The sequence below is a fragment of the Pygocentrus nattereri genome, chromosome 28, assembly GCF_015220715.1.
Source record: "Pygocentrus nattereri isolate fPygNat1 chromosome 28, fPygNat1.pri, whole genome shotgun sequence".
NCBI lineage: Eukaryota > Metazoa > Chordata > Actinopteri > Characiformes > Serrasalmidae > Pygocentrus > Pygocentrus nattereri.
Genome location: NC_051238.1, coordinates 20,479,283 through 20,593,061, shown reverse-complemented (window position 1 = coordinate 20,593,061; position 113,779 = coordinate 20,479,283). Strand labels below are relative to the sequence as shown.

Genomic DNA, 113,779 nt, shown 5'->3' with positions numbered 1-113,779 from the left:
CTACAGGAAATCTGGGCTTTAAACTAATAATAATATGTATGCAATATGCATGTTCTCATATATTTGTGTCTGCATTTTCTAAATCTAGGTCATATTGGAATAACAACATATTTTAAACGTACTCTCATTGAGCTTCTAAATCTTTTTGCAGCTGAACCTTTCAGTCAAGGGCTGCTCAAAGTTGGCCTGTTAAGATGTTTGATTTGGCCTACCTGAAAGTTAACTTAACCCCACTGCCTCACTCAGTGAGACAACACATTTTTATTGAATAAGTAACTAATCAATTTTGTATTTTCTTTGAAATTTTCATTTTTGAAGCATATCAGTAAAAATGTGTATTGTTCTAAGATAAAAATAATTTCAAAATGATTTAAAAGGAAGACACTTTCTTCACTAGTGTATCATTTTGGTTTGGTCCTCAGCCCACCAACCCCCGCTCCACCTGCCTCCATGCCCTTTTACCTACTTTTTTGTCCTTGTTATACAAGGCCCTTGTTATACCTTAGGACCCAAACTTGACCAACAGTAGCCTCTGATACATCTATTCATCTATATATATATATATATGTGTGTGTGTGTGTGTGTGTGTGTGTGTGTGTATATGTATATATATATATATATATATATATATATATATATAAAATGTATATTTATTTATATTTACATTATTTGTAATTATATATATATATATATATATATATATATATTATTTATACATGCTCACGTGTTTTTTTCTTTCAAGATCACACATTTAGGCACATTTTAAGTTTGCTGAATTTAGCTTACATGGAGAAAAATAAGACATTAAATGTCCTGTGCAAAAGTTACTTTTTACTTTTTAACGCGGCTGTGTTTGATGGACGCAGTCCTGGTTATAAAACCCGCCTGTCGGTCTGCGCGTCGGGCGGTAGTCGGCAGTCTGACGGTCGCTTATGGCGCGCGAGCATTCAGACTGCACCCGAAGAAAAGGGATCGTAACACGTCACGACTATATATACCCCGAATGCCCGGATGTCGGTCTTTTTTTCTAGCTGAAGGTAAGCGCGTCTTCCATGTTGATGCTCCCCAAATGTAATCCGGTGTCATCCGTATAAACGAGACACTGTGTAAAGCCCAGGGTTGGCGTGGCTGTGTTGTGGGACTGTTAGCGCTGTTGTCTGTGACCATTTTGCTTGTGGAGTGTTTTTGTTGTCGTTATTCTGCCTGCTGACGCCGGGCCTGAGGCCCGAGGCCCGTGCTAGCCGCCGTGCGGCTTCCTTCACGTTAAAGCCTCGGGCTTCGTGTCTGCTCGCTGTTGCTTGAGCGACCGTAAAGTCCGTGTTATAGTGTTCGACTGCTCTGCGTTATTACGCGTTACGGTGGTGCAGTAGGGTGTAATAAGCGCCGGGACTGGTGGTCTTGGCAAGCTGGCTCTGCTGAAGTAAACCACGCTTGTCGGCTGGGGAGCTAAAGCTGCGCACGTTTGATTGTACGCGCGTCTAATTTCACCTCATAGACAGGACCGCCTCTGAATTTGCCTGCTTGTTGTTTATTTCGGTCCTTGTTCGTGTCCTCTTAAACGTGGGTTGGCGTTTTAGCTCACTGACGTGGTATTTGCTGTTTTTGTCTCACACGACGTGGGTCAGGGACCCGGTTCTGAGCTGGTTGGTGCTCTGTGATGTTATTTGGCTCATGTAGGTCAGCTAGTGTTTCAGTTTAAGTTGAAAGTGTTGTCTTTTGACATGTAGGTTAGTGGTCATCCCCACAAAAGCAAGACTAAGTTGCTGAATATTCCTGTTTTTCTTGGTGACCTATAGGCTTACCTGGCTGTATTGGATGATTGACAAGCTGCCTAGCTGCCCACCCTACACTGCTGTTTTCATGGACTCCTAGCTATTACTGCTATAAATATTAGTAGTATAATAACTCTGTAGGTAGTTTGACCAGAGGAGGACAGGTCCCCCTTGGTGAGCCTTGGTTCCTCCCAAGGTTTCTTCTTCAGTTCTGAGGGAGGTTCTCCTTGCCACTGTCACCCCTGGCTTGCTCACCTGGGGGATTTACATTCATGTTAAAATTTTACTGGAATTCTGTGAAGTTTCTTTGTGGCGTCAGTTGTAAAAAAGCTCTACAAATAAATTTGATTTGATTTGCCCTGAAAATGATTGATCTGTGATCTTGCATTTCAGATGGCTGAAGGGGATAAAAAGAAGGTTTCCCGCAAGCGGCACTGCAGCCGCAACCCTGTCTTGGCCAGGGGTATCGGCCGCTTCTCCCGATCTGCTATGTTTGGCCGGCGGGCCATGTATAAGAGGAATACCAAGGCAACTGAAACTACGGTGAGTGTATTTCATCAGAGCTTGCGCAGACTGGATGCTGCGCCTATTATTTATGCACTCTAATAAAGATTAGATTGGTTAGGTTTAATGTATGTCGAAATGATCTGCTTTTTAGGTTGAGAAGAAGCAAAAGGTGAAGACCCCTACCACAGTTGTCAAGACTGTCGGCGGAGACAAGAATGGAGGCACTCGTGTCGTCAAACTGCGCAGAACGGTAAGATTTTGGTATTGAACTTCTGCGCTATGTTTGTCTTTACTGAGTGATGCTCTGTGTTACCCCTCAAATTGCATTCCTCTTTCATGTGGAATGCTGTAATGCATTGTCTTCTCTTTTACCTTATCTTGATCCCTTTGGTCCTGTTTTTCCCAGCCCCGTTACTACCCCACTGAGGATGTTGCTCGCAAGTTGCGGAGTCATGGGATCAAGCCCTTCAGCCAGCACAGGAGGAAGCTGCGCTCCTCCATCACCCCTGGAACTGTGCTCATCATGCTCACTGGGCGACACCGTGGCAAGGTACACGATTAGTGTTCCTCTGAGTGCACTCTGTTCACTTACCTTTCTGTTTATGTAGCTTGTGAATAAATATGAATAATCATACTGTGCAGGTTGTGTAATGTGCCAAATTTCTACTTACATTTATATTTATAAGCAGTGTACTGAAATACCCTCTGAAATGGCAAAAACAACTGAAGTCTGTCCCTTGAATGTAGGCATCTGAATGAATGACCTTTTTTAGAAATGACTCGAGTCAGCTTGCATAAGGTTGTTTGGTTTTTTTTAGTTCACTGAAGAGAAAGGATGCCCCTTATTGCAAGGACATATACTTAGAAGTATAGCACATTAATTCCCCTAGACCTTTTAGTAGATTGGTTGTTTAGTGTAATAATCCTACACTTAAAAACACTTGTACACTCGACCCCCTTCACTTCTTATCCTCTGTAAAAAGGTTTGCCTTTGTCCTGAAATGCAGATGAAGAGGTTTCAAATATAAAGCTGTAGGATTAGCCCGTCTGTCGCACAGTAAGCAGGTGTGCTGTTGTCTAATAAGACCCAACTAAAGCTTTTTCTCTTATTACAGCGGGTGGTCTTCCTCAAGCAGCTGGCCAGTGGTCTCCTCCTCGTCACCGGTATGTTTTATGCTTGGATTGATAGGTGGTGTTTTAATCTAACTTTCAGGGGCAGATGAAACAGAACTTTTGAGATGCTTGACAGTGTGTGTGGGTATACAGGACTTGGTGTTTTTAGATTTGGGGTTTAAACACTGAATGCATACACACACACACACTCTCACCTGCCTCTTTATTAGGTACACCTTGCTAGTAAAGAACTGTCTTAATTCTTCGTGGCAAACTTTCAACAAGGTGTTGGAAATGTTCCTCAGATTTTGGTTGGTTATTTGAGTTCCTGTTGCCTTTCTATCATCTGGAACCATTCTCCTCTGACCTCTCACATCAACAAGGCATTTTCGTCCACACAACTGACCGCTCACTGGATATTTCCACTTTTTCGGACCGTTCTCTGTAAACCCTAGAGATGGTTGTGTGTGAAAATCCCAGTAGATCAGCAGTTTCTGAAATACTCAGACCAGCCCGTCTGGCACCAACAACCACGCCACGTTCAAAGCCCCTTAAATCCCCATTCTGATGCTCGGTCTGCACTTCAGCAAGTTGTCTTGACCACCTCTACATGCAGCCATGTGATTGGCTGATTAGCTGTCTGTTAACAAGCAATGAACAGTGTACCTAATAAAGTGTGATGTATGTGTGTATAACACACACACACAGGTGGAATTTATTTCACTTCCTGCCTTTTCTGTAGGTCCCCTGGCAGTCAACAGAGTTCCCCTGCGCAGAGCTCATCAGAAGTTCTGCATCGCCACATCCACCAAGGTGGACATTTCCAGTGTCAAGATCCCCAAGACCCTGACCGATGCTTATTTCAAGAAGAAGAAGCTCAGGAAGCCCAAACACCAGGAGGGAGAGATCTTTGACACAGAGAAAGAGGTAACCACTTTGTTTTCATGAGCATTCTGCTTATGATGGTGAACGTGTGGCTGTGGATAAGATGTCCTACTATTGGAGCGCGATTGATTGGCATTTCAAGGCCGTTTCAAACTCTTACATTTAACCCATCCATGAAGTGAAACAACCACATGCACACTAGGGGGCAGTGAGCACACTTGCGCAGAGCAGTGGGCAGCCCTATCTATGGCACCTGGGGAGCAATTGGGGGTTAGGTGTCTTGCTCAAGGGCACTTCAGTCTTGGACTGTCAGTGCTGGGGATCGAACCGGCAAACTTCCAGTTACAGGGCCAGTTCCCTAACCTCCAGCGCACGACGGCCCCATATTCAAAGTTTCAGGGAGTTATGAGTATGTGAATTCTCAAACTGGAACATGTATGATTATGAATTGTCCTCTGTTGATGTGCCTATCGCCCGTCCAGTTGCTAAAGTGCTAGTTTCAATTTCCCACATTTTCTGAAATTTCACTGTTTTGTCTTTTTGCATCTTCATTGTAGAAGTACCAGCTGACAGAGCAGCGTAAGGAAGACCAGAAAGCAGTGGATTTACAGCTGTTGCCCCTCATTAAGAAGGTTCCTCAGCTGAAGGGATACCTGCGCTCCCAGTTCTTCTTGTCCAATGGAGTGTACCCTCACAAACTGGTTTTCTAAAGAAATATTAATAAACAGTGGTTCCAACCCGTTAACCCAAGCTGTGTTGTGCCAAGGCTTATTGTTTGTTAAAATAAAATGTAGTTGTTGACGTGATAACCTGTTGGCATAATTCATGAGTAGAATAATTTGGAATAATCGTGCTTTTAGAGATTAGGGGAGTTTTGTTGTAACCATGACCTGATATCCAAGAACTGTTTAAGTGCAGGGAGGTAGCTCTTAATGTAAACCCTGTAATGCAGGCAAGAGAACTAAAGGAGGATTACGTCGTGGGGAAAATCCGTTTTAAACTAGAGCTGCATGGTCTTGGATTCGTAGTGGTACTGATGGACACATGCTTCAAATGGTCTACGTTGGACAGATTTGACAGGCGTTTAATTCTGAAATTAGGTGTATTGTAGTTTAGAAAAGAATGTCATTGCTGTTGGAACAAAACCTCGTATCTCCAGAATAATGACTTCACAGTGTAAGTGAGTGTAAGTCAATGGAGCCAGATGTTTTTCCCCCAAGTTAATTTTGGCCATTTGTTTGTCAGTTTATGAAATTTATATGCAGTGTAAAGGGCGACAAGCATTTTCAGACCATGTCAAAAACTGAAACAACAAAAACGGAGATGCAAGGTTTTGTTACGGCAGCAGCGATATGTTGACCTCGGGAGTTCCCTGCAGCTTCCACGCTATTGGTCTGGATTCAGACATTAAGAAGCATCCAGTGGTTTAATGTGCACTTCTTTATTGTAGAGACGTTTAGCAACTCGTTTGTGATCCAAAATGACCAGTGATGTTTTTATATGATTATAATAGTAAGTAGTAAAGTTGGAAAACGTTCCCTACGTGTACCTCTCCTAACGATCATTTAAATAATGTTTTGGCCATCAGGCGACCATACCACTTCATGCGGTAGCTTTCTGTGAGGCAGCTTTTAAAAGCATATAATGCCTCTGATGTCTGGTTCCTGTCACCACTGCTGTGAACAGTCCTGGTTTGGGAAGTTTCTGAACAGAACATGTTAAGATGAAATCACAGTTTACATCATAATGTCTGAATTGTGAAGATTTGTGCAAATTTGGTGGCTGCCAAATGTAGTCTCCTAAGATCTGTTATCCTGCGTTCGGATCCTACACACCTTACACTAATTTATAGACATCCCTGAAGGTCTTTGTTACCTGAATCGGGTGTGCTGGAGCAAAGTTGTGCAGTCTGGTAGGTTGCCAGGACTAGGCACCCCTGCGCTTAGTTTCAGACCATATTTACTAACCTCCCTCCTCGATTTGTGAAGAAGCACAGAAGTCAGTCTTAACATTTTGCCCCATTACCGAGCTTTGTGCAAGTATAACGATGGTCATAAAGACAATACACATTACTGACAAAGCACCGCATATGACTTGAACCAAATGAAACAACAGCAAATGGTGAAGCCACATCAATGTTTATTTAAGAGACACACTAGAGGTCTATGTAGAACAGTAAGGCCAACATACTAATACCAACAGTAATATAATCAACCCTGAGTGTGTGTCTCTATTGAAGCCTTCCAACTTCCAATCATTTACCAATTCATCTTGAATTTCTCAAGATCTTGGGTTTACAGGTAGCATTTTCAGGCTTAAAGCACTCCCTCTTAGTGTCCAAACAAATCCTTGCATCCACCCACAGAGCAAAACCAATTGGCTTTAATTTAAAAAAAAGTGACATAAAATGTTCAACCTGTGTTTATAGAAAACAAAAATAAATACACGTTTTTTTTTTACTCGTCTTTTTCCCCCTTACACAACCATTTTCTTGAAACAATAGGAGAAGCAGCCAAGAGAAGGCTAGTCCCAGAACAGGAGTGATCAGCCTCTCTGTACAGTCAGTATTTAAAGGCGAGCTGGCGGTGAGGCTCAGCCAGACTTGAAGAGCAGAATCGCCACCTGGCCCAGGTAGAAGTAGATGAAGTGCTTGGTCTCGTGGGTTACGTAGCTGCCGAAGTTCCTGCCCACGATGCAGTGCCAGGTGGGGTTGTACTTTTTGTCAAACTCCTTGAGGGAGAGAGAAAGAGAACAGAGTTTAACAAGTGGTTGGATAGTGTAGTGGTTAATACCTCTGCCTTCTACACTGTAGACTTGGGTTCAATCCCCACCTAGGCAAACACCTTACACTATACCAATAAGAGTCCTTGGGCAAGACTCCTAACACTGCCTTGGCCTACCAATGTAAAATGATCAAATTGTAAGTCACTCTGGATAAGAGCATCAGCCAAATGCCAGAAATGTAAATGTAAGCAGCCTGCCTCAGCCTCAGTAGAGCTTCCAAGTCTTTTAAAGCATTTTGGATAATACAACTTCAAGTCTATTTTCCACCGCCATTCAAGCGCACAGATGGTTGCCTTCCAAGGTCTTCTACCTGGATGTCAGGCAACCTCAGGCTTACCTTTTTGATGTAGGCAGCAATATCCTTCTCGATGTTGTACTTCTCCAGAGCCTGGGTGGCACATTCAACAGCGTCCTGCTGCATCTCCTCGGACATGTCCGCATTTTTGATCACTGCCTTCCTGTCAGACATGGTTGCTCTGCAACAATATAAATAAATATATTTTAGATCTACAAGGTATTTTCTGCTAGAGCAGGGTACCTCAGGATACCCCCCCCTCTCCTCCATCTTTTGGCTCATGGGACATGGAGAACACACTTTCACACAGAGAATGCGATTACTGGAGCATCTTCTGTCGCCAGAAGCGGCTGAGAGAGCCGAGGCCGGTCTAGTGCAGCCAAACAGCCCAGATTTCCACACCTAACCCATCACACTAATGCGAAAAGCAACGTCTGTACTAAACGCACCCCCTCCCAGTCCAATTTAACGCTGAACGAGGCTTTTGCAGAGCACATCCCAGCCTCGCTCGCCCGAGGAGGTTACATAATGTCAGCACATGGGTTGCTGGAGAGCCTTTTCTTCCATCGTTATTGCATAACAACCTCATCAGCACCAAGTCCACGCTATTCGCGCTGTCGTTGCTATGGCCACCTTGTCGAGATTCTGCTGCTGACCTACTCCCTCGTGTATCAGACAGACCCAGCATTACCTCGGATGCTGATAAACTGGTTATTAGTGCCGCTACAAAAAAAAATGGGCAGTCTCTCCATCTTATGAATATGCAAAAAAATAATAAACGAATGTAGTTAGATTATTACTGTTTATCATATTTACATTATAGACATTAGGTAACTTAGTCGACATTATAACTGACTGTATGTGTTACACAGTGATAGTTACCATGCAGTATTATTTCGTTGTTTTTTTTTAAATAAACCATTATTGTGTTGTTTTCGAAAGACCACGACAAGACTATCCCTATCTGACTGAACAATGACTGAACCCCGAGCTAACGCACTTCACTCGCGCGTTAAAATAGGCGAAAAACCTTTGAATAACCTTGACAAGTGGCTCTGAATTAAAGCAGAACACTCCGAGCCTTCACGACAACAAAACACAGACGGCCCTGCCGATGCAAAGCACTGATTTACCTGATATTTACGAGTCCGTGCAACGACAAGAGTAATGAGCCGCTTCCACCGCCTCTGCTGAACTCCCGCTAAGTGGTTGACTGAAAGTGGTGTGGGTGTGTTACCGACTACTCGTTGTGCTCGGTCTTGCGCCTCATTGGCTGGCGCTCACGGCTGCTGTCCTGCCATTGGTCGGATTCTCAGCGTTCTCCCCACATTTTACTCCTGCATTTTATTTCAAACCGTCATGCTTTGAGGCTTAGACGCTTTACTCGTATCCATAGCAACGAACGCCCTGTTTAGAATCGTCAGTATTCCTAAAGCCAGATCAGAATCACTCAGCAGCACACAGACCCAAAGGGTTCTGTCTTTGACGAAGGGTTAATGGTTTCGTTTTAGCCGCTTTCCAAGCGCGGTTTATACGCTCACCGGCCACTTTATTAGATACCACCTGTTCAATTGCTTGTTAACACAAATAGCTAATCAGCCAATCACATGGCCGCAACTCAATGCATTTAGGCTTGTAGAGGTGATAGAAAAGCAACAGGAGCTCAAATAACCAACCAAAATATCTGAGGAATGTTTGAAAGTCTGCCACGTAGAATTAAGACAGTTCTGAAGGCAAAAGGGGTCCAGCCTTTTACTAGTACCTAATAAAGTGGCCGGTGAGTGTAAATGTCATCATTGTCCTTTGCATTAGCCCACAAGACTAAACAGCAGACACAAGTCAGCTGAACAGGGCTTATAACTGCAATTATACAGCAGGTACTTTTTTCCGAGTATACGTCCGCCCACCTGCCCGGCCGGGCCATGAAGGACGACTGACTGTCAAGCCCTCCTGCTACCTGCTTCAGACCAGCTGCCCACGCCCCAGCTACCGCCACCTGCCTTGGACTATCTGCCCACCCTACATTGAAGTTTTTATGGAATCCTAGCTATTACTACTACTAATACAACTGCTATTAATATTAGTAGTATAATAACTCTGTAGGTAGTATGACCAGAGGAGGACAGGTCCCCCCTGCTGAACCTTTGTTCCTCCCAAGGTTTCTTTCTCAGCTCTGAGGGAGGTTCTCCTTGCCATTGTTGCCTCTGGCTTGCTCACCTGGGGGTTTTACATTCATGTTAAAACTGTGTCTTTGCTGGAATTCTGTGAAGCTGCTTAGTGACGACATCAGTTGTGAAAAGCTCTACAAATAAATTTGGTTTGATTTGGTTTAGTTCGGGCCACACAAGCTGGTTGAGAAGTGTTCTAACCATTTTTTTTACAAAGCACCATATCACTCCGCTGAGACGCCGTTGCTAAGCAACGACTTTGACAGCTGTAGGACATGCTCAAGCCGTTTGACGTTTTTATTTCTCAGTCTGCCACAAACAGAAAACAGACATTGTTAAGATCACATCTGACCACCAGCCGATTTGGTCCGACTCTGAAGATGAGACGACACTAAATTCCCAAACTGGCATCACCACTGAGCAGCTTTGCAGTCGGCAGCTGTGACAGAAGAACAGCTGAACAACCTGGAATCACCCAGAAATGAACCCAACACTATTCGCCAAACATGTAAGTTAGTCTCATATTCAGAGTCTGACCAAATCGTACAGAGCCATAAAACTGCCGCCATAAGAAACAAACAAGAAAATGCTCATTGGTTAGGACAGTTTCGCGATTTAGTGGAAGGAACTGGAGAACAAACTGCTGGCTGTGCACTCGACTTCGGCTCGTGCCTGGCGACCAAATCACAGCTGTGATGTTATTTCACGATAACACACTCCCTCTCAAGTTCTATTGCTTAATGATGTTAGTGTCTATATTCACAAACCACCTCAGGAGTATGAGTGCTGATCTGGAATCAGTTTTTGTGACACAAATATAGAAATTCACAACTGCTTTGTGAAGCCAAGGGCTGGGTGGAGGTTTTTTATTGTGTTTTTGCTGATAATTCAGCCTTACTTCACATATTCATCCTGATATAGTTTTATATTACTACTTACCTTCTGAAAAGGTGAATTAGGCTGTCAGGATAACCTATGGCTTTAATCCTGATGGGTCCCCCATGAGCCCATGACAATAGAAGTAAGATATGCTGTATGTGTTGATAAGTAATATATTCCAAAACATATATACATTTGAAACATCTATGTTATTATGTTATTTTTCAATTGCTACGATTATTTTCAGTTATATCAATGCAACCCCACCTCAGTGTAGTTATACAATGACAAAACTGCATAAAGACATGCTGTTATGAAAAAGTAATAATCTACATTATGGAGAGGAGCTTCTTCATGACTGGTTTCACAGGTGGCGTCTGATCACGGTACCACGCTGGAATTCACTGAGCTCCTGCGTGTGACCCATTCTTTCACTAATGTCTATAGAAGAGTCTGCAGGCCTAGGGGCTTGGGTTTATACACCTGTGGCCATGGAAGTGACTGGAATACCTGAGTTCAATGATTTGATTGGGTGACTGAATACATTTGGAAATATAGTGTAGTTCACTTTACCTTCAGAAAAAAAAAGTGTTTTAAGAAAAGTCACGCCTAAGCAGAAAAGCTTTCAATGTAAATGAAAAAGAACATCAGTAAATCTTGAGCGCAGAAAAAAATTCACTTAGTCTCACTATGTTACATTTTAGGATCTTTGCTTTTCACTTTGTACTTATTACATCTGGGTAATGTCATCAAGAAATCTGATATTAATTTTCATAGCTATGCTGAGGACATGACATTATACATCAAAGAAATGATAACTTTTCTGCATTAGGCTCATTTTGGGTCAAATAATTTTAGTCACTGCATAAAAAAAGCCATTCCTGAATAACAAAATTACACCTGTCAATTGAAACAGCACTGTATAAATTTCAAATTAAGAGTCTAAAATAAATACTGATGTTGATCAGTCATTAATGTAATTCTCTAAATATGCCTGTCCCACATTTATATGTCCTTACCACAACACTATCCAAATGATCTAAAATACATACACACACACACCTTTTAGGCTGCTTCTACTGCTGGGTCGCAGGGGGTGCCGGAGCCCATCCCAGCCGTCACCGGGTGAAGGGTAGGACTGATCTAAAATATACACTGCTCAAAAAAATAAAGGGAACACTCAAATAACACATCCTAGATCTGAATGAATGAAATATTCTCAATGAATACTTTGTTCTGTACAAAGTTGAATGTGCTGACAACAAAATCACACAAAAATCATCAATGGAAATCAAATTTATTAACCAATGGAGGCCTGGATTTGGAGTCACATACAAAATTAAAGTGGAAAAACACACGACAGGCTGATCCAACTTTGATGTAATGTCCTTAACACAAGTCAAAATGAGTCTCAGTATTGTGTGTGGCCTTCACGTGCCTGTATGACCAGTGGCGAATTTGCCAATCCTGGTGTTCTCTGGCAAATGCCAAGCGTCCTGCACGGTGTTGGGCTGTGAGAACAACCCTCATCTGTGGACGTCGGGCCCTCATACCATCCTCATGGGGTTGGTTTCTAACCGTTTGTGCAGACACATGCATATTTGTGGCCTGCTGGAGGTCATTTTGCAGGGCTCTGGCAGTGCTCCTCCTGTTCCTCCTTGTACGAAGACGGAGGTAGCGGTCCTGCTGCTGAGTTGTTGCCCTCCTACAGCCTCCTGCACGTCTTCTGGTAGTGCCTCCAGCCTCTGGACACTACGCTGATAGACACAGCAAACCTTCTTGCCACAGCTCACATTGATGTGCCATCCTGGATGAGCTGCACTACCTGAGCCACTTGTGTGGGTTGTAGAGTCCGTCTCCTGCTACCACGAGTGTGAAAGCACCACCAACATTCAAAAGTGACCAAAACATCAGCCAGAAAGCAGAAAGGTACTGAGAAGTGGTCTGTGGTCCCCACCTGCAGAACCACTCCTTTATTGAGTGTGTCTTGCTAATCGCCAATAATTTCCACCTGTTGTCTGTTCCATTTGCACAACAGCTGTGAAATTGATTGTCAATCAGTGTTGCTTCCTAAGTGGACAGTTTGATTTCACAGAAGTTTGATTTACTTGGAGTTATATTGTGTTGTTTAAGTGTTCCCTTTATTTTTTTGAGCAGTGTATATTTTTTTCGGAAGCCAAACATTCCTACTTTTGAGGGAAACAAAAAATTCCTAAAGTACATACAAAAAATGTGCAAAACCTAATCTAAGTGTCTGGATTTACAGAAACACAGGACATTCTGTTTATCAGTTGTACTCAGTAAAAGTGTCTTTACCAGGACATCCTTACCACAACACTCTGTTATGGTACAGACACATTGTGGAAACATTTTCACTCTCTTTCTAGTAATTTGTGAAGCCAAAACTGCCCACAATTGCAGAAACACTCATATATTGTTGTCTTGTTTTCCTGTCTAGTCAGTGTCGTGTATTTGTTGGATATTCTGCATTCATTTCACTGTTGTCCATCTGCTCTTTATGTAGTCCTATGTAATGTGCAGCTGTCGCATGTTGCCCCACGGGGTCTGAACAACATTTTGTTGTATGGTGTGGCTTGTTTTCATTCATTCATTCAAAAAGCACGATGTAAAAAGACAGACTCAATCAGCTGTTTGCAGACTGAGAGCAAAACAAATAGGACTACAACCTGTAATTGCTGAACCATACAGTGAGTGGATGTGATGAAAATGAACTGTAAATGTAGACTGTATGTGTTCCTAATAAAGTGGCCAGTGAGCACATAACATCCTGTTTACAGCAGCGCGAAACTTTCTGATCATCTACTTCAATCTGCAGTTACATTTTACTGTGTTCGTATCTGACAATAATGTTAAAATAACCGAAAATATTTTCCCAAGGAAAGACACCGTGATACATTACGGTTGTGTTTAATCATTTTTCATCACCGCAAATCCAAACCCTTCTCACAACCCATCCTCATGAATAACAAATATTAGCTCATCTAAACCCAAAGACAGTAAAATGACTCCTACAGTACTTCAGATCTGCATGTGAACACAAAACGGAGTGTTTCGCTTCCATTTGTCACAGTTTGGTGGGCGACTTTGCCACACGAAAAAGCACCTTAATAAAAATGACCAACTTTTTAAATAACATAATATTACCTCCACATGAAATATATCCAGAAAGGGTCATGTACACAAAATACTGAGTACATAAAAAAAATAAAAGCATTTATTACAGAAACATGGAAATGAGACCAGCTTATTGCCAGCACTGTCTGGTTCTTTCATTCAGTCTGACACTCACTATCCACATGATATTATGCATTATATATATATATATATATATATATATATATATATATATATATATATATATATACACACACACACACTGTATTACTCAAAACCCATATCACCCTACTCTACATCCTATATGGCATCTCTTGTTATTAAAAAAAAAAACAATAAATCTTTGACCCATCACTGAGCTACCCACTCACACACACATGCAAACACAGTCTGAGGAGGTATGCTCTTAGATTTTGTCTCTGATGATGAAAAGACTGAGCACCTGCAAGTTCAGTCTTTATTGAAGTCTCTCTGGCTCAGTTTTTTCACTCGCTGCGATCCTTTGGCTCTTTGTATTTCATATGGATGTAGTCAAATATGTCCTTCTCACTGTCCACCAGCAACGGCTCTCCAGGTACACCTAACACAGAGAAAAGGGCTACTGTTTTCCACCTGCAACGCCAGATATTTTTCCAACTGTACTCTTTGAAAAAATAAGTAGGAACCTTCAGAAAAAAGGCTTGGCCCCATCAGAACTATCCAAACAAAGCTCACGAGAACACGCATGCCACAATTACACTCACCAGCTACTTTATTAGGTGCACCTGTTCAGTTGCTTGTTAACACAAATAGCTAATCACCCAATCACATGGCCGCAACTCACTGCATTTAGGCATGTAGAGGTGGTCAAGACAACTTGCTGAAGTGCAGACCGAGCATCAGAATGGGGAAGAAAGGGGATTTAAGTGACTTTGAACGTGGCGTGGTTGTTGGTGCCAGACGGGCTGGTCTGAGTATTTCAGAAACTGCTGATCTGCTGGGATTTTCACGCACAACCATCTCTAGGGTTTACAGAGAACGGTCCAAAAAAGAGGAAATATCCAGTGAGCGGTCAGTTGTGTGGATGAAAATGCCTTGTTGACGTGAGAGGTCAGAGGAGAATAGGCAGACTGGTTCCAGATGATAGAAAGGCAACAGGAACTCAAATAACCAACCAAAATCTCTGAGGAACGTTTCCAACACCTTGTTGAAAGTGTGCCATTAAGAATTAAGGCAGTTCTGAAGGCAAAAGGGGGTCCAACCTTTTACTAGCAAGGTGTACCTCATAAAGTGGCCGGTGAGTGTATAGTTTCCATTTTTTACACTTTTTTCTAAGTAATACATTTTATAAAATATTAAGCACTAAAAAAGATGTTAACAGATTTCAGACTTTTTTTTACCACTCCATCAAGAAAAAAAATTAAATACTGCTCCTTGGCACTAAAATTCAGAGAACTCTGCTTTGTGTGAAACTAGGTTCTCTCATGTAATATACCAAAATGTAAAGTATGGAACTTGGTTGTAATCATATGTTTTAATGTTAAAATATATAATTGCTGTGAGCAGAACAAAGACCGACTATACAACTAATATGGAAAACGTCAACATTAGAGGATTACACATTAGCAGCATTAGATTAGCTTTATGGCACAGGGACAAATAGGGACATATTTTCGGACATATGTCCATTTCAAATGATGCATCTTAACATATACCTAAATCTATCCTTCTTACCAGTTACCCCTAGTGGACGGATAGTGTACTCATTCAGGGTAAAGCCTTTCTCCAGGGCGAGAGTCCTCATATTCTTATTGAATATGTCACTTCCAGTGAAGTACAGCACACCACAGTAATACTGATCTTTAGGAATGAGCCTGAAGAGACAAAGACAGTGGTTAGAGCATAAATGAGCATAAATGGATTTATCAAAGCAGTAGTTCCGGTTCAATAGCTCACCAATGTGATCATGTATAAAACTACTTGTGTTTTACAGATGAAGGGCGTGAGCAATAGCTGGATGAGATTAAAGAGTCTGTGATTAATGTGCACCTGATATCAATACGCCGGTGATCATAATCATCATCATCCTCATCCTCCCTCTGCAGCTGACATACGCCCTGAAAAAAGAGAAGTGAAATCGTAACACGAGAGACAGCAAAATGGAGCAAGAAAAAGAAAGAGGATTGAAACAACTCTCACCATAAACTTAGTGTCTCCTTTGGAGAGGGTATCAGTAACAAAGCCAGTAGACTCCAGGTGCTCCACCACTGCATGAAGCAGTCTGGGCTGGAAGAGAACAGAATAAGGAAAAGGTGAAAACAGAAAACAAACCAAAATTTGCACCGACCCGTGTTCTTGGATCTGTGAGAAGACGGGAAATATCTGAGCAATACATTTGCCCTTTCAAGGCATTACATGGGCAAGCGTAATGCCTAGGCAAAAAAAGCAGATTTACCTTTTAATCTGCTCTTTTAATACCACGATTTCTCAATGCTGTTGTTGCATTTATTAGGATACGTGAAGAACATGATCCAACAGAGAGCTAACTGAAAGGAGAACTCCACCAATTATTTAGTCATTAAGATTGAAACAAAGTCATTTAGAGTTGTTTGTAGGAAACTCCAATTTTTTATAGTGGTGATGAGTGTTATAATAATACTTATTATTATATTACTATGTAATTACAAAATACTTGTAAATCTGGTGTGTGTGTGTGTGTGTATATATATATATATATATATATATATATATATATATATATATATATATAAAATTATCTTAAAAGTTTCTCTCTCAACTATCGGCAACACGTAAATTTTTTTTTTACATTTTTCTGTGAGATTGACTTTTGATGCATTAAACGCTTCAGACACCTGGTCCCTTTCACAACCATTACGAACAATTCTGATCTGTTAAGTTTCTTTAGAACTAATTGTTTCATGTCAAACCACTCTGAACGACTTCATTTACGTGTTAAGGACTTAATCATATAAAAACTTTGAAAAACTGGTGAACTTTTCCTTTAAATGGCCACCAAACAGACATTAGGTAACGACCATGCCACATTCAAAGCTACTTAAATCCCCTTTCTTCCCCATTCTGATGCTCGGTCTGCACTTCAGCAAGTTGTCTTGACCACCTCTACATGCCTAAATGCATAGAGTTGTGGCCATGTGATTGGCTGATTAGCTATTTGCGTTAACAAGCAACCGAACAGGTGGTACCTAATAAAGTGGCTGGTGAGTGTAGTCTAAATAATATGATTATTGTATTAAGTGCTTACTTGTTTCTCAGACTGGGAAGTGAAGTCTGGGTGGGTTAGCAGGATATCAATATCACCACTCGACTCCGCGCCTGAATGTTAGATAAAGATTCAGTGCATTATATATGCGTAATATCACATTCTTTCTGGTGAGATATTGTTCTTTATACTGTTGTCCAGCTAATAGCCAGCAATGGTGGACCATATTAATGATTTGTAAATCATTTATAACTACATTGTTACTACACAAACCTCGTCTGTAGCTGCCACAAATAGTGCCAATGTACTCCGGGTCCAACTTCTCTAGCTCTTCTAAGATCAGAGCCTGAAAACAGAATGTAAATACATTACTACAGTCATCCTGTCAGGTTATGTAATGCAACTGACAATAGTAGAGAGGAAAAATCTCCCACCTCCATTTTCCGCATCTCCGAACGGGGAATTCTCTTCTCAAATTCTTCAAAGTATCTTTAGGAAAAGTGAGACAAATGGCATACAAAGTCTAAACCATTTACACAGATATTACAAGTATTACACTGACACTAGTTTCAGACTTCTAACATTTAACCATTATATCCCAATAATATAAATAAAAGCAATTTTGTGTGTGATTAAACATTGTATTCCATTCACATCAAAACTACTCATGTTCACTTTGAACATGCGATATCACTATCTGTTACGTTTTATCATGGGACGATGGAAAACAAATATACAGATTATCAATTAAATGAAATGCCAATCTTATGTTTTAACAGTAGTGTAAAATAACATGAATTTACTTGTATTTATGAGAAATTTCTACTCTAGTTTTTCTACTTCTAGGATGTGACTAAAAAGTCAGAAGTCAGCTTTTCATGCAGTCAAGTGAAATCAGAACATTGATCCAAATCATCAAAAACTCATGTTGATGCAAAATCTACGCAACACAATTATCAGCACACAACCGATTTTCCATTCATTAACCCTTATGGATACTTAAAATAATACTCGAACAAAAATAATGTTGTTTTTTTTTTTATGTGTTTTTTTAACACATTATAAAAAATATTATTCATCACAGCTACCAAAACTCTCCCTTCCTGGATCGGGGCCTTGTCGTGGCAGAAGGGCTTGTGTGGTCTAGGGATTTTCAGAGCCAAGTCGTCGGGAGCAATATGCTCCTGGTAGGGTCTCTCCCAGGGTGAACAGGTCTGGAGCGAAGACCCAGACTAACACGACCCAAAAACCCACCATGAAAACCGGGGACAGAACACCGTGTACCCTGCCCGTGATAGGGTCACCAGGTAGTGTCCCCTGGCGAGCGCCTGGTGGCTGGGCAGCCCATGTAACCCTGCCAGGCTCAGCCCGAAGAGGCAACGTGGGGGGGGCCATGTGGGCCCACCACCCGCAAGGTCCTGCATGGGGGGGCGGTGCAGTACTGCACAGGCAGTGGGAGATTGCAGGGGGGCCCTTGGCAGCAGAAATCAAAACACTTGTGACGCAAATAAAACGTCTTCTATAAAGACATATAAATATATGCACACTTACTTTAGGCCAATCTGCTGATGGTGGTTCAGCTTGTGCTCAATCTTCTTCAGATCTGAAGAAGAAATCAATGAAAAAGGTTGAAGGCTGAAGGCTGAAGGCTGACTTGAACAAACACAACGGAAAAGGGTGTAGAGAAGCAGAGAACAGGGAGGGGAACGAACCTTCCAAGGTCTTGACTCCTTCATCATAAAACTTCCTCGCAGCGGCCGGGCTAATAAGAAAGAAGCAGCAAGAGATAAATACAACTGCAAGATAGTACACAGTGATAATGTGAAGCCAAATGATTCCTACCCAATTCCAGTCACTCTAGTTAAAAAGTTGATAGAGGAACTGGTGTCATCACTGCGAATCTGCAGAGGATAAACATGAGGTCACTATAAATTGGGTATTTAGAGTGTACATTGCTCTTTTCCATTCTACTTGTGTAACAGCCACTAAGATGAATGTTTGTATGACAACAGCCTCTTCTTAAATTCTTGTCCTCTCCCATACAATCTACACCAATATTTCTGCAGACTCAGTTACCTTTTCCAGTTTACGAAGTTTCCCTGTAGTTAAAAACTCATCTATTTTCTCAGCAATCTTGGCACCAACTCCGTCCTGAAGAAAGAGTGAGAGGATAAATTAATGTTTGTCATTTTTCAAATACAAGATGTGTGTAATATATATATATAAACACCAATATGCCATTTTACGAATGGACGGAAATACTGTTTATTTACCAGCTTCTTTGCTTCAGTGCCACTTTTGATTTTGTTTGGGTATTTAGCAATCACAGATGCAGCTTTCCTAAAAAGAAGGCATTAAAATGTGGATCACAAACACAAAGCTACACCACTACTGCACCAAGTGGATTGTAGGTAAAATACTCTCACCAGTTTACCTGTAAGCGTTGTATTTATGGATGGCCCTGTTGACATTTCTTTCATAATTGGCCAATTCTAAAAAAAGAAAAGAAAAAAAGATGATAAAGTGGTAGGTTCTCTGTTCTTCAATGGAAGACTGATTCAGAATCTAAACCCCAGCTCTGTTATGTTTTTTTTCCCCTTTCTTCCTTATTCTATTTATTTACACTCACCGGCCACTTTATTAGGTACTGTTCAGTTGCTGGTTAACACAAATAGCTAATCAGCCAATCACATGACCACAACTCAGAGCATTTAGGCACGTAGGTGGTCAAGACACCTTGCTGAAGTGCAGACCGATCATCAGAATGGGGAAGAAAGGGGATTTAAGTGACTTTGAACGTGGCGTGGTTGTTGGTGCCAGACGGGCTGGTCTGAATATTTCAGAAACTGCCGATCTACTGGGATTTTCACACAAACCATCTCTAGGGTTTACAGAGAATGGTCAGAAAAAGAGGAAATATCCAGTGAGCGGTCAGTTGTGTGGACGAAAATGCCTTGTTGATGTGAGAGGTCAGAGGAGAATGGGCAGACTGGTTCCAGATGATAGAAAGGCAACAGGAACTCAAATAACCAACCAAAATCTCTGAGGAACGTTTCCAACACCTTGTTGAAAGTGAGGCACGAAGAATTAAGGCAGTTCTGAAGGCAAAAGGGGGTCCAACCTTTTACTAGCAAGGTGTACCTAATAAAGTGGCCGGTGAGTGTAAGTCTACTTGAAGTTGTGAACATCAGACATTCTCTAGACATTCTCTTCTAGACATTCTCCTAATCAGGGCATTTTTCTGCACATTTTAGAGCGCAATTTCCATTTATTTGTTTTTGTAATGTTATGTGGCCTCCTGGTCAAAACCCTCAGTAGGTTACAATATATAGAGAATGTCACTGCTATGTGTTTTCTTTGTACACTAAAGTTTAAGAAAAACGGTGAGTTAGAAAAGCAGATCTGGCAAACGTGGAATAAAATTAAAGAAAAGAACTTAATAAAAAGAGAAATCAAAATTATGTCGAATCTGCTGAACAGGGCTAAATGGAAGGGGGTTTAACTTAAACGTACTCAAGAATTGATTGATTTAACTGATCTTTTTAGAAATGCTTTCCAGAAAAGCATACTGCTCATGTAACCTTAAGTCTGTTTTGAACGTTCTGTGAACATTTAGTAAACATTTCTACATTTAATGACGAATGTTGGCTAACCTAACTAGCGTTAGCTGCGTCAGGCTGGCTAATGTTTACATTAACTCAGTCCAGCTGCTGCCCAGCACAAAGCACGCAGGGTGACTGTCCAGCAGCGGTTTAACGATATGTTTAATATATGAACTGTGCAGGTCAGCGGTGAGAAGGACACACAGCCAGGCGAATTATGTAAGATAACAGACATCTCGCTAACATTCGGGCTAGCCAGGCTAACGCTACCTAGCGCGCTATCAGGGCAACGCAGCTTACCGATGAGAAAATCCGTGATCCCTTCGTTTAAAGTCTCTTGTGGCGCTTTCCGTTTACTCATCGTTATCTCGGATTAATGTCTGACTAACAGGTATAACCGGTGTGGCTTTATATTCACTTAATTTCTGTATAAATCAGTCTGTTGGTGCTGAAAGACTACAGACAAAGCACCGGCCAGACGGAGAGCTCGTCACTGCTGCGTCACTGCTGTCGTGGACATGATGGACAAAGACAAAAGGAAAGGACACTAAAACAAATACGCTCACACAAATACACACACAAATACAACCAGACAAATACACTCACACAAATACACACACAAATACAATCAGAAAAATACACTTACACAAATACAATCAGACAAATACACTCACACAAATACAATCAGACAAATACACTCACACAAATACACTCACAAATACAATCAGACAAATACACTCACAAATACAATCAGACAAATACACTCACACAAATACACTCACAAATACAATCAGACAAATACACTCACAAATACAATCAGACAAATACACTCACACAAATACACACACAAATACAATCAGACAAATACACTCACACAAATACAATCAGACAAATACACTCACACAAATACACTCACAAATACAATCAGACAAATACACTCACACAAATACACACACAAATACAATCAGAAAAATACACTCACACAAATACAACCAGACAAATACACTCACACAAATACAATCAGACAAATACACTCACACAAATACACACATAAATACAATCAGACAAATACACTCACACAAATACAATCAGACAATACACTCACACAAATACACTCACAAATACAATCAGAAAAATACACTCACACAAATACACACACAAATACAACCAGACAAATACACTCACACAAATACACACACAAATACAATCAGACAAATACACTCACACAAATACAATCAGAAAAATACACTCACACAAATACACTCACACAAATACACTCACAAATACAATTAGACAAATACACTCACACAAATACACACACAAATACAATCAGAAAAATACACTTACACAAATACAATCAGACAAATACAATCAGACAAATACACTCACACAAATACAATCAGACAAATACACTCACAAATACAATCAGACAAATACACTCACACAAATACACACACAAATACAATCAGACAAATGTACTCACACAAATACACTCACAAATACAATCAGACAAATATACTCACACAAATACAATCAGACAAATACACTCACACAAATACACTCACAAATACACTCACACAAATACAATCAGACAATACACTCACACAAATACACTCACAAATACAATTAGACAAATACACTCACACAAATACACTCACAAATACAATCAAATACACACACACACATACAATCAGACAATACACCCACACAAATACACTCACAAATACAATCAGACAAATACACTCACACAAATACAATCAGACAATACACTCACACAAATACAATCAGACAAATACACTCACACAAATACAATCAGACAAATACACTCACACAAATACACTCACAAATACAATCAGACAAATACACTCACACAAATACACTCACACAAATACAATCAGACAATACACTCACACTAATACACTCACAAATACAATCAGACAAATACACTCACACAAATACAATCAGACAATACACTCACACAAATACACTCACACAAATACAATCAGACAATACACTCACACAAATACACTCACAAATACAATCAGACAAATACACTCACACAAATACACTCACAAATACAATTAGACAAATACACTCACACAAATACACTCACAAATACAATCAAATACACACACACAAATACAATCAGACAATACACTCACACAAATACACTCACAAATACAATCAGACAATACACTCACACAAATACAATCAGACAATACACTCACACAAATACACTCACAAATACAATCAGACAAATACACTCACACAAATACAATCAGACAAATACACTCACACAAATACACTCACAAACACACTCACTGGTTCCAGATGATAGAAAGACAACAGGAACTCAAATAACCAACCAACATCTCTGAGGAACGTTTCCACCACCTTGTTGAAAGTCTGCCACGAAGAATTAAGGCAGTTCTGAAGGCAAAAGGGGGTCCAACCTTTTACTAGTACCTAATAAAGTGGCCGGTGAGTATAATAATAATAATAATAATAATTAATCAAACAAATTAAAAAAGCAATGCTCTTGTACACTGTACTGCTTCTAAGCTGGTGTAACACACCTTTTATATCTTTTAAGTTCAATAAAGCATCTTTATTCACTTAATTAATCTGAGATATTTATTTACCAACTCTGACAGATCACATTAATTCCAAGGCAGTAATTGTGTACTGTGATACCAACAGAAATGAATGTGCATCATCACAGACAATAATACTGATAATAATCATCAACAACATCATCATCATTATCAGCAGTAGCAGCAGCAGTTATTATTACCAGTGCAGTTTTATTCACAACTCAACACATCCACATCACTTTGTCATATCAAAATCAGTGCAATACAGGATGGACAGTTTTAAGGTTTCTGTTTCACCATTACAGCTGCGTTTAAACAACGAATCTTGACTTCCTCTAGAATAACGAGGCACAGTAGGAATGAAATATTGTTTAAAAAACGCCCCTCTCACCGGTGCTAAAAGGCACAGTGATTCTGGACAAAGGCAGAGCCTCGTTAAATTGAACCACCTGTGATAAATGTTGAAGGCTTAGATACGGCACATTGCCAACACTTAAGAAAATAAACATGCATACTGTAAAATGACTTTTTTTTGAATAATGATATGTACCGAAGATCATGAAGAAGACTTCATCATAAAGATCTCCCACAATTAATTTAACACACTATATCACAAAATGCAAAATAGGGTGTTTACTAACTAACAATTTGACTTGTGCTGCGATTACGATTTTCATGGTGTTCACACAGGGATATGTTGCATATTTAAATAAAACTTAAGTGCTAAAACTTCAACCTAGGATATAAAACACAATCTACAATTAAGCTGTAAAAAATTCTAAGACTAAGACCACAGAACAACAATCAGTGTTTTACATTCTGTTTACTTATTATTTGAAATTCAATGAAATCAAAAGGCAATCCGGTTACTAACTTTTTAAGTATAAAACACTGAATCTTTTTTACTTTTGAATCGTTTGAATCTTTCCTCTGAAGAGATTTTATGAAGCTTACATTAGGTAAAAATCATGTAAGTTGTTTTATGCAAGTGACTGCTGATCTTAAGTGTTTGTAGTAAGTATTTGTGATGGATCCAGAACTGTGAACCCAAACATGCAGCCTGCTTGAGGGACATGATGGGTGAGCAAACACTGAATGTGCTGTTTAGATTGATGATGGTTCATGAGTCATTTTTCACATAGACTTTATCACGGGAGAATATCTTGATGCCCTCCTCAACTTCAGAGAGCCGTCGGTCAAGGTCCGTGCGGCGGGAACGCATGCTGACTGTGTCAGCTCTGACTGGGAGGGAGAGCAGTTCACTCACCAGAGACCTGTGTGCTAGAGAGAGAGAGAGAGAGAGAGAGACAGAGAGAGAGGGAGAGAGAGGGACAGAGACAGGAAGAGAGAGAGGAAGAGAGAAACAGAGAGACAGAGAGAGAGAGAGATAGAGAGAGACAGAGAGACAGAGAGAGAGGGAGAGAGAGACAGAGAGAGAGAGGGAGAGAGAGAGAGAGACAGAGAGAGGGAGAGACAGGAAGAGAGAGAGAGAGAGAGAGAGGGAGAGAGAGATACAGAGAGAGAGCGAGAGGGAGAGAGAGAGCGAGACAGAGAGAGATGGCGAGAGAGAGAGACAGAGATAGAGAGAGAGAGGGAGAGATAGAGAGAGAGAGACAGAGACGGAGAGACAGAGAGAGAGAGAGAGACAGAGAGAGAGAGACAGAGATAGAGAGAGACAGAGAGAGAGAGAGAGAGAGAGAGAGATACAGAGAGAGAGGGAGAGAGAGAGACAGAGAGAGAGAGGGAGAGAGAGAGATACAGATACAGAGAGAGAGAGAAATACAGAGAGAAAGAGGGTGAGAGAGGGAGAGAGAGATACAGAGAGAGAGAGGGCGAGAGAGAGGGAGAGAGATACAGAGAGAGGGAGAGAGAGATACAGAGAGAGAGAGGGTGAGAGAGGGAGAGAGAGAGGGTGAGAGAGAGGGTGAGAGAGAGGGTGAGGGCGAGAGAGAGTGAGAGAGAGACTTTTGTCAATATTCAAGTGTCTGTTATGTGCAAAACGATGCACTGTACATAGAGCAGTAACTATTGATTATACTAGTATTCCTGTAATCTATAGATTATATTCATGATAAAATGAGTAGTAAGACTTTGTAAAGAGGCAAGCAACATGCAGAAGAACATTTTGTAATGTTGGATGTGCTTCAGACGCCTTCACTGCACAGATGAATCTGATGTTTGTGAGCACGATGAAAGATTATTGAAAGAGAACACGCATTGTTGAATAATACGTCTTCAAACGATGTAAGTGAATTATTGTCATCATATCTTCATTGCGAAAATGTTGATGTTGCATTAGAGACCTATTTGTGATGTTTATACATAAAGATGAAGATGCAAAATCTGCCCCGACACCTCTTACTTTTAAATAATTGTTTCAAACTTTTCAGGGTGACTCGCAGCACACATAAACACACACCCACACACACACACACACACACACACACACACACACACACACACACACACACACACACACACACATTTTATTGTGTTTTTCTCAACTCAATAAAGCTACTTCTTTCAACTTTAACAAAACAATTACATAATGAAGCTTTAATCAAGTAATTATGACAGCCTAAATATTACTTGCCAAAAACAGACTTCAAAAGAGGAATAACTGAAGACATACTGTCTTTGAGCGACTTCAGAGTTTCCTGCCTCTCTCTATCTGACATCTGAGTGTGCCCAGCAGGTACAGAAGGGTCAGGAGTGTTCCTCTTCCTCTCCTCCTCTTCTTTTCGCCATTGCACCTTTCTGTCCTCCAGACTTCGACGTGGGAAGAGAGAGGTGGAAATGAAACTCATACACTGACCAGTTACTGGCACTAATACAGGCAGAATTTGGTGAAGTAATACCATAAACTGCAGATGCAGAAACTTGATTCTAAAAATTCCGACATACATTTCTCTAATGATCATTTTTCTGTTAAAGGTTTATATAGTCACTCACTACTGTGGCACACGACCCTTCACTGCGCTTGGAGGCTGTTTGTTTTGCAGGTTCTGTAGGGACTGAGAGCGTCTCAGAGTCGTCTTTGCTGCTGCACGTGCATTATGCCTCACAAAGTCCACATAGTGTCCTCTCACCTGGATCTACAAACAATCCCACAATATTTTGATGGCAATATCACAATCAGAAATAACATGACACACTGCATAAAAAGACCACTATTATGTTCAAATCTGATCATAAAATGACCGTACACAATTTTCATAGTTACTCAAAACATATTTGTCATGAAAGTGAGATGAAAGTCGTGTTTTTGGAGTGTCTCAATGAGAGCACAATATTTCATCAAAAATCAGAAAAATGCTTAATTTGAATTTAAATCATCCAAATCATCACAATATGAGTGAAAGCAATTCAGCTTTATTACTGTCAATTATGAATTGAAATTTGCAGACTTGAATCTTTATTAGATCATTAGATCCTTAATGCAATTGCAGAAAAACAATTGAGGATCAGGCACACAATCAGATTTAACAAAGTATTTTGTGTCTAGGCCAGTTTTATCACAGAGGACAAACAATGAATTGATAGAAAGGCAACAGGAACTCAAATAACCAACCAGAATCTCTGAGGAACGTTTCCAACACCTTGTTGAAAGTCTGCCACGAAGAATTAAGGCAGTTCTGAAGGCAAAAGGGGGTCCAACCTTTTACTAGCAAGGTGTACCTAATAAAGTAGCCAATGAGTGTATATCAATACATGTATATGATGGCAAATTGGGGTATGTGATTTACAAACGATATGTAAACCCCCACCCCCACCCCCCAGTGTTCAAATTTGCACTTTTTATATAATGTTGATGAATTAGGGCCATTGCAATAAGAATCATCAATAACACACCACTACACACAAATCACACCGTGTGTAATCAGTAATCACAGTTTGGGTATTTAGTGCCATCTAGTAACATATGAAACCTGAAAACATGTGTATACAAATACACTGACCGGCCACTTTATTTACTTGGTGGTAAAAGGCTGGACCCCCTTTTGCCTTCAGAACTGTCTTAATTCTTCGTGGCAGACTTTCAACAAGGTGTTGGAAATGTTCCTCAGAGATTCTGGTTGGTTATTTGAGTTCCTGTTGCCTTTCTATCATCTGGAACCAGTCTGCCCATTCTCCTCTGACCTCTCACATCAACAAGGCATTTTCGTCCACACAACTGACCACTCACTGGATATTTCCTCTTTTTCGGACCGTTCTCTGTAAACCCTAGAGATGGTTGTGCGTGAAAATCCCAGTAGATCAGCAGTTTCTGAAATACTCAGACCAGCCCGTCTGGACCAATAACCACGCCAAGTTCAAAGTCCCTTAAATCCCCTTTCTTCCCCGTTCTGATGCTCGGTCTGCACTTCAGCAAGTTGTCTTGACCACCTCTACATGCCTAAATGCACTGAGTTGTGGCCATGTGATTGGCTGATTAGCTATTTGTGTTAACAAGCAATTGAACCTAATAAAGTGGCAGGTGAGTGTATGTTTCAATAAGACTATGAGCTGCTTTCTATCAACAGTATTTACAATAATTACAAGTGTGAGTGTGAAGGACCGTACAAGTGTACCTCTGAATCGGAGTCTGATGTCTGAGGGTTCGGGTTGTTTTCAGAAGGGGATGCTGGGGCTGAAAGAGGTCGATGAGGCTGAGGTCGACCACCAGCCCCACAGACAGAGTGGGCTCTTAGGAAGTTCTGACATTCTGGCCTCTTTGGAGGTGTTTTCTCCTTCAGAGAGAGAAAAAGGGAGGTCAGAAACATGAATACACACTAGGGCCTGACCAACGTGAACATTTTTGGCTGATATCAATGCAAAACTTATATTTTAGATCCTAATTTTATACTCCAATAGTTATAATTAAATAGTGCTTTAAGACAGATGTGATTGTCAGTTGTCTGTCGGTTGTCACACTCCTTGAACTCAAATAAACAGTGAACTCACAGCCTTAAATAATCTAAATATTGCAGTGATGGAATGGAGCTACACAGAATTCTTGAAGGTTTGGGTTTCTGGTAATTACGTCATATTGTTATTGTTTTTCATGAATTCTCTTAATTGAAAAAGTTGCTTGTGCATTTGTACCATGTTATTCTCACGCTAAAAGTTAGACTTGAGTGCGTTTTATATGTCTTTGAATTTCTTACCAATTCTCATTATTCTCCTCCTCTGATTAAGTTCTGTATTATTATTATTATTATTATTATTATTATTATTATTATTACATGGTTAAATAGAGAGTGGCTCATATTAAGCTCCTCAGTGCTATAACAATCTACAATTTTGCTTGAGTCTGTATTCTGGTTTTGTTGGGCTAATGGCCAAATGTGATACATTTATGAAACTTCAGACACCTCCTATCAGTAATCTATTTTGTGCATAAGCATTAAACACTTACTTGTAACTGGGCCATGACCCTCGAGGAGATATCCTGGTATTTGGGAGAGCTCCACAGAGCTTTAACAGGAACTGGCTTTGCATGCTCTTTCTGTGCCTCCTGCTCACGGAACCGTCTCTGGATCTCCCGCAGCCTGCGGACATTCTCTTTCCCATAATCATGCACTGCAGGTTCTGAGGGAAAGGAAAGAATAGAGGAGAGCATGTGATATAACAGCAGCATAAATAAACAGATAGAAGAAGAATATCTCCCCTATCATAGACGTGTGCTTGTGTGCACCAGTAAGAGGGAAGGTAATTCACTTGCAGTCATTCTCTAAAAGACTGGAGAGCTAAAAGCAGTCTAAAACATACATTCACTGGCCACTTTATTAGGTACAGTAAAAAAGAGGTGTTAGTAAAAAAGAGATTCTGGTTGGTTATTTGAGTTTCTGTTGCCTTTCTATCATCTGGAACCAGTCTGCCCATTCTCCTCGGACCTCTCACATCAACAAGGCATTTTCGTCCACACAACTGACCGCTCACTGGATGTTTCCTCTTTTTCGGACCGTTCTCTGTAAACCCTAGAGATGGTTGTGTGAAAATCCCAGTAGATCAGCAGTTTCTGAAATACTCAGACCAGCCCGTCTGGCACCAACAACCACGCCACGTTCAAAGTCACTTAAATCCCCTTTCTTCCCCATTCTGATGCTCGGTCTGCACTTCAGCAAGTTGTCTTGACCACCTCTACATGCCTAGATGCATTGAGTTGCGGCCATGTGATTGGCTGATTAGCTATTTGTGTTAACAAGTGTGGTGAATTTGACCTTATTAATTCTATAGTCGTAACATTATTTTCTATCATATTGATTATTAGACTGTGTAGATTCTGGTTGAGTTTATCCTGTGGGCCTCTGACTGAAATATGGTGGAGCTGATTCAGGAGGCAGCTGCACAGGATGGGCCCCCCCTGAATGTAAACAATGCTATATATTAGACTGGGGCTACTCTGGACAATAACGTATGTTTATACCAAATTTGGCTAAAGAAGATCCATACATCGAAATTGAGGACAGAAACCAGATGGCCACACCAGTATAAAAACCAGGAGTTGGAATGTACGTGTCAGAGAATTTTGGCTCTTCTCTCCAAGCTCTTTCGCGAAGGCTTGTCTGTGACTTCGACCTCTCAATGCTAATAAACATCTTTATATGCAAGAGACGAGTGTCACAGAAGAGTTTGTTCCTACACCTTTACAGCATCGCAACTAAAGAAACCACAAGAATTTGGCGTCACGAACAGGATGAAGAGTGAAGTGACAAGACAAGCAACTGATCCTGTACCTAATAAAGTGGCAAGTGAGTGTACATTTAACATACGGTTGTCAGTAACAGTTGCTTTAACCTTACTATGTTTTACAGGGTTGGGTGTCAAGGAGATACCCTCCAGTTTAAGGATGGCCCCCACCTCGCCTCTCTGGCTTCTTTCCAGGATGTGTGTGGCATTGGGGCCAATGCGAGGAGGACGAGGAGCACGGGCACTGTAGTAGCTTGGGTACAAAGCTGGGTCTGGAGCTAAAGGCCCATTCAGCAGGGCTAAAGATCCACTCTGAGAATTCCCTTCCAGGCGACCCCGGGCTTCATAATGGACAAAAAAGAAAAGAGGAAGAGAGATATGCCCATATATGAGATATGCCCAAAAAAATAATCTCAATTTCATATCAGAATAAAGGCCTTCTTACCGGAGACAGGTCGTTTGTAGTACTCGGGGAAGAGGGAGGGGTCTGGTGGAATGGGCCCAGAGATCATAGAAGGTCCCTCACACATGATGGCAGTGAATGCTCTGTGGATTTCTTACAGTAATTGTGCAAAGTGTTCATCAAGCTGCTTATAGCTGTTAACTAGATGGACAAGCCATAGATTTATTAGGTTATTTGATTAAATTTAGATCCATTGTGTCTAGACACCTAATGACGATGCGCTTGGCTAAAGATCCAGGGGTAATCCAGTGGCTGATGTTACAAATCTGTCAAATATCTAGCAGGTAATGAATGACAGACATGCTGATGAACAGATATGAGAACACAGCAGGAAAAGAGTCCAGGATGAGTAAGACAGGGCAGTCTTGAAGCTAATAGCGTTATAAAGGCTAGAAATCTGTTAGTTATCTGTTAGTTAGTTTTAAATTGAAAACGTGAATTTCTGATGGACTGTACGCTTTAGATAAATACCACAGCCTGTTTAGTGCCACTCAAATAAACGCAGCGAGTCACGATACACAGGAACCACTCGACGATCTATCATTTAAAAACGAGTGTATATACATATACCAAAGATTAATTAATGACTAATAAACTAACATCCTTACCTGTCGTTTTAATGCGTTTTCAATACAGTTGATTTTTTTTCCGTTCAACTCTCCGGCCCTCGGTAAACACGCCGACTGATGACGCATAGACAAGCCGAATGCATCTCCATAGCAACGGCTTAAAGACACAGTAGAAGCGACGCTGTGTGGTCTCGAGAGAGAGAGAGAGAGAGAGAGAGGGGGGGGGGGGGGGGGGGGGGGGAGATACAGAGAGAGGGCAAGAGAAAGAGAGAGAGAGATACAGAGAGAGAGAGATACAGAGAGAGGGGGGTGAGAAAGAGAGAGAGAGGTGGAGAGAGAGAGGCAGAGAGACAGATAGAGATACAGAGATAGGGGAGAGAGAGAGAGAGAGAGAGAGAGAGAGAGAGAGAGAGAGAGAGAGAGAGAGAGAGAGAGAGAGAGAGAGAGAGAAAGAGGGGGGTGAGAAAGAGAGAGAGACAGAGAGAGAGGAGGAGAGAGAGAGATAGAGATACAGAGAGAGAGAGAGAGAGAGAGGGCGAGAGAGAGGGGACAGAGAGAGAGAGAGAGAGAGAGAGAGAGAGAGAGAGGGCGAGAGAGAGATACAGAGAGGAGGAGAGAGTAACTCAATTAACCAACCAAAATCTCTGAGGAACGTTTCCAACACCTTGTTGAAAGTGTGCCACGAAGAATTAAGGCAGTTCTGAAGGCAAAAGGGGGTCCAGTCTTCAACTAGCAGGTGTACCTAATAAGGTGGCCAGTGAGTGTATATTCTCAAAAGTTTGAATTACTATGTTGAAATAATCATTAGTTTTCTTAAAACTTTATTGTTCCCAAAAAAATTGCTCACTTTTTGTTGTTCAAGTGTCAATAAGTTAATAAGAAGATAATAACAAGATCCCAGGATAAGCCAAAATTTTGATAAAATATATCTGTAGAAACTGTTTCGAGAACGTAAGTAATAATTTCAAGATGATTCACACACACACACACACACACACACACACACACACACACACTTTTCCTTCTGGGTTACGGGGGTGCTGGGGCCTATCCCAGCTGTCATGAGCAGAAGGCAGGATACACTCTGGACAGGTCGCCAGTCCAGCACAGGGCTGTTTCAAGATATTCAATCAAAATCATTCCAAAGGAAAATAGGTGAATATTCTGAGATGCCATGAGCAGGAGCCAAGCAAAGAAGTTATTGTTACATCAGTTTGAGAAACAAAAGTTATTTAAAAAGTAATTATTTCTATATGCCAAAAAATATTGTTTTTACTTTTTTTACTTTTATGCTGATTGCTTCAGTAAACAAATAATTAAAGATAAATCACGAGAAACAGTAAAAGGGGAAATTGGGCCTAGGTTATTTTTTTCGTCCGTTGTCTAGCAGAAATGGGCTTCCATACCATACCACCCTTGCTTTATTATTATTATTATTATTATTTTACCATCCCAACCTTTCCTGCAAAACCTGACAGAAACAGGAGCCCTCGACAGTGCGCATGCGCGCTGCGCGTCCTGGCCTCTCCGCCTGTTTCTCCTTCAGTGTGTCCTCCTCTCTCAGAGCCGGAGTCCAGCCAGGATCCTCGGAGCCCAGTAAACGGTAGGAGCCTGCGGAGCAGCAGCCCTGCGGGTCAGCCGTTCACGCGTAAAGATCGCATTTGACTTCGAATTTAACATGCAGGCGTGCAGAGAGAGGGAGACAGACAGAGAGACAGGGAGAGAGAGAGACAGGGAGAGAGCTCGTACTGAGGCCGCAGCTCTAACGGCTCTGTGGCACCCTGTAGCTCTGCGCTCTGCGCTGTAAAGGTCGTCATTTTTTAGCCGCAGTCGTGCTGTTGGAGGCCATGTGCGCGCTCGCCCGGCCTGTTTGGTGATATTGTTGCAGTTGGGCAGGAAAACTGGACGCTGGTGTGAAGGAGGGGTTTCGCGTGTGGGCCCGAGTTACACCGTGAAGCTCGCGTGCTCGTCGCATAGCTCCAGTCTAAAATTTGTGCTCTTGTACATTTGAGACTTTTCCCCACAGAAACTGACGGGGGGTGTTGAGAGTAGTGGTCAGTCTGCGGACTCTGCTATCATTTGTTTCTGACGCACATTGCCTCTGATGTAACGGAGAGCAATTAAATAACCCCTCCCTTCCTCCCTCCCTGCCGCCTATTAGGCTATTGTGTATGTGCAGAACTGGCCGTTACTGCACTGCTGAGCCCGTGATGGTCATGGTAAATTGTAGAATGACACTTTCTCTGCTGTAAGCGCTCATTTCTTTTATCAAGCAGGCTTAATCTGGGCGTAGTGTGTGTTTTAGGCATGCGCAGTGCTGTGGGCTGTCACAGAAAGACACCAGGGCTGCTTTGTTGTGTTGTTTGTCTGACCTGACATATGAAGTTGTGTCAACAGCAGGAAAATGAAGCCCTGCTTATATTTATCCCGATAGGTCAGTACGTTATCAGGCACCAGCCAATATGTGAGTTACAAAGCCCACTTTTGAGAATGTTGCAGGTTAAAGATTCTATGTGATGCTCTTGTACCTATGAGGAATTTTAAAATGAGCTTTATTTATCTCCCTTTCTTTGCCTCCTAGTGGGATTGGGTTGTATGTATAGTTTAAAACCGACCGCTGATATAGTGGTTTAAAACTGATAGGCTGAAACAGAATTGGTCTTCCACAGCCTGGCATACATCTGCAGCGAACCAGGTCACGTTTCTCACCCAGCACTATAGAAATTTCACTTCTGAATACTGGAAACAGGTGACCACATTAGCCATCATGTTTGGAGACCTAGATTAGTAATACCTCAATGGTTAGTGGTGGTAAGCTGTGTGTGCTGTGTTAAGTTTGAGAGTTGATTTACACTCACCGGCCACTTTATTATTTTAAATATTTTTTATTCTATCATCTGGAACCAGTCTGCCCATTCTCCTCTGACCTCTCACATCAACAAGGCATTTTCGTCCACACAACTGCCTCACTGGATATTTCCTCTTTTTCGGACCGTTCTCTGTAAACCCTAGAGATGGTTGTGCGTGAAAATCCCAGTAGATCAGCAGTTTCTGAAATACTCAGACCAGCCCGTTTGGCACCAACAACCACGCCACATTCAAAGTCCCTTAAATCCCCTTTCTTCCCCATTCTGATGCTCGGTCTGCACTTCAGCAAGTTGTCTTGACCACCTCTACATGCCTAAATGCATTGAGTTGTGGCCGTGTGATTGGCTGATTAACTATTTGTGCTAACAAGCAATTGAACATGTGTACCTAATAAAGTGAGTGTATAAGGTCTGTAGAACGTTTTGTGTGTTTGTTTGATAATATTGTGGAAGACGGGCTATAGTGGTAAATGAGATTGCTTCATGTCCGTCTGACTTTTATCTAGCACTTTGACATTATCTCCCGTCACATACCACAGTGGCACTTCACTAAGCGTATGTGTAGAATGACATAAAGTGTAAACTTTTCAGTTCATATTAAGACCACTGAATGCAAAGCACTGTTGTAGACGCAACAGATGCACCTTTGCTTGTTTTTTCAAAGCCAGACATTACTCAACAGTACCTGCTTCATCAAAACACACTGCTTCCAGAGTCCAGCAGTTGTAGATACTGATGTGTCAGCAGCTGACATTCCTCATTCCCCCTCCCTCTGTTTCTCTGCCTCTGTCAATCTCTCAGTCCAGCTCCTTTGCTCTCCTGAAGTCAGGATTTGTGTTCTAGAGACAGCGCTGATTAAATACAGAGTACTGGTATTGGGGCTATACCAGCAAGAACATGTTGATGAAGAAAAAAAGAATGAATCCCATCTAATTTGATAGCAGATCTAGCCAAAAATACCATAGATTTGCCTGTAACCCAGCTTTACATGAAGTGTGGTGAAGTGGTAATGTGTTTAGTTAGTTAGGAGTTAGTTAACAATGTATTATACTAGTATTACAGTTCAGTTATTTAAATAGCCTAATTCTGCACACATTTGCTCAAATGAGATATTTCTAATTAATTTTTAAAAATGATTTAACTGTATTTTTTACAGATAGCATGGTTCAGCAGTTTGAACCTGGTGCTTTCAGATGACCGTCTTTGGTAAAGTGCTTCAGTTTAAGTAGCTTAATGTTAGTTTAATATGTTTGTTTGTTAGTGGTATTCAGTCTTGGTATCGGAAAGAAAAGTGGTGTTGTGCCATCTCTTGTCTTCTCAGTTCTCTTCTGAAGAGACCCTAAGGGTTAATAATGCCTCGTCGTCTACATAAAGAATTGTTCTTATAAGAGTTATAGGAACAGCCGAAGGGTTCACAACCCTTTTTGGACCCTGTCTTGATGGTTTTAATTCAGGACCAAATGCATTTTCCCCCAACTGTTTGGTGTAGGTAGGGGGTGGGGTGGGAGGGGTGGCTGAGGATATAGATGTTTCTAGAGGTTGAGTTGAGGACGGATCTTTATGAGGGAGACGTGTGAATGGCAGAATTCAGGAAAGCATTTGCCATTTTGTAAACCCTCTCTTCTGTCACATGGAGGATCAGTGTCAGTTTTACCCCCACTATTTATAGAATGTATGTCTTGGGACATGGGAGTGCTGTGTGTGACACAAGCTTGAAAAGCCATGGTCTCCTGAAGGCAGAAGGTCGGCCCTTTGGACCAGACCCCTACCCATGGGCAAGTGTCAGTGAGGGCGTTGCCATGGTGATTTGGGGGGGGGTGGTGGCAGAAGACACTCCTCACTTTTCCCTTGGGTGCCATATGGCATCTGTTACCTTTGTGTGCCACAAAGCAAGCCACAGATGTGATCTAGAGCTAGGTCATGAAATTGACTAGGTTGAAAAGTGGCTAAAGCAAGCAGGGGAAGAGGGAGCTCTTCTGTGGGCCTTGCTCATGACTATGACCATGTGAGATGATACCTCTAGTGGTTCTCTGAAAATAAGGTCTTTAATAAGGGTGGGCAATGTAGCAAAAGTATGTATAGCATATTTTTTTAGGTTTGCAAACAACATAAGAACTTCGCTTTAAGAACAGGGAAAAAGTTAAAAAAAAAAAAAAAACAGCTATTAAAACCATGAGAACAAGTAAGAAAGTCACTTTTATTTGTTAAAAATAAGTAAATAAAATAAGACATTGGTGTAATGGGCTGACAACTAAATAGCGGCTCATTACTATGCAGTATGACATACGCTCACCAGCCACTTTATTAGGTACATCTTTTCAATTGCTTGTTAATACAAATAGCTAATTATTTGTTAGCACAAATAGTTAATCAGCCAATCACATGGCTGCCACTCGATGTATTTAGGCATGTAGAGGTGGTCAAGACAACTTGCTGAAGTGCAGACCGAGCATCAGAATGGGGAAGAAAGGGGATTTAAGTGACTTTGAACGTGGCGTGGTTGTTGGTGCCAGACGGGCTGGTCTGAGTATTTCAGAAACTGCTGATCTACTGGGATTTTCACGCACAACCATCTCTAGGGTTTACAGAGAACGGTCCGAAAAAGAGGAAATATCCAGTTTGTGGTCAGTTGTGTGGACGAAAATGCCTTGTTGATGTGAGAGGTCAGAGGAGAATGGACAGACTGGTTCCAGATGATAGAAAGCAACTGGAACTCAAATAACCAACCAAATTCTCTGAGGAATGTTTGAACACTTTGTTGAAAGTCTGCCACGAAGAATTAAGGCAGTTCTGAAGGCAAAAGGGGGTCCAGCCTTTTACCACCACGGTGCACCTAATAAAGTGGCCGGTGAGTGTATAACATAACAGCTTAAAAAGACATTTACCTAATCAGTGCACAAGACAGAAAGTAACAGTGGTGAGGTTCAAACAGCATGTCAGTCTTAATGGATTACAGACTCCACAAAATCCATATTAATATATAACCAGTCATCGTGTTCATGGTTAATGGTGTGCGTTTACCCACTCCAACCCCCTTAAAGAACGATACCTGAGAAAAGAGCAAAGCAGGGTTTAAAGATGGACAGAGAGGAGGACAAGAAGAAAGGGAAGGAGACAGAGATACAGATGAAAGAGAGTAAGCCCTGCTCTCACTGCAAGACGAAGAAGTGCGGTGAGTGAAGCAGAAGGGGAGAAGCTGAGAGACACTAATGTCGTCAGAGCCACTAGATGGATAAGGAAGAGGAAATTTTACATGAGGAGAATTAAAAAATGTATTTAAAGCATACATCTTTCCAAATGAAGATTCAAACGTGGCTCTGATGTCATTGCAGTTATGCCCTGTATGAGTGCTTGTGTGAGTAGTATCCAAGCTCAATGCAGTAGTTTTGTTGTACGCACTAGCTGCTTAGCATCTCCAGATGTTTTGTGTATTGGCATGCTTATTAGTCGCACTTGCCCAATAGAGGCACAGAGAAGTGGGATAGATCATAAAAGCTGGGCTGCCCAAACTATGCTGCTACATTTGGCGATTTTTGAGACCTTGGTTTGACCTTAGGATCTGACCGATATTAAAGAGGAATTAAATATAAAAAGTGCATAATACAGTTGTTAAGATGCAAATAAGTAGTTTGATGTGAGAAAGAAAGAAACTCAGTTTCACACAAAATGTTTTCAGGTGGCTCATACATTGTTTTACGATCGGCTTGAAGGAGGGCTTAAAATTAGTGGAGCAGGCAGTGATGTAAAGCAAAATAGTACCCAAAATTGCACCCAGAGAAAGCTTATTTTTTAGACTGACCTCTGTTTTACCATTATCGGCATATAAAAACAAAGAAGAACCATGTAGTCCACTGGTGGCTTTGGATAGTTAATTATATGGCTGTGTGCACCATTTCACAGTAAATCACTCGGAATGACGTTGTTTACATCTCAAAATCTGAATTGTGGTGAAATTTTGAAAAATTAAAATTAATGTTTGAGGTTTCACGTATATTTAGCATCATTGGACGTCATGCTGATAAGGTACCGCCTCTTTAAATGTTCTGTAAAAACTACATTCAGGAATGTGATGCTATTTTGAACAGTAACCAAATACACTGATATATGCAGCAGGAACTCCTGTCTGGTAATGTAAACATTGTTCATGTTATTTACCTGTTTAAAAGTTAATTACAAGGATATTTATGTGTATATTATTGTTGTTGTTGTTGCTGTTATTATTATTATTTAGACATTGAGCTTCTGCTGTTTATTTCAGTTTTTAAAATTTTGGAAAGTCATTTTGTACAAATTACAGGTGGCCTATCATATCAGGAAAGTCAGTAAAGCCCTTAACATTTAAACCAGTGAACCATTTGCATCTTTGACCACACCACAATGTATCAACTACTATTAGTAGTCATCACAATTTGTGCTTATTTCATAATGTAGTAGAGGTCAAAGCGTTTAGCTGGGCTGAACCCCAGAATATGGAGCCCGAACGGTTCCTATTTTGATCCCAGGGAGGGAACTAGGAATGTTGATCAAGAAAGGTCAGCTCATTTGCTTAACCGTGGAAAGTACAGACAAGAAAGCACGTGGGCTGCTGTGCTATTTTGAGGTCCAGGTTTAGATCACATTTCAACCCAAAATGTTTGGGCACTCCTGCTCTAAAGGTTTAGTTTTTTCCTTTTCGCTTGCAGTTCCAGTTGAACACCAAGCCATGGCACTGAGCAGTAAATTCATTTGCGCACTATAGTTTAAAGATATGTGTAGGACTAATATAGTAGATGAAAGCATTATTGTTGTTCCTGTAGTTTTAGTGAACCCTAACTCACTAGAGCTTGAAACATCTGGGGTCCAAGTAGGTAAAACCTCGGTGTTGATGCTTGCAGGTGTCTGTAGTCCAGTTACTTACGTGTTCTGTCTCATTCCCTCTTTCTCTCTTCAGGTAGCATGGCCGTCCCTCCTGCATACTCTGATCTTGGCAAATCTGCCAAAGATATCTTCAGCAAGGGCTATGGTGAGTTCCCACAACCGCACAAACATACACATATCAATAAAAGCTGAAGGCAGTTGTGTTTGTTTATTAGTGAACTTGGCCAGCATGTGTCTTAGATTTCCCTTTAGGTTAATACAGTAATACCCTGCTTACTCAGTAGGATCAGTGCTGCTTATCTAACCGAAGAGATAAGTGGGCTGGTTTCTATAGCACTAGGTTATCTTTGTGGTAGTGTGCTGCTGATGAGGCCTGTGCTGCATCTTCAAAGGGAAGTTCTATAATCCAATGTCTGAGTTTCGGCTTGTTATAATCAGTAAATTTATATGATGATTAATTGCTGTATAAGTAATTGAGATTATCAGCCTTTTTTGTTGTTGTTCACTGTATGTGGTTGGTGTAGTGTAAATTTATGTGGTTGGTGTAGTTAGTGGTTAACACCTCTGCCTTCTGTGCTGTAGACTGGGGTTCAATCCCCCCACCTGGGTAAGCACCCTACACTATACCAATAAGAGTCCTTGGGCAAGACTCCTAACACCACCTTCACCTACTTGTGTAAAATGATCAAATTGTAAGTCGCTCTGGATAAGAGTGTCAGCCAAATACCATGAATGTAAATGTATGTAGGTATTAAAGTGCAAGCTTACAGTAGCTGAAACATCTAATTAGCTATCTTCCATTCCAGCTGTTGTGTTTAGTAGCTCCAGACAGACACGGCTTGTCCTCAGATAAACAAACATTACTCACTGCTGCCCTTACAAATGTAGTAAAGCACTGACTTTTGTTGTTCTCTTAAGACCCATGACATGTCTTAATAAATATGTTTTTGATTTTCTTTTATTTACATTAATTTACCTCAACCCAACTGATTAAAAATGTACCAAATTTAGGTCTTGTTTGTTGCAACATAAAGATATAATGCTGACAGATAATAACCGTAGAAAATAATTCCAGTCATCTAAATGGCAATTAGATGATTATGTAATAATTGTGATAGGCCTAGTTGAGAAAAGTCAGAGAGGCAGAGAAACTCACTGACTAAATTCCTTTTTAAAGTGATAATAGCAACACCTGATATATGACCATTTTATTTGCTATCCAAAAATGACCAGTGAGCCTATAGGAGTGCATGTGTAATATTAATAATGGTAATATAGCGGTAAGTCTTTGAATACCATTTTTCCGTATGATGACTCCGCCATGAACGACTTTTAAAAATGCATTTTAGGACAAAATCCTATGTCAAAACTAGTCTCAGGCATCATATTTATAATCATTTTAGGTAATAACTGTCTTTGAGGGAGCTTTTACAAGCATTAAACTCTTAGACCTCATTTACACCTGATCACATCTTGAGTATCATAATTATATGTGGATAAGGCAAAGCCACATAAAGTGCAAGTGTAAACACACCCAAGATGCATTTAAAACAAATCTGATTACTCAAACCACTTTAGGAGGTGGCATGAGATGCATTAGAGCTGCATGTTACAGCAAGTGTAAACGCCTCGAAGACACATTCGGCAACCGAAACCCCTCCTCATGCAATACGTCACTGGGTACGTGATAAATGTCCGAGAGGAAGATAATCATGAAGGATGCACATGGTTGGGCACAGGACAAAGCGAAATGCTTAACAACAGTATGGACAGACACTACTGTGCAAAACAAACTGCAGAATACTTAAGAAATAATTGGTAGCTGGTTGCCATGTAACAAGCAGATTTCCATATTGTGTCATCCATAGCAATCGAATTACAGTTTGACTGTGCATGTGGCTAAAGTCTTATCAGGATACAATCAGACATCTGGTTCATATCAACAATCAACTGTGAACAATTCTGATTCTACAACACAATTTACATGTTAACAATGTAATTATGCAGAATGGGAGGAATTTCCCTTGTAATGTGTGTTTGAGGGCCTCCAGAGCCTGTGAGTCCTTTCTCATAACCTCACTGGGATTGCAACAAACACAACCAGCTGGCTTGTGGATATTGACTGTAACCATACACTCACCGGCCACTTTATTAGGTACACGGTTTTGTTGCTGAAGTGCAGACCGAGCATCAGAATGGGGAAGAAAGGGGATTTAAGTGACTGGTTCCAGATGATAGAAAGGCAACAGGAACTCAAATAACCAACCAAAATCTCTGGGGAACGTTTCCAACACCTTGTTGGAAGTGTGGCATGAAGAATTAAGGCAGTTCTGAAGGCAAAAGTTGGTCCAACCTTTTACTAGCAAAAGTACCTAATAAAGTGGCCAGTGAGTGTATCTTTGCAGCTGAATTGCAGAAGAATTGTATTCTCATCCCTACTGTCTATGTATGCAATGTCCTTTTCTTTCTATGTCCTTCAGCCTTTGGAACAGTTAAACTGGACCTCAAGACCAAGTCCCAGAGTGGAGTTGTGAGTCACTTTCTCTCCTACTCTCTTCCATTTTGCTCCATTTTTTTCATCGGATTTTGGTAAAGGGCAAATACTCACTGCACTACCACATGAGAAATGTTTTCCATTCATGCAGTGCTGTTCTAGACATATATTGAGTTTATTTTGAGGAGCATTCGGTGACTCATCCACATTAGCTTGCGGCCTGGGTTGGGAGGGTGTAAGAATGTGTGTGAGTGTGTGTGAGCACATGGTGTAGCCTGGCCTAACCACAGTTCTTGCCTATGCTTGTTTGCACCACTGCTTTCTCTCTGAATATCTGGATCAATATTATTCCCATGCTTTTCACTCTTTGACTGTGTGTGGGAGACAGTGTGAATTTGAATCTGGTCATGTGTGTCTTTATGTGCCTATTTCCACTAACTCTCTGTTTCTCTCTGCCTTCCTCTCGCTTGCTTTTTCTTGGACTTGGTCAGATGGTAAGAGTGCGTTTGCTTACTGCTGTTTGTGTATTTAAATGAGGCCAAGTGTGAGAAAATTATTTGTTTGCATAAGAGGATGTGTGGGTTGGTCTCTGAGGCCTTCTCTTCACAGTCTCCACTTCTGTTGTCATCCAGCTGGCCCAGTGCTGATCTGAAGTTATTTTAGAGCTCAAGTGTTGTTATTAAAGGGTTGATTTATTGTTCTGGCAGCATTAGAGCAATGCTTTTTGAGTTTACTTTTCATTAATCAACTCATTAATTCAGTGATTCCCAACCCCGGTCAGGGAGACACTACAATGTGCAGGGCAGGGCAGCCTATGCATTAGTTAATCAGTTGATGACTAACCTTAAGAGAAGGGCCAAAACTTGTTTACATGACATTGTGACTTTTCTTTTTTTGTTTTTCCCTCTCTTTCCTCTTTTCTTGCAACTCATTTTATTTCTCATGGTTTCATGTCCTTTTCTCCCTTATTTCTTCATGCCAACCTGGCCTTCAAAATTCCATAATCTGTCATCTATCTCTCTGTCTCATGCATGTAGGAGTTCTCCACTGGCGGGTCCAGTAACACAGACACAGGGAAAGCATCTGGTAATCTGGAGACTAAGTACAAAGTGAAGGAGCTGGGACTGACCTTCAACCAGAAATGGAACACTGACAACACTTTGACCACTGAGGTCACCATGGAGGACCAGGTGAACGGCTCACAAAGATCATTACAACCCATCTCTAGCATGTGTAGAAATACTTAAACACGGTCTGTTATTGTTTCTTGTCTTTGAGCAGCTAGCCAAGGGGCTGAAGCTGGGTCTGGACACCTCCTTTGTGCCCAACACTGGGTGAGCGGGCTTGTTTTTTTATTTTTTAGATGTCCCTCATCAGTCCAATAAAACTATTACTAGAAATCCGCTTTACCCTGTTTACCACCGATTATCTCTGTAACCTGTCTGTCTATCTCAAACTGTACCACTGTACTAGATATACATAACATGGCTCCCCACCCCCAACAAAAATGCAATCTCTCTGTCTCTCTTGCTTTTTCATCAGGAAGAAGAGTGCTAAGCTGAAGACAGGCTATAAGCGTGACTACATGAATGTGGGCTGTGATATAGATTTTGACCTAGCAGGGCCCACAGTGCATGCTGCAGCAGTGCTCGGCTACGAGGGCTGGCTGGCCGGCTATCAGATGGCCTTCGACACTGCCAAGTCCAAACTGGCTCAGAATAACTTCGCTCTGGGTTACAAGGCTGGTGATTTCCAGCTGCACACCAATGTGTGAGGAAATACATCATAGATCTTTCCAGATTTTAACGCTGACTTCAGAAACCAGCCTAATTTTCAAATTGAATAATTCAGCACACAGAATGTGTTTTTAGATTATAAAAATCTACAACTGGATAAAAATCACAGAATTTGTATAAAATTGTCTATAATTGTGTACATTGTTTCCTTTGCAGCAACGATGGCACAGAGTTTGGTGGTTCCATTTACCAGAAAGTGAATGACCAGTTGGAAACGGCGGTGAATCTGGCCTGGACGGCTGGCAGCAACAACACACGCTTTGGCATTGCTGCTAAATACAAGCTGGATAAGGATGCTTCTGTCTCTGTACGTCCTAAAAAGCACTCTCAGTTGTCTTGCCAAATACTGCATTCATTCAATCTAAAACTTCCGTTACAGTGTAACTTTCAACCTTTAGCACCCTCAAGACCATAAACACCTCTACCATGCAATATCCTGAACTGCATATCAGTAATGCTGCCTTATCTTTATAACCTTGCAGAAGAGCTCACTGGCTGTTAATGTAATTAGATGTATGCTCTTCTGCAGGCCAAAGTAAACAACGCCAGCCTGGTTGGAGTGGGATACACACAGGCTCTGCGGCCAGGTAAACACACTGTCATGTACATCAACGTGATAGGACTACTGTGACATATATTTTTCTTTGCTCTAATGATAATATGCCTTATAAATCAAATACATTTTTAGGCTATTTGTACAAATCAGGAATTATTTACTAATTATTTACTGTCCGAAATGAGTAATGACCCTACACATGTTCTGAATTTTAAATGTAAAGTTTATAATTGTAAAATGTGGTAAATCTGAAAAAAAAAAGTTTTCTTTAGGAACTATTTTGCCTTACAACATCCTGCATGTACCCTTCTGTCATAAATGTATTCAAAAATATGTTTTAGGCCAAAACCTGATTGGTAAATAATGTCTCAGGCATCAGGCAGCATATTTGTCACCATTTCATCTGATTACTTTGTGTGGCGTAGATTTTAGAACAACTGCTGCGAACAGTTCTGATTGCCAAGTTTCTGTAGAACAGCCTGTCACATAAAACAACTCTGTATGCCTTACACCCACCCGCCACTTTATTAAGTGCACCTTGTTAGTAAAAGGCTGGACCCCCTTTTGCCTTCAGAACTGCCTTAATTCTTCATGGCAGACTTTCAACAAGGTGTTTTGTTTTCTCCCTTAGAATTTGACGTGGACTACTGCATCTTGTCAATTCTGTGTCTCAATTCATTTATTCCATTGCATTATTCTCTCTCTCTGTCCCTGTAGGTGTGAAACTCACTCTTTCTGCTCTCATCGATGCAAAGAACTTCAATGCTGGTGGACACAAGGTGGGCATGGGCTTTGAGCTGGAGGTGTAAAGATGGAGAGAGCAGCAGCAAGAGGCACAGATGAAAACCAAGACACAACTGACCATATAACTCCCAATACCTGCAAAAATACATGGACCCGTTTTCCACAATCAGTCATTTGCAAACTCGTGTTTCAAATGCAACTTTAGGTCTTGCTCCTTTGCAACCTCCAGTCCCATAATAAAAGAGAATTGCCAGTCATGTGACCAGTGCTGTTCTAGGCTACACCACTCATCTCACACTGTCACCATAGCCACAGCACGTTCTGTAGACAGGGTCCACTCGAACGTCCCTTTTAATCTGCTCACGCTCTTCCTTAAGGTTCCTACGAGCACCTTTAGAACTGCACTGGCTGTACTTTTGTTTTTGTTGAGTTATTGAGACACAGAAGGTATTTGTCGTATGTGGTACACTTTTTATTTCTGTTCTGATGGGAAGCTTCAGGCTGGTTTGCTCTTTCTGCAGTGTAGGCTCTGTGACTTTAAGCCTGCAGTTCTGATTTTCTTTTCTTAGGGACAAAAATGTGGTCACACAAAGTTTACTGGCAGCATCGGTCAAGAGCATGTCTGATGCGAATCGTCATCTCCACGTTGTGTTGGGCAGAAAGTTAAAGGGAATAGAGAAGTCTTTGTAAATGTTAAATCCCTTTCCACTCACGTTTGTAAAAATCACATCGATTCTTTCTCATTTTCATTGCCAAACATATCACTGAATATTTAGTCCTTTGATTTTCTTGTCTGTGTTTTGGTAGGAGTTAGCGACAAAGGGAGCATTTCCTTTGTTTTCTTGTCTTTTCTTCATTCAAAACACATACCTGTTTTATTCTCACTGTGCTGTGGTGGATGACTAAATTGAGAAACTGACATTGTGGAACCCAATAAAGAGGAATGATGGCTCAATTGGAAATGTATGTCTTCTCATTTTAATAATTGTTATTTCACCTATTGTTATAAACTTGATACAGTGTCAAAGTGTTAAAAATAAATTTTGAGAATAAATTCAGAATTAACTTGTTTTACATACTAAAAATATTACCATGTGTAAAACCAACACGTCAGTTCATTCAGTGTGATGATGACACAGTATTCGCATACATACAGACAAAAAAAAGTAAACTGACCAAGTGGGATGCAGAGAGGAAAAATTGTGTTGTTGCCTGTAGTTTGTCTGTTTGTCCAGTAGGAGGCAGGAGAGCTCCACAAACAACATACACTGGGTATTCAATTCTGGTTCTGGAGGGCCTGTGTCCAACAGTTTGGAGATTTTTGTATGTGTTTGAGCAGGAAAATACCCTGTGCTGGGGACCGGCCCTCCAGGACCAGACAGCCCTGACGTACTCTCCTTTCACCATACATTCATTTAGGTAAAGGGGATTGGATTTAATATCAGGAGAGATCCTGACTTCCATTCAGCCAGGTCCATTCCTGCAGCATCTGAAACAGATAAAGTGAAGAATCTGACAGTCATAGATGGAAATGAAGAAATTTTGAAAATGAATACACATTCAGCTTTTATTAAAATTATACACTCACCGGCCACTTTATTAGGTACCTTTCATTTGCTTGTTAATACAAATAGCTAATCAGCCAATCACATGACCGCAACTCAACGCATTTAGGCATGTAGAGGTGGTCAAGACAACTTGCTGAAGTGCAGACTGAGCATCAAAATGGGGAAGAAAGGGGATTTAAGGGACTTTGAACGTGATGTGGTTGTTGGTGCCAGACGGGCTGGTCTGAGTATTTCAGAAACTGCTGATCTACTGGGATTTTCACGCATAACCATCTCTAGGGTTTACAGAGAACAGTCCGAAAAAGAGGAAATATCCAGTGAGCGGTCAGTTGTGTGGAAGAAAATGCCTTGTTGATGTGAGAGGTCAGAGGAGAATGGCCAGACTGGTTCCAGATGATAGAAAGGCAACAGGAACTCAAATAACCAACCAGAATCTCTGAGGAACGTTTCCAACACCTTGTTGAAAGTCTGCCACATAGAATTAAGGCAGCTCTGAAGGCAAAAGGGGGTCCAATGTGTACCTAATAAAGTGGCCAGTGAGTGTGTGTATACATAATCTTGTTTTTTTCCTTGAAGCTTAAAAATAAATCACTCTTCACTGGAAATGAAATAAATGCAGGGTGGTCTTTTTGCACAGTACAAAGTTTGTGTACCTCCATGCTGTTTTCTGTCTCCTTAATTGTTTCCTGCAGCAGACTCTGCAACCTGCTCTCAAATGTCTTGCTTTCTTCAATTACAACAAAGGACTCTTCCCTGCATACATATACAAACACATAAAACAGTACAAATACACTCAACGAGTAGCAGAGATGACATGGATCCAAAACTGGGTATCAGTTTTGGGCTGATATGGACAGTAAATGCTAGAATCACACAGAGGCAACAATAAGCTGTAATCATGGCCACAGAGGTCCTGGTCCTGCCATAAGAGTGAAGGGACTGCCCAGTAGACAAACAAAATTTGTATCACTCCTGGGCAGTTTGTAAGCTTGGCAGGAGTGGGTTGTACATTTTCTGACAAAAACAGTAATGGGAGAATCCTGAGTGTAGCACTGCAGCACGGTCAGAAATGAACAAGTGCTGGGAGTCACATCGATTGGTGTGCGTAACAGACATTTTGGCACCACTGGTGTACGTAGAACAGAAGTCAACTGATTGACTGTACCAAACTTTTGCAGTTGTTTACTCTAGCTAACTTCTCTTAAAGTATATGACATAAACCAAATTAAAAATTTGTAAAGGTTTGCAAATATGTGCTTTTATATATATATAGCATCTTCCATAAAAGAAGTCATTTTCAAACACAGCCTAACCGCACAGAACACGACGACCTACCATTACAGACCTCTGAACACAACACTGGCACCAAAATGGGTGGATCACAAAATACAGCTGATAAACTGTAACTGTACAGTGATAAAATGTGTTTTTCTTTCTTCTTTCTAAAGCTACTGGAAACTACACCCAGCCTGTACATACATACACAGTTTGTACTCACGGTTGGTGGAGAATAGGCAGACTAATAGGATGAGCAGGTCGATGCTGCAGAGGTGGAGGGCCGGAAGAGGGTGGGGTCCGTCCTCCGTCTGGACTTCCACTAACTGGACTCCGAACTTTACTCTGGAAACCACACACAACTATCAGTGCTTTGGAACTAATTGTATTTCTGGCTCAGAACAGAACGTGCAACATTTAACATCTTTAACAATCAAGATCATTACAGAAGGAATACATGAATCCTTACATTTAACAACTCCTTTACTAGGAATTATCTCAATCTACCATGTTTTATAGCTGCCAATCATACTTGCCCAGTTGTTGACCCAATTCTCTTTCCATAAATACGTCTGTCTATATTTATTATCTGAGATGTATTGAACAGTCTGCTTCAGATAGACTGAGGCGAGGACTCTCACATGGATAATTGAAAGCAGAATTTTTTCAGATGGATCCATCACGTTGTTGATTTACTTGTTTTGCATCACATGCTACAGGACGGACAACTAAACATTCTGACATCTGATCCCTCAGTGACTGCAATCTGTCCCTGCAGCAAAGCAGCTTACAGCATTATACTCCCTCCACCATGCTTCTAGTCTAAAGCTTTCCCAGAAGAGAGGACAAACCCCCAATTAATACCCTTTATTTCAGAAGAAATGTTGACTGAAAAGGTGCCTAAAAACTTTTGGATATACACTCACCGGCCACTTTATTAGGTACATTATTCAATTGCTTGTTAACACAAATAGCCAATCATATGGCTGCAACTCAATGCATTCAGGCATGTAGAGGTGGTCAAGACAACTGAAGTGCAGACCGAGCATCAGAATGGGGAAGAAAGGGGATTTAAGTGACTTTGAATGTGGCGTGGTTGTTGGTGGACAGACTGGTTCCAGATGATAGAAAGGCAACAGTAACTCAAATAACCAACCAGAATCTCTGAGGAACGTTTCCAACACCTTGTTGAAAGTGTGCCACGAAGAATTAAGGCAGTTCTGAAGGCAAAAGGGGGTCCAAACTTTTACTAGCGTTTAGTGTACCTAATAAAGTGGCCGGTGAGAGCAATATTTTCCTGACTGGAACACTGAACTCCAATTACCCTGTTTTCAAACAGGTCCTAGAGGTTCACACACCTTTTCCATCAAAGATCTCTATTGATTAAACCATTTGTTAACTATGACTTAAACAAAGATTGGGTCAGACTTTAGGAGCCTCTCATGCAGGAATCCATATAATTGTAAATGGCTCACAGCAGAAAAATGTCATGTATTTGTAACATGAATTTGTATTGGTACACTTAAGATGACCAAATAAGTTTTTTATGATCTTTAGTGCACTTATTTTAGAGAATTATTTCTTTGTTAGCTATTTTGTGAAAGTTATCAATAAAACTTATGATTAGGGTTATTTTTGGATCACTGGATTTACAAATACCATAATATAACATTATGTTTGTGAGTGTGAGTGACTCACACAGGCCACTTTGAGCAGGTTCCACAGCTCCTTCTGTCTCTTCTCCTGCATACGGAGCAGGTCCTGCTCACACTGAGCCATACTGCTCACCATGCCCTCCACTCGGGGAAGCAACTCCATCACCCTCTGCCTGCACACCACCGTCTTACTGCAGGTACACACATATAAATGTAGACAACAGGTAACCAACATTTTAGACCCTCACAGAATGCAAAAGGAAGGCATGTCATTAAACATGTAGATTGCTCACACTGGTTATAACTATGAACACACAAACAAAGCTGAGGTGTGCGTAGAAATCCCGAAGCTTCTTCTCATAAACACACAAACAAACCTGAGGTGTGCGTAGAAGTCCCGAAGCTTCTTCTCACAAACACCAAGACATAAACACACAAACAAAGCTGAGGTGTGCGTAGAAATCCCAAAGCTTCTTCTCACAAACACCAAGACATAAACACACAGACAAACCTGAGGTGTGCGTAGAACTCCCGAAGCTTCTTCTCACAAACGCCAAGACATAAACACACAGACAAACCTGAGGTGTGCGTAGAACTCCCGAAGCTTCTTCTCACAAACGCCAAGACATAAACACACAGACAAACCTGAGGTGTGCGTAGAACTCCCGAAGCTTCTTCTCACAAACACCAAGACATAAACACACAAACAAACCTGAGGTGTGCGTAGAACTACCGAAGCTTCTTCTCACAAACACCAAGACATAAACACACAAACAAACCTGATGTGTGCGTAGAACTCCCGAAGCTTCTTCTCACAAACACCAAGACATAAACACACAAACAAACCTGATGTGTGCGTAGAACTCCCGAAGCTTCTCCTCACAAACACCAAGACATAAAAACACAAACAAACCTGAGGTGTGCGTAGAACTCCCGAAGCTTCTTCTCACAAACACCAAGACATAAACACACAAACAAACCTGATGTGTGCGTAGAACTCCCGAAGCTTCTTCTCACAAACACCAAGACATAAACACACAAACAAACCTGAGGTGTGCGTAGAACTCCCGAAGCTTCTTCTCACAAACACCAAGACATAAACACACAGACAAACCTGAGGTGTGCGTAGAACTACCGAAGCTTCTTCTCACAAACGCCAAGACATAAACACACAGACAAACCTGAGGTGTGCGTAGAACTCCCGAAGCTTCTTCTCATAAAACTGAATTGCCTGCACCACCAGCTTCACCACCTCCTGACAGTCGCCCAAACACCTTTGATCTGAACAGTTATATGAAAAGGTTGGAGTAACATTCTACATACAGTGACAGGCCACTTCAATAAATACACCTCCTTATTTCTACACTCATCTATTTTGTTAGCTCCACTTATCACATTAATGCACTTTGTGTTTCTATAACTACAGACTGTAGTCCATTTGTTTTTCTGCATACTTTGTAAATGCACCCTGTTCTTCAGTGGTCAGGACCCCCACAGGACCATGACACAGCAGGTATTATTTGGGTGGTGGATCGTTTTCAGCACTGCACTGAGTTTTGCTGCTGGAGTTTTTTAAACACCTCAGTATCACTGCTGGACTGAGTATAGTCCATTAACCCAAAACATCCAGCCAAAGACATAGTGCCCTGTGGGCAATGTCCTGTGTCCACTGATGAAGTACTAGAGAATGACTAACACAACACTTAATGAGCTATTGTCTCTTTATCTCCACAACGTGGACCGACAAGATAGGTGCGTCTCATAGAGTGGACAATGAGAGGACACAGTGTTTAAAAACTCCATCAGCACTGCTGTGTCTGATCCACTCATACCAGCATAACATACACTAACACGCCAACACCACATCAGCATGACTGCAGTGCTGAGAAAGATTCGCCACCCAAATATTACTTGCTCTGTGGTGGTCCTGTGAGGGTTCTTATTAGAGGTCTGTCTGGGTCTGTTCCATTCCCAGCCATTACTGCAAGATTTAATTCCACTCCCACCCACTCTTGCAGAAAATTTGTCCTGTGCTCCAAGATATTGTGGTGGGTCCTGTAGGTCCAGTGGGAAACCTGTAGAAGTGGAGACCCTAGTCTTCAGCACTGAAGAACTGGATGACAGGAAAATAACAAAGTATACAGAGAAAAAAGACTACAGTCTGTAATTGTAGAACTACAGACTGCAATCATATAGTAAGCAGATAATGAGTGACGATACAAGAAGGTATACTGAATGAAGTGGCTTGTTGGTGAATATGCAGCAGAGTCAGACTTATTCAGTATAGTTAATCAGAAAATAAACACACATAATCCAGCCATTATATGAATACACTGAATACTGTACATTGTAAATATCATTTACATAATATAAATACCATATTTTGCTTATTTAGAGTGATGTCATATTACAGCTGGCACAATCATCCTTAACTTCACCCAAACACCTAAAACCATGGCAGCTCAAGTGTCAGGAAATATTACAGCAACTGCCTTGATCCCTGTGTGTTGCTATTATTTGTGCACCTCTTATCTCCGACCTTCAAATGCAACATATGTCGAGCTTGTGCAGAGCTGACGTACCTCTGGGTTTCTCTCTGAGCTTGCGAAACAACTCCATTGCCTTCACCTCTCTGAGAAAACACAATCAATATGTAAGAATAAAGAGGGGTGTATGTGTGTGTGTGTGTGTGTTGCGCATTCTAGGGACAAACTTATCCAAACTTTTTAGGAAAAAAAACAAGGCTCCTAAAGTAACCTAGGTATGCTGCTGATGAACAAACAAAAATGTAACAAATCTATGCAACAGCTCGAACACAACAAGACATCAGGAACCAAACCTCTGTTCTTCTATATTCTTTAAACATAAAAAGGTTTAGGCACCTAAGAAAATTATATTTGTAAAGCTAATTATCTCGTCAGTAGGGACTTATTTGCATAGAAAAACACTACTATTAGAATAAATACAAATAATATTAATAGAGTAGTATTAATTCAAACTTTAAACTTTTCATTCTTCACTCTCTTCACTCAGGAACATTGACAAGTTTTTAAATTCCAAAATTGGCCATGTTAAAAATATTATTTATTGTAATTTTCAGCAATTCTTAGTCTAGATACTAACTAACAAAACAATGCATTATATTATAAATATTACTTCAATACATGTGAAACTATTATGACATTAAACTAAGAAATGACTCTCCAGCCAAGAGGCTTGCAAGTCAAACTTATAAGAACTGCAAGAACAAACACATACCTTGTGTTAATTAAGATATGTTAAAAAAAGGCCCGATAAAGTTCATATTAAGTTTGTATTCTGTATGTTTCTGTGCGCTCCTGTTCATGACAAATCAGGCCCACCAGTGTAGAGGTCTGCACACACCACAATATCTTGGGGTGTTGGACAAATTGGACTAATTAAGGGAACGGACAGTAACCCAGCCTAGTGTGGATGTGAGCAGCATAATAGTTGGCATATTTACACTCATTCTAAACAGGAGAAAAACAAATAATGAATCAAGAAAATCATGTAAATTGCTTTCTTGTTAGTCTACAGAAAGGGTAAAGCCAATCAGAAGGCCACAACTATGGAAATTGTCCTTTATAAAGGCAAATACACAAAAAATAAAGCAGAATAAAGGCAACTCTGACCCATGGCAGTCATTTTCAATCATGACTAATGCAACTGGAAACCAGTTAAATAGGACTGCGGGCAGGAGCAGGACCAAATGTTTTCAATAGCAGAACTGAAGAACTCGTACTTAATAGCCATTTTGACTGGAAATGTGGTCTCTGACTTTTGCACACTACTGCATATAATGCACATGAGCCCACACGCTGACACTGTATTAAAACAAGCCTGTGTGTGTGTACATGCGCATATCTGTGTGTGTTTGTGCTCACAGTGACTCCAGAGCTTCACCACTTCTCCACGGATGTCTCTGTAGATCCACTATATCAGTCTGCAGTTTCATCATCTCCTCCTCCAGCGTAGTCACATCCTCTGTCTACACAAAGACACACACGCACACACACACACACAAACACAAATACATCATTAACAGTATTTGCGAGGGCAGGCTGCACTGCTATTGGCTGACAGAGACACACTCCATACCTGGCCACGGTTAAGGGCAGTTTGCTCCATCTCTCTCCATACACTCAGTAACTTCTCTGAAGCTTTAAGAACAAAATGAACACCACAACACTGTCATATAGTTTTATGAGCATGTTAAGTCTTTTAAGAGACGAAAAAGGTCTGAGAGTTTGTGAGTGTGAGCAACCTATGCCAGTTGCTCTCTGCTCCTGGTATTTGTCCATGTCGATGTGCAGGCTGGTGGTAAAGAATTCGAGCGTAGCTTTCAATCTCTGGTGCACAGACACCATTTCATTCTTCTGTTTGGACAGCGAACCATTATGCCTCAGCAGACTCATACTGTAAGAGACAAAGAAAAAGAGAAAAAGCATGAAAGACGATATAAGAGGAACTAAATCTTGATAAATTCTAATTAAAGATGTAGTATGCCATGATACTGACACCAGTGTTTTAGAGTTGTCACAGTTGCAAAATGAAAACAGAAAGCACCGATTATAACATTTCCTTTGACTTATTTAAACAAAAACATTACAAACACAAGATGACCGACTGATTTACCTTAATAGCTTCTTGGTTTTATGAACATACACTTATTCTAAAAATGATGCCTGCAACACTTTCCAAAAAAGTTGGGACAAGAACAGTTTAAGACTTATGTAACGTGTGGGAGTGAGGATGAAGCAGACGCATACGCTGAGATTTATTATGGGCAAATCCATACTCGGGGTCAAGACAGTCCAGGGTCAAAGAGCCAACACGGAGAGAATGATGGTCAGACATAACAGAACCAAACACAGACAGGAAACAACAGAGAGGCTGGAATAAACAAAACACCACAGGAGAATACACTTCACGAGAATACAAAACAAGAGAATACAAAGCAAAGCATAGACTACACACCACAAAGACCAGCAAGAGACTAGGGAAAACACAGGGCTTAAATGCAGGGAAACAGCGAGGGTTAACAATACCCATTTGGACATTTCGGACATTTTGATTGACTAATTAGCTATTTGTGTTAACAAGCAATTGAACCGGTGAGTGTATTTAGAAGGTGAGTGTAAAAAAAAAAAAAAAAAAAAACATAAGATAAAACATTAAATATTGTTTTATACTACTTTCAGTTGAATACAGATCGCACAGAACTTAATAATCACTATTTTCAGTTTTTATTAGCATGCCTCAGAATTAGAGTTTCTAAATTGTCACAGTCCAAAAAATACAAGCATCTCCAAAGTGGCAACTTTGCAACAGAAGGCAAAAATGTTCTTCACTTTTAATGCACATTAAAGAGATTTTATTTCAAGCTTTTTTTTGAGCATATCCAGTAGTGCATTCATTATGAACTTTTTACATAATGTCAGGGTTAGCTGCTCTGCTTAAATGATACATTAAAAATAAAAGAGAAAATCGTGGGGCAGTCGTGGGCTGGAGGTTAGGGATCCAGCCTCGTGACCGAAAGGTCACCGGTTCGATCCCCAGAGCCGACAGCACATGACTGAGGTGTCCTTGAGCAAGACACCTAACCCCCAACTGCTCCCCGGGCGCTGCGGATTGGGCTGCCCACCGCTCCGGGCAAGTGTGCTCACTGCCCCCTAGTGTGTGTGTACTCACTAGTGTGTATGTGGTGTTTCAATTCACGGATGGGTTAAATGCGGAGGTGAAATTTCCCCGTTGTGGGACTTCTCTTAATTTGTTTCATTTTTACAGCTTTGTGTTTCTTTGCGTTTTTTAATGGAGACTTCTTGAAGGCCTCCTGTTTTCATCTTCTAAATATTTTGAAATCTTTAAAAACACTTTGGATGGTTTGCTTTTGCTCAGTTGTGTACATTTTTATTTTTTCGCCTTTTTTCACACAACAGAATGACGTTCTGTAATGTTCATGACTGGTCTTGCTTCTGTCTGGAGTCACTTTCTTTATGCATGGATTATGTCAGTGTCTTACATGGCTGCCTTCTGGCCCTGCTGCAGCTTCTGCCAGTCCTCCTTCAGTGCTCTTATGGTGTGCCAGGCTTGTCCACATGTTCGTCTTTGAGAACTGTAGGGCAACATGCGCTTAGGCTCCGTCTCTAACACAACATGACGAACAAACACCAGCTTAAGTGTTGAGCAATTATGTGTCCCACATTGCACAAAACAGAAAAACAAACAAGAAATGTTTTGATAGGCGAATAGTGACTCACGGACGAATCGGATGTTTTCAGGAAGGATTCGTGGGCTGAACTGGGGTTCGTAGTTGCAGCAGGAGCGGTCAAACAAGAAAACCAGCGGCACATCTGCCCGACGACCATCAACCATCTAATAAAAACATGCAGGAGATAATTTATAACTTGGCAACATAAAATGGCAAGAACAAGCGCAATATACTGCCAGCTTTTTAACACTTAAAAGTTATTTTTTTTAGTTTGCTTCATTATTGAAATGTAATTCCATATTCAGTCAGCTATTCCTTAACTTTTGTATTAAACCTGTTAACTGAGCCATTACAACAAAAAAAACAGTACATGTGAAATTTTTTGTAACAATCATATGGACATGGTATGACATTGATGTCCTGCATTACAGAGCAAACAGATAGTTTGGCTTTTTAAGATTGTACAAAATAAACCAGAAAACAAAATAACTAATAATGCAAAAAAATCTGGAATGGTTAATATATCGCTACTGTCGGAAGAAAACCTCGTATCTCCATTTTTACTGTTTTAAATTTTTTGATATAATGTGAAAATGCCTGTTGCCCTTTACATTGTGTGTAAATTTCATGATGAATTGATCAAAACAAACAGGCCAAAATGACTTGGAAAGACGTTTGGTTCCATTGACTTCCATTGACAGTAGAGTATGTTTTTACCTTCTCCTGTAAAGTTACCATTTTGGAGATACGAGGTTTTCTTCCGATAGCAGCGGTATGCTTTTTCATTGGAGGGGCTCAATTACTGCCAGAATTTGTATTGACCAATTTTTTACAGTAAAATACTGTATTCATCATTCTTTGGTAAAATCTACTAATTGTAAAACACCACACAGCACTATGTGATCTGACAGCAACACATAAACATGTCATTTCATTTACATTTGTTTTTTTTTTCAGTTTGCTTCTCTATTGATATGTAATTTTATTCATAAAAAAGAATAAATAAATGTTATACACACACACACACACACACACACACACACACACACACACACACACACACACACACACACACACACACACACTTTCTAAGCCTATCCCAGCGGCCATCGGGAGGAAGGCAGGATACACCCTGGACAGATCGACAGTCTATCACAGGGCTAAATATGTTACTTGAATTTTTTTTTTAAATACATAGGTCTGGTAAAATAATGTACATATTTACATTTGCTGAGTAGCATTTACTTTTACAGATGTTATGCTAATATATAGGCGATTTACAGGCTTTATTGTGATTACAGCTTATTACTTTAAGTACATAGTTATATAGTCATAATAATTTTGTGGTCCAGGTGACTGTGAAGCTACAATTTACAGTTGCTTTAACGTTATTTACTTTTAATATGGTGCAATAAATTACCGTAAAAGTAATGCAATGAGGTAGCCAGTAACACTGTAATTTTACTGTGACCTTTTTTTTTAGTTTTTATCAAATTCAAATCATAATAAAATATTCCCCCCAAACATATGAAAACTCATGTGAGATAGACTGAAAGTTTAGAAGAGGCCCTTGTTTTAATGAAAAACATATTATAAATAATTACAACATGCTTTCTTGGTCCTTCACTCACAGTATAATCAACAGCACACTGCATGACATCATTATGAGGCTCCAGGGCAAGTCCCGCTTCCAACAGCAGCTCCTGATTGGCTGGGGGAATGTGTGTGTCTTGGGCGATTCGCTCCTGCAGTGATGCCACAGTCTCTCCAGGCTGCACTGAGTAAGTACAAATCTCTGCTGAGGTCATATTCAGTACATGGACCAGCTAGAGAGATGGAGGGAAAAAAAAACATTAATCCTCTTTAGTCATCAGGCTTCACATTAACTCAGCTGCACATTTCTTGTCTTAGTCATGCCCTTGATGGTAACCGCACCTTCAGCTCTAAGATTCGCTCTAGCTGTTCAAAGCAGCTACTGGATCCACTTTGGTTATCTTTCCCTCCTTCCTGGGATTTCTTGCTCTTTTCTTCGGAATCGTTATTATCCAGGCTGTCTTTTGAGCTATGCTTAGTGTCTTTACCTCTTTCCTGAGGTGACCACCTCAACATCAACTGTAGCCAGCATTCCAGACTGCCAGCTAACAGCCTGAACATAAACACAAGAAAACACATGACAGATAAATGAAGGGATGCACCATGATTAAGCAAAACATTGCTGGTTCGAGTCTGGAGGAGGGTTATAGAAAGATCTCTAAAATACCATAGTCTGCCAGCTGTGGACCTTCCAATGAAAGCAGAAGACATGTAATGTAAGAAAAAGCTAAAGTGTGAGTCATTTTTGAAGGAACTCTTCAAACCTAGCAACAACACTTAAAAATAAGTGCACGTTTCAAATATGCTGAGGTCATATAATATTTACCAGATGTCTAAAACGTTTAATGATTCTAAAAGCACATCACAGCAAGTGGTTATAAATGTATGCTGCCTGATAACTGAGACACTGTTCTAGGTACTTTATTATATAAATGCACTGGGTTGTGGCCTTGTGATTGGCTGATTAGCTATTTGTGTTAAGCAATTGAACAAAAGTGGCTGCTGAGTGTATAATGTGAATAAGAATCAACATTGTTACATGGAGCTAATGTTGAAAGTTGGGTTGAGAATAATTAACAAACTTCATTGCACTGTAAGTTGGTTGATTTGGTATTAGCCTCATTAACTTCACAATAAAAGCCATATTTCCAACAGCACAGCTGTCTTCCCTCTGGGAAGCACTCACTTGTTGAGGTTGTGGGGCTGAGGTAGGTGTTTGGAGAAGTGCACCTCTCCGGTCAAATCCTCATAGACCACAATGTCATCTTCATGCTTCTGCTTCAGTTTGTTATGCCTGGACAGAGAAAAAATTTGCAGATATGGAAAGATTTATTTTAGCTGGACTCTACAAGATACGTACACTGGAGCCAGTATTGATCTTCCAGGCTTTTAGAGGGGCCGTGCTTTTAATCCCGTGGGTTAAAACGTACTGGAATAGAGCCAATTATATTAAAACAATCATAGAAATAATATACATCACAAAAACAGGATTTCCAAAGAATATTATCTTAGCTCAATATCATGAAAAACAGGATGGAAAAACAATTGAAAGCCATAGGGGTTTATATATTCCCTATTTTCAAAGATTAGTGAAACTTTATTTTGATTTGGCAGTGCAAGGCTTGGAACAAAACCTCACTTTTGTTACCATCTGTGTTTTTTCCTGTCTGTCTGATACGTGTGATAAATGACTGATATGTGCAAAGAAATGCACAAAGAAATGACCTCAGGACCTCTGTATCACAATCAAAGTCCTATAAGCACACTTCCCAGTTCTAACACAGTGTAGGCCCTTCTGGGACAAACTGGCAACAGCAATCTGAAAACATGAACATGATGGCATTCATGGCATCATGATGGGAGTAAACAGTACCAGGGTACAGGCTGCCAGGTGGGCAGAAAGGGTCTGAAGCCAGTGATGCACTCAAACACCAGGGTACCAAAACTCCAGTAATCCACCGTCACTGTGTACTTCTGCTGCTCCAACAACTCTGGAGCCTGAGTTAGAGAGAGAGAGAGAGAGAGAAGAAGGAAAAGATAGAGGGCATAAAAAGAGGGAGTGGGATTGAGAGAGTGAGCGAGGGAGAGAGGAAGAGAAAGAAAGGGAGAGAGAGGTAGAGAGGAAGAAGGAGGGGGAGCAAGAGGAAGAGAGGGGGAGAGAGAGAGGAAGAGGGAACAGAGAGAGGGAGGATGAAGGAAGAGAGAAAAATAGCAACAGAGCGAGAGAGCAAATCAGAGAGGAAGAGATAGAAAGGGATGGAGGGGGGGGGGGCAGAGAGGGAGAGAAGGAGAGTGTCAGAGCTCCTGTTCACTTTTGATTGGTCTGTTCAGAACTGGACAGCAAAACGTACAGCTGTTTACACGCTTTCCATTTCTCAAATGCGTCTTCAGTGACCATGTGATCAGATTTGGAATGTAAATGGACATAAGTGGAAATAAGGCTCCACGTACGTTTACTACGTGAGTCTTTCGCTGCGTTTGGAGTCCAACCGAAAAGTCCCATGAATCCTTGTTTGTGTAAATATACGGACTGTTAATAAACTTTCAGACCGCAGGAATTACTAACATAACCTATAAACAAGCCTGAGAGGAGATGAAGAAAGAAGTTACGCATCTGCGTTTCTCCCTGCCGTGATGACGTGGTTGGTAAGGCGTTCTTGTGTTGTTGGGACGTAGCAGTGCTTTTGAATGTTTACAGTACAAATGCTCTGTGGTCGCCATATGCATCCATAACCCACTCTGAAGGCGGATCAGTGATCCGACCACAGTGCGTCTATGAGATGCATCGACCCGTGTTCACACTTCACCGTAACTGAACTAGTTTAAGTCTGAATTACTCTGACTGAAAGAGGGGGCTCCTTAAAGTAATTAGAAGTTGAAAATTAGCTGATTTACTTGTTACCACGTCAAGTAAATATTTTAGATTGAACTGACAAACTACATTTGGGGGAAATTTCACCTCCGCATTTAACCCATCTGTGAAGTGAAACACCACATACACACGAGTGAATACACACACACTAGGGGGCAGTGAGAACACTTGCCCGGAGCGGTGGGCAGCCCTATCCACAATGACCGGGGAGCAATTGGGGGTTAGGTGTCTTGCTCAAGGACACCTCAGTCATGGACTGTCGGCACTGGGAATCGAACCGGCAACCTTCCGGTCACAGGGCCAGTTCCCTAACCTCCAGCCCACGACTGCCCCCATAATTTATTAGGTACACCTGTTCAATTGCTTGTTAACACAAATAGCTAATCAGCCAATCACACGGCTGCAACTCAATGCATTTAGGCATGTAGAGGTGGTCAAGACAACTTGCTGAAGTGCAGACCGAGCATCAGAATGGGGAAGAAAGGGGATTTAAGTGGCTTTGAACGTGGCGTGGTTGTTGGTGCCAGACGGGCTGGTCTGAGTATTTCAGAAACTGCTGATCTGCTGGGATTTTCACGCACAACCATCTCTAGGGTTTACAGAGAACGGTACGAAAAAGAGGAAATATCCAGTGAGCGGTCAGTTGTGTGGACGAAAATGCCTTGTTGATGTGAGAGGTCCGAGGAGAATGGGCAGACTGGTTCCTGATGATAGAAAGGCAACAGGAACTCAAATAACCAACCAAAATCTCTGAGGAACGTTTCCAACACCTTGTTGAAAGTGTGCCACACAGAATTAAGGCAGTTCTGAAGGCAAAAGGGGGTCCAACCATTTACTAGCATGTACCTAATAAAGTGGCAGGTGAGTGTATTTTCACTTAAGAAAACAATGCAATCTGATTAGACCAGGAGTGTTCAATCTTTTGCATCTGTTCTGAAATTTGAATTTGGCTTTGAATGTGGCTAAGCTAATCAGATTTTTTAAACAATGTATGAGAAAAGAACTCACCAGATATTGCAAGGTCCCTACAAAAGATGTGCATAAACTGCTCTGGTCCAGCTCCTTCGCATAGCCCAAGTCGATGATCTTATGAATCAACTGGAAGAGAGATGAGTCAAAGATATGCAGTAAAATGACAGCTATTTAGACTGGAGAAATAAACAAATTAAAATCAGAATTAGCATCAGCATCAATTAGTATTCTAATTAGGGGTGCACCGACATGGGAAATATTTTTAATATACATATCTGTAGACGCAGATGGTGATATATGAACATTTATAAAATGCAGAAACTAGGGCTGTAGAAAAATGAATCAACTGGTCAGATCTAAACATCTGCACTGACGATAACATCTGCTGATACTGGAAGTGTAACAATCCAACATGTTGTACTGTATTGCTAAATACAAACCTTTCAATTTAATATGCACAGGTATATGCACAAAATATTGATGATATAGTGAACAGACTGGAGCAAATGAAGTACTTGTTATTCTTCATGTAGTGTAACTATAAGTATTAAATTGTCCTTCATTTGTTTCCTCCTCTGAAAATATCTGAACATAATCTGTTTACTTCAAAAAATGGTTTCTCATAAGCTTATATCAGGTGAGATCTATTGCATACACTATATTTCCAAAAGTATTCACATGCATATGAACTTGAGTGACATCCCATTCTTAATCCATAGGCTTTAATATGATGTCGGCCCACCCTTTGCAGCTATAACAGCTTCAACTCTACTGGGAAGGCTTTCCACAAGGGTTAGGAGTATTTATGGGAATTTTTGACCGTTCTTCCAGAAGCCCATTCGTGAGGTCAGACACTGATGTTGGACGAGAAGGCCTGGCTCACAGTCTCTGCTTTAATTCATCCCAACGGTGTTCTATCGGGTTGAGGTCAGGACTCTGTGCAGGCCAGTCAAGATCTTCCACACCAAACTCGCTCATCCATGTCTTTATGGACCTGCTTTGTGCACTGGTATGCAGTCATGTTGGAACAGGAAGGGGCCGTCCCCAAACTGTTCTCACAAAGTTGGGAGCATGAAATTGTCCAAAATCTCTTAGTGCTGAAGCTTTAAGAATTCCTTTCACTGGAACTAAGGGGCCGAGCCCAAATCCTGAAAAACAAGCCCACACCATAATCCCCCCTCCACCAAACTCTGCACAATGCACTCAGACAAGTACTGTTCTCATGGCATCTGCCAAACCCAGACTCGACCATCGGATTGCCAGATGGAGAAGCGTGATTGGTCGCTCCAGAGAACACGTCTCCACTGCTCTAGAGTCCAGTGGCAGCGCTTTACATCACTGCATTCCACACTTTGCATTGCGCTTGGTGATGTAGCCATGGAAATCCATTCTATGAAGCTCTCTACGCTGTTCTTGAGCTGATCTGAAGGCTGCATGAAGTTTGGAGGTCTGTAGTGCTTGACTCTGCAGAAAGTTGGTGACCTCTGCGCACTATGCCCCTCAGCATCCACTGACCCCACTCTGTCATTTTACACGGCCGACCACTTCGTGTCTGAGTTGCTGTCGTTCCCAATCTCTTCCACTGTGTTATAATCCCACTGACAGTTGACTGTGGAATATTTAGTAGTGAGGAAATTTCACGACTGGACTTGGGTGGCGTCCGATCACGGTACCACGCTGGAATTCAGTGAGCTCCTGAGAGTGACCCAGTCTTTCACTAATGTCTATAGAAGCAGTCTGCAGGCCTAGGGGCTTGGGTTTATACACCTGCGGCCATGGAAGTGATTGGAACACCTGAGTTCAATGATCTGGATGGGTGAGTGAATACTTTTGCCAGTATAGTGTATTACATTTTGTACAAAATATATTAGCTTGTCGCTTCCATATTAGTATACACTATTGAACTTTTGGAATATATAATGATTTAATAATGTGAGGCACTCCTTATTTTTTCCATATCAAAAAAATTTAGTATTTTTTTAACTGTTTGTGAATTGTCACAGTCTTAGCCAATACCAATATGATTCCAATAATGCCTTGCATCCCTAATACTAATACATATAGATACAGTCAAATGTGACAGTTTGGGCACCCCTGGTTAAATGATATGTTTTTGTTGATGTTGGAAGTAAAACATACACAATTAATGTTTGTTTGCTGATTACATTTTATATTTTCTGTTTTATTATTTCCAATAAGTTAAATGCAGCAAATAAATAGAAGCAGCACTCCAAAAATTGTAATATTTATTTGCTTAAATATTTAATATTTAAATGTTAAAGTTTATTCTCTGTAGAGAACGTGTTACATTTTTTGCTCAGAAAATCAACAAAACATGTCGTTTGACTAAGACTGTTCATACTTTTCCACATGGCTGTAGATGGATTCATGTGACACATACAACCCCTTATAACTAACCCTTTTTTCTCCCTGTTGGAGCACAATGTTCTCTGGCTTGAGGTCCCTGTGAATTATCCTCTTCTTGTGGAGGTACGTGAGCGCAGAGGCTGAAACGAGATACCAGGCAGGTCATTTAATCATCAGCCCACACATGTACTCACCTATAAACATCTCTGAACAGAATGTTTATTAAACTTCCTTATAAACTCACATTAAGACACAAATCTCATTTTCAAGGTTGACATTTAAATCTTTATGGAAGTGTTCCTTCTCGTAACATCTTCCGCCTGGTTACAAAAGCATATGAGGTCACTAGTGCTCTCATGTGTAATGGCAAGCCCACTTAAAAGGCTTTTAAGCGGTACTAAAGACAAAGTTGATACTGAAGCTGATTAAAGCGTAAAACACCACTCAGTCAGAGTAGCTTCTTTTATAGAAGCAGCATACTGAGAAATCAACAAGATAGCAGACTTTACTAGAAAACATTATATTAGCTGGAATCAGACTATGTTACTGGAATACAAAGGAAAGTCCAAGAATAATCCTGTCTTGTCCAATACAGGAGGAAGTGGGTTTTATGATGAGCACATTCTCACATTCATATTGTAATCGTGATGTCAGTGTGGTGTGGTATTGGTACAATATGCAACACAGCGTTGTACAGAACGTGAATGTGTTTAATCTTTTTAGGGCTCTGTGTGTGACAGAGAGGGGGAAAGAAAGAGCAAATTAACAGTGGCCACAAGTATGAGGTCATACTCATAATGGCTAACTCATTTCAGGACATGTGATGTGTATGTGAGCGGGTTTCTGCAGTGACTAATGCCGGCGGGTTAATGATCATCTGAAATGAGGGAGTGGGAGATTTTGGCATTGGCAAGGTCATCTATTGTGTGTCACATGTCACATCCTGCATCCTATAGGAAGTAAATCATTTCTGCAGGATGCACAGTCCCCAAGGAGAAGCCAGATACATCACACTATGATGTGCATCGGGGTGAGGTTAGCCCGTCTACATACACTCACCGGGCACTTTATTTGGTACCTGTTCAATTGCTTGTTAACACAAACAGCTAATCAGCCAATCACATGGCTGCAGCTCAATGCATTTATGCATGTAGAGGTGGTCAAGACAACTTGCTGAAGTGCAGACCGAGCATCAGAATGGGGAAGAAAGGGGATTTAAGAGACTTTGAACGTGGTGTGGTTGTTGGTGCCAGATGGGCTGGTCTGAGTATTTCAGAAACTGATGATCTACTGGGATTTTCACGCACAACCATCTCTAGGGTTTACAGAGAATGGTCCGAAAAAGAGGAAATATCCAGTGAGCGGGCAGTTGTGTGGACGAAAATGCCTTGTTGAAGTGAGAGGTCAGAGGAGAATGGGCAGACTGGTTCCAGATGATAGAAAGGCAGCAGGAACTCAAATAACCAACCAAAATCTCTGAGGAACGTTTCCAGCACCTTGGTGAAAGTGTGCCATGAAGAATTAAGACAGTTCTGAAGGCAAAAGGGGGTCCAACCAGTTGAAAGTACCTAATAAAGTGTCAGGTTAGTGTATAGTGAATGCATGACCCCGTGTGCTGATATTATATAAAAACAAACCTGAGTATGTGTGTGTGTGTGTTTATATGATGTGTCTGTGCGTACTCACATATGTCTCGCAGCAGGATCAGAATGGAGCCTTCTCTCATTCCACAGCAGTTCTCCAGTAGATTGAGATACTGAACATGTAGAAAAAAAAAGCAATTTGGTCTGCTTGGTCTCAAACACACGTCATCACACATTTATCACACACATATGTTACATCCATGCACCTTGCGGAGGTCTCCTCCTTGGCAGTACTCCATGGCCAGCAGTGGCAGGTCATTAGTGGCTAATCTCTGCAACTCTTCCGGCACCTCTCTCGCTGCCACCACGTTCACATGATTCAACCTGAGAGAGGGAATATGTCAATTAACCGTTACAAGTCACTTTTATCATTATCAGCATAATAAAAACATACTGCTCACATGTGGACCAATTAAAATAAGCAGCACAAACTTTCAATCCATACCACATCGGTGCTTGCATGTAGAAAAGCAGATATTTTATTATGATCTGAATTTGGTAAAAATGTATTCTTGTGCTTACAGGCCTGTTTTTCTGTAAAGATGAATTATCTAAGGCTGGCACAAATCATTTGAATACTTATACATTTAGTTATGTGTTTGTCTTTCTTTATCTCTTACAATCTCAGGCTAATTATATACTAAGCCTTATTTTGATGAATGATTCAGTACATTGGATTTAAATGGAATATTGTTAAAAATATAATGCTGTCCGAAGCTTTTCCTTATTTGACTTATTTGTTTATAATCTGTTGTTTTTCATAGTCAAAGGATCAATCTGGCAGAAACCTTCTTTTGAAACCCCTAATCAACAATAATCACAGTTAAAATGTATTCTACAAACTCTGACTGGCCATTGTGTGTGCTCTGTCTGCACCTGCTCATCAGGTTTCATGCTGGTGTATTGTGATTGGACTTTGATGGTCGTAATTCTTAGACACTCCCTAATCAGCTCTCAGCAGCTTCAGTCCACAGAAATCATGCAAGTTTTAACAGGTATAAAAACATGCATGAGGTGGGAGCTAATCATCTTAGATACAAATAATGATTATTTACACATATTAGCATTTTGAATCCATCATTTCAAAACTACTGAAGAAAGTCATCATACAAGTGAAAACGAAACTAAATTTGCTTAATTTATTCGCTTTTCACATTTCAGACTGTTAGTTAAAACCTGTCAGGTTAAGTTTATCAAAAATTAGTTTTATACTCAAACAATTTTATGTAGCAAATGAGAATAAAGATTTACTGTGAGATCAGATCTGACCAGATCAGTCTGCTGCTGTAGAATCTTGTGATGTGGACATCCAGAGTAAACAGGTTCACTGAAAACTGTGCCTGATTCAAATTTCTTCACTAAAAATAAAATAATCAAAATTCTATAGATAAATAAAACACGGTGAACTGCTGCTGGGTGGGAAGGTTTTCAGAAATCTCTTCTGGCAGCAGCACTGCCTTCCACCTCTCCCAAATTAAAGCTCAAATCTACAAGACTCATGTGACACATTTATCAATAAAATGGCAGATTTCGATGAAAGATGATCACACTACATGAAATCTGATTACTGATTTTTTCTGTAATTGTGACAGATTACAGTTACTGTTTTAGTATCCCGATTACATAACACTGTTACATGTATTCGTTACTACCCAACCCCTGTTGTTAGTACAATGCGGTATTTTATTATTATCCTTATTTTGTTGTAAATAGTCTAGAGATTTAGCTTTAATTTTTATTATTTATAATGTTGATAAGGTTTATACTGCTTCCCGTTTCTACTACTGAGTGCCTTACTCCTGTTACTCTGCTGCTGCTGTAATACTGTGAATTTCCCCGCTGTGGGACTAATAAAGGATTATCTTATCTTATCTTAGCTGCTCTACAACTACCACACCAATAAGATTGTCGTATTTAAGCAGACTTTGGTGGATGCTTGTGACACTGAAACACATGTGAAAAAACTAGAACTTCAGCCCGAGGACACAGAATATAAATCAAATAACTGTATTTCACTAAACAATTACATAATGACATTTACACAATATACACTCACCGGCCACTTTATTAGGTACATCTTGCTAGTAAAAGTTTGGACCCCCTTTTGTCGTCAGAGCTGTCTTAATTCTTTGTGGCACACTTTCAGCAAGGTGTTGGAAACGTTCCTCAGAGATTTTGGTTGGTTATTTGAGTTACTGCTGCCTTTCTATCATCTGGAACCAGTCTGCCCATTCTCCTCTGACCTCTCACATCAACAAGGCATTTTCATCCACACAACTGACCGTTCACTGGATATTTCCTCTTTTTCGGACCGTTCTCTGTAAATCCTAGAGATGGTTGTGTGTGAAAATCCCAGTAGATCAGCAGTTTCTGAAATACTCAGACCAGCCCGTCTGGCACCAGCAACCACGCCACGTTCAAAGTCCCTTAAATCCCCTTTCCTCCCCATTCTGATGCTCGGTCTGCACTTCAGCAAGTTGTCTTGACCACCTCTACATGCCTAAATGCGTTGAGTTGTGGCCCTGTGATTGGCTGATTGGCTATTTGTGTTAACAAGCAATTGAACAGTGTACCTAATAAAGTGGCAACTGGGTGTGGCAAAACTATTATAACTCTAAATGTTAAAGAGTAAAGTGGATTTTAGGTAATAATCTCATATTAAAACAAGCACACACACATGGCCCAAACAAGAAACATAAAAAAGCAGTCTAGCTGGTGCGCACACCTCTGTCCCAAACCCTCCCTCAGAGAATAAACCTGGGTTGCACAACTTTTTATTAAATATGTGCTTTAACACACAGACCCACTAGCTGTCCCCGCCCTAGAATAACATCCAGTAAAACACATATGACAAAGGCAAACAGAAGCAAATAAATTCCAGACCAGCCTGTAATGGAAAAAAGACAGCAAAAACAAGTTCTACCAGAGTTCTCATTTGTAAAAATAAAAGGCCCATATGATTTGACCAAGGGAACACCTCTGAAATGATTGCTGGAATAACAAACGTTGGGCGTCAACTAATGAACATCGTCTATTCTTTTTTCTTTTGCTTTTCAAGGGGAATTTTTCAAAAAATGTTCAAAATTGCATAACTGAACGGTTGAGATGTAAACAAAGGCATTCAGAGTGGTTAGATCATAAACGTAACGTCACTCTGATTTTCCTTCCAGTGGTGGTGACAGGTACCAGGGGTTGTGGTTTCTCCGCCTCAAAAAAATCCCAGCCATTTTATTTACCATCCAAAATAAACACACACAATCCTACAAGTCTTCAGAGTCTTTATGTCATTTTTCGATCATAAAATGGTAGATATCTAAAAAAATGTTTTCTTCAGGTACTACAGTATTTGCCTTACATGTCCTGCTTGTATCTCTCCATCATGAACAGACTGTAAAAAATCTATTTAGTGAGGGATGAACGATTTATGGATAATATTAATTGCAACGTTTGTGACCAAAATTGGTGATGCAATTCAAATGCAGGATTTTTCATAAATGAAGCTCCAGTGGCTATGTTACAGAAACTTGGTGACTTTTGTCCAAAGTTAAGATCGGAATATTTTTCACAATTGCAGAAGCACATCTTTAAAGAATTTTATGTTACAGTTTCTTAAGTTAGGAAATCCTAAACTACCTTATTAAGGTCGATAATCAATTGTTATGTCTGTTACTAAGCAACAATTACAATATTTTATCATTATCATGATAAATTGTCACAACACGCTTTTCTCAGTATATGGTGTACACTCACCAGCCACTTTATTAGGTTCAATTGCTCAATTGCTTGTTAACACAAATAGCTAATCAGCCAATCACATGGCTGCAACTCACTGCATTTAGGCATGTAGAGGTGGTCAAGACAACTTGCTGAAGTGCAGACCGAGCATCAGAATGGAGAAGAAAGGGGATTTAAGTGACTTTGAACGTGGCGTGGTTGTTGGTGCCAGACGGGCTGGTCTGAGTATTTCAGAAACTGCTGATCTACTGGGATTTTCACGCACAACCATCTCTAGGGTTTACAGAGAACGGTCCGAAAAAGAGGAAATATCCAGTGAGTGGTCAGTTGTGTGGACGAAAATGCCTTGTTGATGTGAGAAGTCAGAGGAGAATGGACAGACTGGTTCCAGATGATAGAAAGGCAACAGGAGCTCAAATAACCAACCAGAATCTCTGAGGAACGTTTCCAACACCTTGTTGAAAGTCTGCCACGAAGAATTAAGGCAGTTCTGAAGGCAAAAGGGGGTCCAACCTTTTACTAGCAAGAACTTAAAGAACACTTACTAACTACTTGTTTTATTACAAACTAAGCCAAGTTTGGTCTGTTTAACATGATGGATGAATGGATGGATGAATGGATGGATGAATGGATGGATGGATGGATAGATGGATGGATACTATTTTCCTCTCTTTAGTTAGGATAAGATTATTTAACAACTGCTATTCTAACTGAATCCTAACTGAGGTTGTCATGGTGACTTAACAGATAAGATTTCGTAGTTGGGATGTTCTTGTAATATGTTCCCAAGATTTTTTTTGCCCTGAAGACCTACACATCCATTTTTTCAAACTTAAGATTTTAACACAGAAATGTACAATTACATCATTTGGCAGAGACTCTTTTCCAATGCAACTTACAATTTAAAAGTTTTTACCCAGAAAGGCAAAGGCAGTGTTAGGAGTCTAGCCTAAGGACTCTTATTGGTATAGTGTAAGGTGTTTACCCAGATGGGGATTGAACCCCAGTCTACAGTGTAGAAGGCAGAGGTGTTACCCACTACACTACACCAAATGGAGCGTGCCAAGCTGCCAAATCATTAGCTCTGCATTGCTGGGTTACAGTTTGCTTTTTTAACTCGATTAGAAAACTGCGCTGTCTCAAATTGTGATTTCAATATAAAAATGAATTATCGCTCAGCCCTAGGCCAAGACTTTACTGCAAAACTACAGTATCTTAAAACAATGTCTCGGGCACCAGGCAGCATATACGTAACCATTTAATCTAATACCTTCCTGAAAGGCAGCTTTTAGAAGTGTTGGACATCTGTTTCCTATCATCACCACTGTGAACGTTTATCTAGCATTTCACATGCATTGGCCTTTAAAGTCTCACCGTCCTGCATGCTCAACATGTCAACAGGTACTACATCATTCACTTACACTGCAAAATAATCTGACCTCTTTGGCCTGGCTATGTCTGAAGCTCCTGATAATGGCTGGTTTCACCATGGTAACACATCTTTTTTATTACAGGTTGCATATTTTAACAGCATTTGTGAAATCATGCACAAGAGTGCCCAGTTTGAGGTTATCAAGAAATGACTCCCTTAGGAAAACCACTGACGCAGAGCTGTGCTATTACTACTAGTCTAACACTGTACTATCTCTGAGGGGTCTACATGCGTCACATCATGGCTCCATGCTGTCTGTAACATGCTCTTATGATTGGTCATTTCTTCATTTGAACTATTACGATTAAAGAAAATAGATGCTGATGTTTACATAAACTTATTCGAGGTCGTGGAAAGATCACTGGGAAGCACTAGTATTTTAATAACAGCTGGAATGTAAATCAATTTTTCTAAAAGGATTCCTGATCTGTTTTGGAAAACTCAGTGTCTCAGCTCAGGTGCGTTTTGCTGAGTGGCTAAGCTTTTTTTGGATTAACTGGTCACTTTGGTTATGCAGTTAAGAAAATGCTTATGTCAGTGTGTGTGTTTGTGTGGAATAACTCTGGCTGGACTCAAAGTACTGTGTGAGTCTCTGTGTGTGTTTGGTGGTTTGGCTCTATGTGTTATGTTCTGAGAGTGGGTGTGTGCTTTAGGTCTGTGGCTTAAACCAAGTCTGGGGGCAGACAGCTATAAATTTTGACCTAAATAACAACTAACACCCCTTACCCAACATCTGTCCCTTCACCACATACACACACGTTTTAACACCCACTTAATTCTGCAGTAATGCAGTTCTAATGGCCCATTTTGCTGTATTACAGCAGTAAAAATAGAACATGCATGTGCACGCATGAATGCATATTCACAGTAAAATTAAAGTGACGTGTTTCTTACATTTTAATTATTAATGTAATTATTCATTTTTATATGAACCCCAGGCTGTTTTTGTTACTGTGCCTTTAAGGCAGATATATGTAAATAACCTCAGTTCTGAAGGGTTGCCCTGTCCTGTGCCTCATTCAAAAAGCAGTACAGGGTGCAACACTCCTTATAACTTCAGGGTTACGCCCCTGAAAGCATAACAGGTAAATGTACGAAAAATGTGCAGCTTTTTGTGACATCACAAAAACAGTGAATTCAAAACAAGCTGTTTTTGCAGCTTAGTTTCCACATACAGATTAGGAAGTGAAAGGAATGTTTTTATTTTTGTTTCACCAAAGTGAGAGAAATTCAGTTTTTTGAAAATTGTGCCCTTTAATACCCATTATTATAAATATATGATCACTTTTTTGTGAACTTCACTGCTGAGCCTTCACAGACATTTGTTATTTCGGTTTTGTATTAAACTGTAAGCTAAAATAAACAAGTGGCCAATTTATTATTATTATTTTCGCCAATGTGTACTGTAATTTTATATTAAATTAAAGTATATTATATAATATTATATTAAAATATGTTCAATTAAGTGAAGCAGGTATGGTCATTCACGCTATATGTTATTGCTTCTACAACATGAAGCAAAATTATGCATTAGTCATTTATTTGACGCTATTTAAATATGCAATATTTGGCCTATTAATAACAAAATAATGTTATTTACATCACTGCTTTTTCTAACAATGCTGGAAATGTGCTAGTGAGTTTCATGCGTTCATTTAGCTTACCTATACGAACTTCCATGTGGGATAAATTAACACATTACTGGTATTATACTGGTATTCTCCTCCTCGCTTTACTGCACAACACAAAATTCCAGAAATACTTGTAAAAGAACAAGGTATTTGAATGAAGGCCTACTTTATCAGTTTTCTTCATAATAAGGTTTCAAAAGAACTGACATATGTCGTAAAATTAAATTAAAAACAGCCTTATATCAAAGGGAACAAAAGCTTTTTTGTAACCTCAATTAGCCCTCAGAATTTGACAAGTATTGCTTTCCTTTGCTATACTTTCAAAAGTAATTATGTAATTACATGCTTAATTACTTTTCGATACTCATTCAAAGTTGATCTGTCTATGCAGCTGATGAGTACTGACACAGATTGATGATAAGTGTCAACCCCATATCTCATCATTTTTCATCATATTCACAACTTATTTTCAAACAAAACAATGAAATGTTTATCTAATATCAAACAAGTTATATGAGAAGTTTTAGTCAAAGAAAAAAAATTCTTGTGGAGTACCACAAGGTTCCGTTTTAGGGCCGTTGCTTTTCTCTTTGTAGATGCTACCTCTAGGTGACGTCATTAGGAGACACAATATACATTTTCGTAGCTATGCTGATGACCCAGATTTATACATTTCCATTCCTTCTGATAATCAAGCCTCTTCAGACAAGCTTACCAGTTGAGTGTTAGATATTTCTCAGTAGATGTCACAAAAGTTCTACAACTAAATCCCCAAAAAACGAAATCACTCCCATTTTGAAAGAACTGTACTTGCTGTATCCTTCAGGATAGCTTTTAAAATTCGGCTCCAAGTTAAGGCTCTAAATGACCTTAAAGCAGCCACTTAAATTAATAAATATCTGTCTGTTTATGTTCCAACATGTGACCTTAGATCTGCATACACTGGCCTTCTCCAATACAGAAAATGAGAAAAGGCCTCTTTCGGTTATTAAACTTCTAAACTGTGGAACTTAATTCCATGTTTTATTAGACAGTCAAAGCCAGTGACACTTTTTATGAACATATTAAAAATGTCTTTAAAAAAGTTGTGTGTAAAGTGTTTAATTAAAAATCTACATCTCCGTATTTATCTTTTTAATCTGATCTGTGTCATTTTCTTGTATGATTATAACTTAGTTTGAATTATTTTTTGTATTGCTGTCAAGCTTTATTATCTGTTTGTAAAGCACTTTGAGCTGCCACCAGCATGAAAAGTGCTGTATAACGATTATTATTATTATTAACAACAACAATAATAATACATATGAGGGATTAAGGATCTGTTTTGCTGACTGCTTCTGGCGGGTTTTGACATTTTCTTGCTTATATTTATGCCAAGAAATTATGAAATAGAGGCAAGAATTGAGGGTTCTTCCTTTCTGCAAAGCAAGATTGAACGCCTACTTTCCTGTTCAATTTGTAATACAATATCTATTCTAGAATTGTTCAGAATCTGTAGTTCTGACTGATTTTTAGGCTTGTTTCAATAAGCAATGACTGAGATACACACTCACCGGCCACTTTATTAGACACACCTGTTCAATTGCTTGTTAACACAAATAGCTAATCACATGGCTGCAACTCAGTGCATTTAGGGATGTAGAGGTGGTCAGTTGTGTGGACAAAAATGCCTTGTTGATGTGAGAGGTCAGAGGAGAATGGGCAGACTGGTTCCAGATGATAGAAAGGCAGCAGGAACTCAAATAACCAACCAAAATCTCTGAGGAACGTTTCCAACACCTTGTTGAAAGTCTGCCACGAAGAATTAAGGCAGTTCTGAAGGCAAAAGGGGGTCCAACCTTTTACTAGCAAGATGCACCTAATAAAGTGGCTAGTGAGTGTAGTATTAAACTAGGAAACAGACTGAGTACTTTTTAGTAGTATCAGTATTGAACATCCCAAGCTACTCTGCTAATACGATGTCACAAAAAGATGCGTTCATGTGGGGTACAGACAGGGGAGCGTTGTAAAATGTAAGTCAGTGACAGTGGTGCATAGCGCACATGTGTGGTGCAAATCAGGCAGGGGATAGATTGGCTAGCGACAGACACAAAGCCATGCGGTTACACGCCTAGAACTTGTGCAGAAATACACTTGCTTTGAAATCTGCAATTGCCAGACGAAGCTGTGACGGAACGAAGGAGATAGTGGGGGTGTTTTCCAACCAAGATTTGTTGCGGCAGTTTTTACTATGTTATAAATCTGCTCCTCTTTGTTTTTTCCCCTCAGCCTCCGCTCCCAAAACATGTATAAATAGCCAAATAACAATGGACGATTTAGCTTAGGCTCAGTGGAATTTGTATAACTGTAGTAAACACCGAAAGGATTTGAGGATTTTGGAATTAAGTGGGCGAGGTATGGAAATAGAGCAACACTGACCATGACACCAAATGTCTGCACGCCATATTATCACATTTTCTTCCACAGGCATTCATTCACTCCATGTTTATGCAGTGGCAAAACAAGCCCTGAGAAATCTCCCCACAAAATGGACATTTGAAGTCTTGACTTACTACGCAGGAACAGCATGTCTTGATGGAATGAGTGAAAAGTTTGCAAAATTAATAGGAAATGCGAGATATTATCACCGACTTGATGCGCTGTTGTAAGACTAGTGATGAGTGTATTTAAAAGGCGATATAATGGCATGTCATTTCAGCACACTGTTGTGTCTGAAGGGTAACCACATTGGTTATGTCTGGGGATTGAGGAACAGGCTGACTTCAGGAAGAGCAGACAACAGTTCTGACCTCTTCATGATCTGGATCTCCAAACACCATCGCTCCTTATTCTTGGAACTCAGTTCTTGACGGCACTGCTTAACAGCAATTTGTTCGCTGGTGTCCTGCACACACAAATGGGGGCAAAGAGAAATGGAAAGAGATATTTGTTAGAAAATACAAGCGCCATATAAAAGGTTTATAGCCGAGGAAAGTGTCTCAGCAGAGTAATAATAAGCGCACAGTTATGTAAGTAAGTATTACTGTTACAGCTGTTTTAGAGGCCTTGACCTAAAAGACTTAAGCCACATCCATTAGCGACTCAGAAAACACATTTACGAGTGGGCATGTTACCAGGTATCATAAATTTCATTTATTCTATACACAAGTTGCTGTGGACTGAAAATCTGCCTACTCGTTTTCAACAGTCCAGCTATTTTTATTCACTTTAGGACCTTTCAGCCCCCATTTGTTGCATTTTCTGTGCTAAGCCTTTAGATTAAGGGTTTATTATTTAGTTGTAAATCTTAAAACTTTTATTACTATGAATAACAATTATATACATATAATTATATATATATATATATATATATATATATATACACACACACACACACACACACACACACACACACACACACACACACACACACACACACACACACGGCCACTTTATTAGGTACACCTTGGAACGTAGCGTGGTTCTTGGTGCCAGACGGGCTGGTCTGAGTATTTCAGAAACTGCTGATCTACTGGGATTTTCACGCACAACCATCTCTAGGGTTTCCAGAGAACGGCCAGAAAAAGAACAAATATCCAGTGAGCGGTCAGTTGTGTGGATGAAAATGCCTTGTTGATGTGAGAGGTCAGAGGAGAATGGGCAGACTGGTTCCAGATCATAGAAAGGCAACAGGAACTCAAATAACCAACCAAAATCTCTGAGGAACGTTTCCAACACCTTGTTGAAAGTGTGCCATGAAGAATTACGTTCTGAAGGCAAAAGGGGGTCCAACCTTTTACTGGCAGTTGTACCTAATAAAGTGGCCGGTGAGTATGTATGTACAGCATATATATATATATATATATATATATATATATATATATATATATAAAAAATTAAAATTATTCAGTAACTATTGTGAAGTTAATATGTAAGTTATGTAGTTGGGAGGGTAAAGAATTGAAGTGCCCATATAGAGGCCCTTTGGGATTAAGGCAGAGCTGCCCAAAGTGTTGTCCACAGGCCATAGCTGGTCCACAAGAATGTTTGATTTGGCTTACCAGAAGGTTGGTCCAACTCCCTCACCCCAATGAGAGAACAAACATTTTTTAAATAACTTCTTATTTTTCTTTTGGGATGTAATGTTTTCAAACCCTATGACCCTTAACGCCACAACTCAACACATAGTATTATTTGTCGGGTGGATCATTCTCAGCACTGCAGCAACGTTGGCGTGGTGGTGGCATGTGAGTGTGTGTTGCATGTTGCGCTGGGAGAAGTGGATTAGACACAGCAGTGCTGATGGAGTTTTCAACACTATGTCCACTCGCTGTCCACACTATTCTACCTTGCTGGTCCACCTTGTACAGTTTATGTTGGTCACCTTCTAGTGCTTCATTAGTGGTCACAGGACGCTGCCCACAGGATGCTGACCACAGGATGCTGCCCACAGGACGTTGTTGGGTGGATATTTTTGGTTGGTGGACTATTCTCAGTCCAGCAGCGGCACTGAGTATTAGCTACTTAGTGTATGTAGCTAGAGTTAATGACAGAAATGGACCACTGAACTGGGGACCACTGATTTAAAGATTATCTTTTCAGGGAATTTGAAGACCAAACAATTTACTTCATGTTTAAGGATGCCATCTTTTACTTCATGAATACAGCTTTCATCGACATTTAGGAAGTACACATCCTCCATATTTTTCCATTTGTACTGATGATTTGCAAAAGCATAAGGCTAACAAGCTATCTAGCTATTTTGTCTTCTTGGCCCCTGGCCTACCACAAGCTTTTTAGACAGAGCGTTTGGGCACCTCTGGTGTAAGGGGTAAAACAACTAACATCATACCTCAGAACTAACTTATTCTACATACTTATGGTACAATGTGTCTGAAGAATATGAGGGGAATAGCTAAGGGTGGGCCAGGGAGGTCAGGGGCCTCTCACTCAAAATTCAGGCCAGATTTCTGGCATCAAAGAAATGTTAAAAAATTTGTATTGGTCTTGTGCAATTTTAATACAGGTTCACCCCCAAGGCATGTCTGTGCCATTTTCTACCTTAAACAAATAAAAGCAGGGCTCCCAAGTGGCGCAACCATTTAAGTGTTGGCCGTGTCATCAGGAGGTTGCGACTTTGATCCCTGGTGATGCTGCAGCTGTCCGTAGCCAGGAGTCCAAGAGAGCACAACTGGTTGGATAGAACGGCCCCCCTTCTCCCCCCATCACTCAACGCGATGCTGGTCAGCGCAGGCATCTGTTAGCTGACGTAACACATCTGGCGGTTGGTGCTTTCCTCCGAGCGCGTTCGGCTGTCCGTGACGCAGCGTGAGTAGCAGTAAAGAAGCGGTGGCTGGTTTCACAGGTCTTGGAGAAAGCCTGTGCTACCTTCACCCTCCTAGCATTGGTAGTATCGTGTGATTGGGGGGGTCCAAACTAGCGGGTGGAATTGGAAACGACTAAATTGGGGAGAAAATCGGGCACAAATGATAAAAAATAAAATAAAATAAAAGCAAATGCCAATGTCTTCCATTTATTATCACCAATTTATGGTGCCCACCGCCACCTCGGTAAGGTTTACATGGCACAATGCACATACCCTTTCAGTCTTAAACCAATTCTGAGACAAGCAGAACAATGATTATTTAGCTTTAACATGTAATCATTGCACTGCTGTGTTTTTGCAGGCTATGGGAACTTCACTGAACTGCGATAGTACCTAGCACAGCTATAGCAAGCTAGGTTAGTTGTAATAATGACCATGATAAAGAAATAAAGAGTTCAACACTGAAGAAAAAAAAAAAACAACAGGAAAACTACAGTCTTCAACTGTTTCTTCCAGATATATTCAAAATGACATTTTTTCTTTCTGCTCATGGTTGCTACACTGAAACAGGCTAGGTGTCTTTGGGACATAATGTTTCCTAGCTGGCAACAGGAACTCAAATAACCAACCAAAATCTCTGAGGAACGTTTCCAACACCTTGTTGAAGGTCTGCCACGAAGAATTAAGGCAGTTCTGAAGGCAAAAGGGGGTCCAACCTTTTACTAGCAAGGTGTACCTAATAAGGTGGCCAGTGAATGTACATACTAAGGCTTATTATTCAGAAACTACAAGGACTTCAATGCAATCTGGTTGAGCTATTCTTAGGTTATAGAAGTGTCTAATGAAACTTTGGGCCCATTGGCTCAACTTCGCCACTTTTAAGGGGTTAGAATGAAAATATGGCTACGTCACGAGAAAAATGTATTGTGTGCGTCAGGGTAAATTGTATTATATCCTACTACATTGTGTGTGGCCTTAAAACAAGTCTTAAAGGAACTTGGCAATAGTGTTAGCTTTTCTCATGCTGAAATCAACAAATTAAGAGAAATATCAAAAGGAAATCAAATGGGTGCCCTATTTAGTGAACTTCAGAACAACTGTTAACACCTTTATTCAGTACCTTTTCCATGTCATTTCCCACACACGGTTTCCCGTGGAACGGAAGGAGATGGCGGCAAGTTGAGAAACCTGGTCATAGTGCCAAATAAGTTGGAATAATACATGGTGTGTAACAGTGTACGAGAGAGGGTGAGCACTGATACAGTCACAATGACGCCAAATCTAAGGCTCAGTGAGGTCAGTGCTTTGAGTGACAGGACTTCAGTTTACAATGTATTAGGTAACTCAGTGGTGATTTGATACTAAAGCACTTAGAAATTTCCTTTCGCTGGTATTGCCTGCAATGTTCTTGGCCAACACCCCAAATTACGGCCATACTACACTTTGAACGGACATGACATCATTACTCTGTGACAGTCCGGAGAGTGAGTGTGCCACTGAGTGTTTGATTCTTTATACATCCTGTGCTGCTAAGGAGATATGTCTAGCTCTCATAGTGCTGCTCATTGTGCTGTGGATGTGCCTTTAGCAATATGGTCACCAAACTGCACATGTTGGACGCCACATGGGAACGTGTTTACAAAAACACATTACAGAAATGGCAGGGATAGCTAACATGATTTTTGGAACTCACCATGTTGTACATTAGGAATGTAATTATAGGGTCGTGTCTCTATACGATACATTATTTTATACATGTGTACACTCACTGGCCACTTTATTAGGTACTAGTAAAAGGCTGGACCCCCTTCTGCCTTCAGAACTGTCTTAGTTCTTCGTGGCACACTTTCAACAAGGTGTTGGAAACGTTCCTCAGAGATTCTGGCTGGTTATTTGAGCTCCTGTTGCCTTTCTATCGTCTGGAACCAGTCTGCCCATTCTCCTCTGACCTCTCACATCAACAAGGCATTTTCGTCCACACAACTGACCGCTCACTGGATATTTCCTCTTTTTCGGACCGTTTTCTGTAAACCCTAGAGATGGTTGTGTGTGATAATCCCAGTAGATCAGCAGTTTCTGAAATACTCAGACCAGCCCGTCTGGCACCAACAACCACGCCACGTTCAAAGCCACTTAAATCCCCTTTCTTCCCCATTTGTGTTAACAAGCAAGTTATTTGTGTTAACAAGCAATTGAGCAGGTGTACCTAATAAAGCGGCCAGCGACGAATAAGCACATTGTTCAAAAGTATTCTCTTGTAAATATGTGTTTTTTGCCAGCAAAAAAAATATGTATCACTACAATAGATGCAAATAAAAATACAACCCTAGATATCTCCCAGACATCACATAGATTTGTTAAATTTCATGAGCAGCTCAGTTGATTAATTGGAAAAAAGCACTATCCAAACCAGGTATTGGATGACAACTACAAATAATACCAGACTGGTATGACGAGAGATTTGAAGCGGATAAATAAACAGATTAAAATACACAAAAAGACTACTTATTATATTCATATTAATGTTTTTATTACAAACATTAGTTTTTTTCTGAGTATATAAACATTTACACTGCCCAGCCAAATAGCTTTTTCATTTTACTTTACCTAAAACTTTTGTTACCACTGTATATTAATGTTAATATGTTGTGCACCAAGTACACAGCTTACATAGATGTGCAATAGGGTCATAATGATGCATGTATTTTCTGGTTTGAAAGGATTTTCAACTCTGAGGTCAATTTTAACGTTTTAAATTTTGATGCATTGTTTCAGTTACATTTTTCTGCATATCATTACTGTCAAACAAAACCTTGCAAATGCAGGGAAACAACAGAAATGATTCAGAAGTACTTGCAATAAAACCTCATTTGAAGTTAAGAACTTTTTTCATTCTCAAAATACCATTTTGGACAAAGTTTGGCTATGACAACATCAAGTTATGTGTCAAATAATTGCTTTTAATGGTTCATCATCATGGATGTTTTTGTATGAAAAGATCAGCAAAAGCTCTGTTCTAGACCTTCCCCTTAGAATGGGGCACTATTGGTAGTATAATAGTTGAATGCGTGTGTGTGTGTTTATATGTGTGTGGGTGTGTGTATATGTTTGTGTGTGTGGGTATGTGTATGTGTGTGTCAGTGTGTGTGTGTCTGTGCGTGTGTGTGTGTGTGTCTCTGCGTGTGTGTGTGTTTGTGTGTGTGTGTGTGTGTGTGCGCAGCTGTCAGACTAAGGAAGGCAATGACTTGTTATGAGGTCACTCAAAAGAGGATGCTCATATAGGATACTCTTGGCAAATTAAATGAAGAAGCAGGTCTCATATTTCCTGCCTTAGGCAGCTTATTGTTAAGGAAGGTGTGCTGTGAAGAATCAATAGTGGGAATCTGAAGTGTCTCTTTTTGAATCTTTTTTGATATAGAAGGATTTTGATACAGATTGATATAAACTCAATGATACAGAAGGGTGGGGATGGGACTGACTCAGCAGGCTGCTCCATTTACAATAAATAAGGCTAAAAACTTTAATTAAAGGTTGAGCAGATGACTAGTAGACCAGGCAACTGCTTCACAACTGCGGAAGTCATACACAAAGGTGGACATTTCTCTATTCAGAATAAATAGAGAAGATATTCAAATCTGCTAAATGATAAAACTTTTTGGTACTCCTATAACTTTGCTGTCTCATTTAATAAAACATCTATCTATCTATCTATCTATCTATCTATCTATCTATCTATCTATCTATCTATCTATCTATCCATCCATCCATCCATCCATCCATCCATCCATCCATCAATCCATCCATCCATCCATCTAACATCTATCCGACAGCAAAGTCTGTCTTTTCCTGCCTAATTCGTTGCATTGGAATAATTGATAATTGATTTGCTGGGACAAAATAACATACATTTAGAAACATTACACCTCTTTTGAAATATACATAGGCCAACCCCACAAACACAGCTGCTAGCACTTAGTGCTATATTAGGGAATGCATAATATTGCTAGGAGAGTTGAAAAAGCTAACCAGTCACAAGCTATAAGCAATCATAGACTAAGCAATCACAGGCAAGTAAAGCGCATGCTAAACAATCACAGGCTACTGTAAGCATTTACATGTAGTGCCTATGTTATTACATGAGGTCCTACAGTTTGTGGGCAATCATAGACTAACCAATCACAGACTAACCAATCACAGACTAACAAATTACAGGCAAACAATCACAGACTAATTTATCATAGGCTAACAAATCAAAGAAACAATCACAGACTAACCAATCACGGACTAACCACAGACTAACTATTTACAGGTAAACAATCACAGACTAACCAATCACAAACTAACCACAGACTAATTACAGCTAAACAATCACAGACTAACCACAGACTAACTAATTACAGGTAAACAATCACAGTCTAACCAATCACAAACTAACCACAGACTAACTAATTACAGCTAAACAATCACAGACTAACCACAGACTAACTAATTACAGGTAAACAATCACAGACTAAACAACCACCAACTAACTAATTACAGGCAAACAATCACAGTCTAACCAATCACAGACTAACCACAGACTAACTAATTACAGGCAAACAATCACAGACTAACCAATCACAAACTAACCACAGACTAATTACAGCTAAACAATCACAGACTAACCACAGACTAACTATTTACAAACAAACAATCGCAGACTAACCAGAGGCTAACTAATTACAGGCAAACAATCACAGACTAACCACAGGCAAACAATCAGACTACCCAATCACAGACTAACCACAGACTAACTAATTACAGCTAAACAATCACAGACTACCCAATCACAGACTAACCACAGATTAACTAATTACAGCTAAACAATCACAGACTACCCAATCACAGACTAACCACAGACTAACTAATTACAGCTAAACAATCACAGACTAACCAATCACAGACTAACCACAGACTAACTAATTACAGCTAAACAATCACAGACTAAGCACAGACTAACTAATTACAGCTAAACAATCACAGACTAAGCAATCACAGACTAACCACAGACTAACTAATTATAGCTAAACAATCACAGACTAACCAATCACAGACTAACCACAGACTAACTAATTACAGCTAAACAATCACAGACTAACCACAGACTAACTAATTACAGGTGAACAATCACAGACTAACCACAGACTAACTAATTACAGCTAAACAATCATAGACTAACCACAGACTAACTAATTACAGCTAAACAATCACAGATTAACCACATACTAACTAATTACAGGCAAACAATCACAGACTAACCACAGATTAACTAATTACAGGCAAAGAAACACAGACTAACTAATTACAAGTGAACAATCACAGACTAACCACAGACTAACTAATTACAGGTAAACAACCACAGACTAACCACAGACTAATTACAGGCAAACAATCACAGACTAACCACAGACTAACTAATTGCAGGCAAACCATCACAGACTAACCAATCACAGACTGACCACAGACTAACTAATTACAGGCAAACAATCACAGACTAACTAATCACATGATATCTAATTACAGGCAAACCAATCACAGACTCACCAATTATAAGCTAAACAATCACAGTTTACTCAATACCATATACCACTACACCATATACCATATACCACTATACCATATACCACTATACCATATACCATATACCACTATACCATATACCATATACCTCTTCTTCTTCTTCTTCTTCTTCTTTCGGCTGCTCCCTTCAGGGGTCGCCACAGCGGATCATCTGCCTCCATCTTGCCCTATCCATTGCCTCCTCTACTTTCACACCAACCATTTCCATGTCCACCTTCACTACATCCATAAACCTTCTCTGAGGTCTACCTCTTCTCCTTCTACCCGGCAACTCCATCTCCAACATTCTACCATATACCATATACCACTATACCATATACCATATACCATATACCAAAGCATCTGTATCTTTCTCTGTGTGAAAGAAAGCCAGTGTTTTATACCTTGTTCTGCCATCGAGTAACGTTGCCAAATCCTCCAGTTCCGAGTCTTTCCTTCAGTTCCCAGGGGCCACAGTTCTGGGGCTGCATTGGGAGAGCTCGGCTCATACTGACCCCTCACCTTCAGGTCCAGAACTCACCAGAGTCCTGAAGGGAAGTGGACAGAAACATAATGCAGTGTCACTAATTGCGAATGTGACACTTCATATGAATAGAATTTTACATTAACTGATGTATTTCACTTTGCCTCTTTCCTGATGTAACACATTTATTACTGACTTTAATAACACACATCCAAAGCACAACTTCTTCAGTAAAGCAAACTGATTATATAATCAGGCCTTGCAAAGTGTTTCAAACACTGAAGGCAACACCACCGTCCTTAAATCTCTACGCTGAACTCTAAAGCTTTAAAGTTTGCTGTGTTGTTCTGTCATCTAGCAGAGTAAGCTTCCATTTCCGTTTAGGGACTTTGTTTGAGACTTATGAAGAGAACACGGGAGACTGAAAACTAAGTGAAAGTGAAGCTGAATCCACAGGACCTCACCTGAATGTTCTTGAACTGGTCAATGAATCAGTCTGTGAACTGGTCTATGAATCAGTCTATTATATTTTCTATTAATGCTGAAAGCATGAAAGCAGAGAGCTTGGGCATCATCACCATGGTTCAGGACACCTGGGGATGTTTTAGCTTCACAGTGGCAGTTTTTTCTTTGTTTTGCTTTGTTTTTTTTTTTTACAGTCAGGCTTCTCTAACCAGGAAGACCTGATATGCAAATAGCGATAAAAAAAATTACGACATCAATAGAGTCATTATTGATTTCTGCGTTTATAGTGAAATACCGTTTGACAGTTGATGTTAACTCACTTTCTGAAACACGGACAAAGCAGTAAAGTGGACACTTTACCTTAAACGTTACCACCTGAATCGCTTCCCTTCACTGGAACTGGAGGTTTTTACTCGTTAGGATCAGAATGAGACAGTTTTACCCTCTCCAGTGTTTCTTATTTTCTCTTTTCTCAGCATAACCCTGAGGAAAAAGTGATAAGGTTCAACACAGAAACATGACAACTCTTCGCCCAAAGACTCGCTCTACTTCCTGAAACAGTGAAAAGTGAAAAAGTCACTTCCCGTAAATCTTGAGAAACTTTTTTACCCACCCGTATTCCGACAAGCCCCGCCTCTCCTGGGCCGTCTAGCCAATCCTAGCACTTCTAGGCAGTCCTGGCGCAGGAGGCGGAATTCGTCAGAAAACGAGTGGGATAAAAAACGAAACCTACCGCAGCTTTAATGGACGCTGTTCTGCAGAACTCCCAGCCAGAGTGTTCACAGCGAATAGAGCGGCCTCCGTGAGCCTTCAGTAACACGGAGGAGGTGTATGTAGGGGAGGTGGTCGGTGGTTTAGGGGACATGCTTCTGCCTATAGGGGGCAGACGTGGGCTGGAGGTTAGGGAACCAGCACTGTGACCTGAATGTTACTGGTTCGATCCCCTTGGCTGACAGTCCATGACTGAAGTGCCCTTGAGCAAGACACCTAACCCCCAATTGCTCCCCGGGCACCGTGGATAGGGCTGCCCGCTGCTCTGGGCAAGTGTGCTCACTGCCTAGTGTGTGTGTGTGTGTGTGTGTGTGTGTGTGTTCACTAGTGTGCACGTATGTGGGTGTTTCACTGCAGGGATGGGTTAAATGCAGAGGTCTAATTTCACAGTGTGCAAACACAGTGTCAAATGGTTGTTAACCTTTAGACCACACGTAAAAGGCAACCTGATTGGTTAGGCTGTGAATAGTAAGTCTGTGATTGGCTAACTATTACTAATACTCCTCCCACTAATAAGAGTAATACATTTTATTCACACAGCGCAAATAACACGTTCACAAAGTGCTCCACAGGAAGGTACAACAGTTAGATTATTAAAAAAAAAAAAGCAAAAAGAATAAAGACTGAATTTAAAATTTAAAAATAAAATCTAGCAAAAACATAAAAGACAATATAACAATATAATAGACAATGTAACTTGACAATGGACATCCCTCAACGTCATCTTGTCATTTGGAAGCTGATTGCTTTACAGAATGTATGCGTTTACAACTGGGTCACTGCCCTGGTCACTCTCGTTACCTTTGTCGTTTTTATTTCCCTGGACTCTGTAACTGCCCTGATCTCCCCGATAATCCTTTTCACTGCTCTCACTCTCACTACAAGAAGAATCTGATGGAATGGGCTCTAGCAACAGTCTTACCACCTCCTCGGCGCTCTTTTTTGTTTTTCCGTGACGCAATATGACATACAATATAAATCAAATCAGCTCTGTGAAACACCTCTATAGGCACAATGTCTTTCACCATCTCTCCATGTGATTGTGTGTTTGCCCTAAATGCACTGTGGTTACTCTAGGAAACCAACAATATTTAGCCATGTGACCATCTGCTGCACTTATATTCACAGTGCTTACTAGGCAAAACAACCACATTTTAGCCTTATGAAATTAATATATTAGTTATTTTGTAAATAATTTATGTTATTTTGTAAATTCTCATTCTACAGCTGGTTATCTACAATTAAAAACTACCACACATACAAAACCAACCTGGATCACCTGGTATACGGTATTGGACAGGCTCCTCCAACAACCATGCAAACCCAGCTTTGCAGAAAAACTACAGTTCTTACATCACTTCATACGTGTTCCTTTTTAACTGTTCCATGAACACTAATGCAAATTAAGAAATGAAAAAGACAAAAACAAAGTGATTATTACAGTGACAGCTGCGCCTCAAAGGGTGCGAAGTACTGAATTACACCAAGAAGCTGGGTTAATTTACGATACCATTACAAAGCCAAACACTCAACGTATTAAATATAGCCTTTCGTTTTTTATTATTCGTTTTATATTTCAGTAATTTAGTTTTTTATTATTACTTCAGTTTTTTATTATTAGAATTTTTAGTTCTATCACTGTTTTTCTTTTTTTTTCAGTTTTTGTGCAATAATATGAGATAAGAGCAGGAAAAAGCACTGAAATGTGAACGTGTTGCTCTACCTGCTAACTACTGAACGCTTGCTCGACCTCCTTTTTGCCTCTTTTCTCCATCACTCAGCACACACTGGTGTGCCCATGTGTTCATTTCCTAATGTAATAAACTAGTGCGTGTATCCTGTGGTACCACCCTATGTGGACACACGCACACTTTCTAAGCCGCTTTTCCTGCAGGGTGCTGGAGCCTATTCCAGCAGTCATCGGGCTGAAGGCAGGATACACCCTGGACAGGTCACAAGTCCATCGCAGGGCAGACAGACAGACAGACATACACAATCACACACACACTCACACCTGGGGGGCAATGTAGCATGTCCAACTGGTCTGACTGCATGTCTTTGGACTGTGAGAGGAAACTTCTCGCTGTGAGGCGACAGCGCTACCCACCACACCACTGCGCCACCGTGTTGCGCCCTGTGTGGACAGATATACAGAAAACTAAAACTGACCTTTCATGCTGGAGATCGAGTTTCCTTTGCAGCTTTTTTTTCTGTAAAAGGATGTTTCTGCTGTATTATTGCCAAACCCCAGAGGTCCGGTCCGTGACCAGCATTCCAGCAATAAGGATGTTAAATGTGTTCATTTATCACTGTTGATCTTCACTAGAAGTGAAGTATTGATTGTCTGTTCATTTCTAGGCAGAAACATAAATGTATGATTTATGATTAAACTGGAATTGGACTGGAATGATTGATAATACAAATCTAGATTAGATGAGATTGCCCTTTGACTCTACAACACAGTCTTACTTAGGAAAACAAGGCTTCCTGATTTTCCCTGCCCCACAAGTTTAGAGCCTTTCTGAAAAAGTAATTTAGACCTATTGTAAAACATGGATCATTAACGTTGGTTGATGATGATAGGTGATTATGGCCAAATGTTAGTTCTATGAGTCTGCATGCTTATAACATTGGACCACTTGGTTGACCACTTTGAATTTCCCAGTAGGTGCGTGGATAATTACAAACAAATTATTCTTGCATAAGCCCATCGTCTAGATACACAACACAAACCAGTTTAGCATTTCTCACATTACCACAGCTAAAAAATGTATTTGATCACTTGTGTTTGTGACGAATAGGAAAAACAATCCAGTGATGATGTTGGTCACTCTGGTTGTTGACTGATCCAGAGAATGACGGCAGTCTTGAAGTAGTGTCCTGCTAAAACGCCCCCAACTGCTCTCACTGTGTTTATGCAGTAGTTTCCTGTAAGCACGATTACTGGACAGTGATAACGTTCATGATACATAGTCCGAAATGTAAACATGCCTGAGTCACTTAAAATGGACAAAGTCATTTCAGACAGTTTTTCCTTTAAGACTATATTTATATGAAATCATACAAAAATATATAACATGCACACTTTATATACACACATTTTAGTCACCCAATTTACCTTCTGAAATCAAGGCTATTAATGAGGAGTTCATCCTCCTTTGCTGCAGTAACAGCCTCTACTCTTCTTGTAAGACCTTACATACTATTTTAGAACATTGCTGTGAGAATTTGACTGCATTCAGACACAAAAACATTAGCAAGATCAGGTACTGATGTTGAATGATCAGTTCTGGATTACAAACGGCACTCCAGCTCATCCCAAATGTATTTCATGGAGCTTCACCACTCCATGGAACACAGTTTCACTGGTCCACAGACCAACGTTGTGGCCTTATACCTTCTGTTCTATCAGCAGAGCTTTTTATGGAGATTCTACAAGCTGCCTGTGTGCAGTTGAAAACCTGCGCCTTCCCTGGTAGTAGCTGAATTCTCTAATTAGAAGAGTTGTCTTGATACCATTGAACATATGGATGTATTTTTATTCCTTGACTTGGTCATTGGTCAAATTTGAAAGAAAACAGAACGGAGAAATAGAGATTTTTGGGAGTTGAAAACCTAAATCCTAACCTTTCTGACTTGAGATCACAAGATAGAGACATCGGCAAAAAATAAGACACAGGACTGTCCATAACCTGCTACAAGAAGTGCTTTATTGAATATACAGCAAGAGAGACACACACAGAACACCAAAACCATGGAAGAGGTCACCACTAGAAAAATTGCTCATCCTGACAATGACTAATCCCCAACACAAAATCCACAACCTATCACTAATAACACAAACGTGTACACATAACCTAAACTAACAACACAAATCCTAAACTAAGGACACCCATGGACCTTCACAGAGCAGGTACTATTTGGATGGTGGATCATTCTCAGCACTGCAGTAACAATGATGTGGTTGACGGTGGGTTAGTGTGTGTTGTGCTGGTCTGAGTGGATGAGACACAGCAGTGCTGCTGGGGTTTTTAAACACACATTAGTGTTGTTGCTGGACTGAGAATAGTCCACCAACCAAAAATATCCAGCTAACAGCACCCTGTGGGCAGCGTTCTGTGACCACTGAGGAAGGACTAGAGGATGACCAACACAGTCTGTACCGCAACAGATGAGCTATCGTCATCTGCTTGTACCAGCACAACACATACTAACACACCACCTGTGCTGCAGTGCTGAGAACGATCCACCACCCAAATAGTACCTGCTCTTTAAGGTCCATGGGGGTCCTGTCCACTGAAGAACAGGGTAAAAGGGGGTAACAGAGTATCAGAGAAACAGATGAACTACAGTCTGTAACTGTAGAACTACAAAGTGCAGCTATACAGTAAGTGGAGCTGATAAAAAGGACAATGAGTGTAGAAACAAGGACATAATGTTATGCCTGATCGGTGTGTGTGTGTGTGTGTGTGTATGTATATATATATATATATATATATATACATATGTATATGTGTGATACTATGGATGGCCTGGTACAGAAAAATTAGACATGTTTATAGAATTAGAATTATTCTACTTCTGATAAGAGAGGATAAATGTTGAAAATGTTGATTAGCATATATAAAAGTTATGAAATTGTGAAAACAGCACAAAGAATCCTGAATAAATCTCAAGAGGCTCAAGGCATTCCAATAAAGTGAGGAATTCCCTCTAACAGGCCTTGTAGCATCTTCAGGCCACTTGAGTGCATTCGCGTCATCCATATAGAGATACAGCCAAAGAATCTGCAGACCATGAGTCAATGTGTCAAAAACAACCTCCCAGCATCTGGGACTAATTAGCCATAATTTAACAGTTCAACATGGGCAGGGATGTCACTTTGGTTCAACAATATACTGTAGTATGTCCAGATGTTTGTAGACACCTGCTCATCTAACATTTCTTTTGAAATAAAGGGTACTGATAGACAGTTTGTCCCCCCTTTGCTGCAGTGATAGGGATTTACACTAGACGTCGGAACACTGCTGTGATGATTTGGTGCTGATCAGGATTGATCCTGAAATTCGATGATTATTTCCATTGTGACTATGAGGCCTTCAATCCTGGCCATAAATATCCAAACTTGCTCAAAACTGAGGCATACCTGGAGGCCTAGAGTGCTGTCTTTCTTTCTCTCAAATTTGGTTCTACCTACTGGAAATAAAAATGTGATTGGTTGATTTCTCTTCATAGTTATGCTGATGGTTAATCTAATGCATTAGCACGTCTGTCAGCGGTGAACAATAGCTCCTGTTTGGCCAACTTGTGGCCAAAGGGTCAAACTGCACAGCCACAGTACTGCCCTCTCAGATCTGACACGTTACATAGTGGTCTAGAGCCTATATGGCTATCATACTATGCATTTTATTACATAGAGGACGCCATGTTTTTAGAAACTCCTAAATGCTATGGCTGAATCTCAAGTGACTCCCTAGTGCACTGCATACATCAGAAAGCTACGGTCTTTACGTGTTGATAGTGCTTAAAAGTTCATCTACTATTCTACTGTCCTTTTATCTCCTCCTATGCATGCCAATAGTGCTGCATATTAGACAGGAGGTTGTGCAGCTAATGGCTGAATGTAAATGACTTTCTATTTGACATGTAATGCATGTAATATGTGAGATTCTGTCTGCAGCGAGGTCGAGTGTTGTCTGGAAAGCAGAGAGATTGGCCAAACGATCAGTAATGATTTAGTCCTGTGCATGCTCAACGCAGCCTGTGTTTCTATACTACTCACAGTATAGCAAGTTTAAGTTAAGTGATACTTTTTTAATCCCACAAACGGTGAAATTCCACCTCCGCATTTAACCCATCCATGAAATGAAACATCACATACACACTAGTGAAAACACACACACTAGAGGGCAGTGAGCACACTTGCCCAGAGCAGTGGGCAGCCCTATCCACAGCACCTGGGGAGCAATTGGGGTTAGGTGTCTTGCTCAAGGACACCTCAGTCAAGGACTGTCGGCACTGGGGATCAAACCAGCAACCTTCCAGTCACAGGGCCAGTTCCCTAAACTCCAGCCCACAACTGCCCAGTTAGACTATATACAGTAGATCTGAGAACTGCCTTTTGCTTATATTAGCTTCATAGATGTGAAACAATGCAACCCAATTGTTAAAGGTAAGTAAACTGAAAGACAGTAACTGTGTTTATGCAGGGTTTTTAATTTGTGTGGATCTCCATGTCGGTTTACACGATTCAAAGCACTGTGTGTACCTTGGTCATTTCTGTCCATGTTAACCATGTAAACCCTAAGGGTCTGTATGTGGGCCTACATTTATTACTTCGCTTGTAATCACTGGTAATAACTGATTAATAAATCTTAAGAACAGGAGTTTTTGCTTTGGGTGCAAAGTCCAGTGTTTGGGTTGGCTGAGGGACAACAAGGTGTTGGAAACATTCCTCAGAGATTCTGGTTGGTTATTTGAGTTCCTGTTGCCTTTCTATCATCTGGAACCAGTCTGCCCATTCTCCTCTGACCTCTCACATCAACAAGGCATTTTTGTCCACACAACTGACCGCTCACTGGATATTTCCTCTTTTTCGTACCGTTCTCTGTAAACCCTAGAGATGGTTGTGCGTGAAAATCCCAGCAGATCAGCAGTTTCTGAAATACTCAGACCAGCCCGTCTGGCACCAACAACCACGCCACGTTCAAAGTCCCTTAAATCCCCTTTCTTCCCCATTCTGATGCTCGGTCTGCACTTCAGCAAGTTGTCTTGGCCACCTCTACATGCCTCAATGCATTGAGTTGCGGCCATGTGATTGGCTGATTAGCTATTTGTGTTAACAAGCAATTGAACAGGTGTACCTAATAAAGTGACAGGCGAGTGTGTGTCATGTGTGTCCATGAGCGCTCACGGCGGACTCAGCGAAGCAGTTGGGGGGTTTTGGAGGTGCGCAGCCTGCTAGTAGGTGCTCTTGGTTCTTTCAGAATGCTCTTACATCTCATTACACATTCTTTTATTAAATTCCTCGTAATCCGCTTGGCACAAAACTTCATTACCCCTTATAGATTACATCACTGACAGGGTATTACTCACTGATCACACATCCTAATCTGCCCTGCGCTCATTCGGTGCCATGCTGAAGGATCTCTGACACTAACACACGCACATACCGCACACCCACCCCCGGACAGTCCGCCAAAACTCCGCCCAGGACGCAGCATCATCATCACCATCATCATCGCTATTATCAGCCCCTCCTCTTCCCAAGCGGCACTGGAGGATAAATATTCGAGAGTGGACGGCAGAAACAAACGCGCGCTCAGAGCCGGAGTCCTGTGGATTAGAGAGTAGAACTTTCACCCACTGACAGTGAAAACTCTCCACTTCGAGTGAAAAAGTCTTAAGGTAAGACCACCTTGCTGGAACTTTTAACTCGCCCTGAGATGACCGTGTCTTTTTAATCCGCTCGAATACAAAGCGCGCAGACCGCCACTCGTGACAGTTCTTGATACGCAGCGGTGAGGTTTATCGAGGCTGGCTGATGGGGGTTTGGTGCTGTCTGAGCGTTCCTGATAGCGCACTGCAGTGGGCCGTACTGAAGCTGCAGGAGCGCTGAAGACTGAGCCTGAGCGCCTGCAGGCTGGAGTGAGGAGCAGCAGAAGAGAAAGAGCTTGTGGTGCAAACAAACGATTCAGGAGCTGAAATGAATCTGAACTGCATCATAGGCGAGATTACTGAGCTCAGGGGGTTTGTTAGTCCGTGTTACCTTGGCCTTTGCTGTTTGAGCGGTTTATTGGGGTCTTGTTGGATGTTTTAGCGGCTGTTTCTCTGCCCACTGTCTGTCTCTTTCACTCATTCTCTCTACATCTCTCTACTGATTTAATCACTTGCTCTCTATTTCTTTGCCTTTTCACTGCCTTATTGTTTCCCTTTCTTTTTCTTCCGCTGTCCGCTGCTTTCTGTCTTGTCTTTTGCTTCTTTGTCTCTCTCTCTCTGTCTCTCTCTCTCTCCCCTTATTCTCTTTCTCTCTCCACTGTACTAATTGTCTTTCCCAGCTCTCTCTCTCTCTCTCTCTCTCTCTCGCTCTCTCTCTCTCTCTCTCTGACTCTGTCCACTGCCCTCTGTCTTGCTCTTACCCCACTATAAATGTCTTTCTTCTCTCTCTGTCTCTCTCTGTCTCTCTGTCTCTCTCTGTCTCTCTCTCTCTCTTTCTCTCTCTCTCTCTCTCTCTCTCTCTCTCTCTCTCTCTCTCTCTCTCTCTCTCTTGTACATGGTCTCTCAGTGATAGGAAAGCTCATAATTGCTCTGGGAATTCCGTTCTGAGCCTGGTTATCACAGAAGAGACCCGCTGTCAGCACTGTTTTTTTCTGTGGCAGGGCATGCCTGCAACATTACTGTCCAGAACTCACGACGGTCTCTGCTGCAGGCTAAAGATCCCCACAGATAGTTCTCATAAACTGAATGCCCCGGCTGAGGTTGTTACTGTGAAGTGCAGTGGCGCGGTTCAAGTTTATCAGCCACAAGGTTGGTAGGAATTTGCTGCCGTGTGCTCAAAACCCCACACAGAACAATTAAAACATCCATCCATCAGTCCAAACCAGGCCAGTATGATCAAAGAAACGCCTGAAGAAGAGCAAAATCAAATTAGAAAGTCAAAAATACTGATTGAAGTTTAATTAAAGTGTCAAGTGCACTGAAAGACGTGGGTTAACTAAAATGTTGTGACTCATTTAGTTGCGTAGGCATTGTCACTGAACCTGGAGGTTCTGATTCGGAGTAGCGTCCAACTGCTGAACATTTTCTGATTAAATTTGAGACCAATTTAAATTGCCTAAAATTTCTGGTAACCAGTAATATTGGGTGGATATAGTTTTAATATGACAAAACATAAAGACACCATTAGTTTTTCTTTAGCTTACCGCAGTACTCACTAATGTAGAAGTCTGCTTTAAATGGTCAAATGCGATTGACAAGTGCAGAACCTTTGAGGACTTTCATGTTGTGTGCACTTTCATTTCGGGTCATGTACATTGCTGTGAATTGGGCACTTTAAATACAGTGTTCAATTGTCCAGTTGTTTTACCTTATGGTCAGTCATACTGTGATACAGCCAAACCGGACTAATAATGGATTCTGTACCAGCAGACAGACCTGCAGCTCACATTTTCATTACTAGAGGTCGGCTCTCTCTCAGACATCTGACTCAGTTTCCTTGTTCAGTTTTCTTAGGTGCATCTCAGGGCTGGCTCGAGCATCAAAGTGTGTGTTCATCTGCCTGTATGTGTGTGTATCAGTGTGTTATAGAAGTGTCTTTGCTGGTGTGTCTTAGTCAGCACGTTTATAGCATGCTCTAATGCACTGGCTTTGTCTGTTTTTAATAGACCCCCTTCTGTGTGGGCTTACTTATTGTGTGCTGGGGGTTAGCTGTGCTCTTTATAAGTCACATTCCCAGTAGGCTTGAGTGTAACAATGCAGGTTGTCTTTAGAATGTCTGGAAGAGATTTTATGCACCAAGAGGCCTATAGGGCCCTCACCAGTACTGCAAAACACCCAAAATCCCAAACTTTTTCGCTGGTCTTCTAAGTTTTGCATGGATGTAGAGGTTAATTTGAATTGACAACATTGCTTTTGTTCACCTGAACTGTTTGCTTTGCTTTATTTTAATCATAGAATTTACAACACTTGAACAAAAAACTGCTTGTCAGCGCAGTGAAGTGTGTGTCTCCAGTGCAGATTTAAGGTTTAATTTTGTTGCAGTATCACTGGAGTCAGTGTACGTCTTGGAAGATGATACTCTGTGCTACGTGTGTGTCATAATTTTCTTTCATTTGGCAGAATGACTCAGCTATCCTCCTTTACACATGTTCCTGCTCCCTCATCACTATTCACTGCAGTTTTTCTCTTCTCTTTTTTTCCCCTTTTGAACCCTCTCTCCCCCTTGCACAAAGTATACAATGCAGTCACTGTTCTGTGTTTGGGGCCTTAGAAAGGTTCAGACGTGATATATAGACATGCACACATACGCCCCCATATATGTTCACAAAAGCAGCAGAACATGAGAAGCAGTGTGTTATCGTGAAAACATCATGGCTGTGGTTCTATTACAGGCACCAGCCGAAAACAAGTACCAGAGATCTTCGCAGATATCATGTTGTCGTGTATAACATCACAGCTGTGTAAAGCGAAATAACCCAAATATTGCAGCAATTTGTTATAATGCTGGCAGTTTATTCCGGCAAAAAATGGGATTTGTAAAACTGTCACAACATATTGGGTCCAAGGTTTTCAGTGCTTGTCAGACTTCCCTTTATTTCCCCTCAGCCTGTAAAGCATTGAATAGCCTATTTTGTTTGCCAGATCGTATTCATTTCATTTATGTGTGTCTCTTTCCAGTTTCGGACTGAGAATGTGGCCAAACTGGCTCCACGTCATATAAGATCCTATATGAGTTGTCTGTCCATTTTCTGTTTTTGGATGTGCTGCGGCATGAATTGAGTCGTTAAGATGAACAGCAGAATGACACAGTCACAGCTGTATTTCTGTGAAAAGTGTTTTAATAGCACATGTAGAACACTTCTCAACCAATCAGGACTAGGCTTCCCAAAAGCATCTTAGCACAAAGATAATTCTTAAATGATAGAACGAGCATCACGCTAAACACCCTGTCTATTAGTTTAGATGATCTCAGCATGCATATTGGGCCATCTGAACTAACTGTTATACTACACTCGCCGGTCACTTTATTAGGTACACCTTGCTAGTAAAAGGTTGGACCCCCTTTTGCCTTCAGAACTGCCTTAATTCTTCATGGCAGACTTTCAACGAGGTGTTGGAAACGTTCCTCAGAGATTCTGGTTGGTTATTTGAGTTCCTGTTGCCTTTCTATCATCTGGAACCAGTCTGCCCATTCTCCTCTGACCTCTCACATCAACAAGGCATTTTCGTCCACACAACTGACCGCTCACTGGATATTTCCTCTTTTTCTGACTGATCTCTGTAAACCCTATTGATGGTCTGGCACCAACAACCACGCCACGTTCAAAGTCCCTTAAATTCCCTTTCTTCTCCATTCTGCTGCTCGATCTGCACTTCAGCAAGTTGTCTTGACCGACTCTACATGCCTAAATGCATTGAGCTGCGGCCATGTGATTGGCTGATTAGCTATTTGTGTTGACAAGCAACTGAACTGTACCTAATAAAGTGGCCGGTGATTGTATAGTGGTGTAAGACATCTTTATCTAACTGAAACTGTACTTCAGCTCAAATATATGTAATGCATGCATACATGTTTTGTAACTATGTGCTGCATGTTCTTCAGAAAGCCACAGAAAACTAGAAATGCACCAAAGAGTTTCGTCTCTACATTTAAAATATAGAGAATAACTCATGACTTCCGTGTAATTCACACAGGTACAGAAACCCAGTCTAAAACTTGGTAAGCCAGCTGAACTGTGTCTTTCCACGTGTGTGTCTGTCTGTCTTTTTGTCCAGCTGTCTGTGAGTAAGACAGAAAAAGTGAGCTAGAGAGTAAAAACAGCGAGGAAAAATTCAGTCAAAAGTGTGAGCGGTTATGGTCTTTGTCTTGGGGGATTCCAAGAAAACATCTGTGCAAAAGACCTCAGATGAGATTATTGTGTGTATAGCTATTCTATTCTATTCTATTCTATTCTATTCTATTCTATTCTATTCTATTATACTCCAGTCTATTGTATGCTGTGCTATACTATTCTTTTCTGTTCTGACATTTTTTCTAGAAGCTTGAATGTCATGTGTCTAATTTACAATGATCACATTTTCTGTGTGTGTGGGTGTCTGTCTACTCCCATGTCAGCTGTGACCATATGTTTCCTGCAGTGAGCTCCGTGCTGCCTGTGTCTCACATCCTTTGTATTTATACAGTGTTAACCAACTGCAGAACTATAGTTTGTGGCCATGTAGCGTGCGTATGAGTGTATGTTCCAACCCTGTCTCAATGAACTGTCTGGGATGCATGTTTTTCCTGAACATATACCCACAAGCAGACGTCACACTGGGCCCTGTTGTTTCTGAGTGTAGGTGCATATACATATGCAATACACATACGCAGGCTTTGTATTGCTGTCTTATTAAAGTTTATTAACTATTGCATACCGATCATGATTTTTTTAGTATGTCTTTTTTTTTTTTTTACCCGAAGCTCACATTTCTTCAGGCTATGAAACACCACCGAGCACATGAACACATGAAACGCCACAGAGTTTGCATTTCTATTGCAGTGCTGTCTGTAGCCACCTGATCATTGTTCATATGTTATTGTTAGGCTACGAAGGGCTGGTGCTGTTATCACATGACCTGCTTTATTTCTTTTTATGTTATGTTACAGTACACGCAAGTCTGTGATATTACATGTTAGATTTGTTACAAAATTGGATAGAATTTTCCCTCCTTTTCCTGTTTGTAAGGCTTTGACATAACACAGCAAGCTTCTGTATCACATCCCTCCAGATATTGCCTCACGATTTCTTATCGAAGAGTTTATTAGGTGCAGATCACCAGAGAAAAATAATGAAACCATGAAAGAGGAACAGTTTTATTTCTGATAGAGATGATTGTAGGTGATGAGAGAATTAGGTGTCATGGAGAATAATTCCAGGTGCACACAGATTGAGACGTGTTGATAAGCATAGCTAAAGATTGTAAAATGGTGAAAAGAACTTGAAGGATCTTTCATTTTCAGATTGAAACGACTTCTGCTGAGCTACATGCCGTAACCTGGCTGGTTGGAGGATCTCATTCCATTCTGCCAAGTCATCCTTTGAGTTTCCAGTCATTAGCCCTGAGGAAGAATGCGCTCTAGTGGTTAATATCACACCTGAAAGCTGTTGCTTTCTTCGTGTTTTGAGAGTCAAAATTTATAACTGAGAGGCTGAATGCACAAGTGATTGTTAGTGTGTTGCTCACAGTCACTGAAAACGTGACTGATATGCCGGACCTGATCTGTTGAAATAGAGTCATGATTACTTGACTAAAGTTGATCACTGGATTTAAAAAATGTTAGCAATTAAAACGGACTTTATTGAATCTACACTCACCTGCCACTTTATTAGGTACACCTTGCTAGTAAAAAGTTGGACCCCCTTTTGCCTTCAGAACTGCCTTAATTCTTTGTGTCACATTTTCAACAAGGTGCTGGAAACGTTCCTCAGAGATTCTGGTTGGTTATTTGAGTTCCTGCTGCCTTTCTATCATCTGGAACCAGTCTGTCCGTTCTCCTCTGACCTCTCACATCAACAAGGCATTTTCGTCCACACAACTGACCGCTCACTGGATAGTTCCTCTTTTTCAGACCGTTCTCTGTAAACCCTAGAGATGGTTGTGCGTGAAAATCCCAGTAGATCAGCAGTTTCTGAAATACTCAGACCAGCCCGTCTGGCACCAACAACCATGCCACATTCAAAGTCACTTAAATCCCCTTTCTTCCCCATTCTGATGCTCGGTCTGCACTTCAGCAAGTTGTCTTGACCACCTCTACATGCCTAAATGCATTGACTTGTGGCCATATGATTGGCTGATTAGCTATTTGTGTTAACAAGCAATTGAACAGTTGTACCTAACAACACCTAATAAAGTGGCTGGTGAGTGTACAATGAATAGTGTGTGATGATAATGCATGTTTTAAATGATTCTAATGGTCTCTCTTGTAGTATGAAAAAGTGTGAAATGCACAACAACCTACACTGTACATCTTTTAAAATAAATCTTTATGATCTCAATAGCTTTACATTGCAGTTTCCATTTTTTTTGAGGCTTTCTAGTCTAGCTGTTCCAGTTAAGTATGGAAGCAATAAAAATGTATGGAGCCTTTGAAAAGCTCTGCATGGCTTTCTTCAGTTCAGCACATTTCTCTTTCTAATTAGTTAAGCATCAAGATAATTGTTAGATTACTAATTTAATTTGTATTACCCCTAGTTTAAATAGCCGTTCTGCACACATGCTCCGCAGAGCTTTCCACTGCTGCTGAGTTGGAACTGGACAGTGAGTCAAAACCACAGAGCTACATATTGTCAAACAGGCAGCAAACACATCAGCCTGATGCACATGTGCACACATATTCACTGTGAGACACGGGTCATGTTTTTATAACCCCATCCTTACCGTAAAAAGGAGCTGCAAAATGCACCACAAGTTGGAGTAATATATGAGTGTGTTTACACACTTCTGTGTGTATGTGTGTGTGTGTGTGTGTCTTCCAGATGATCAGACTCCAGTGGTCACCACTTGCATTCTCTCTCTTTTTGTTTCCTGCTGACTCACTGTGCTGACCTGATTTGCTGTCCCAGGACTGCTTCAGTGTACATTAATCTGTCCAGCTATTTATGCCTTTAAACGTACTAGAATATTTAGGGATGTACAGTAGTGTAACTGTAAGGAATTCTGTGGATCTGCTTAGGGTGTGGGCCAAAATAGGTTTTGAGATGTGTGCATTTGCGTCTTGCGTGAGAAGATACGGTTTTAAGTAAAACAAAGGGAATAAGAGGGTCTCTTCCTGTTTGTGTTTTTCAGTGTGTCATATCAACACAGCTGTCTGGCCTTTAGAGCACATATTAAAAAACAGGAACATCCGGAGTATTACAGTTAGGCCTTGAATTTTAAATCTTGGGGAAAAAATCTTCACTATTGATAATGTCTGTTATCCTGATTATGAGATTATGAGTAGCATGTAAGCCTTGTTGATGTGAGAGGGCAGAGGAGAATGGGCAGACTGGTTCCAGATGAGAGAAAGGCAACAGGAACTCAAATAACCAACCAAAATCTCTGAGGAATGTTTCCATCAGCTTGTTGAAAGTGTGCCACGAAGAATTAAGACAGTTCTGAAGGCAAAAGGGGGTCCAACCTTTTACTAGGTGAACCTAATAAAGTGGCAGCTGAGTGTATATTTCATGTAACAGTTTTGCGGTGACTCTTTTAGTATAGAGCTGGAACAAGTTCTGCTGTTTTTTCTGAAAAATGACTGTAACCTACTTCTGTCACTGGTATCCATAATCGATGACATATCTAGGACCTCCAGAAGGCAGTGAGTGACATTTTTGCATGAAAATCATGAAAATATAGTGAATTTCTTCAGAATTTAGTGACGTGAATGCTTATGATTTCAAGTCGGATATAGAGGGATAGTTCTTAGTAGCTGAAGTGTACATACAGGATGGACACAAGGCAGAAATAAAAAGTGGGAAGGAGGCAGTTAGTCAGTATGTAGGGTGTGTGTGTGTGTGTGTGTGTGTGCCCACAATAATGTGTTATCCGAGTATTGTTCTGCATAACATGATGCTGTAGCTGTATTGTTTTATTTCCTCATTGGTTTAAATCTGTGGTCCTTTGAAGCCTCAAGTCTGTTAAGGAGCAAGCTGACACCTGTGTGTGTGAGCAATGCGTCAACGTTAACTTCAGTTAATTGCTTAGTGATGATTCAACAATTTTAGAAATTTCCCCCAAATTTCCCTCAGTCTCTCTCTAATACATTCACTCATAATACTTGTATTCATCCAGTAAGTCTCTTTTTAAATGATGTTTTTGTGTCTTTCATTATTAGTTCACCTGAGGCCTGACGACATCATGAATGCAACGGTGAAACTGCTGCTTCTGCTGCCTCTGCTCTGCTGCACTTTAGCTGACACGGTAAACCTGAACGGCCAAGATTAAGACTTAATTACATGGCTGTGGTTCTTAAATGTTAAAATAAACAACTTTTCTCTCTCTTTTGTTCTCAGGAGCGGCTGCACAGAGAGAGGAGAGGAACACGCAGCTTCAGAGGTGAGTTACGTCTTTGTTTGATGTCTGAAACACTTTTTACTAACTGAGCGATGTGGCAAAGCATTAACATCTACTGTTCATTACACTGACCTGTAACACATTACGCCAACAGTGCCCACTGCTTTGTTGGTAATACAAATGGTCTTTATTTATATTGTAAATTATGAAACAGGTGAACTGGACATTATAACTACGGAAAGAAGGATGAGATGTGGAATCTTTGGGTTCATGTTTGTATTTTGATGTATATTTTTCTACCGAATAAATCCTTTTTAAGGGTCAGTACCAGACCTGTGGTCATGCCCCAAAAGGCAAAAATAAAGTTATGAAAAAAGGGCATTATAAATAGTATTTTGCTTACTTTAGTCCCTGAGGCCTTATGATCTGATTGGGGAAAACACAAAACAAAGAATGTAAAACATACAATAAAATACAATCATATAATTAACAAAATAAAGGAATATTTCAATTCATGTTAAAAACAAAAATGATAGAATTATCTAGACCAAATACACCAAACACACACACACATATTCTAAGCCGCATCTCCCTCAGGGTTGCGGGAGGTGCTGGAGCCTATCCCAGTCATCGGGCGGAAGGCAGGATATACCCTGGACAGGTCGTCAGTCCATTGCAGGGCAAATACACCAAATAGAACATATAAAATGTAACAGTAGTTGGGCAGCAGTTGGCAAACAAAACTATGGACCCTGTTGAATGAATGAACCCTCTCTTCAGTGGCTAAAACAATGACAATGTAATTTGCTTTTTAATCACCTTACTTATATCTCAATCATGTGATGTAGGTGAACAAATTAAGAATATTGGAATCATAGCTGGCAATGACTAATGGACATAAAACTGCATAAGTAACCTAAATTAGTTCAATAAAGACCAAGTCCCATGTCCTACATGACCCAGTATGTTTGACCCTCATTAACTGCAGCCAGTTACACCACTGCTGTCAATAATACTGTCCGATTTGGGCCTTTCTGGTGTAGGCTGCTCGGTGGACACTAGAGGGAGCCACACTATCTTAATCCACACATACTATTTTTTAAATATACTATTTTTTTATATTGCCTCCTCTTTCTGTCTCTCTTTGTCCTCTTTTTCACTCTGTCTCTTTCTTTTTCTCCCATCCATAAATGACTGTTACTACCATAGTCTTTTTCTCTGTTGCTGGACAGAAAAGTCATTGTCATAGATGTAGTCTGACCACAGTGGTTTTGTCTGTTTGACCGTCTTTGTCTTTCATGTGTGGCTGTCTGTCTGTCCGTCTGTGTTGTGTGTGTGTGCGTGGGTGTGTGTGTTAGACCGCTGTGAGGATTCGGACTCAGCTGCGGTCAGAGATTTAGGGGAAACGTGGCTGAGATGGAGAGGTCAGAGAGTGGAATACTGCCGCTGTGCCCTGAGAGGAAGAGTGCGCTGTCACTACGTACCTATAACTAGTGAGTCTCACACTCTTTCACATGTGCACACAAACACACTTTAGACATTTTTTATTATTTTAATCTTGACTGATTACACAGTCCAGTCCAGCCAACAGCTAATACTGTCCATATCAAAACTTTGCAGCATTAAGTTAATGGTTCCTAAGGTAAAGAACCTGTGTGATCCGTGCAGCTTGTTCATGTTTTAAGAGGTCATGGTAGGGCCTGGCCGGTAAATCACTCGGCTGATACCATCAGTCAGTGTTGACAACCTGTGTTTGATCTGTATCAGCAAATGTGCTGATAATTAACGACTATTTTTTGTTTGCTGGGACTCACCATCATGGTTAAAATAACATTTAAAATGATTAAATGTGTCCAAACCTGACATCTAGCATAAGAATAACATCTTATATCACAAAATCACGATTTATGAAGAGAACTGCTGAAAAAAGAGGGAATAAATAGAAACCAAAACTGCAAATAATTCTGGATAGCTTCACTCCCAACAGTACGATATTTATGTTATTTAAGATTGTGAGTTTAAGAGTGCAGCAATTGAAAGCTGATACTTATATCAGTCAGTAAAGCACCATTTAACCACTACTATTTGGGTACAAAATTCAAATCTGAAATACAGACAAAATTACGTTTAAGGTTCTTGTCATTTTTAGCCCCCTAAAACTAGTATCAGTTTTGGTATTTATGCAGTTTGTGCTTTTACCAGTTTATTCCCCAATTTAGCAGCGGTTTCCACTGCTAACTGCCAGGTCTGTTACATCAGCTGACAGATGTTCGTGTTAGCTAGTATTGCGCTGAGAGGGGGGCCATCCTGCCCACCCAGAGAGACCGAGGCCAGTTATGCTGTCTTGGACGCCTCTCACAAAAGTGGCCAGAATAGTGTTTTGCATTGTAAATGCGTGTTTACTTGTATGTTTGATGTAGTCCTGTTGATGGTGTTACTCCCTGTGTGTGTGTGTGTGCGTCTGTGTATGCTCATTACAGTGGGTGTACGAATTTTTATGACACAGGAATTTGGCACATATGTGTCACACACTAATGTGAAAGATATTGTCTTGCGGTTTAACCTCAGTGTGCGCTTGAAACGGTTGATCATGAAAGTGTTGCATTCATTCAGAGTAATATGAATATGAATGAGGAATGATGATATATTATGTTTCTTGCGTCTGCAATTTGTAATGCCATTGCAATTTAATGTATGCCTTTTGGCACCTATATAATGCAGTAAATACAGCCTGCATATACTGTATACAGTGTGAGTCAGTGCAGTATTTTATAATGCTACGTCTCTTTTTTCTTTGCAGCATGTTATGTGTCGAGATGTTATAACGGAGGGACGTGTAAGGAGGCGGTGTATTCAACTGACTTCATCTGCCAGTGTCCACCAGGCTTTACTGGAGATCAGTGTGAAATCAGTGAGTGCACACCACATATACACAATGTGTAAAAATACAGTGAAACAGTCTGGCAAAAAAAAAAAATTACATATTTTGTGCCAAATAACTTGCTTGTGACAGGGTAGAATATTTTAGGTTAAGCCAGGATCACAAGCTCCCTGTTATCACAACCTTTCTGAGAATAGTGCTAAAACTGTTGAATGAAGGCTCCTCTGCTGGCTTTATTGATGGGAGTTAGGCATCACGTCGCTTGATGTGATATTTTCTTGTCTTGCTCATTTACAAATATGTATATTCCTTATAAAATTATGAATAAAACCAAACCTTTGTAACTTTATAAATGCAATAACATTTTTCATACAGCATGTTAACAATGAGCTTTGAATTCATAGGTTTAAGTTTGAGAAACACTTTTTGTTGTACATAGCATTAAATGGTATAGATATAAATGGCTTTCTTTTTGTGGAATGATTCATGTTTCTCATATTTAGAGAGCTACTCTTGTATTTAATAATAATAAGAGAAGAACGACAGAAGTCAAGTAGCTTTGTTTTCACAGCGTAGCTGCGTTATTCTCTTTTCTCTTAGATTTGAATGAGAAGTGTGCGACTGGGTCGGGGGCAAGTTATCGTGGCACGTGGAGCATCTCAGGCTCTGGCGCTGAATGCATAAACTGGAACTCCACATCACTCCGAGGCAAAAAATTCACGGCCAGGAAGCCAGAGGCTGTCATGCTGGGGCTGGGCAATCACAACTACTGCAGGTATACACACACAAACTCACAAAAAAAAGAAGTACAGTTCTGATTCTGCTGTTGATGTAAATGATCACACAGTCAAATCTGTATATAGACAGCTTGAAATAATTCAGTAGAATACGGTAAACAAATACGGTATGACTACTGCAGTAAACGAAAGCTAAACATGTTTGTTCAGGAATCCAGATGGTGATTCCAAGCCGTGGTGCTACGTGTTTAAAAAGTCCCAGGTCATGTGGGAGTTCTGTTCTGTGCCAAACTGTACAACAGGTGAGACACACACACACACACACACACACACACACACACAAAATAAACTCATTTTCTTACTGTCGTCATCTATAGAGAACACACTTAAGCATGTTTATTTAAATGTGCTCACTGTAGAGGATGTTAACTTCTTTTCACTTAGAAAATCAACGAAAATGTAATTTGATTAGGGGCTCCCACACTTTTACACATGACTGCATCTATCACTGGTATACCAGTGTTTAGCGTCTTGCAACAATATTGATTTTTAGCTTTAATGATATTGATAGACATCAGAAGTGATTGTTATTGAAAATTGCATTGTAATTGACTGCAAATCCCATCCCATTAAGTTACATAGACATACAGACACATACTCAGCCTGTCATGTGCGCCCATAACGCAGTGCTGTCTGTGTGTTAGCTCCTGCAGAGTGTGTGAAGGGGTCAGGGCAGTCATACAGAGGGATGCAGGTGGTCACTAAGAGCGGAGCAAAGTGTCTGCCCTGGGACTCCCCTGCCATCTCCCGCAAGATTTACACAGCCTGGAGGCCAGACGCCAGAGAGCTGGGCCTGGGCAGCCACAACTTCTGCAGGTAGACGCACAATTTATTGTTTATTTGTATTTATTCTAATGTTAGTATTAGTTTGTTATTCAACCAAATAAGCACTTTTCACTCAGATAGTTCTAGATATTGCTTTCTCAGATTTGCACCGTACTGTACATACACACCCTCATGTTACATAATACAGAACTCCTGCTTGAACATTGACTCCAGTGATACAGTAACACAATCACTCTCATCATAAACCTTAGAGGAAAAATAAACTGTTATTAGATACTCACTCAGTGTGGCCTCTTTAACCCTTCAGGAACCCGGATGGTGACCTCAGTCCATGGTGTCATATTTATAAAGGCTCCCAGCTGACGTGGGAACTGTGTGATATCACCAAATGCCGTAAGTCCATCCCATTTCCATAGTGACATAACTTTGTTGTCCGTTTGTCAGTCTGGTTCTTGTGAAAGTAGAGCTAATCAGCAAGAACTTAGAGGCAAATTACGCACTTCCTTATATAATGATGGAATGTGAGAACAGCTCGTCTGTGTAATGAGCTAGAACATCTGTTACTTGTTCAGTCTGTGAGCAGTTTAGTAGCACCACAGAGATAAGCATCAAGTTATACAATACTGTATGTGTCAAGGTGTTTGTTACTGTATCTAACAACTATCGTGCTCAACGTTTCATCCGATACTCTTTTGTTTTATATGGCTTATGACCAGAAATGAAGCTGAGCGCTTTCTGGCACTCTGAATCATTTGTTTGACTAACTGAACGCAGATGAGGCCTTATTTTCTCGTGCGAGGGGTCTTTTGTAACAGAAGATGTTTTTAAAGCCTTTTATGAGAAAGGTTGGGTGTGTATGTGTTTCTGATCATGTCTGCCCTTTTTTCCACAGCGAGGAGACCTTCCACCATCTCCACCCTTGGGCCGAGAGCGCCTGCGACGACGAACAACCGAGGTGGGGAGACAGGAATGAGTGAAAAAATTGACTTCATCTGGCATTTCTCTCGCTTTGCAGACGAACTGCAAAAACAAAACTGAACTTAAAAGGGGAATTCCTATGACTTTTTGAAGGATGTACAAAACAAAGTCACCCAGAGTCATTTCATGTGAAATGCGAATCAGAACTGTTTAAAGTGATGTAGCAATAGAAACCAGATGTCCGAAGAGTTTACTGCCTCTAAAAGCAACATGGACATTGTTTTGCAATAGTTTTAAAATAAGGTTTTGAACTAAAATGTATTTTAAAGCATATGCAGGATGCTTTGAGGAAAAGTAGAACCCAACACTTTTCCAAATTCTTTTCAAATTGAGTTCACCCTTACTGACCTCACATATAAAAGCTTAGAATACACTCACCGGCCACTTTTTTATTTGTTGTTATTATTATTATTATTATTATTGTTGTGGTTGTTGTTACAATTTGTTCAATTAATTGTTAACACAAATAGCTAATCAGCCAATCACATGGCTGCAACTCAATGCATTTAGGCATATAGAGGTGGTCAGAAAAAGAGGAAATATCCAGTGAGCGGTCAGTTGTGTTGACGAAAATGCCTTGTTGATGTGAGAGGTCAGAGGAGAATGGGCAGACTGGTTCCAGATGATAGAAAGGCAACAGGAACTCAAATAACCAACCAAAATCTCTGAGGAACGTTTCCAACACTTTGTTGAAAGTGTGGCACCAAGAATTAAGGCAGTTCTGAAGGCAAAAGGGGGTCCAACCTTTTACTAGCAAGATGTACCTAATAAAGTGGCCGGTGAGTGTATACATGTAGGTTCACTGGCCAATGGAAGTCTTTTGCAGAAAACATTAAAAAACATTTGTAGGTTTTCAGTCAAACAACAGCGATGCTTAAATCTTTGGCACTTTGTATTATTTTGTAGTAACATTGATCTTAATGCTAAATTTATTTCTTTTACTTCTCTCTCTTAGGCTCCTGTGGTCAGCGTGTTACAAAGCCCTCCAATTCTCTTCCTGAATTCAGGATACGAGGCGGTCAGGCCAGTGACATCAAAGATCAGCCGTGGCAGGCAGCCATCACTGTGTACCGGCCACGCTCACGATCACACAGCTTTCTGTGTGGAGGTGTCCTGATTGACTCCTGCTGGGTCCTCTCTGCAGCCCACTGCTTCCATGAGGGGTGAGTCTGTTCTCTTTCCCATGTGAGCCAAACTAGTTTCATTCTTAGGATTTCCTTGTGTAGGTTCAGGCCAGTGTCCTTATTGGAATCTTTCTGTAAAGGAAATTGTTCTAAATTTATGTACAGAAGATCTGAGAAAAAAAAAAATCTAAATAAACCACACTTCCACTATTAAACCTGGATATTGTGTAAGAATGTTTTTTAGATAAAATAATCTCAAACTGCTTTATTGAGCTTTCTGTATTAGTGGGCGATGCACTAATGGCATTTCTATGTGTGTGAAATTAGATTTACTGCAGATCGTCTGCGTGTCACCCTCGGCCGAACCTTCAGGCAGAAGAACTCGAGCAGTGAACAGATCTTTGATGTGGAGAACTACTGGCTCCATGAACAATACAATGAGGAGACCTATGACAATGATATAGGTGAGAATGAGTTAAGGTGTATTACGGTGTATTACTCATAACTTCATTCTTCATTGTCTTTGTTTTTTATTTTCTATATGCCAGCCAGCTGCCCGATTTATTACAAATGGACCAATAAAAATGGTCCAAAATTAGTAAGAAAGAGTTCAACCTTATAACAGGTTATTAAGACATAGCTATTCAGTATGATATAGGGTACGTTCTCTCTTTAGATTTGGAAACAGCATGGATACATTACAAGCTCCCATCCCTGTCCCCATCAGTCAGTACACCCGTGAAATAATTCCACTTCTAACCATCAATGCCCCGTTTTCCCTACAGTTCTTCTAAAGCTGAAGACTGAACATGGAATCTGTGCTATCCATTCTCCGGAAGTGCTGCCCGTCTGTTTACCGGAACCCAATCTGGTTTTCCAAGACTGGATGGAGTGTGAGATTTCTGGTTATGGCAAGGAAGAAGAGTGTAAGGAAACACTGCTTTTGTTCTGAAGCTGCCTACAAAACTTTACATATGTTGAAGATTAAATGAGATTTTACTGGTGATCAGTGTGTCTCAATAAACGACTAATGATGTCTCTCTCTGTCTCAGTCTCTCCATTCTACTCAGAACAAGTGAAGCGGGGTCATGTGCGCTTGTGGCCTCAGGAGCGCTGTGTGCCGGAGAAACTCTCTGGACGTTTGGTCACCTCTAACATGCTGTGTGCTGGAGATACACGTGGCCTGGATGATGCCTGCAAGGTAATGGTCCTGAATTCTTCCTAAATGTACAACGGCATACGCGTACAAAAAAAGCTGACATTAGGTAGTTTAGACGTTCACTAGGACAGGGGTTGGCAGCATGCGGCTCCGGACCCACGTGTGTGTCTTTTACTGAATTAGAATTAGACTTTTAGGTAAATAATAACATAAAATAATCCCCCATTGCAGTAAAATAAAGCTCTGTAAAACACAGTTGAACAATAAATGATCTTAAACGCTGGAGTGAATGTATAACTGCTAATTCACCGACCTGTAACCCTGAGGATTGGCGGGCAGACTGCTGGTCACACAGCAACCCAGATAACAATCTCGCCTAGCTGGGAGATAACCAAAAGGCAAAGAAAAAGACTTAAGGCCAACTTGGATTTTCTGGAAACGAATGGACTTACCTGCATTTATAAGCACTCCAGCTGGTTTCCTGATATGCTTAAGTCTCAAAGCTGAAGTCAGATTCTCATTCGAATTCAAACAAGAACCTGGCGAGGAACCTGGTTAGGTAGCTGATTTTTGCTATAGGAGCTGCACTGCAAATATAGCAGCGTAGCTTACCCACAAAATCAAGCTCTGTACAGCAACAATGAATATTAATAACACCTGCTAACATCAGGTAACTAAATAATTCCAGTTCACAAAATAGAGGTTTGCAAATTGCTAACAAAATGGATTACACTCACTGGCCACTTTATTAGGCAAGTAAAAGGTTGGACCCCCTTTTGCCTTCAGAACTGCCTTAATTCTTCGTGGCAGACTTTCAACAAGGTGTTGGAAACGTTCCTCAGAGATTTTGGTTGGTTATTTGAGTTCCTGTTGTCTTTCTATCATCTGGAACCAGTCTGCCCATTCTCCTCTGACCTCTCACATCAACAAGGCATTTTCATCCACACAACTGACCGCTCACTGGATATTTCCTATTTTTTGGACCGTTCTCTGTAAACCCTAGAGATGGTTGTGTATGAAAATCCCAGTAGATCAGCAGTTTCTGAAATACTCAGACCAGCCCGTCTGGCACCAACAACCACGCCACGTTCAAAGTCACTTAAATCCCCTTTCTTCCCCATTCTGATGCTCGGTCTGCACTTCAGCAAGTTGAACAAGCAGCTGAACTGAGCAGTAAAGTGGCCAGTGAGTGTATATTTGCTTTTTCATATTCACTGTAATAGCATTCAGCCAGTACTAATGCATGTCTTCTCAAAGTTCCTTACTTTCACTTTTATCAATATAATTTTCCCCCAGCTTATGAAATCAGGCCTAGTGTGAAAATTCTGTCTATGCAATCGTCATAACAGTTCTGACTACTTGTAACGGTTGCCACAACCACTGTGCTCACTCAGGTACTGTTGTTTCTTTTTAATAACAAAGTGACTCTCTCTCTCATTTTAGGGGGACTCAGGTGGTCCTCTGGTGTGTGAAAAGGATGGCAGAATGATGCTCGCGGGTTTGATCAGCTGGGGTGATGGATGTGGAAAGAAAGACACGCCAGGTGTTTACACGCGTGTCGTGAAGTACATTGCCTGGATTGCCAACAAGATGAGATCCAACCGATAAATGAACAGACAGATCCAGAGGCTAAACATTCCCTCCGTTACACTGACATTACTACTGCTGAACTGATGAGTAGCATTCAAAACTGGGCACAAGGTCTGGACTCTAAAAAAGAGCCCATATGAGTATAAAATGTTTGGAGAGTCATCCACATGTAGACACATGGAATTTGAATTTGTCTACAAGTGTTGCCAGTTCAGCACTTCAAATATGAGAAGAAGGTGGGAAGAAAACGGAGTAAGAGAATACAGAGACCATGTTTCACCTGCACCTTATAGTTTACAACACCTAAGTGGCCTTTTTTATCTCCCATGGACTGAACATCTGTGGCCTTTAATCATGACCTCACGCCTATTCAGTGTCTTCGAGGAGGATTCAGAATGGATGTATACTGGCACTGGTGCTTTCTCATACAGGCAGTTCTTTGTTACTGGATGTGCTGAGTTCAGCACTAAGGACTAGATTAATATGACCAATATGATGGTTGTTGTAGGTGATGGGTACATAACCAGAAAGGAAATGCTACAATGGTCTTTTTATGTCCATATTTATTCTTTTACAGCAATAGATGTAGAGGAAATCCATTATAATTCTCCTGTATAATGGAAAATGCTATTAAATATGCCGATATACTGTACACGTGCCTCAATAGCTTTAGCTTTTTAAGGTACTAACATTACCTAAGCACTTCCTTTTCATCTTTCACAGTTAGATTTTTTTAAAAAACTAAACATCTGCTGGGTCAGACACAGTCAAAGAAATCACAAATCAAGGTCTCCATTAGCGAGGTGGGTTGATCCCAGTTATATTCACAAGATATAAATCATGTTTATTGTACTCAGAGATGTATGTGCAACTTCAATGTGTTCTTTGCTCAGTTGAATTTAGCTTGTATCATGTTGAAAGTGGTGCTGTTCTTCAGACTTTGACAAAGTAATCTTAGTCATATTTTCAGTTCATATTTAACTATTTATCACGGATATTGAATTTTTATTCTATAGCAGATACTAAATTATTGTTTCATATTTACATATTTTTGTGCTTGTTGATGCTTTTTTATTGCATTCAATTTTTTTAAATAAATGTACACCAAAAATAAAAGGAGCTTGCTCTGTCTGTATTTAATATGCATTGATGTTTGGGGATATACACTCACCGACCACTATATTAGGTACACTAGTACCTAATTAGGTTACTAGTGCTAGTAAAAGGTTGGACCCTCTTTTGCCTTCAGAACTGCCTTAATTCTTTGTGGTTATTTGAGTTCCTGCTGCCTTTCAATCATCTGGAACCAGTCTGCCCATTCTCCTCTGACCTCTCACATCAACAAGACATTTTCATCCACACAACTGACCGCTCACTGGATATTTCCTCTTTTTTGGACCGTTCTCTGTAAACCCTAGAGATGGTTGTGTGTGAAAATCCCAGTAGATCAGCAGTTTCTGAGATACTCAGACCAGCCCGTCTGGCACCAACAACCACGCCACGTTCAAAGTCCCTTAAATCCCCTTTCTTCCCCATTCTGATGCTCGGTCTGATTTGTGTTAAGCAACGGAACGGGTACCTAATAAAGTGGCCAGTGAGTGTATATTTCCCTAACCCTGCATCATTTGAGCACAACAGCTGTCGTTTACACTGGTGAAAATTTCACAATGTTTAGACCAACAGAAATGCACCATCATTTTCTGGAATAAAATCACTTTATATTAACTTATAGTGAAAATAAAGGTCATTTTGACTATAAAGTTGCGTTTTACAGATATTTGTTTCTCTTTGGGCAGCAACAACATACTGTTTTATTTAAAGATGCCAAACAGTCCTCAGCTGCAGCGAATGGATTGGATGTATCTGTGTGAGGAAAGAGGTGTCAAAAGGGCGATGATATAATGGATAAACCTCATTTTTAACAAGATGATAACTGTTTTTATACAAGATCATAATTTTCAGATATTGACCTGTCTAAGTAATACACTGTAAACTGTAACATGCTGAATACTTGGGAAACTGGTTTTCACTTAAGTAAACTGTTCACTCTGAAATATTACTTTGGTTAGATGTAGATAGTGGTGCAGCAGCATCTGGGTAGATGGGTCTAGCTGCTTTGTAATGGATTGGTTGGGTTACCTTGCTGAATGTTCTCCAGCATCTTCTACTGTGGATTTTCTTGTTTATCCTAAAGACTACAGCACATTGTTCTAACTTGTAATCTCAGTAACACTTTATTTTGAGTGGTCCTTTGTAGATGATTAAACTCTTAATAGATTATCTGTAACACGTCAACAACAAATCAGTGAAGGAGGAGAAGTGCAGCATCTGAATACATGAAGTAAATATCTTGAAGACGTCCTGTTGATACATTACGTACATGAAGTAGATACAGTGTTAATATATTACTTCATTACATAAAACCTGACCTCACCCAACCTCACCCAAAACCTGACCCTCACCCAACCTCACCCGAAACCTAACCCTCACCCAACCTTACCCAAAACCTAACCCTCACCCAACCTCACCCAAAACCTGACCCTCACCCAACCTCACCCAAAACCTGACCCTCACCCAACCTTACCCAAAACCTAACCCTCACCCAACCTTACCCAAAACCTAACCCTCACCCAACCTCACCCAAAACCTAAGCCTCACCCAACCTCACCCGAAACCTAACCCTCACCCAACCTCACCCAAAACCTAACCCTCACCCAACCTCACCCGAAACCTAACCCTACACAATCTCACCCAAAACCTAACCCTACCCAACCTTACCAGAAACCTAACCCTACCCAACCTTACCCAAAACCTAACCCTCACCCAACCTCACCCAAAACCTAACCCAACCCAGCTTACCCAAAACCTAACCCTCACCCAACCTTACCAGAAACCTAACCCTACCCAACCTTACCCAAAACCTAACCCTCACCCAACCTCACCCAAAACCTAACCCTACACAACCTTACCCGAAACCTAACCCCACCCAGCCTTACCCGAAACCTAACCCTCACCCAACCTTACCCAAAACCTAACCCCACCCAGCCTTACCCAAAACCTAACCTTCACCCAACCTCACCCAAAACCTAACCCTCACCCAACCTCACCCAAAACCTAACCCTACCCAACCTTACCCAAAACCTAACCCCACCCAGCCTTACCCAAAACCTAACCTTCACCCAACCTCACCCAAAACCTAACCCTCACCCAACCTTACCCAAAACCTAACCCCACCCAGCCTCACCCAAAACCTAACCTTCACCCAACCTCACCCAAAACCTAACCCTCGCTCAACCTTACCCAAAACCTAACCCTACCCAACCTTACCCAAAACCTAACCCCACCCAGCCTTACCCAAAACCTAACCCTCACCCAACCTCACCCGAAACCTAACCCTCACCCAACCTTACCCGAAACCTAACCCTCACCCAACCTTACCCGAAACCTAACCCTCACCCAACCTTACCTAAAACCTAACCCTCACCCAACCTTACCCAAAACCTAACCTTCACCCAACCTCACCCAAAACCTAACCCCACCCAGCCTTACCCAAAACCTAACCTTCACCCAACCTCACCCAAAACCTAACCCCACCCAGCCTTACCCAAAACCTAACCCTACCCAGCCTTACCCAAAACCTAACCCTACCCAACCTTACCCAAAACCTAACCCTACCCAGCCTTACCCAAAACCTAACCCTCACCCAACCTTACCCAAAACCTAACCCTCACCCAACCTAACCCCACCCAGCCTTACCCAAAACCTAACCCTCACCCAACCTTACCCAAAACCTAACCCTACCCAGCCTTACCCAAAACCTAACCCTACCCAACCTTACCCAAAACCTAACCCTACCCAGCCTTACCCAAAATCTAACCCTACCCGACCTTACCCAAAACCTAACCCTCACCCAACCTCACCCAAAACCTAACCCTACCCAATCCTTCTTTGGTCTGCCATTTTGTCTGTAAACTCTTGTTCTATCCTCAAAGTGCTTGTAGTATTTACTATTGGTAATGTGGTGCAATGGTGCCCCCATGTGGCATTTAAACCACATTTGTTCCCCCAATAAATGATCAGTTTTTCTCTTCACAGATCCATGAGTTTCTGGCAAAGTTATTGTTCTGTTCTATTCTCTTCTGTACAGAATACTCTGACAAATAGGAAATATATCCATTATTACTGCCACTGATGTTTCTACAAACATGCGCGCAAGTCTAGAAAGGATGAGAGGACGTCTCTTGACTAGACTTTTTCTACTGTCACTCCATTCCTCTTCATAGTAATGATTATCAGCATTGTTACTCTTTATTTTTCATAATTGCAGAATGCCACATTAGACATTTGCCTACAAGCCTGGAACACCCGTGCAAAAGTACTTGACGTTTAACATGAGAAAATCATCGCTGTTTTTTTTTTTATACATTCTTAAACATATGGGAAGTTATATATTTGAAATGCATCTCAAATACATTTCAGTCCAAACACTAAAATGTATTTCAGAATATTTTACCATTTTAACGAAATATATTTTAAAATGTATACGGAAATATTACACAGAAATGTACCACATGAAAGTAAATGTAAGTAAATATAGGTATTAAGTACATTTAAAAATGAAAATAGGCTAAATACTGTCCAGTGTACTTTACTGTTTGAATGAATTTGTATTCCAGTATCTTAATTTGAAATTTTAGCAAATTCACCTTTTACATGGAAAAGCAAATGTTGTAGATATTGATATTCTGTGTAGTTATGGTTTGATATCTTGTGTATTTGAAATACATTAGTGTCGTCGCTGTCTTATGTACATGGTTAACCAGGGAAACGCGATGTCAGCTTACGGCAACTTTTTGCACAAAAATATTAGTAAGGAAGAAAACAATGTGTACAGGTCCAAAGGAATAAAGCTGAAAACCTGTAGCCAAGGTCTGTTCATTCTTCAATATTTCCTTGCAACAACTGAAAATGCAGCTTTTTTCAAATGACAGTCTGTGGCTAACCTCCACAACAACAGGGTAAGTTTAGATGTTGCAGCTGCACTGAACTGGAGTTGTGAATGCTAGCATCTTGTTAGGAGTTAAAACCAGGGGGCTATTCAAGCTGTAAGAATCACAGTGTACACTGTGCAAGTGCATGAGGTC

The 113,779-nt window shown here is 40.6% G+C and overlaps 7 protein-coding genes across 12 annotated transcripts; 3 read left to right on the top strand and 4 right to left on the bottom strand.

The window, feature by feature from the left end:
* The first annotated feature begins 2,145 nt into the window (after nucleotides 1-2,145).
* rpl6 (ribosomal protein L6) lies at nucleotides 2,146-5,027 on the top strand. The gene is made up of 6 exons (XM_017702843.2): nucleotides 2,146-2,315; nucleotides 2,431-2,529; nucleotides 2,686-2,829; nucleotides 3,395-3,443; nucleotides 4,135-4,319; nucleotides 4,835-5,027. The coding sequence occupies exons 1-6, from the start codon at nucleotides 2,166-2,168 to the stop codon at nucleotides 4,985-4,987; spliced, it is 780 nt and encodes a 259-aa protein (XP_017558332.1). The 5' UTR covers nucleotides 2,146-2,165; the 3' UTR covers nucleotides 4,988-5,027.
* A 1,369-nt stretch (nucleotides 5,028-6,396) lies between these two features.
* dynll1 (dynein, light chain, LC8-type 1) lies at nucleotides 6,397-8,631 on the bottom strand. Its single transcript, XM_017702844.2, has 3 exons — nucleotides 8,490-8,631; nucleotides 7,399-7,537; nucleotides 6,397-7,007 (listed from the first exon to the last, which is right to left on the bottom strand). Exons 2-3 carry the CDS (start codon nucleotides 7,528-7,530, stop codon nucleotides 6,870-6,872), a joined length of 270 nt encoding a protein of 89 aa, XP_017558333.1. The 5' UTR covers nucleotides 7,531-7,537; nucleotides 8,490-8,631; the 3' UTR covers nucleotides 6,397-6,869.
* A 5,226-nt stretch (nucleotides 8,632-13,857) lies between these two features.
* Nucleotides 13,858-20,875, bottom strand: polb (polymerase (DNA directed), beta). The gene is made up of 14 exons (XM_017702735.2): nucleotides 20,661-20,875; nucleotides 19,193-19,250; nucleotides 19,032-19,098; nucleotides 18,835-18,909; nucleotides 18,601-18,659; nucleotides 18,471-18,520; nucleotides 18,310-18,361; nucleotides 17,193-17,247; nucleotides 17,032-17,104; nucleotides 16,801-16,871; nucleotides 15,717-15,803; nucleotides 15,567-15,634; nucleotides 15,252-15,391; nucleotides 13,858-14,118 (listed from the first exon to the last, which is right to left on the bottom strand). The coding sequence occupies exons 1-14, from the start codon at nucleotides 20,719-20,721 to the stop codon at nucleotides 14,024-14,026; spliced, it is 1,011 nt and encodes a 336-aa protein (XP_017558224.1). The 5' UTR covers nucleotides 20,722-20,875; the 3' UTR covers nucleotides 13,858-14,023.
* A 2,105-nt stretch (nucleotides 20,876-22,980) lies between these two features.
* enkd1 (enkurin domain containing 1) lies at nucleotides 22,981-30,832 on the bottom strand. Of its 3 annotated transcripts, none has more exons than XM_017702850.2 (8): nucleotides 30,698-30,832; nucleotides 30,072-30,182; nucleotides 29,740-29,967; nucleotides 28,353-28,525; nucleotides 27,526-27,684; nucleotides 25,907-26,049; nucleotides 25,587-25,723; nucleotides 22,981-24,235 (listed from the first exon to the last, which is right to left on the bottom strand). In XM_017702850.2, exons 2-8 carry the CDS (start codon nucleotides 30,154-30,156, stop codon nucleotides 24,075-24,077), a joined length of 1,086 nt encoding a protein of 361 aa, XP_017558339.1. In that variant the 5' UTR covers nucleotides 30,157-30,182; nucleotides 30,698-30,832; the 3' UTR covers nucleotides 22,981-24,074. The 3 variants fall into 3 exon arrangements, with proteins under 3 accessions (XP_017558339.1, XP_037391589.1, XP_037391588.1); XM_037535692.1 differs by having other exon boundaries at nucleotides 29,773-29,967; XM_037535691.1 differs by having other exon boundaries at nucleotides 30,072-30,230; nucleotides 30,698-30,823.
* A 1,304-nt stretch (nucleotides 30,833-32,136) lies between these two features.
* On the top strand, nucleotides 32,137-44,927 carry vdac3 (voltage-dependent anion channel 3). Of its 4 annotated transcripts, XM_017702847.2 has the most exons (11): nucleotides 32,137-32,261; nucleotides 36,567-36,697; nucleotides 38,456-38,527; nucleotides 40,863-40,912; nucleotides 41,368-41,370; nucleotides 41,914-42,066; nucleotides 42,158-42,210; nucleotides 42,419-42,646; nucleotides 42,829-42,979; nucleotides 43,202-43,259; nucleotides 43,946-44,927. In XM_017702847.2, the coding sequence occupies exons 1-11, from the start codon at nucleotides 32,161-32,163 to the stop codon at nucleotides 44,035-44,037; spliced, it is 1,092 nt and encodes a 363-aa protein (XP_017558336.1). In that variant the 5' UTR covers nucleotides 32,137-32,160; the 3' UTR covers nucleotides 44,038-44,927. The 4 variants fall into 4 exon arrangements, with proteins under 4 accessions (XP_017558336.1, XP_017558337.1, XP_017558338.2 ...); XM_017702848.2 differs by lacking the exon at nucleotides 41,368-41,370; XM_017702849.2 differs by lacking the exon at nucleotides 36,567-36,697 and having other exon boundaries at nucleotides 32,149-32,261.
* On the bottom strand, nucleotides 44,727-83,360 carry ikbkb (inhibitor of nuclear factor kappa B kinase subunit beta). Its single transcript, XM_017702846.2, has 22 exons — nucleotides 83,160-83,360; nucleotides 82,255-82,398; nucleotides 73,737-73,831; nucleotides 64,356-64,473; nucleotides 64,193-64,262; nucleotides 62,558-62,646; nucleotides 60,176-60,265; nucleotides 58,169-58,293; nucleotides 57,482-57,589; nucleotides 56,638-56,848; nucleotides 56,334-56,528; nucleotides 54,752-54,866; nucleotides 54,514-54,637; nucleotides 52,756-52,907; nucleotides 52,590-52,651; nucleotides 52,376-52,479; nucleotides 51,053-51,102; nucleotides 49,652-49,751; nucleotides 48,514-48,661; nucleotides 47,039-47,160; nucleotides 46,194-46,293; nucleotides 44,727-45,461 (listed from the first exon to the last, which is right to left on the bottom strand). The coding sequence occupies exons 2-22, from the start codon at nucleotides 82,357-82,359 to the stop codon at nucleotides 45,414-45,416; spliced, it is 2,331 nt and encodes a 776-aa protein (XP_017558335.1). The 5' UTR covers nucleotides 82,360-82,398; nucleotides 83,160-83,360; the 3' UTR covers nucleotides 44,727-45,413.
* Nucleotides 83,361-90,848: 7,488 nt separating this feature from the next.
* plat (plasminogen activator, tissue) lies at nucleotides 90,849-109,957 on the top strand. The gene is made up of 15 exons (XM_017702851.2): nucleotides 90,849-90,977; nucleotides 99,142-99,227; nucleotides 99,320-99,362; nucleotides 100,679-100,813; nucleotides 102,121-102,231; nucleotides 102,802-102,976; nucleotides 103,149-103,240; nucleotides 103,643-103,814; nucleotides 104,092-104,177; nucleotides 104,677-104,739; nucleotides 105,718-105,925; nucleotides 106,214-106,350; nucleotides 106,672-106,812; nucleotides 106,939-107,087; nucleotides 108,489-109,957. Exons 2-15 carry the CDS (start codon nucleotides 99,165-99,167, stop codon nucleotides 108,651-108,653), a joined length of 1,740 nt encoding a protein of 579 aa, XP_017558340.1. The 5' UTR covers nucleotides 90,849-90,977; nucleotides 99,142-99,164; the 3' UTR covers nucleotides 108,654-109,957.
* Nucleotides 109,958-113,779: the final 3,822 nt, after the last annotated feature.

Coding starts and splice junctions, on each gene's coding strand:
- ikbkb (XM_017702846.2), bottom strand. CDS start 82,359: ATGAGCCGAGCTCTCCCAATGCAGCCCCAGAACTGTGGCCCCTGGGAA. Junction 64,474..73,736: donor GAGATCCAGATCATGAAGAG/GTCAGAACTGTT, acceptor TCCCTCTCTCAG/GTTGAATCATGTGAACGTGG. Junction 57,590..58,168: donor ACCTGGCAGCCTGTACCCTG/GTACTGTTTACT, acceptor TTCTCTGTCCAG/GCATAACAAACTGAAGCAGA.
- vdac3 (XM_017702847.2), top strand. CDS start 32,161: ATGCGCGCTGCGCGTCCTGGCCTCTCCGCCTGTTTCTCCTTCAGTGTG. Junction 32,262..36,566: donor TCCTCGGAGCCCAGTAAACG/GTAGGAGCCTGC, acceptor ACCCCCTTAAAG/AACGATACCTGAGAAAAGAG. Junction 42,211..42,418: donor TCCTTTGTGCCCAACACTGG/GTGAGCGGGCTT, acceptor CTTTTTCATCAG/GAAGAAGAGTGCTAAGCTGA.
- rpl6 (XM_017702843.2), top strand. CDS start 2,166: ATGGCTGAAGGGGATAAAAAGAAGGTTTCCCGCAAGCGGCACTGCAGC. Junction 2,316..2,430: donor CCAAGGCAACTGAAACTACG/GTGAGTGTATTT, acceptor TCTGCTTTTTAG/GTTGAGAAGAAGCAAAAGGT. Junction 4,320..4,834: donor TCTTTGACACAGAGAAAGAG/GTAACCACTTTG, acceptor TCTTCATTGTAG/AAGTACCAGCTGACAGAGCA.
- dynll1 (XM_017702844.2), bottom strand. CDS start 7,530: ATGTCTGACAGGAAGGCAGTGATCAAAAATGCGGACATGTCCGAGGAG. Junction 7,008..7,398: donor TTGCTGCCTACATCAAAAAG/GTAAGCCTGAGG, acceptor CTCTCCCTCAAG/GAGTTTGACAAAAAGTACAA.
- plat (XM_017702851.2), top strand. CDS start 99,165: ATGAATGCAACGGTGAAACTGCTGCTTCTGCTGCCTCTGCTCTGCTGC. Junction 100,814..102,120: donor TCACTACGTACCTATAACTA/GTGAGTCTCACA, acceptor TTTTCTTTGCAG/CATGTTATGTGTCGAGATGT. Junction 104,740..105,717: donor TGCGACGACGAACAACCGAG/GTGGGGAGACAG, acceptor TCTCTCTCTTAG/GCTCCTGTGGTCAGCGTGTT.
- enkd1 (XM_017702850.2), bottom strand. CDS start 30,156: ATGTGTGAGGGACCTTCTATGATCTCTGGGCCCATTCCACCAGACCCC. Junction 29,968..30,071: donor CTACAAACGACCTGTCTCCG/GTAAGAAGGCCT, acceptor TCCATTATGAAG/CCCGGGGTCGCCTGGAAGGG. Junction 25,724..25,906: donor AAGGGTCGTGTGCCACAGTA/GTGAGTGACTAT, acceptor CCCACGTCGAAG/TCTGGAGGACAGAAAGGTGC.
- polb (XM_017702735.2), bottom strand. CDS start 20,721: ATGAGTAAACGGAAAGCGCCACAAGAGACTTTAAACGAAGGGATCACG. Junction 19,251..20,660: donor GATCACGGATTTTCTCATCG/GTAAGCTGCGTT, acceptor TTCTTTTTTTAG/AATTGGCCAATTATGAAAGA. Junction 15,804..16,800: donor CTTCCCAGTCTGAGAAACAA/GTAAGCACTTAA, acceptor GTTCTCTTCCAG/CCCAGACTGCTTCATGCAGT.